The sequence below is a fragment of the Cheilinus undulatus genome, linkage group 16 (genome assembly GCF_018320785.1).
Source record: "Cheilinus undulatus linkage group 16, ASM1832078v1, whole genome shotgun sequence".
Taxonomy (NCBI): domain Eukaryota; kingdom Metazoa; phylum Chordata; class Actinopteri; order Labriformes; family Labridae; genus Cheilinus; species Cheilinus undulatus.
In genome coordinates, this window is record NC_054880.1 from 32,048,081 (window position 1) to 32,192,259 (window position 144,179).

Consider the following 144,179-nt stretch of genomic DNA (forward strand, 5'->3'; position numbering starts at 1 on the left):
CACATTTTTTGTGCTAAGTTTAGAAATTTTTTCAACCTTTGTCGCACCCCTCTCATTTTTTCTTCTACGAGTAGTCTCCTCTCTGTACCAGCAGAGAGCTTGATTCGAAAGCCTAGCACGTTACAATTTATGTGCTTGTTGTTTAGATGTGCTCGAAGTCCAAAGAAGGACCATGGCTGGTGGGCTTATTCCTTCTTTGACAGCTGAAGTCTGCCAGGGATGCACTGCTGTCTGGAGCAACAGTGGGTGTATGCAAAAAAAAAAAAAAAAAAAAAAAAAGACATCTTCTTAAAACAAAACACAAGACGTGAGTTTCTCCATGTGCTCTTTATTGGGCGATGATGCCACATCATACACTCAACAATACTTGGAGTCTGAACAGCCTCAAGTGAAAGTAGATGACATTAGCTGGTGTGGTGGGCAATTCAAGTTAAATAGAAAAATGAATCAAAGCTAACCGATGTGACAAATGAGAGTAAACTGGGAGTGTGTTGGATAGATCATGCAAAATGTGGCATTTTCTATGGGAAATACATAATATGACAAAATAATAGAATAAAATTAAACATCAGATAATACAAAATGTGAAGTAAAAAACATCAACTCATTACCGTGGAATAAAACAGTGAATAAAGTGTAACTCTGAGGTCATTTGGATTCGCTTGAGCATAAAAAGATACAGTCAGTAATCACATATTTTCCATGTAACACACCTCACCTCTGTCTGACTACATAACAGACATACTGTATGTAAATATGCTAGAATCATAAAAAATGAGGTGACTAAGCATGTGAGAACACAGGACAAAAGTCACACATACTGCTGAATAGCCAAAGAGTCAGTCCTTCATATCCTTTTTTTGTATATTTAAGAGCAAGGAAAGAAAAATTCATGACAACTCCTGCCACGTCCCACTGGAAAAGATTGTTCCCGTTTCCTGAAGCTCAAAAAGAGGAGGACAGAATCAGGTCTGCTCTGGTACACAGTTCATTGGAGGGCTGACAGTTGTACACCTCCTGGTTTGGCATTTCCCCTCTTCCCGAAGAAAAATTACAAAAACAACAATAAAAAGTCTTCACCCTGTCATTTGGCTGCTTCTCCTTCTGAACAGGAAATTAATATTCTTATGGCAATATGGTAATGAGTGCAACCTGCAGAAAGCAGCAGCCCTACATGATGATGTGGAGTCATGAGAACATATATCAGGGGATGTTATTGGATTTGTCATATAAATAATAAACTTGCAAGTTGGTGTAACATGCAGTCAATATAATGAGAAGTGGAGATGAGATTTTGCTGAGCATGCTCACAAGCGAGTACAACATAAAGTGAAACACTCAAAGAATAATTCTTGTTAATCAACGTGGGCCTCATGCGGTCGCTTTGACTGCAATTTCAAGAATAACCACTGGAGCAAAATCATCTCTGAGATAGTCTGATCTTTCTCTTCTAGCTGCCTTCATTTATCTCAGTCATTACCTCAAAGCATGCAATATTAATGTTACTTGTAGGAAATACATCTGAACCATCAATTTCACATTTTCAAGGCTAAATTTAGAGCTGCCAATCAGAAAAACAAGAGTATGAGAGATAATTAGTTATAATAGATCTTGTTCCCACAGCAGCTAGTATGTTCCTATAACGTCATAATTCGGATGGGAAACTCAAATACTGATTGTTTGTCATGCTGTTACATAACTATTTTTATGTCATCATTTTATAAAAAAGTAGCATTTGAGATAATGTATACTAAAATCCAGAGGGAGATGTTAAAAGTACACTTTACAACCAATAGTTACCAGTCAATTTAAAGAGACAATATGTAGAATACTTGCACTGAAATATCTATATTAATTTAAAAAATGATAATTCCCATGTTAAATATATATTTTAATAGAGGTGTTACAGTATCTCACATATTTCCTAAAGTTTCCAAAGACTGAGAAATTCTTTTCATAACTGTAACGGGACATGTTTTGTCCCGTTACGCTGGGATTTAGGCTAGGAGTTCAATCTTCCAAATTCACCTCCATAATATAGGAGGATCCTAGGAACGCTTTAATGTGTACCTGCCACACTGTATTATTGTTTTGTTTTAGGTCCTTGTGGTGGAAATTAATGTTTAAAGCTAACATTCGTTCAGCTACTTAGCATTTATGTCAGATAAACAAAAAAATGATAAAAAGGATTGCATTAATATGGACATATTTAGATAAGACTGAGTTAAAACTCACTTGATTTATTTGAGCTTAAAATTGCTGTAAAGTCAAATCCAAACTTTGTCTTAACACACTAGATATGTTGGAATAAGGTTGCTGTAAACATTTAAAAAACACTGAGATGAGATCTATGTGCCTTAACTGAAAGCTATCAGCCAGCTATAAAACATACTGTTTTTGTTCATTGTGGGGTAATTTCCTAAATCCATCAGCCACAGTGGCCCATAGGTCATTAAATGTATAATAACAGAGATTTGTACCAGAAAAAAGTAAATTTAATCCCCAACTTCTGTCTCTTTGCTCTGGCTCCTCTAATTAGGAGGATTTTTTTTTTTAATCTGAGAGGATCAGGGTTTTTTTTGTTTTTTTATCAGTGGGTGTGGCTTTAGTTCATTCAGCTGACGTGCCCACACCATCCCAGAGCTGCACAACATACTGCCTTATATTTTTAATGATTTTGAAGATTAATTTTATAACCTTAAATATGTTTTTAATGACTGAAATTTGGTCTGGTGGTTCATAACGCAGGAGACTGTCTTACAACAAACTAAAAATGAAGATTTTTTTTTTTTTAATCTCTTTACAGGGACTTTAAATCATAACATTGTTTGTGCCCGTCCATATCCATTCTCCTTTGTTATTTACACTCTACTATCTACTTTCCTAACAAAAGGCAGCCAGATGAATTTACCCTAAAGCATAAACTGAGCAGAGGATGAAGGAGTTAAGACCAACATTTTTATCTGGAGAAAAACTAAAATGTACAGGTTATTCAAAAGATTATCAAATGGGTTATTAGAAAAGTAACTGTGATTGTGCAAGCGTTAAAAATATTATTTGAGTAAAATACTGTACATCCAGTGACTTTTTTGAACATGACAGTGACATGAAAGTGTCTAAATGCTGACACTGATGGCGGCTGATGTGTTATCAAATATGTTTTTATTATGAAATGTGGTCTGATCTCTCCCAGGTATCTCCCAGTATCCATTACAACAAAAGGATATTTGAGTTTCCCACCCTGCTATCACAGGCACACTGTTGCCATTGAAATATGGTCCAAATGGTCCTTCATTGAACGCATGATGTCCTGATCCATGGTGTCAGAAGGGATTTGAGCTGCTATCTTATGTCTAGGTTTAGCTTCTATTCAAGTTAAGATTTCTTCAGTGTGGTTGTTCATAATGAAAACAGAGAACCAAATCCATCTGAACTAGTCCTCTCCTTTCTTAAACAAACTCATTCATTAAATATCAGTAAAAGAAACAGAAAACTCAAGTTTCTCCCATTAACTTCAGCAAGGCTTGGCAGACTGCCAGGTGAGCTGCAGGCTGTAGCTTACTCAAGCTGCGCTTGTTTTTTTGTTCAGTGAAAGCTTCTCTGAGGAGGTTTTAGCCGATTATGATACAGACTCACATTATTACTGATGTCTCTTTATCACCTAAAATGCAAACAAGAACATCAGCATTAAGATGGATTATTTCTGCATACTAATTCTTAATGCTAGAAACGGATGTTGGATGAAGTGTTTAACTGCCAGCCACAGAAGCGACATATTTCTACATTTTCCCTCACAAAGAAGAGTGATACATTTGACTGTTAATGTGAGCGAGATTAGACTAATTAAACATGCAGAGAAAATTCAAGTCTCTGTCCTCTGTGATCACCAAAATCAACACAAACAGTTCCTCAAAGCAGCTTGAAGAGCCGGATTCAGATAACCTGTTAGATGAAACAGCAAAAAATGACCTTCATGTGATTTAGTATTGGTAGGCAGAAACTTCCACTGTATCTGGTTGAAGACTTGTGTAGATACAGAAGTCTGACGTGGCTCATAACTGCTGGAAAAAGGACCCAACACTTGTTTCCTTTCATTGAACACAAATTCAATTACGCTTACAATATGCTGAGTCTTGTAGAGTATTTTATGACATTTTCCACCACTAGAAGAAAAACAAAGACAGATGCATCTACAGACTGGTGGAAAACGGCTGCAGACTCATCACAGCTGGCATATTTGTCTTAATAAAATCCAGCATTAACCAAGACAGCCCACATTCCACAACAAAAGTGGAGAACTGATGAGTTGAAAGTAGAGGATGCAAGCCTTACAGTAGAGTAGCCTTTTTGAAATGCTCTGACCCCAAGTCATAAAAAAGGATTTTCACTTCTGCCAGTTTGCCATCTCTATCTGAATGTTAGTGAGTTTTAATTAAGCAAAAACAACTTTGAAGGAGCTGCCTATCAAGTCAAACCAATTAATTTCCCTTTTTCAACATAAAGCTGAGATCAGACTGACTGTAAAGGTCATTTTGCAGGGTTTGACTGGTGCAGCTGGAGCTTACTAGTACTTACTCACGACACTGTGCAGAATATCACAACTTTTAACCCTTCTCAGAAGGCAGCTGCATCTTCAGTAACTTGCACGCGTCTCTCATCATTTCTACAGTATGTGCAACTTCCTTTTATCAGTGTTTGTTGATAGACCCAAAGATTGAATCAGTTTTTGTTACACTTCAAACAGTTCATCATGGCTTTACTATACCTTGCTCACTTGTGTTAATGAATTTTGTGCCTTTGTGCATTGTTCAAAAAATTGCTGTGTGTGCTGTCTGGATGAAGCTTATAACATTACTATCTGCAGAATAAACATGATTGAAATTAACTACTAAGTATCATAGCAGCTTCATTACAAAAATCTTGGCATTGTATTTTTAACAAACCCCACATACTGAACATAATTATACATGTTTAAGAGCAATGGGCCTCATTTACCAACCATTCTAATAAAGATATCTGTTCTCTAAGATTTGAAGATTCTGACATTCACCATTTTCTTATCTGGAATTCTTTTTGTCACAAATAAACTCTTTATACACCTGAAAGCCAACTTACACATTTTTTTTCTTAATTTGGTACATAATAATTAAACAAATACCTAATAGGACTAGACAATATAAATGTGGGCAATGTTTATTTAAACTTTGCAGTGCTCAATACACACTACAAACTGTTAAATTATGGTTATAAACAAAGCACTAGGGTGAATGTTTTAACAAAGATGTTGAGAATAAATTCACACCAGTAAAATTACCTTCATTCACTGTTTTTTAAGTGAAAAATCATTACTTCACAATGTCTGCATTTCAATGAATGTAACATCCAATCTTTATATTTATGGAAAAAAATATAAGTTAAAGGTACACAAGTGAAGTAATTTTGTGCAATCTCTTCTGTTACTAGGGAGGTGCATGTCATTTACTGATAACAGCACCATTTAGAGAAATTTTCCAGTGTATCTGGTGCTAAATGTTGTATGCTGTATACTTTAGGTCCATTGCACCAGTATTTTTAGACTTTTATTTTAGCATTCCCAACATCTGTTTTTCTATTTTCAATACCCTAAATCATTTAAGTGTATGCACACTGCCCTGCAGTCTCATGCCTTTATATGGGCATTAAGGGCCTGTGTCCACAGCTGGCTTTTTTTAGAGCAGGCAGTGCCTACAATCGCATTTTCAGAGCACTTCTCCCTGGTGTTCATTGTAGCTATGTCACACAAAAATGACTCCTGCTTTACTCGGTAGAATCAGTAACATTGTTTTATAATAGACGTGTGCTTCTTATTTCCATATTTCAAAGTAATATCAAAAAGAAAACATGAAGACATTGCAAGGAACCCTGTCATTACACAGGCAGCAGCTGCAGACCTGAAAACTTTACCCTAGAAAAAAAAACCAAGTTGTATCAGAAGTCTTCTTGATTATGATTGGCCAGTAAAGGAGAAGTGACATTGACTTGTGCAGCTTTGTTCCAAAAGTGAAATGGTTGTCAGCTGAGAGCCCTGTAAGTATGGTGACAACAGCTATCTCCACAAGTGTTTTTTTTTTTTTTTGCCTAGGTGCAGCTGGACTACATTGGTTTTGGCTTAAAAATAAATACTACCAAAAAAGCCAGCTGTAGAAACAGGTCATAAAGGGGCATTTATTTAAGCTAATTAGGGAAAATGTGCACATGCTCCAGCTTATAAGTTATTGCCTTCATAATTTTGGGAATAAAGGTGTAAACTATTCTGTTCTAAGAACAGCTTCATGAATCTACCCAAGAAATTTCTTCAGATCTTTTCCAGAACAAATTTAAGAAAAATCCATGGAAGACATTGGTGAATGAGGCCCATTGTTTTTTTAAGAGCCAGGAATTGCATTTGCAAGCCTTTGGGATTTTTCCTCCTTTGGTTAAGTCTGATTGCCTCTAGATTCTTACAGCATGATTCCTCTGTTATCCCAAGAGACCGAGCCAGCACACAGCAACCATCTGCCCAACAAGTGGTAGACTGACCAGCACCTTTCCACTGTGCCAGCAAAAAACAAAAAACTAACAAAAGCCATGTTGTACATTCAGTAATGTTGAATGATAAGATTTTTGATTGATTCATACATTTATATTGCTGATAATGCAGCAAGCTGTGTTTGACTGTGTGTTTAAGGCAGAGGATCCATGCTACAATCATCATTTAATGTGGACCACAACAGCTAATCCACATATCCTTGAGCGCAGATTTCAGTGCATACTTATGCAGTTTATATACTGTATATATCATGTATGTGCATAATATTCTCCACATGCACAAGTTGATTGACAGATATACTCAGAGAAGTCTGCATTCTGAGACACAAGCACAGATGCACTGAGAAAAATCAGTAGGATAAATAAAACAAAAAGGTCTGTTTGTAACAAATGTCCTCCAGGTTTCTCTGCAGACACCAACATCACAAAGTGTCTGTGTATGTTCATGCCTTATTTATGGGTGTGCGTGTGTCTTTATGTATACTTGGAGGAGTGGGTGAGCGCCTGCATCATATCAAGGTGCTTTGGTACTTGTGTATGTTTATACACGTCCACAGCACCTCTGAGAGTGCTTGCTCGCTGCTGTTCTTGGGTGTTGACAGGTCCTTGGGGAGCTGGCAGAGGCTCTCACAGGGCTTTGGCACTTGTGGTGTGAGAGACAGTGTGGGATACTGGCTTCTGAGGGTAACGACTGTAGTAGTACACCTGGAACAGGATGGCGAAGTCCACAAAGACCTGGAGCAGACCACATATCCAGAACTGTACGGGAGCCTGGGTGAACAGGAAGTAGCCTGTTTTAAAGGTGTCTCCGCTGGTCCACATCAGCACCATCTTGATACTGGGAGACAAGAGGAGAAATCATGGTTAGACTAATGCAGTTTCATTTAAACTCATTTTATAGTGCTGTTCTTTAAAATGTGTAGTGTGTATCAAACAGCAGCAGCTATCCAAGAAACTTATTGTTAGCATAAAAAAACTAATTTCTTAAAAACCCAATTTGGGCCAACCCCTAGTCTTTATTCTCTATCACAGCCTAAAAGAGAGGCAGATTTAGGGGATGATTTACACAACATCCACAATTATGCACTTCTTGGCCTGAGGCTGGTTGGGTGAATTCCCCACCTTTAAAGGATATGGCAGACATTCAGAAAGTATTCAGAAAAACCATCACTTTTTCAAATGTATGTTGTAGTGGAAACAGAATTTAAGAAATTTCAGCAAATTTATTTAAAAGAAAACAGAAAAAAACAACTGAAATATCACACTAAGTAGATTTACATAAGTAATCAGACCCTTTGCAAAAATACTTGAAATGTAGCTCAGGTGCCTCCTATTTCTCTTGATCTTTGCTGAGATGTTTCTACACCTTGATTTGAGGCAACCAGTGGTAAATTAAATTGATTGGACATAATTTGGAAAGTCTCTGTAGAAGGCCTCACAGCTGACAATGCATATCAGAGCAAAAAACAAGCCACGAGGTCAAAGGATCTGCCTGAACTGGGACATAACCCAAGACCAAAGATCTATTTTTTATAGCTCAGGTCAATTAAATTATCACTGAACTGGAGTGCATTTCTTTACTTTTAATGTCAAAGAGGATGAAGAAATGTAATATCAGATCAGTCAGGAGGGAATATTTGAAAAAAAAAAAAAAAAAAAAAAAGACACTTGTCCTAGTGAAAGGAGAAACACACATTGCAGAGACTCCTAATCCTAATTACGCCCTCATGTGCTACTGATAAATTACATAACCTACCACATGGCCCCTAGTTGCCACCACAACCCAAATAGCACTGCTACTTTCATCAGACCCAGACTCTGTACATGCAACATAGACCAATGGGCAGCACAACTCAGGAAAGCTGAGCCACCCCCCTCCATGCTAGCACTCACCACCCACCACACCAAATTAAATTAGCCACAGCCAAAAATATGGGAAATTGAAATAATGAATCTTCTCAGGGTGCAGGTTTCTCCACAGCTCATCCTCCTCTCATTTATCATTAAACTATGAAGAGTATAAGAGCACACTGAGCAGGCTGTTTGCAAAATTCTAAGTAGATAGTCCAGGTGATTAATTTAAGAAAGTCAGGGAATGATAGTTTATTAGGACTAAATAAAAGTACCCTGGTAGAGTTTCTCCAAGTATGAGTCTTGCCCCCTCGCTGAATGTGGGAGCAGTGCAAATGAGTTGAAACAAAAGGAGAAGCCCCAAGATCAGAATACACAATTATAATTACAAGTCATACTCCACAAAAACAGACTAGGAACAACTGCAGAAAATCCAAGACATTGCCCCTAAAAGGCCCAATTTAAAAAACTGTTTGTTTATGTTCTTCACACTTATGTTTAAGACAACTTTAAGACACCTATCAACTTCTGCAGAGCGTGTTTAAGCTGTGTACTTTTTCATACTTTTTTTTTTGCTTGAGGCAGGGATACGTGTAGGCAAAGCTGGCAAAGAAAGGACTGAGCCAGCACTGTGTCTACAACGCACTGTGTTCACACATACTCACACAGCACTCTTTCAGATGTGCCTCCTAAAGCAACCTGCCTACAACAATACAAACGCACACCGAGACCTTTGAAATCCTTTCATTCAAGCGTGTCGTTTGGTTGGTCAGCACTATTTGAATCAACACAGCGGGAGGTATTTTTGTCGCTTTCTCAAGTGCAACTGAATTTAAAGGCTTGTCGGTTTATCTTCAGCAGCTATTTAGCCATGCAAGATATTTTTGGTTTTGTTTGTTTTGAGACATCCGTCAGCGATTTTCTACCTACACAAGAATTCAGTGCACATTTGGTAGCAGAGACACAGTAGAAAGTGTCCTTCATGATCAAAGCAACCACAGCCTGGTTCAGAGAACACTTGCTCCTCACATAGTGGTACATGAGCTGAAAAGTTTGGGAACATTGACACAAGTACAACTTAGTGAATCACAATGGCATTTTTATGTAATCACACCAGTCTTTTATGTTCATATCTTGTGACATAAGAAGGTTAGCAAAAGTAACATACAGAGGATTGCATTAAAATCCTTTCTGTAATGGGGGCAAAACTCAAGTGAAGTGAAATAAGCTACCCGCCACATCCTTCAGCTGTGTTACAAAAATGACACACTTACATGATTGTGAATGCAGTAATGAAACAACGACATCCTGTTGTAATTTAAGTGAAGTGACACTGAAAATTAGTCCCAGGAATTTACATGTGATCAAACCCATCTTCTCCATAGTACTTTTTAGGCTGATGTTATTATGGCACATTTAATTCTATCAAATATGCAATGAATTATAAATCCACTGATGTGAAAATGATAAATCACAGCTTGTCATAACAGAGACAGAACTTTTCATCCATATAATGTAAGGCTGTGCAACTTCAATGGTTTCACAATTTGATTAGATAACAATTATCCTATCATCCAGCTGACTTGATTCAATATCACGGTGCATCACAATGGATAATGATGGGTTGCATATTCAATTTTAATATTGCTGCTAACTAAGGATGCCCCAGTCAGATTTTATGCAGCTGATTCCATATCACAGATCAACTGTGAGTGAGACTGGCCGACCACCAGTACCAATACGATCATATCTTTTCCTCCAACTACTACATTTATCATCAATATTATTATAACTACTAAAATTACCTCATATGTTAAAGTGAATTTAAAAAGTGTTAAAATTGTGTTGCTATTATCATATTTATAAATGTTATACATTTTTCTCTTCACCACCACTATCTTTCCTAATGCTTCTATTACAGTGATCATTGCTTCATTCTTTAACATCGTTATCATTAATAGAACATTTTCTTTGAATCCAAGACCTATGTCTTCAATGCTAATTTATTAATAATAAATTAATGTTGGTCTTTATTATAATGGGGTATAGTCTTTACTATAATATTAATGATTAACACTGGTCTATTCTGATAGACTACAACAGAGAGTACTGTCCAGACTTGCCCTCTCTGTAAAGTGTCTTGAGATAACTTTGGTGATGAATTGATGCTACACAAACAAAGATTAATTGATTGATTGATCTTGTATCCTTTAGTAAGGGCAGCTGAATTACAATATGCAATGGTTTACTCAATCAGAGTTTATATATGTTGATTAACACAATTATAAAAAAACTAAAATTTGATATGCCTATTTTATAGGCTAATTGGTGCAAAAAGTCTACTAGATACAAGGCAATAAGTCTATTGCTATTTATATAAAATTTGTAAGAAGACTAATTTCACTACCAAACAGTCCTACAGAAATAAAATGGTAAGCGTTTACAAATTTGTTCACTCCAGGACCCGGTATCAAAAAGTAGCCTCTACGACCTCCCAAAATGCTGTTTCCGTGTGGATGAAATGCTGATATGACAAAAAACGTTTGCATATACTCCTGAATTTGTCTCCATGTGGACAGGGCCTTAAATAAAAGTGAGAGCTGTTTGGTGGGAGGGGCAGGGCACATGCTCCATTTACCCCACATGACAAAACCTTTCAACAAAAAAACAGAACATGCACAGTAATCATTTACTCTCAACAATGTTGTCTACATAATAGTGGGAAGCAAAAAGTGTAATAGAAATTGAACCTTCATTAATAACCCAGCACTATTGTTGTCTTTCTACTTCATAACTGAATTTAGTTACCTAACCTGACCCCTGTGGTTCATCTGATACACCTCCCAGAACAAAGCTTTGCTTTGTGCAGCATCAAATGTGGCAGTGTGACCAAACAGAAAACAAGATGTCCTGGTGTTTTCAGATTTCTTCTTTCTCTAAGCCTCTCCTGAGATGTAAGAGATGGATGAGAGATAATCTAGCATCCGTCCCCTCAGCATAGTGCAGCTAGCCTGTCTGTGTGTCTTTTATTCCTTTAGTCAAAGCTTTGCAGCCAAATCTCCTCCTACATTATTCATGCCTCAAGCCTCACCTTAGCCCTTTTCATTTGTAAGGCCAATTTGTGCAAACCTTGCCATTTCTCACATACTTCCTTTGCTTTCTAGCAGCTCTATCCCTGTACATTCTCAAAATGCCCTTCTTGCTTCCATTTTCACAATATTTTTCTTTTTTTTCTCAAGCCCACTCTGTACAGCACTTCTCTCTTTCTTTGTCCATTTATCTTCCCACCACCTCCTTCCAGTTGCCTTCGCCTTGCTATACCTGTTTGTGAGGAGGGCGGCTGGTGGTGGTGGCGGGGGGGTACACTCTTTCTCAGTAAGAAGCTTGTTAGTGCTGTGAAGAGAGATTTCACTACGAGCTGCTCTCCTTTTGCTTTGCCTGTTCTTAAGCAGCCGCAGTCCACATCATGACAATGTGTGCCTACAGGTACTAATGAGAGGGGCTGGAATTTTGTTTGATCAGTTCCTCTGTTGGTTCTCTAATAAGAGGTAACATGAGGAGGGCCTGGCAACAAGGTGCAAGCATGGCTGACTATCTATTTGTCATCTTCTAACAGACATATATAGAGGCAGGAATAAAGAGAGCATGCTGAGCTGAGGGCTGAAACAGCACATAAGAAGGCTTTACTAGACCAGACAATCTCTAAATAGAGCAGCGTATGGACTGCATGTCTTGACTGGACTTTTATTTGAATTGATCTGAATAAAAAACATATACTAAAATTGGAGATTATTTCAAGGTTGAGTTAATCAAAAATGTATGAATTTGCTGACAGGCCTTCTAAAGCTGATCTATGAATAATTTCACTGTATTGGGTTTGGGCATATATTCAGAAAATTAAGTAAATTTGCATGTGAATTTCTTAGTAATGCACAGCTCAAGTCTCTTGGCAATATCAGAAGCGCTTGCCAATGAAATCAATCAACTATGGAAATACTACACATAGCTGCCGTAATATTACGAACAAATATTATAAATACTACAACATATTAATCATAACTTTGGTACAGTTCTTGTTACACCGGCTGTCATGACAGCTGCTATGGGAAGCTGTCATTCTGTTCCTGCGTCTCATATACGTTTTGTGCTGTTTACTTGTGAGTGATCAGGATTATTCTCTGCCATCAACGGCGCAATTGTCCAAGTGTCCCTCCCAACATGGAACTGGACTGTTTCTCTCCCAGCCTGGAAACTGCTGGCCCATGTGTGCAGAAAATTCTGGAGAGAAAGGAGAGCTCAGCACTGAATAATCATGCACCTACCAAAATACTTTAAAGGGGACCTATTATGCTCCTTTCCAGCTTCATATTTTTATCCTTAGAGTCTACCAGGGTAGCTTCGTATGAGTCACAGCTCAAGAGAAATCCTCAAATATTGCATACAGCGTCTTTGACCAAACCCTGAGCTCATCTTTTGTCTGAAACAAGTTTAACTACACAGCTCTGTTACACACATTTGGATTTAAAACAAAACTTTTGATTTGTTTACATCTAGCATGTAACAGCTGAAACAGACACATTGGGACTTACTGTGGACCTGGCCTTATTTACACAACTATCTATATCGTTACATAATATGAGCTGTCAAAAGAAACTCAAGCTAGCTCTGATTACCTTTAGCAATCATATTTTTTTTTTTATTTTAGTATTAAAAAAATTGACTGAGTTTTCTTTTTTTTGATACAGGAAAAACGTGGTCTAGTGTTCTTTAAATATAAGGGTATAATAGCTAAAACCAATGCTGATATTTATCAGACTTCACATCATTATCACAGTATTGAATAGTAGTATTGCCCATTTTAGGCCAGACATAAAAATAGACCAAAAATCCAAAAGAATTCAAAGATGAGTGTGAGAATCAAAAGTTATTTTCCCACATTTAAGACTTTAGAAACCCAATGCAAATGTATACTCTCTGATCACTACATCAGATTTACCTGCTTAAGTGTCCATTATAACAATTTCCAGCCAATCACAAAGTAGCAGTAGATACGTTCAGGCATCACCACTTAAATCATTTTTCTGCCTCATTCTGATGCTTGCTTTAAACTTAAGCACATCGTCTCAGTAAGGTCAACATGGCTAAACGCAGTAGGTGCCAGCATGCGATTGGCTGATAAAATATTTCCATTCATGAGCAGCTGAACAGGGGAAAGCTGATAAAGTGATTAGTTATTGTCTAACCTCCTCTATACTTCACATCACAATATTAAACACATAAGGAAAACATAACACAGACTCTCCTTTTTTCCAGTATTGTTCAGTTCAACGCTTCAAGTAAGCAGCACCTCCAGGTTATGCAAAAAAATTCCCAGTCTTTCAGAGCCTTAGGGGCAGCAGAGGCTGCTCCAGCGCTATTCCTAAAGCTAAATTATATGTAAATTGCTATATGAAAATTCAAACCTCAGTGCAAAATGCAGCATGATCCCTAAGTGGAAACCTCTATTGCTAAATCTCTACAGGATTTTCACCACGAAGAAACAGAAACAAATTGATTCATTTTTGACTCAGAAATCTCTGAGTGATGAGAGCAGATGGGGGGTGGAAGGGTTGGACGGATGATCTTAAGGTTCTCCAGCTGTGGTGATCCGCTGCAGGGAGCTTGAGCTGCTCTGTTCTACAGCCATGCTAAACGTCAAAGCTCCCTGCAAACTGGCCACAGGGGTGAGAGCCCAGTCAATACAGATCTATCCCTGCACGTGGCTGTGTGTGTGTGTGTGTGAACAGCACCCTGCAGGCTAAATAAGGCTCTGGCACTCTTATCTAGCATACTGGGATACAGTGCAAGACCACAAGCCTTATAAGGCTGCAGTTGGCTGTCTGGATGTCCCTTCCCTGTGTTTTGTGTTTATCTGTGCGAGTTTTATTTTATTTGTTTTATGGCAGGCTGGTCAGTATCAGCATGCTCCTGTAGCTTTCCACACTCTGGACTATCTAATAATAGCAACAGCCTGAAATCTATTAACTCTAAAACCCTCTCATCTCCTTGCACATCTCATCAAACTCTGACAGTTTTCATCTAACAGTATGTCCCCCATAAAATATCCATCTTTAAGTATTCAAGAAGCCCTAGATGAGGACGGTCTATTCTAGTTTAACAGATTTGACACCAGGGATGCCCCAATCACACACAATTCTTCTGCTCCTGATACTGGTATCAACTATCTTTAATTAAGATTGGATAATACTAATACTGGTCAAATTTGTGTTTTGATATCACAGCTGCTGAAGTGTTTTGTCAGTTAACTTAGCTTCTCTTATATGTGAATTAAGATTGATGATTAACAGACTGGACAAAAACACAAGCCTTTTTAACTGGCTAAACAGAGCAAACAGTCCATCAGCGGTAATAAGTCTCAGAGCATTCAACTCAGCAGCGTTATATAACTAATGCTAATGGGGTTGACCCTACATAGTTGGAGTTCAATAATTCATTTGAAAGACCCTCATTTGACTGCTAATCTCACTGTATAAAACCTATTAATGAAACTAGGATTGCTCTATTCCAGCAATGTGGGGGCAATAAGTGTCTAACTGGAAAGAGTTTTGCACATTTTCTCCACATAAATCCGAACTCATGGCTTATCTAAGAAGAGATACAAACTCATAATGACTGATGAAAGCTATTCTTGCAAATGTCTGCACTTTTAATAAATCTCCTGTGCAACATAACAGATAAACATTACAAAAATCAATTATCAAACTTATAAAACTCACTACTAATAATCCAAAATGTTACATTTGGGAATAAAAAAAAGAATGTTTCATTTCAAATCAACAAAGACAAAAAACTTAAATATGAGGTTTTATCTCTTAAGTTGGAAACAGAAATATGGATCAAGAACTGAAAAAAAGGGGAAGAAGGGAAAATGGAAAGAAAATGATACTCAATGATATTTTAAGTACAGGCAAAATCTGAGCAACCAGACTCAGTAATAAACCTTCATTCAGGACATCCCTAGCTGCTAAGAAAAAAAACACCTTTCTCCTTCAAAAAACTTTTTATATTAAATTCTCTTTACCAAAACATGTTTTCTTTTCTTGAAGGTACATTTGGACACACCACAGGGACATTTTTGTTTTACAGTGTCTACAACAAATATTCCCCTCCTTGGAGATTTTACCCTTAAATTGATTTGATAAATCAATATATTTTGGATTTTTTGACCAAAACGAAAATACAAAAAAGCGCTTTAATGTCAAGGTGAAAACAGATTTCTACAAAGTAATGTCAATGAAACAAAACCTGAGAGCAGTGAATGTGTCTCAAGTGATTATGGTATAAAGACACCTGTCAGGAAGGTTCAGTCACTGGTTGATCAGTATTCCTTGCTACTGTTACACAAAGAAGACAAAAGAACACTCCAAGCAACTCAGAGAAAGGTTATTGAAGAGTATAAGTCAGGGGATGGATTCGAAATAATTTCCAAGGCACTGCACATCCCCTTTGTTGAGTTAAATCTATCATCTAGACATGGAGGGAAGATGGCACATGAGTAAATCTGTCTAGATCAGGCCGCCCTCACAAACTGAGTGACTGTGCAAGAAGGGGACTAAAGAGAGAGGCCAGCCAAGACACCCATCACTACTCTGCAGGAGTTACAGGCTTCAGCAACTGAGATGGGAGAGACTCTGCATACAACAGTTGTCTGGATTCTTCACCAGTCAATGATTTATGGAAAAGTAGCAAACAGAAAGCCACTGTTGAAGAAAACTCAGATGAAACACCGACTATAGTTTACCGAAAGGTACATGGGAGACTCCATGGGCAAGTGGAAGCAAGTTCTTTGGTGGTGCTTTTTAAACCATCAGGCAAGATGCTGGGTTTGGTGGCCACCAAACACCAACACACCATCCCCACTGTGAAGCACGCTGGAGGCAGCACCATGCTGTTGGGGTGCTTTTCTGCAGCCGACTGTGGAAGGCTTGAAAAGGTAGAGGGTAAAATGCATGCAGGAAATATAGGAAAATCCTGGAGGACAATCTTACTCAGTCTGCAAGAGAATTATTGTTCGGGAGAAGATTCACAGGCCGAGTTGAAGCCCAGACCTTAATCCAATAAGTAGTGCAGATGTGCAAACCTGCCTGAGACCTATCCACACAGACTCAGAGCTGCGATTGCAGCCAAAGGTGCATCTACTAAATACTGGTAAGGGTAAATATTTATGCAGTCACTTATTTTAGATTACATACTTTTATTTAATTGACATTACCTTGTAGAAATCTGTTCTCACTTTGACATTTAAGAGTTTTGTAAATAGTTTTTAGCTACATTATATGACCATGATTGATTTATAAACTCAATAAAGGGGAAAACATTATGGCATATTATGCCACCATATTTATCAGCTAACAGGCTTTAATCCTGCTGGTTTCATCATAGATTCAACACTGGATTAGTATTTCAAAATGAAACTCACAACATAGTTTGGGGGTTCTTACCATATCTGCTTTAAGTGGATTTGGATGACTGACTCTCAGCAGCAGATGAGGTGACAAAGTTTCCAATCTAAAGGTGCTGCATTATACTTTAATTTTATTCACTTAGCTGTGGCAGTTCAGAAAAAGTATTAATCACAGGTCATCCGTTCAGTGACAACTAGCATGAAATATATTTAAGATCAATAGAGGCTTCTGTATTCAAGACAATTTATCATTTTTCATTTTCTAATTTTGCACTGAAAAAATGCTAAATATCCAAGTTAAAAACTGGGACTTGACTCATTTTTAATTCAATGCAGGAAAACCTATTAAAGAGTGAAAGTAATGTGTGAGACTAATTACTGCAACTAATTATTGGGAGCAAAAAAAGCTCCTTCCCAAAACCCCATAAAATCTTGCTGGGTCTTTATACTGTGTTTTCATATCATTAAATAATTAATGACAGTAAGATATCTCTATTTCCATTTTAATGAGTCATATCCCCGGTCCCTTTTAAAGTCCCACTGAGCAATTCTAACATTTCTTAAGGGGTTCACATGAGCTCTAAAATGAGACGTTTTGCCCACCAGACACAGAATGTGAGCTGTTTGCACTTAATAACTGTCAATGACAGCAGACTGTAAAAAGAGCAGGGCCCCTGGGGTGAGAACAACAAAAAGGGCTGGATTGTTTTATGGCAAAAAGCAAGAGGAAGCTCAGCTGAAAAACGGGGGTTTGGTTGTACAAATATGATATGGTAGAGAAATCAATAAACTTCATATATTCCTCAGCCCAAGACACTGCAGTGTAAACTGTACATGTATCTTTGTGTTTTACATTTTATATGTGCGAATAAATAAACAAATAAGCAAACAAATATCAGACTGAGAAAAAACAGTAGCAGCTACTTTTCTACATGGCTGACTGATAATGTTACAACTTTGACAAATTGTCAAAAGCAACCCACATCACAAGCAAACAGACTTATAGACAGGGAGGAAACAAGAAGATAGCTTTGATTCTGATTTATCTCTGACAGGCAATGTTGAACTGGAAATGCACAAAGAAAATTATTTTTTTTCCCCCATCACCAGTATCACAGGGCTCATTTGCCCACAATTGGGCTTGTCCTGAGTAATACTACGATAAAGAGCCTCTGTTTATTAGCCACTATGCCTTGCTCTTTATTCAATTCAGAGAAGTATAAAATTCAGCATAACCAGCCAAGGATGCCAAAAAAGTCTATGGGATCAGGTCTACAAAAAAGCTGTGCAATTCAAAGAAAAATACACTTCAAAGTCAATGGTAATTATTTGAATACATTTCAAATTAAGGGATGGACAGGGATGTACTGACTTTGTTAGCTTTATGCTGACACACAGGTGGGTCTCAATAATATCATGAGAACATTCATGTTTTCCACATAATTCCCTTCAAAAGTCAAACTTCCATATATTCTAGATGCATCCCATACAAAGTGAAATAATTCAAGGCTTTTTTTGTTTTAATCTTCATGACGACTGTTTACAGCTAACAAAAATAAAAAATCCACAACATCAAAACATTAGAATTTACAAAACACCAATAGGAAAAATACAGAAATATCAACCATTAGGAAAATTATGTCAATGTGCAAAGTACTTGGTGAGGGTCAACATCATTGTGGCATGGAGGCAATCAGTCTGCGGCACTGCTGGGGTGTTATGAAGGCCAGGTTGCTCTGATAGCAGCCTTCACCTTGTCTGTATTGTTGAGTGTGGTGTCTTTCATCCTGCTCAGGACAATAGCCCAGACATTCTCTATGGGGTTCAGATCAGGCCAGCTGGCTGGCCAAACAAACACAGTAATACCATGGTCAAGAAACAAGTTACTAGTAGTTTTGGCTTCACTGTGGCAGGTACCGAGTCCTGCTGGAAAAGGAAATCAGTGTCTCCATACAGCTTCTCATTAGATGGAAGCATGAAGTGCTCTAGAATCTCCTGGTAGACGGCTGACAGCGTTGACTCTGGACTTGATAAAGCACAGTGGACCAACAGCAGCAGATGGCAAGACACCTCAAACCATCATCTGTGGAAACTGAAAAAAACTGGACTTTAAGCACCTTAGACTCTGTGCCTCCCCGTTCTCCCTCAGACTCTGGGACCTGGGTTTCTAAATGAAATGCAAAATGTAGTTTCATCTGAAAACAGGTCTTTGGACCACTGAGCAGCAGTCCAGCTTTTTAATCCCCTTAGCCCATGTGACCGCTGATGGCATTGTCTTGGCTTGACACAGGGAGCATGGCACTTGTAGCGGATTTCCTGAACACATTATGTTTGTGGTGGCTCTTGACACACTGACTCCAGCCTCAGCCCTCCTTGTGAAGCTCCCCTAAATTCTTGAATCAGCTTTGTTTGACCGTACTCTGAAAGCTGTGCTCATCGCTGTTGCTTGTGCACTTTTTCTTAACACACTTTTCCCTTACAGTCAACTGTACATGAAAATGCTTTGATGCAGCCTCTGAGACCACCCTCACCTTTCAGCAATGGCCTTCTGTGGTGCATCCTGCTTGTCACGAATGCCAAAGACTGTATTCTGGATAATAGTCAATCAGCAATCTCCCCCATTATTGTGGTTGTGTGTACTGAATCAGAGTGCCACAATGAATGCTCTGGAAACCTTTGCAAATTTTATGCACAATATTACAATATTTTGAGATATAGGCTAATGGACTTCTAAATTTCATGAGCTGTAAGCCCTGATCATCAAGATTAAAACAAAAATGGCTTGTAATATTTCACTTGGTATAAGATGCAGCTAGAATATATTAAATTTTGACTTTTTGAATTAAATCAGAGCAAAAAACTGAACTTTTCCATGATGTTCTAATTTTTAGAGATGCACCTGTATGCTGCAGTGGAAATGACCATTGACAGACATGAAAAAAACCTATTCCCTTTGACAATACCGTATTAAAATTTAGATCATTTAAATAAAAATGTTCCATAAAGTGTTGCTTAAGTTAAAAGAAGCTAATTAGTTAACTTAACAGTTCAGTAGAGTCACTAATGTTTGACACAAAGGCATAAAACTTTATTTAGGGTTTGTTTGAAAATCCTTTGTTTAATCTAAATTTCTATGAGATCCTGGTATGTGTCACTTGTTTACAATGAAACCATATTATTTTTACCCATATAACCTCAAAATTATAGTTAAAAAAAAAAATAACCAAAAATATTTTGCGCAATTTTGTTTGTCAAAGAATTGAAATTTAAACAATAGAACAACTACAATCACAGAGTTTATAAATTACTGGACAAAGTCTGAGTGACATCAGTTATTGGTTACTGAAGCCATCTTTAAAGGCCTTTCTGGGGTGCTTGCCAGTCAGCTGAGAAAATAAATAAAAAGAAACATGAGCTATTCCTATAAAAAACAATTTTCTTGGACCAGGCTGCAAATATGCTCATTCAAACTGTAAAAATGGGAACTTTAACATGGAGTGTGTATGTGGTTTCAGGTGGACTCTCTGGGGACTGCAGTTTTATTGCACTTGTTCACTGGCTTCCATTTCCAGCAGCGGAGGTTGCCGCCTGGTTACACTCCTACTCACAAGGCTTAAAAAACTGATGCACCTTAACAAGAAATGACATTTCCTTTCTCTGTCATCCTCTCTGTGAAACCACAGGCCTTTGTTTCAGGTATGACTTATAATTTTGTGTCATAACATGCAATAGTCAACCATTACAGCACAAGTTAGATAAGACTTAAATGTCAAAAGTAGATGGGAAAGAAATAAGAAAAGAACAACAGAATGACTCATAGTGTTGGATGGGTCAGAGAGGAGTGCTATCTTCACATTTATGTCTTCTTGTTTTCATTAATCTATATCTCTACAGACCCATTATTGTAACAGAGCAGCAACAGGTGTCAGACTATCAGGGAGGTTAACAGAGAAACTGGGGATGCATCAGCACTAGACCTAATACCTTCAGCTATGTCCTCATGGGACACCAACACTGGACTTCACCCACCCACCCCATCTGACTATTGCATATTTCATGAGTGAAATCTACTCTCCTTTAGCCTGTGTGACAGAGTGTCACTGTGCAGTACTGGTGTTTATCAACATTGTGGATGTCTGATATGATTCATTCCAGTGCCTTGCTCTGCTCTGACTCCATCTCCTGCCTACTTTTGTATTTGAAGTGATGAAGCTCCCTACTACATGTCCAAGTATGCACTGCAAGTTGTGGAAGAAGTCTGACACTTTCTGCATATTTAGGAAGTTGGGGGGACTGGGACATTCTTGTGGATCTGTTAACTGGGAGAATGTCATGCTGATGTTTTTCTACTCAAATATAATGCACAAGAGGGTTTTTTTTCTTTCTTAGTAATGTTTGATGCACTTCACTTACAAAAGTGCCCTTTTGTAGGACTTTTGATCTTACCTTACATGACAGGGTAAGATCTTAAAAAACAAAATTATTTGCTTTTAAATACTGGACTTGGGAAAACATCCTGGATTTAAAGGCTTCCTTAACTGCACACACACAAAAATATACACACTCAGTAAAACCTTGAACGGAGTGCTGAGGTAAAGTAACCTAGCAACCGCCTACCAGACTCAACAGGTTTGGCAAAGAGGGAGGAGAGGACACAAACAATAAACAGATCTGGGAATGACAATGTCCTCGGCTCTCTGCTGTAGCTTTATTTGCACTATTTGATGGCAGAATCTGTTGCAGGATAAGACAAAAGAACTGATACGCAGAACTGACATGTTTCATACTGTCAGGGTAACTTGGCTGTAATTCATAACAGAGTTTGAACTAGATTATAGTTTATTTTGAATGGAAAACGTCTGTCACGCAGTATTTATGCATGCAATACTTTCATGGGGTCAAAACGGATGAGTTCAAGGAAAATGACCTTCAACAGTTTGTGCGCATAAAATATGGAGAGGGGTCTGGCTGCAGCCCATGGATTTCTGAGAGCCACTCTTACAGACCGTTCATCTGAGACACCGTATATCTCAGAAAAAACAAACAAAAAAATCAACACATCGCAAACATTACAGACTAAGCAACATCTCATAAAGTAAACAGAAAAAGGTCAGAGGTCCAACCTGGGAATGAAATATATACTGGTGCAACATGAGCTTTAGAAAATGTAGCTAAAGCTAATGTTCCTACATAGCTACTGTGTGAGCTTAGCTTTAGCTACAATAACAATGTAGCTCCGTTATCTACGTAGCTTACACAGCTAATGGAGCTATGTAGGCCAAGCTGGATGTGTTGGAATGTTTCCATGGAGGACTAGCATTTTCCTGTAAGCAGACCGTTAAGAAAAAGGCTAAAAAAAAGTCAAGTTATCAGATTTTGCAGGTCAGGTTGTTACTTTTAACTTTTGGTATCCTAATCCTTACCTTAACCATAGGTTGAGTTATAAGCTTTTCTACAGATCTGGCTCTTTGTGATGCTTTATTTTTGCATTTTTTTTTAAATTGGTTCTAACTAAGGTAACTTTACTCCCTGTTTTAATAGTAACAGACTTTTACTTTGAAAGAGTCAGAGAGACAGTGATTTAAGTAAAACAAGGTAACCAGGCAATAAGCATGTTACTGGGATTTTGGTGATTTTTATGACTTCTGCAACTACAGATTTTGTTGTTTTGTTGTTGAGGTCAAATCAAACATGGAAACTATCATTTCAAGAGTCACCCTGTCGTTCAAGAGGGACGCTACAATTTCCTTTCTGAGATGAGTGGGCCTCAGATGAACAGTCTGTGAGAGCAGCCGTCAGAAAGGAGCAGTCTAGGCTGTCTTGAACATATAAACTGAACCGAAATAATTCTGGAATGTGGCTGTAAAAATGCTTTTTTCTAATGTTAAAATGGGAATTTAGTAGGGCTGTCAAAAGATTAAAAATGTTCATTGCAATAAGCTCAAAATTTCTTTTGTTAATTGTGATAAATCACATTTTAATCGCATTTTACATTCCAATATTTTGCATTGAGAACTTGAGTGAAGGTTGCCACCTGATTACATCCCCAATCACAAGGCTTAAAAAAAGATATGTCTTGACAACACATTACCCTTCCTTTCTCTTGCATCCTCTGCTAGATCACAGACCCTTGTTTGCCTCATATTTGTTGAATGCATATTATTATCACCTAATCTTAATCAGTTCAACATAATACTTGTAACCAAATGAGACTCTCTACCAGAAAAAAATATGTCATGGAAAAAACTGTCAAGAAGATACAAGTATCATTTTAGGAGCACAGAAGTAATGTTGCAAATTGAGAATAGTGCAGAATGAGCTGTAACTCCTATTTAAAGATACCCCTAAGTCCACTTCGAGCTAAAGCATGTTCAGAAAACATCGTCTGAAGCTTTGCTGAAGTACTTTTATTGAAGTGGAAAACCATAGAAAGGAAATTATGAAACCACAGACCACAAAAAGGCACTTAACCAGTATATCTAAAATAAATCATAACCCACATGGATGTAGCATCACTGTGGGTAGACTCCTCCAGTGAGTACAGAGACAGCCTGGTGGACATTAGGGTGAAGTGTCAGGTGGGTAGGAACCACACACACATACTAATAATCAAAAATAAATAAGGACACAGGACACAGAGGGTATGGAAAAGCCCAGCGTGGGAGCTGTCATGGCTGGTTAAGTGGACATGCAGCCCTGCTGGAGCTCTGTTATCTGTCTGCTGCAGAAAGTCAACCAGCAGGGAGGGGCTGTGAGTGTTTGTGTTGGGAATAGGGTGCAGTTTGTGCCGCAAGACAGAGCTTTGGATCCGGCCCAGGGACGTGCAGAGGATTTTTGAGGGACAGGGGCTCAAAAATCATAATGGGCAAAAAAAACCACCCAAAATTTAATGAATTAATGACTAGAGTGACTACTTTTCTGAAACTGTCAAATTAAACATCAATTACAATTACAATTTTAGCTACCCAGAATCACAAAAACAAGATAATTGAGGCCAAATGGTTACTGTGCCACATGGCGTGATGAGCTCTTTTTTCACGCGAGGTAAATGGAGCATACGCACCACCCCTTCCAAAGCATGGCCAGCACCTGCAGCTAGTGCCTCAACAGGCAAATGTTCACAATGTTCACAAACAAACACACATACTCATCATTGACATTTTTAAAGAAGTTCCTTTGAGGTCCAACTTCTTGAGTCTACTGTGTTGGAAAAATCAGAAGAGACAGAGATGGGCTTCCATCCATCAGGACATGAACCCTTCTGCGTCTTTACTCCTGTATGCATGTGCTTATGTGGCCATGTGCACTTGCAGCTGCAGCAGGAGAAACAATGGGGGTGAGGGAATCACACTGGCCTGGACCACATACTTCCCTACCTTACATTCATAAAGCAAATAGCAGCTTTTGGGCCAGTCTGTGCACAGCCAGTCTGTACAGGGAAAAAGTAAAGTGCTTAAAACCCTTTTTGCCTGATCAGGAGTCATTTACTAGACATTTTACATAATCTTTTTACCCTTAAGTTTTCTGTAAAAGTAGAACATCACCTCATACAGTATTGATTTTTTCACAGTGCTTTATGGCTCTGTGAATAAAATTTGTGGATATTATTTTGAAAGCTCAGTTTTCAGGGCTTGGCTACATTTCAGAAAAGTCGTAGAATTGATTTAGAAACTGTGCATGCTTTAATTAATCAATTTATGTCAAAACATCTAATTACAAACTGGTTACAAATCACCATAAATGATCCAAAATGATGCATTAGCAACAGATATGGCAAGACGGAAACCCTCATTACTGTATTGATTTCATGTCGACCAGTTCTGATGGCAGCATGATAAGCACTTGTCTTATCTCCTCTTGACACGTGCCAGAAACACTTAATAATCATGAATCAGATTTAATGATCATGTGAGACAACATAATATAGCCATTATTCACAGATGTGTGCTACACGAGACAAAAGCCCCTTGGAGACATCTGATGAAGCAGCTCAAAATCAAAACAATGTTTTCAAGGGTAAGATTCAAATATGTAACAATTTTTGCTTTGACTACCATCTGACTACTGAGAAAAAGAGGGAGAGCGGGGTTGAGGTATGGCTTTGCAGAAGTGCACATAGAGGCAACTCCTGAAGGATGACTGCAAAGGCCATGGAACCCCCATTAAGACTGATGGATGCATGAAAAATGAAGATTTTTGCTAAAGAATTAAAAATGTTTACAGTTTGGAACTAAAATAAGTTTTGGTCTAAATGGCACTATCCATGCCTTTAATCTATGCAATGTTCACACACAAACCATAAACAGATTAGCAACTTTAGCAAGGATTTTCAGTCATGAGCAACATCTTGAGAAGCTACAATGAAACTTTGTGACAGAAATGTTGTTGAAAGTAGGACACCTCTTTTTCTTTTTCCTCAAGACCTCTGTATGCCACAACCATGGGTGTAGCACAGGGGGGTAATAGGGTACTGATTCCCGGGCCCACAATAGGGAAGGGCCCCAGATGCCTGTATGGAAGCCCATTTGGGTCAAATAGAAAAAAAAAATGTAAAAGTACAGCAATTCTTGAAAAAAAAAAAAACATTCCAAGTCATAATTATGAAATTAAAGGTCATAATTATAAGAAAAAAAGGAATGATTATGAGATAAAAAGTCAGAATAAGGGGAAAAGAGTAATAATAATGAGATACAAAGTCAAGATTATGAATTTAAAAGTCAAAATGATTAAATAAAAAGTTATAATTGACTAAATGACTTTTATCTCATAATTTCGACTTTCTTTAAATTAGGATTTCTTTTTCTCAAAATTTTAAATATCAATTTTATAATTATGACTTTAGATTTCTTTTTTTTTAATTTCCTTACTTCCACAATTTTCTTTTTTAAGTGGCTGAAATTGGCTTCCATATGCCTACAATGAAAAGTGTGTTTTATTTTTATTTATTTAATTTTTTTTCTTAAAAATGAGTGTCATTATTGTATCTACTGAGACATTACTGAGACAGCCAATGCTAAAGTCCTGGTGGGGCAGGAGAAATGGGGCACGTCTCAGAACCGTAGACAAGAGTTTTAGTTTAGTTTGTTGTAGTGATGCACGTTAAGTATTTTTTTTTAACCGATACCGATGACCAATAATTTCCTATTCCTGATGGCCGATAACCGATAAGAACTGATCTTTTTTTTTTTTCAATTGTTGATTTTTAAAATAAGTTTATTGGGTGTGTTTATGCACATCTGGGGGTAAGAAGGGGTTAATATGTAGTGAGAAAAGATATTTATAACTAATTCTAACTAATATCACTCGTGTTTACATCAAAAAACAATTCTGACTTTACAGCTGTTTTTTAGTTAAAGTACAACATACACAAACTTTCAGGTTTTTCCCCTTTTCTCTTGAAATAAATTTAAGTATCTTGATAACTGGTCAAATCTGACATTTTAATCAATTAAACAAGGATTTAGCTTAATCATGTCAAATCAGAGATAAAACCAAATGATAACAGGCTGTCATGCTTAACAAATGGAGATGTTTTTGTGGTCTGTTTTTTGGAACTTTCTGCATTTTCCAGTGCCTGCTCAATCAGCGCTCTGCCCGGTAGGTCCTAATGCCCGCGACTAACGCTAGTTTTAACGTCGTTAGGATGAAGACTTTTAAGTGACTTATAAGATCCGTTGTGTTAAAACTCAAGGACTGTTTTTCCACTTTTCGGGATCTTTGCGGGGCGAATTTTGCAAAAACACTGTCGTGTTATCATCCCGTAAATACTAAATAACTCCACCAGTACTGTGCTGTTAGCCGCTATTAGCCTCTTAGCATTGAGGCTGTTTCCTCTTCTTCTCTGTTGCTTAACAGCAGGTCTCATACTGCAGCGACACCTACTGTTTCGGAATGTGTAGTCTCGTGAGAAAGAAAACAAATGCCTTTATTACCGGTGGATTTCATCGGTTAACATTTTATTATCGGGATAATTAAAATATGTAAAATATATGCAATATTGGCCAATAATTTATCGGTACTGATAATCATTGTGCATCCCTAGTTTGCGATTGTCTCTGTCAGAGCCCAAACAGCTGATTGGGTGATAGCAATACACTGAGGGGGAAGAACACGTAGCTGAAGCTCGCATCGCAACATAGTGCAGAACACAGAGGCTAATTTGCTCCCTAAATCACACAGAAACTGTATCCGTCTGTAGTACTGTACAGCCTTGCTTTCCTCAGAGCACCCTGTTTAAAGTGGCAATATTCACTGAAATCATTAGAGGCTAATGCCACTGCTATGTACCTTATGTCACTTATTCCTACAGTCCGGGTTGCGGGACTTTGTTTTTTGTTCACCAAATAAGTTTGCAGAATTTCTTTGCTACATGTGACATTTATGTCTGCGGTCCACATTAAAGCCACATGGCGGGCTCCAACTTTTAACACTCATCCTGTCCACCATTACAAAACACAAAACAAGGCTCTACCAGCCACTAGATGGCAAAAGAGCTAAAGTCACAGTTGTTGATGCTTGGCTAATAAAAATTACACATTGTCCTAAACTAGAGAGATACTAAAGGCCCCAGGGGTCCAGCATGTAAGAAAGCCTATGTGACAGAGGTGAAGTGGCTTCTTCCGGGCTGATAAAACAGATAGCGCCAGGTCAGGACAAGATTAACGTCCAAGCTAGCACCAGCCATCAACTCAACCAACCAGCCAAGGACAGAAGGCAGACTTGGCAAGCAATAACATACAGATAATTAAGTTGTTGGGTCATGATGGCTTGTACCCTTTAAAACATGGCTCATCAGGAAAAACAAAACAAAACACAAGTTTCAAAAACATAGAATGAATATCTGTGGATGCTTTGAAAGAAGGATGCCAAACTGTCATTTGTTGGGTCTCAATGGAAAAACTGTTATTCACAATGAAGAATCACATTGGATTGTGGGGTGCGTACATAGTTCCTTCACTTCCAAAAATAGAAACGTGTACATTGGACTTTTGCCTTTTTCCACCATTTTCCATTCTTTTTATATCAAATGTGCCAAAATCCATTGTTTTAAATTGATGTATGAGTTTGCTGATACGTGAATGGCAGATTTGAATGGAGAAATTTAAAGGGGACATATTTTACCCTTTTAAGACAAATTCATATTGTCTCAGAGGTCCCCAAAACATGCCTGTGAAGTCTGTTGCTGCTCCAGTATTAGGTTTTTGCATGTTTAAAAACTCCTCTGTTTCAGCCCTGCTCAGAGCGGGCTGTTTCTGTGTCTATGGCTTTAAATGTTAATGAGCTGTCTGACTCTGCCCCTGACTACACCACTCTAAGGAAATGGATGTGGCTTAATGGATCTGGCTCTCCTGACCCTCCTTTCAGCTCAGGAGAGGAGGGCGGAACTTTCTTCCAAGTGGGGAGGGCCAACTGAACCTGGGGGCGGAGCTAACTCCCCACATGACATCATGCAGGGAAAATCTGAGAACTGCTTGTTTTAGCGCACATTTTCTGAAAAGTGAAGAAAGAGAAGGGGACAGGGAATAGATTTTCTGGTACTTGGGGGGATTTTGGACAGGCCAGGGGCACATATTTTTATTAGAAAAGCCTGAAAAAGTACTTTTTGCATAATATGTCCCCTTTAATTCCAGAACCACAGCTGCCAAAAGAGAGTGTGATTCTGTTCTGCATGGTGACGATGACAGCTGACACCTCATACATAACCTGCTTCCAAATAAGCAAATAGTAAAATTCAATTGCAATGGCCAGGTTTTAGCATGTTTAATAGTTTAAATACTTTACACACGTGTTGAGATGACAAACTGATCTGCGACACTCTATATGTGGGCTTTCAGCTGACAAAAAGGTCTCTAAGGGTTCAGACACTCTTTACGGCTACAAGTTATGCCTACTGTTTACCAGGTGGAAAGGTCTGACTTAATTCCAGCCATTACTTTTTCCACCTATGGAAATGACCTTTCAGCATATAAAAAGTGTACTGTTATTTCAGGCTTTCTGTGGTTAAAGTTGACAATCATGAGACAGTTGTGAATTTAAACCAACTTGATGTGCTGTTCCTTAGATCCACTTTGAGTGACACCCATAAAAAGCCAATTTGGAGCTCTGGTGGCCAAGGACAATGTGCCAGAATACGCTGTTATCCTTTAACAAGCAATACGAGTCTTATGTAACCTTTAAAACCCTGTTTTATTGCCTTAGCGTTCCATTTGAGTGAAAACATCACATTTCCACACAGCCAGAGCTATAAACAGCATGTATCCTGTTCTTATCACAGAGCCTCTATTCTGTCTAGATGCGGACAGCCGTTTCAGCTGAAGAGTCAGCTACGCTGGACGGCAGTGGAGGAGACTGTGCGGTGTCTGGTTCAGAAATAGTTTAGCTGATATCAGTTGAATTCAGCACTGGGGATGGGAGTGCTGGAGCAGAGAACATAAACAAGTAGTGCTGTCCTCTCTTCCATTCAACTCTCTGCTTTTCATCAGAGATATTTATGTGGTTCAGTCACTTTGAGACAAGACACAGTTTTTAAAGTGCAGCTATTTATGTGACCAAATGTGTGAGGATCTTCTCTGCTTGTTGGTTACTCTCAGACAGCAACAGTTTGAGTTAATGTGTGTCAGAGTGTTTTCTATTCAGCTAAGCAGACACTTACCCTTCTGAGTTTTTTTTTTACAAAGAAAAAAGTTGTGTCAGATGGCTCAGTCAGCCAGAGTTAAGTGGGGAAGTGAGAGGTTAGCACCACTGCTTGGATGTACACCCCTCTGAGTTTGGTTACATAATTACTAGGGATGGGAATTTACAGTAATTTTAGTTTTAGCATATCCTCATCCCCTTGAGAATGAGTACTTGAGTACGTGCCAATATACGGGTGTGTCTCAGCAAATAGAATATCATGAAAAAAGTTATGTTTTTCCTGTGATTTAAATAAAGAAGTGAAACTTCTACTATTCTTGGTTCATCTCATACAAAGTGAAACATTTCAAGACTTCTTTTGTTTAAAAGTTGATGGTTAAAAAAATCCAGCATCTAAAAATGAGAATATCATAAAACACCAGTCCAAAAACAATTTATAATATAGAAATGGTGACCCTCTGGGAAATTATGCTCATTTCTACACTCAGTACTTGGTTGAAGCTCCTTTTGCACAAATCACTGCATCTATGCGATGTGGCATGGAGGGAATCAGTCTGTGGCACCAATAGGGTGTTATGAAGGCTAGATGGCTCTGATAGCAGCCTTTATCTCATCTGTATTGTCCAGTCTGGAGTCTCTCATCTTCGTCTTGACATTCCCCAGAGATTCTCTATGGGGTTCAGGTCAGGCTAGTTGGCTGGCAATCAAGCACAGTAGTACCATGGTCAGCCTAATAAACAGCTGACAGCGTTGACTCTGGACTTGAAAAAGACTGGTGGACCAACAGCAGCAGATGACAAGCTAAAATGGCTATTTAATGGCTGACAAGGTAACTAGCCAGTCATTTTAAGGACTTTATGGAGGCCAATCAGATTTCAAGGTGCCCTGGTCAGCCCTGGTTACTACTTGCTCTGCCCCTCAAACACCATTGTTACTGCTATTTGCCTCCATAATCCATCAGGGTGTTATAAATAAAGTTATTGTTATTATTTTGGTTGCCAGTATGTTAACCATTTACAGAGTTGTCTTAATTAAGTCACTAAAAATTCAAATCAATAAATTCTTCTTGTCAAAATGTGGCTTACCCTCCTTGTGAAGCCTGGCAATGACTGATGTGGATGACTGTCAAGTCAGCAGTCTTCCCTATGATTGCAGTTGTTTGTACTAAACTAGAATGAGAGAATGAAGGCTCAGGAAACCTTTGCAAACTGGACTTTCCCACAATATTCTAATATTTTGAGATGATGGATTTTGATTTTCATGATCTATAAGCTGTAATCATCCACATTAAAAAAAAGTCTCCAAATACTTCACTTTGTATGAGATGAATCCAGAATTGCTAAAAGTTAAAATTTTTAAAGTAAATCACAAAAAAAAATCTTTACATGATACTCTATTTTTTGAATGAATAAAGTAAGTGAGGGTTATAAGCATTGACTAAACATGAAGTACATAGAGCAACACAGAGCAAGAGAGACAGGAAAATCTTAACTTTGGTTATGTCACAAACTAATGTACACAAATAAGATGAATTGTCTTTTACTGCCTCTCAAAATCAAAATATTCTTACCATGCCACTAAAATCTGTATTTGAACGAGCTGGAAAATCAAAAATGAAATGTTGCCTGCCATGTTCTGATGCAAAGCTGTGTATATGGACATTAGAAGCTGAATTTTTACCTCATGCCTTCTGTGGACTTGTTCTGATAGTTGCAGTGGAGCTGTGGTGTGCCAAGCATTGCTTCAGTGAAGACAGCCAGGAAGCCTAGGGTCTCCACAAACAGCGCCGAGTCCAGGAGGAGGTAGGTGATGTAGGCTGCCACTAGCGTAAAGGCCAGCACGCACTGCAGGTAGTCGACAAAGTGACTCCACGACCAGAAGTGGTTCCAGTCAAAGTCTAAAGGTGCACAAGACAGCGGCAAAGGAAAAACACGAATGAGTCCACAGAAATGAACAGTTTCTAAGCAACTTCTCACTCAAGGGAGGAAAGCTTTGAACCAATGCTGGAAGAGCAACAGAAATATTACTTGATGTGCTGGTCCTAAAAGTATGTAATAACAAAGAAGTTAAACAGTGCTGTCCAAAAAAAGAAAAGCAAAATAAATGTTCTTGCTTGAGGCAAAAAGTACTTTGTAGGGCACATCACAAGGGAAGCATTTCATTCTAAAGTGCATATTCTGGAAAACGAAGAATGCAACATTTATGCAATCCAAAAACATGAAAGTGTCCTCGCCACCCAAAAAGGCATTGAGTTAACTTTTCTTAAAGGACAGTGCATCATTATGTGTAATGTTTGATGTAAGGAAGCTTTGACATTGACTCATTCTTTGAGGAGCCTAAACGTGCACAATAAATGTGCCCAATCTGACATTTAAACAGTTTAAACTCTGGACAAAATCCATTGATACTGAAAGATCCACAAACCAAAAATCATTTGAATGTGTGATGCTAAATCAGCCATTCAGTGGCTTGAAATGTTGGCACATACCTATTAGAGTAGATGTTGAAATTCTTCTTTCCATTCCAGGTGAGTTAGTCACTTCAACACTCTTTTGTACCTCTCAATTAAATTCCTCAGCTCTCCTACTGTCTTGTTTTCCACAGTTGACATAAAAATTACCTCCTTTTCCCGTTTGATGTTTTCTGGCCTTTTTCTAGTCGGTAAAAGGAGCTTAAACTCCAACAATGTGAATTCTTCTTAATTACTACTTTAGCTGTGGATATTTGCATGACGCACAATGCTCTACTATTAAGGTTATGTCACTGCCATCTAGACCACACATGGTTTTGGAAATGCTTATTATAAAAAATATAAAAGCTTTTAACTTCTTCTGCTTCCGCTCAACTCTTGACTGAAATGTCTAAAACTTCACAGCAGCAATGGAAATTTTTTCAAGACTTTCAGTAACTATTTCTTCACTAAATTACCTTCTGGGAACGTTTGAGGCAAGAAATGGATGATGGTGATTGTTTATATTAACAGTTTCACAAAATTTGACTTCGAGTTTGAGAAATAAGTGAAGGCTTCAGCCTACACCTTTTCAGTCCTGTTTTGTCATTTGGTTTGTTGATTTCTTTTATTGATTGTTTGGTGTTAATGCAGAAATAGCATTAACTCAACGCTTGTTCACTTGTAAATTTTTCACTTCATGTCTGTAATTAAGTCTTCATGTTTAAAGTGACCGAAATAAACTAAACTAAATATGCTCTTTTGTTATTTTTTTTAGTTCAAAAGCTTGAAGCTCAGCTAGCAGGCCTGGTCTGATTCAATGTTGGTCAGGAGGCGTCTCTGATCGGCTTGCTTACGCCACCTGGCGAAGTTTAAAGCTTCTCAACTCTGAAAACAATGGAGCATCTTTCCAATTCCACATGAAATATCATAAAACTGTACACATTAATGATCAAAGACATCAATTTCTCTCCTAAAAATTTCCCAGAAGTTAATTTAGTGATGAAATAGTACCCAAAAGTCTTTAAAATGGTGAAGCAGTGAAGTTTAAGACATTTATGCCAAGAGTGGAAGCGCCGTTTCTTCCAAGGCTGATCTGGAAGTCACAAAATTAAATGTTGTAAATGATAAAAAGCCATTATTTAATCTTTAGTAATTTAGGATGATCACTTTATTTTTTACTTCACAAACATTTTCATCTCTTACTATTTCAATTCATTTGCATTTTTGATGCTTAATCATTTAAATCAAATACATTTTCATCATCTTCATTTTTACCGTCATTTTTTGTTACTTTCATCCTTGAGGCCTTTTCCTTAAATATCAATTTGTCAATGATAGATGATGAATGAAAAATGATCAAAATTATAAAATCTGCCATTATTTTCATCAAATTGCAACCATTTTCATCAAATTAATTCAACGTGTATCACTTTTTTAAATTCAAATTCTTATTTAAAACTTCATTACTTAAGTCACATGAGATTTTTCTATCTCAATTTTTATCATTTAATTTGTTACGTTCCCCCTTCATAGTTTCATAATTACCTCAGGTTTGGTCTTTATTTACATGGGGACATTAACAGTGGGACTAAAATGTGTGACAGGCAAAGACAATGCATGCTAATTGGACAGAATGTCTTGCAAAAAAAAAAACCAAAACAACTAATAACACTGAAAATGAACACGGACTGGTTGACTCCAGCCTGGCTGTGGCTGCTCCAAAGCCTCTTTTTAATTATAAAATGGCACAGACAGCTGCATGTTGGCTCTGGTCATCAGGTTTCATATTGTTTGCATTTATCACTGTAGGAAAATGATGAAGTATGAAAATGGGGTGCAACTGCAGCCCATAAAGGTAATGTTGATGTAGTGGAGACGTTTACTCAGATAGTTTAGGAAAAGGTGTGTGTTAATTCTCCTAAATTTTTAACCTGCTCACACAGAAAACCGTTTCCAAATATCTGGCAGATATTCCTGTGGCCTTTAAGACAAATTCGACTGACTACAGTAGCTGGTTTAATCCAAAAATATGCATTGCTTCCAGCAGTTAGGTTGGATCATGTTCTTACTACAACTGTATTGCACCAGAGTCTTAAAAAGAAAAGCAAACAAAGAACAGGCTTTACAAACAATCTTGGTACAGCTGCTGATCCTCACCAACTTGGCACACAGACTTGACTTTGTTTTAAACAAATTAAACATGTTAAACTTGAAAAACACCCTCTACTCTTCAATTTCTGGTGTGTTTTTTCTTCAAATAAGATAAAGATTCTGACCACAACAACCCTGGGTTCTTGTAATACGCCATGAAGCCAAGACTAATCCCACCATGATTATATTCTCAGGGTGGCAAACTACAATTGCCTTAGGTATTGCTTTAGACACAGCTGATCAGAATACACAAACATGAAGCTCTGGGACACTCCTCTCTAATTTCTTTGACCCATTCAACATGTCTTTGTAGCACAGGGCAGAGAAAAGGGCAGACATGTAAGTGCTGGTTAAATATCTGAGCAGAAGGCATTGAAAGATTTTATCATAACAATCTAATTATGGCTGTAAGCGAAAGATGTTCCTGTGCTGCTGTATCTTAAATGGGATTTCTACAAGCCTCAAATGCAATAAAGCTGATTCGTTTAATCACAATTGTAAGGCTCCCTTATCTAAGGGGAACATCTAAGAGCTCAAAGGAGGCCTGCATAGGAGATGAGAGAAAGGGCCTGTACAGTAGATAAAGCAAAACAAGGGAGAGAAAAAGAAAAAATACAAGGCATAACTGGGTTTACTGTACTCCTTGGTATCAAAAACAGAATAAAGCTGCTATTTCCTAAGATTTTATGAAATCAAAAGGTAAACAATACAAGTTTTAATGACCTTAAAGTCCCTGTATAGTGATAAAAAAAATATATATATATTTTAAGCTTCATGCATGACAGGCAACTGTGTTATGAACCAGCAGGCCAAAAAAACATTTCTAAATTTTGAAAGTTAAGCTTCAAACACATGAAAAATGAGGCAATAAAATCTGTTCTAGGACAGTGTGGGAATCAGCAGAATGAGCTGAAGCCACGCCCACTCACAAGAAAGACCGTTCTCTCAGTTATTAAAGATACTACAACCTGAATGGAGGACTCCTCTGTCTGTTCTGCTGGACCTGACAGCTTTCTGTGTCAGCCACCAGAGAAACTATCATATCTATGTCATAACAGAAAGACAGATTAGAGCTAAAAAAAAAAAAAAAAAAAAAAAAAGTCTCAGTTTCATTTCCTCATCCTGTACTTAAGACTTCAGGTGTTCTCATTTTCTGAGTTCTGTGATGTTCTGTCTCTCTCCCGTTTATGAGGAGTCTTTAGTGTTCAGTTGCTGCTGAAAACACTCCATTTCCTGATGTTGCTCATCAAAATAAAACTCTCTTATGATGATGATGATGACTAGCATTGGAGGCTTTTATTGTGACAGACTTGTCAGGAATAGAATGTAGTATCATCGGATACTTTACTAAAATTTAGCATCGCGATGCTAACAGACATGAGGGATTAAACTGTTTCTGCTAGAGAGACAGTAACAGCATGCTTCTTTTAATCATCCAGGACTAAAGACAAGTGAAATATGGATTAAAACACACCTTCAGCAGGTAAGATGTTTGTTCCTGCTGCATCTGGTTCAAGCAAAAACTGGACAAGCACTCCAGCAATTAGCCTGCCCCTGAACTCTGGCCAGAGCAGAGAGACCAAAGTCAGGGATTAAATTTACTGTTTTCTGGTACAAATGTCTCTGTTATGATACTTTTCATGCCCCCATAGGCCACCATGGCTGATAGATTCGGGAAATTTACCTCACAATGAACAGAAACATAGCATGTAGCTGCTGTTAATTTTACAACTAAGGCGGTGACATCAGCTAACAACAGACTGTACTAAGGTGAACTGCTCATTGATTTTATATCATTGTAGTGTTGGGGGGGGATTCCCCATTGTGACCGGTGATGTGGTAGGGTGCTTACTCTCCATTTACCACACATGCTAAAAGGAGCACATAATGGAATTTGGTAAAGCAATTTTTTGGCCTCAGTTGTCCTTGTCGTTTTATTATCATGGAAATTCAACTACTCAGCACTAGCTGTTACACATTAAGAAGTAAGCATAGAGTGCATGTACAAAGTGACTATGATGTCGGTGATCCCCAGTTAATGTGACAGCATTTCGAATTTGCAAGACATCCAGTTTGGCTGTTTTGTCCGTTGAAGTAAAGAACATTTTCAGTTGTGGGTTTTTGGTCATTTGTATTTTCTTAAGTTGAATATGAAACTAAATGAAAATAGCTAAAGAGAACAGTAAATAAGCTAAATGTTTGATATCACAAGGTACAGAGTACTTTTTCACGATGCTGGGATTTTTCAAAGTGTTTAAGACTTTCAAAAGTGCTGCAGGATCCTTATTTACTATCACTGTAAGAGGAGGAAGATGCAAAGGTATCCATCATCCGCCCTTTTAGGGTTGCGTGACTGTGGTGTGTTGAAAAGGACAAATTAGTATGAGTTATGCTAGTGAAAGTGTAATCTTCCAATTTTGGACATTAACTGTGTCATGGTTAACATGCTAATCTTGATTGGCTGTCACATACATGTGCTGGCTAATTAGGGCTAGCAGAAGAAACTGTTGTGTTCAAAAAGTCAAACAAATCCCAGAAATGTAGACAAAAAAATGTTCTGGAACAAAATAAACCAGGTCACAGCCTTCTGTTAAACCACCACACACTCCATACACTAAGATTTTCCTTGTTAAAAAAGCCTTACAACTATGTGGGATGGCAACACAAAGCAGTGTTGAACAAAAGATAAGGAAGCAGCTCTTAAAAAGGTATTACAGGCCATGCTTTTCTGTTCTCAGTATAATCAACACTAAGACCATCTTTTGAGAGCTCTACTGTATTACAGTGTTTACTCTGTAGGTGTTGTGGCTGCAGATTCCTGGTGTGGCTTTTGAAGCCCTGTTGGCAGCAACGCCGGAGGACCGTGAATCTGGGCCAAGTAGCACCAGGCTGGTACTGCTTGATAACAGCCAAATACAGAGCGGAGCATTTAGAGGCAAAAGAGCAGCATTTTACACCTACCTGCCTGTAAGCAAACATGGTGTTACACTAAAAAACAAAACTGAACAAACACTCAATTCTCAGCAAGTGTATTTGTCAAATTTCTGGTTTAAAATATCTATTACATTTGTCCTTATTCAGATAACAATTCTAGATAAACACCTTATTCAAGTTTTTACAAAAATTAGGCCTGCATTGCTTATTGTGAGGAAAAATATATGCAGATAAGGCAAGCATTATTTACTGAAGTATCTTAGAAAAACATGCTCTGGAACATCAGATTTTAAGACACTCATGAAGTTAATTTTGCTACCCCACTGCCAAGTAATTTTTTGTTATTACCTGGCCTTTCTTTTTGTCTTTCATATGTCTTGAAATAAGATTTTGTTTCTGGACTTTTCAGCCGGATGTCACTTAAAATAAGTCTAACTTGGAATAGCACAAACATATTTCCTTAGATTCTCTTTTGGCAGCTTGTGTTTGAGAATATGATAGAAGAGTTTCTTAACGCCTTGGTCATTTTCGACTTTATTGAGGATCAAAATAATGGATTTTGTGAACACATGGCATCAAAACTTGTTTGAAACACAGTGATAATCCAATTTTAAAACATCAGCAGTAACGGCTCTGCTGTGTTTCTGTTAGCTTTTTCCTCTAAGGGCATAAGAATTAAGCTAAATTGAAAATGTTTAATGCAGTTTTGATTATTAAAGAAATCTGTGTCAGGGTGTTAAGTTTACATGTGTTGAAAGAATCATGGTTAAGTGTTCAATATATTTGGTGTCCGAGATTCAAAGTGTTGCATAAAGTTGTATACTGGACAAATACATGAAAGCAGTTGTATCATCGGCCTGGATTTTGAGGGTAAACATTAAGAAAAAAGGAAAAGGAGCTTAACTCAACACATCCATCCTTAACTGTAACACAGAAATAAAAACTTGAGCAGTGGTTAACCATGTGCACTATCATGTTGAGAAGTACAGGTCTAGTAGAGCTGTGGTCAATATAGGACCATATTCAACATAGTTTTCCTTTTCTTTTCAAACTGAGGGATGATTATTCCAAGAAAAATTACCATTTGAAAGTCACTAATAATTATCGAATCATATACAATTAAGCTAGAGCTGCATGGCAACCACTGTCTCCTATCTGCGATAAAGTTTTTGGTTCCATTCCTGGTTGAAAAGAGCCTTTCTGTGTGGAGTTTGCATGTTCTTGCTGTGCATCTCTCCGGGTACTCCTGCTCCCTCCAGCAGTCCAAAGTCATACTCATTAGGTTAATTGGTGAGCCTAAATTGCAATATGAGCATGACTGGTTGTTTGTCTCAATATGTCAGCCCTGTAAAAGACTGGTGACTAGTCCAGGGCATGCCCCGCCTCTCCCCAGTGACACCTGGGATTGAACTATGACCCCAAACAGGAAAGAGATGTAGAAAATGGGTGGGTGGATAAAATTGTGTGATTGCAATTGTCTTCAGTCCTTTACAGATGGATAATAATGTTTCTCTGTGTCTATCAGCTGATAATAAAACAACCGAAATTGTCTTTAACAAGATAACAGATTTAGCACTTAGCAATGGGGTAATTCACAGTTAAAAGATTACATATTTTACTCAGCAATATGAAGTTACATTACCAAGCTGCTATACCCGGTACTGAAAAATGAAACCGACGCACAGCTCTAAGGTCTGCTGCAGAAGCAGTGGAAGACACGTGCATAGCCCTTTTTGAAATTCCCATATTTACAGCAAAAAATAGTATGTTTGCATTCTGAAAAAAAGAATTGTCTTCACTGGCACACATTGTACTGGCCTGAATTTTTAAATAACTTGTCTGTTTTGGTTTAAAGAAGAATATGATTTATTCGTAATTTGGGGCATGACTGATAAGAACATGTTCGTCTATTATAGATGTTTGTCCGGAGGCCAAAGGCCTATCTCAGCACCACCTCCCTTTATTTTCTAGTTTCTGTTTGAGTCAGCATTTTCAGCACAACCACAATGGATTAGCTTTAAAAGACAGCTTCTGTAACCAAATGGGCTGACATCACTCTAACATACTGCTACATACCGTTGTTTCACCTGACGTGAAATAATTTTTTAATTTGCAATCAAACAGCAGTTAGCACACAGCTTTTAGCTGAGTAACAGACACTGTCTGGTGGCAAAATCACATTAAAATAAAACTAGTTGCCGGTAAAAATACTTGTAAAACATATCGTTTAAAATGAGTACAAAGCTACCTGAAATCTTAGATTTATTATTGATGACTATTTGAAGCATAGAAAATCATGACCCATTTCTGATCTAATTAAACAACCCCAGTTCCATAAAAGTTGGGGCACTGTGTAAAATGTACATAAAACAGGATGTAATGATTTGTAAATCTCACACATCCATAATTTTATTCATAATAAAACATGAACAATACATCAGATGCTAAAACTGAGACATTTTAGCATTTCATACAAAATATTTGCTCATTCTGAACGTGATGGCAGCAACATATCTTAAAACGTAGGGAGGGGCAAAAAATGGCTGCAAAGGTAAGTAGTACTAATAAAAAGGTAACTGGAGGAGCATTTTGTGTACAATAGCAGCAGGTCAGTAACATTACTGGGTATAAAAGGAGCATTATAGTGAGGCAGAGTCTCTCATAAGTAAAGATAGGCAGACGTTCACCAACCTGTGAAAAACTGCATCTAGAAAATGTGGAAAGAAACTTCTCAGAAATGTTCCTCAATGTAAAATTGTGAAAAACTGCACACCATACCACCTTCTGCACTATATATCATCATCCACAGACTCAGAGATTCTAGAGAAATCTGTACACAAGACAAGAATGAAGGTCAATATTGGATGCTCTCAATCTTTGGGTCCTCTGGCTGAACTGCATTACAAACAGGCATGATTCTGTACTGCAAATCACTGCATGGGCTCAGGAACACTTCCAGACATCACTGTCTGTTAACACAGTTCACCTTGCCATCCACAAATGCAAATTAAAGCTTTATCATACAAAAAAGAAGCAGTATGTGAACACCATCCAGAAACACTGCCGTCTTCTCAGGGCCAAAGCTCATTTAAAATGGACTAAGGTATACTGGAAAACTGTTCTGTGGTCAGATAAATCCAAATTATTGGTAACCATCAACACTGTGGCCTGCAAACAAAAGAGAAGATGGACCATTCAGCTTGTCATCAGTGCAAAGTACAAAAGCTTGCATCTCTGATGGTATGGGGTTGCATTAGTGCCTATGGCGTGGGCAGCTTACTCATCTACAAAGGCACTATCAATGCTGAGAAGTATATCGAGGTTTTGAGAAATATATCATCCCCATCTGCACACAACTTCTTTCAGGGAAGGCCTTGCATATTTCATCAAGACAATGCTGAACCACATACCACATCCTTCACAATGGCTTTGCCTAGTATCTCTCATTAAAGTGTGGGGAGTAGAGAAAAGATACTGCATGAATTTGGACTGTGATGAGAACTTCATTTGGTAGGCTGGGAATTTGCAAAGAACAAGCAACCTTTCTTGAGAACATTGTAATCATGACTTTTCAATTATTTGTGGTGTCCTCATCTCAGTCTCATGTTTTACTAATTACTCTCCTTCATGCCAGTGCTGTGCTGTTGTCTTCTCTTAATCTTGTATACACACGTTAAAGACACAAAGCTGCCTCTGTCTCTTAGAAGCAGCAAATATGAAAAACAATGTCCTTATGCAGATATCGGTGTCACACAATTTAACCCTGACCACTAAAGGATGTTTATCATAGAAATGTTCCTCAGTCATACCCAGCCATACACCCTCTCTTGCTGTGCCACTCGTGTACCCCAGGGCATTCTCATCCTCCTCTTTAATCCCCGTGCTGTGCAGCAGCCGTGGCAGCTCTGTGTGGGAGCAGACTGGAGCTGCATACAATAGACTGCCTGTGGTGGCCAAACGTCTTGTGCACAGCTTAGTTTGAAGTCCCACAGAGTTGTGGTACATGTGTAGGAAGACTCAGGTTATAGTCGGTGATTTCAGTCTCTGTTTACCCACGGTTTGTTGCCAACTTGAGTTAGGGCCTTGGAAAAGTCTGCGTGTGGCTTGCTGTCACTCAAAAGCATGCTGTGGGAGAAGCAGAGAAATCATAATACAAGACAGCTATACCAGCCTGCAGAACGGGACCTAAGATTTTAAGAATTTGAACAGGGATTTGTTTTTACACTGGCTAATAGGCTTCCCCTGCAAAGCTGTAACACAGCAACCTTTCTGCTCTGCCACCAAGGCTAAATACTGTGGCTCTACCATCAAGGGAGTGAAGCAAAAAGTTAAGCCTGCACCTGCCCCAAGGGAGGGGAAACTGCTCCTACAGGATAAAGTGATTTATTCTAAGCTGACAAACTCACTGAAGCTACAGGTACAGACCCCCCATGGGACCAACATGAGCAATGAGCCACAGCAAAGCATTAGAAAGATATGGAAACACTTATATTCCTACGTACCTGTGTATAATTAAACCAATATCTTTGTTGTGGGAGATCATGAAGTCAATGTGAAAGAATCAGGACACCTCATATTATTGTTAAAATGTTCCTAATTTATTTTAAGAAGCACCCAACTGGTGCAGAATGAACATTTAGATTTGTAGGAAGAAAAATGACTTTGAATATCCCACCATCTACATCATCTTCCACTGGGTCTTGGGAGGGATCAGCTTTTCTTAGATACATGTAGGGGGGCTTCAAGGACAAAAGGCTGGGAAACACTGATCTGCACTACATAACACCATAAAAGAGAATCTGGAGAAATCTCCGTACACAAGGGACGAGGCTGAAGGTCAATATTGGATGCTTGTGCTCCACAGGCCCTCAGGCAGCGCTGCATTAAAAACAGGCATGATCCTGTATCAAATCACTGTATGGGCTCAGGAATATCACCATGCCATCCACAAATGCAAGTTTAAGCTATGCCAATCAAAGATGAAGCCGTATATAAAGAGGATCCAGAAATACTGCTATCTTTTCTGGGCCAAACCCCATTTAAAATGGACTGAGGCACAATGGAAAACTGTTCTGTGGTCAGATCAATCAAAATTTGATTTGCACCCCTACACATAATACCACCACAAACTGTGTGAAAGCAGGATTTCTGTATTGATGGTGATCAAAAGCCAAGCACCGAGCGAGGCTGAAGGTGGAGGATGATCTGCAGTTATTCCTGATGCAGACTCATTATCTCACCCAATTAGAGGTGAGAATATTTAGGCAAAATTGACAATTAGTTAATTGCAGAAAATCATGAACTAATTGCCACAGAAAGATGGATGTTTAAAGAAAACAAGCAACAACGTTATATAAAATCTTACATAAATATTTCAAGAGACAAAGATATTTGGATAGACTTGTTTCATATTTTTGGATCCTATCAGTTCATGGGGAGCAGGGGGGTAGCTAGGGATTTTGGGCCCCCAGAAAGAAAATCACACAGGGCCCCCCATCAACAGGTCATTTTTACAAATATATGTGTATTTAAATGTATTTTGAACCATATTTTCCCCATTTATGAGCAATATTTTACTATAGTTAAATTAAATTTACTTGCATTATTTTTCAGCGCTGGACCATTTGGGCATTTTTAAGGGAGGAGCAGGGGCCCTCAGGAATGTATTTTACTCTAATTGATATAAGTTTCAGTCTATTGACTGAGTCATTTAGTGGCTTTTGATTCAATGAGGACACTTAATACTAAGATAAAATTTTTAAAAACCCACACTTTTCATTGCAGGCTTCTTAAGGGCCCCTCCCTACGGTGGGCCTGGGTAATCAGTACCCTTTTTCCCCCTTGTGCTACGCCCATGGTAGGTAGCACAGGATAAATTGGAAAACACAATTTGAAAACCTTGGATTTATGCAAAATAATCAAATTAGAATTTTAATTAATTGCACAGCATGACTAGAAATCAGTTGAATACACAAAGATTTAAGTTTTTTTGCAGTGCATGGATGTTTCACAGCCAAAAGATCAAAACTATCTTAAAGATTAAACTGAGCTGAAAGTGACTAAAAATGTGATGGAACAGACAGAACTGTGGTGTCTTGGGAACAAACAGGCACACAACCCTGGAGTCGGAAACCACAGATGCTCTCAAGTTTGCATACAGAATTTTTAATCATGACGCAGAGCTCTGTTTGATGGTTTGCTTGCTGACACATTTTCATTTATATGCTGCTGGAGATTTGTTGAAAAATGCTGTCAGTTTTCTATTCCCGGTCTTCAAAACAGCTAAAGTTTGACTAAGACAGATATTAGTGTGTGAAACTTTTTCCACTCACGCTGAACTTTCTCAACAAATACTTCCTCCTACTTTTGCTTCCAAATCCTTTCACCTACAAGAGCTATCACCAACATTTCACATTGTGACACAGCCATCTGATCTTTTAATCTCCTCAAAGATTGCAGTAAACGCTCTTCCTTATGAATCACAGTGAGCTCCTGTAAAACTAGAAGCTGCAACAAAAGAACAAACCGTACAATACAGATGTGGCCGATTCTGTCATTATGCCTGAAGCACCTCAGGCGGTTTCAGAACAAATGAGTGCTCCCAGTTACAAGACGTTTATCTCCCAGATGAAATTACACATTGTGTCTACTGCTCACAGCCGTTTGTACCTATTACGGAAAAAGTCTTATGTGGGCAACCTAGGAAGCTCTATCAAACGTCAGCCACCCTGTGTTTTTCTTTCTGAGTAAGAAATCTCCAGCTGTTTGATGGAAGTGTCTGGTGTGATAATGACACCGTGCTGCAATGAGCACAAATATGTGCTAAGATGAAGGCTCAGAGGGGCACAAAGGGAACAAAATGAACAATCAGAGAAGCATACAGGTTGACAGTTTACCCTGCTGACTTATGGTGAGTCACTGCAGAAAGCTACTTGTGAACCTGGTCCACCTTATATTTTATAACACCAGTATATATCACATGCATAAACCACTTTTCAAAAGCTGCATCACCCAGGACATCAACCACTGTCGCTGCAGGCCTCTCAATGATGCTGTGTGACTAACTATTCCACAGCATCAGCTCACTTTAACATTTCCCAATTACCCTACTTGGGTGTTTTTATGTGTCTACCAACAGCAGACAACTCCATGCTTACGCCTGATATTTCCATTAACTGATCAATGCCTGGGCGCACACCAGCAAAGCTGCGATCAAAGAACATGATTTCCTGACGGTTCTAATGATGCTTGGCAGAGCTCACTGATCGATGACTGTTCATTGAGGCTCACAGGCTCTGGCCAGCTTTAACACATGGGTAAAAACAGCTGACGCCAGAGACAGACAAACAAGATTAACCAAAAAAGCCATCATGTCGCTGAAAGCTGCTCCTGCTTTCCTTAAAATGATTGAAAACATCCAGGGATTAAAGTGGGTTCAACGGTATCAAATGCAAAGCCATCTAGAGTCCCAAGAGGAGAATTTGTGATGGACTGTAACATTGGAGCCAAGTTCACTCAGTACTACACAAATACTATTGCTCTCCTGCCATCTTTTGGCAAAACAAGGAATGACAACTTATTTTTTGTTATACTTTCCCTTTTCTGTTGTACTGTTAAAAATGTATCAAAGAATAGTCTGAAGTGATGTTTAAAATGAATAAACTCAATAAGTTTACAAATTGTGCAAAACAGTGTGATAATACAGCACATACATTACTCAAACGAACTGTTTCAAAAGAAAAAAAAAGCAACTTTGTGTTCTTGTTTTGCAGCTTTGAGTGGTAGTAGCTTTTAGTTTGCAGACTGAAGCTTGGAAGTAGAGAGCCTAACAACTGGAGTGGACCATGATGCTAATATTTTGACCAGTAAGCATTTTGGGGCCTACACAACTTTAAGTTCATGTTATTACATGATAAAAGATTTTATGAAAGAGCATGCTCTTGTGATCATCAACTGGCGACCCGGGGGCCAAATCAGGCCCGCTACAGCTTCCGGCCCCTAGAAGATAATCAAAATCAGAAGATGTATCAGAAAACATGTTGTGGTATTTAGGGTATGTTGTTTGACAATATCTCTATAGACTCTAAAACATCAGCTTAATGTTTGATCTATTTTACAGTTATCCATCTGTCAGTCATTAGTAGTGAATATGATGCATTAAAAACACATACTCATTAGACCTTTCTTGATTAAAGTAGCCTTTTCCCACATCAACTTTCTACCTCAGGCATTTTGAGAGTTTAATTTTTCCTGCCAGAGAGTCATAACAATAGATGGGTCTCCTGCCCATTTTTTTCAACCAATCCCAACACAGCATTTCAGCATCAAACCCAGCTATAGACATAAGCCAGCCCCAGCTATATGTAACTAAAATATTACAATCACCCCCTAATGGCAGTTGCAGTTTAGGCAATTGGGACTGATCTCACTGCTAAAGGCAAAACATTATTTGTATTTTTGAAGAACAAAAAAAAATAAACAAAATATGTTATTTGCACCAAAATATTCATTGAAGTCCAGCCCCTTTAGTGTCGTCCAAGGAAAAAGCTGGCCCTTGTCATGGGTAGAAAACAACTAATCACATTTACTCAAATTACTGTAATGGAATAGCTTTTTGTGTACTTGTACTTTTTTTGAGTAGTTTTTAAAATCCCTACTTTCACTTTTACTTAAGTATATTTCAATTGCAGTATTGTACAGAATTACATTTTGAAAAAGCATGGAGTACGGGAAAAAAAAATCCACAACAAGGAGGTCCAAGCTTTCTGCAGACAACCTGAAAATGACCAGTTGTTTGGCTTTCACAGCACATGATGGTCAGTACATGCACATAGCAGGAGAATGATCATATTTCTTCCCAAAACAGCCGTTGCGTTGTACTTTAGGTTTTACCTGAGTAGATTAATAAACCAGTACTTTTACTTCTACTCAAGTAAATCTTAACAAGAGTAACTGTACTTTTACTTAAGTACAATAGTCTGGTACTGCTTCCACCTCTAGACCTCTGTCCAAATGTAGATGATGACCCCTGCTCTACAAGATAATTGTGCTGATTTTGGGACCCATGTACCCCAACTTACCAAAGCCAGCAATGGTCTGGTTATCTGATGTTGTTCACTATAACACTAAAGATGTGTTAGACTGTACAAGAGTTATACAAAAAGATATATGATCACAAATTAGCCATCTAATAATCATCAATCGAGAGGAAAATAAAACTAGCTATAAACCTACTATCTTAAAGACTCATTTTGCTGTTTAGAACTATTTTTACTGAAGACTGCAGAGGCGGTCATCACATTTTGTTTGACATCTCCCTGGCTCTACACACAGAAATGGCTCAGCAGATGATCAGTGTACTCTTGGCTTTATGTTTTTATGAAAGCTGAAGAACTGCCACATGAATTTGATTCATTCTGATTGGTCACTGGGTGGTGAGTAATTAAAGATTGGTTACCATAGTACTCCTTCATAGAATGGTTCCACCTCACATGTAATGTGAGTTATGGATGCCCAAATTTGTTCCTAAAGCTATGAATATGTAAAGATGGCTCATGGATTGTTTGCTTGTGCTTTCCCTGAAGGGGTAAATAAACTACCAACAGCCTCCACTAAATTTGTGTCTAAACAGCACAACCATGCTCAATGCTGAACACTTGCATTTTATAATCATCATTAGATTCTTTTACTGGGTACTAAAAGATGCTGGTGTGTGTCAATAATCCATCTCATAGCTGTTTAAACAGACAAAATTAAGACTATGTCTATGCTCAAGTAAAAACTAGTGCCAAGATTGTTTATAAAACCCTAAAATGAGAACTTTTAAAGTGAAATTGACGATGACTAAGGAGCACCTTAGATGCACCGCAAACCCTGAACATGTAATGCCTTAGAAATATTCTGAGGTAATGAATGTGACTACCCCAGTTAATCTCCATAATTAACAGTTCTTTTTCCTCTAGCTGTTTCCAAGAATATTTATAGTCTGCCTGTGTTCAACCACTAATTAAAAAATCAAGCTTTTGATCCAGAAGGACACAGTAATTACAAACCAACCTCAAATTCAGCTAATACCACAGACGTCCTTGAAATGACTGCCTTGACTACAATTACTCCAAGTGTTGAAACACAAACAACATTTAGGAGGAAAAAATCAGCAAGTCGTAAGAGAGCAGTGCTGCTCAGATACTGTACTCAGAATGAAAACGTTTTTTTCTTTTTAAAGAATGGCTGATACTGGTGAGTTTAATCACTGTTCTACTCGACTAAAATATCACTTCTGATACACTGGCCCACAAACTTCAGATTATGTAGCTGGCTGATATTTCTTGGAAAACTTTAATGTGGCCCTGTTCTTCTTTTAGAAGTCAAAAGTGTACATTTCTATTGGTGATCATGCCAGCCCTCAGTCTTTGGTAAATGTTGTGGTACTTGGGGGTTTGATGGAACCACTTTTGCTATTTCACTGATGGCATGATGATGTATCTCCCCAAAATGATTTTAAAAGATTTTCATTTAAAAAATACTTGGAAATTATCCTGACAATTTTCATTTTAGTCTTTTTTGTCCTTTATTAATAATGATGAACTAGAACTACTGTGGTCTGGTAGCTGTATGCCTCTGCAAAGGAGAAAGGCTTGAGTGGTTTCTGTTGTATTGTGATCCATAGAAATCTGACAAGCAAAGGGATAAAATATGAGGTCCAGTGACCTTGACCTTTGCCCTCTAAAATGTAATCAGTCCTTCTTTTTGTCAGAGTGGAAATTTGTTCAAAGTTTGAGCAAAATGTCTCAAAGCGCTCTGTGATATAGCATTCACAAGAAAACCCTGCACCGTACATCTCAATAGATGGACAACCAGAAAAGATAATGCCTCTAGCCCAAGAGGCAACCTCCAGTCCTGAAAAGTGAAGCCAATGCGGAAGTGCAAAAAATTGCAATTTGGCGAGTGTCCACTTAAGGCTGGCTGCAGGAACACCGGAAGTCATGTTCACAACACACCTTAAATGGGCTTTTTCTTTAACAACAGAAATTAACGGGTTTACAGCCTGGTTCAAAAAACGAAACGTGTCTCATCAGCTAATGTCTTCATGTGCTCTCACTGTACGGGGGGTGAATTTTTTTGTACCATAATCGTTTCGATTATATTCAGGAAAAACCTCACTGTGCACTGACTGGCATGTCTCGTTTGATTGACAGATAACTTGACAGGCAGACGCTACTTATCTAACAAACAGGATGCTAGCTAGCTTAGCTGACAGGAAGTCGAGCTCAGTGGGTGGGCTCTTGTCTGCTGTTAGATTAATCCAAAGTTTGGTTGAGACAACGATTTCAATAATGAGGCCGCCATGGATTGGATTCGAAAGCTGTTTGAGTCCGCCTGTTGTAATCACATGTCTGATGTCTCACAGGCTTTGTCCAATTCTTTCTGGTACAACAAAAATACCCCCAAAAATGGAACACTATATGCAAATGGTGCTCAATCATGGCAAAAAACATGGTCGCAATTATTTCTAGTGGTATTGAGATCAAGATTGTTAAGCAGAGTAAATCATCGGTTGTACAACATCTGCATCTGTGTGTGAATTTTAGATGATTAAAAAATGTTTCTTATTGCCTTTAGGGGGAGCTAAAACTGTACAACAACATACTGTCATATCTTTTTTGTTAACCAACAGTTGAATTTTCATTTTCTTCTGCTCTGTAGGCAGCACAGCATGAGGAAGAGTATCGTTTAATCTTTGTTATCTTTTTATGATGGTTGTGGGGACCTAAAAACCTAATGAAATTAAAACTGGATTAATTGCCCAGAACTAATATGGAATCTAAAAAAATATAGAATGTGATGATCTGCAAAACAGTGAAATTAGCAAAATGATGTCAAATGCTGAATCCAGGCAATGGCAAAAGAAAGCTGAAAAGTTCTGAAATTCTTCCAAAAAAGAAAAGGACAAAAAAATTATGGGCTATCTGACCATTAGTAAGGTTAACTTGCAACAGTTTTGTGCAGGATTGGATATTAAAGAGAAAGGCAATCTTTTTGAAGTCAGACGGGCTCACCACTCTGATTGACCGCTGGCCAATTGTGCAACATGTAAAAATAAAAGCATTTGATAATCCGAAGAAATCTTGGTATACAAGGGAAACAAGGAAAAACAGTCTTAGATGGCCATGATCTTGGACCTGTAGATACTGTGTTAAAAAAAGATGCCAGTCTGTGGAGGACTTCACTGCATGGACTTAGAAAGGCTTCTAAAAACAAAGAAATTCTTCTTCTTGCTATTTTACAATGAAGACAATGCCCTAACCATACTGACATCAAACACTCACATCAACAAACACACACATATCACACATTAGCATCCACACAACAACACCCTTTCAAAACAGATTTCCTTAAATAACTGCAAGGGGCAGTGTGCTGAAACCAAGTGTAGTTCAAAAGCAGACCCAAGATGCAAGTTAGAGGAAAACGTCAATTAAAAGCTGTTAGCATTACAGGATTCATTAATCGGTCATTTAAGAGATGCTTCACATTAATATTGCAGAGGAGGATAAAACCAGCATGCAACAGTTAAAGGCAATCAAACACAACTGAAAACATTTGCTTTGAGAGGATATTACAAAAAATAATGTGAAGAAAAACAAACGCAGTAAGTAATTAGGTCTTCAAAAGTACAACGAGTTAGTCTGTTGTTAAGCATTGGTAACTGATAACTAGTCTATGTAAGTTGAGTACTTACATAGCTAGGCTTGATTTCCTTCTTAGACATTTAATATGAGTAACACAATAATGAAACATGCAACATTATATCTATATAGCTATTTTTTGTTATATTTTACACCCTAATTTGTATGAGCATGCAGTCTAACATGCATGGAACACATCACATCAGTGACCACAATGGTAGGATGGTAAAGACGTTTCATGGATCGACTGTAGGTGCAAAAACAAGACTACATGCGAGTGAAATAGGTGCATGCTTCATTCAGATTTGGTATCTGATGTTAGCTTTGGTTAGTGTTGGCTGGGCGGGAGGAGTAGCCACACTGAGTCAGCATGCACAGGACACACAGATGGAGTGGAAGTGGTAAATGAACTAAAACTGAAGTTTCATGGCAGACACGGTAAGTTCTGTACATACCCAGAAAGATCCTCTTAGGGATTCTGATCTCCTCGTCCTTACTGTCTGTTGCTACAGACAAAAAAAAATGAAAATAAAGATAAAAGAAAAAAAAAAGAAGGGAAGAGACAAAAACTTGTTTTCTTCAATTTCTTACAGACACCAGGGGCTATCCATTTTGGGTCAAGTTATACTGGCTCTTTGTTATTCTGGCATATCCGGTCCTTTTCAAAGTGACACCTGGTGACACTTTAAACCACTTATGATAGCACATTTGGTGAAACACACCAGTTTCCCTGGTATTTATGTTTTCCTACATGGGAAGGCAAATGATTCATTTTTAAAACCACAGTCAATTGCTAATGTTTAGATTCCTAAGTATATTTTCAAAGTCTATATTAACATGGCGAAGAAAATGTGAGAATTGCCTCGATTTGGGAATCAAATGAATTTAAAGAGATGTATTTTATGATCTTAACTTTTGTACTTTTGTACTTCTGACTATACAGTAGATTGCAGTCATCAAGTTTAATTCCTAAAGTAAAACAAAAAGATATCTTTGGTTTTAATTTGCTCAGCACTAGTATTTGTATTTGTAACTGTAGCTACATTAAAATCATATTCGTGCAGTAAATAGATATGCTGATAATTGATAACATTTTGATTAGTAAGCAAACAATAACTTTTAGTTACCATGATTCAGTTTCATACAAATTTTCCTTTTAGCAAAGCTTTTTTGTTCCTGATTATTCCTACACCACATGGATGCTGAGTTTGTTTTCTTTGGTGTCTTTGCCCCTTGAATAACAGGACAATCATGTTCTCAGAGAGCTTCTTAATGAGAGGGAGTGATCTCGCAGAAAGATAAAGTCAAAAAGAAATTGGTTGTTCCTGATTTAAGACTGGAAAACAGTAATATCATGTCACTTATTTTTAGTTAGCAGTAATAATTAACCATTGGGTTCTGCTGACCAGATAGCCATCTACCAGTCGAAGCCTTCTCACATTACAGAATTACTTTCCACTTGGAACTGTTTTTTTCCTTCTTCTTGTAAATATCAAGTAATGGCAATTTAAAAATGGAAAGAAAAATATGAATTCCAATGTATTTTTTTGTTTTGGTGAGAATATCAAAACATTTTGAACCATGTGCCTATACGTGAACAATAAAACTGACTCAGATTCTGAATTGCTTCAGCTGGTTCCCATTGACTTTAAGAACAAATGCTTTACAGCCAAGAAATGTTTCTGACACACAGTCCATTTAAAATGTACATGTGTTCATTCACATTTTATACCAAAAATCGTAAAAGAGAGAACCTTAGGGGCATTGTAGAAGTCTTACCTGTTTACAAAATCTTGTTAAAGGCTAATCTGTACAGAACACGTCCAAAAGGAACCCACCGTGGTTCTCAAGACAACTTACTGCAGGTTTCTTCTGAGCTGGCTACAATATTTCTGTTTTTTAATTAATCACAGAGTTTTCACTCAGTTTTAAGCCTAGAACCTTTATCTTCAGTGCTGGAGCAAACGTGTATCTTCTGATGACAAGCATACTGCCGTGTAATACAGGCTTAAACACATGGTGGCTGTTCTCTGTCCATTTGTGAATAAAAAGTGTGTACATAAAAGGGGGTTAAATAAAAATTTCAAACACATCTGGAAGAACAGAGAACTCTGACATTTACAGCTGCAAAAGAATAGAGAAAGATAAATTGGATTAGTTATTTATGTCTGTGTAGCTTATCCGGTTTTCCAAGCACAAATCACAAAATTTGGGGGCACTAAGCTATGGCATGTGGGAGATGTGAATGCATATCAAAACTGTAGGGTGTTGGTTGTAACAGTACCATAATTCTAACTATTTCAATACCTAAGCAACAAAAAATAAGTTTTGTAGGCCATAAATACTTGGTGGATTTCTTGTTCCTACTAACAAAAAACTCCAGAAAACTCCTGCACACTTTATTGCTCCAACACTAAGAAGAAAAACATTGCCAACAGATATGTACAATTTAGACACTGCTTATTTGTTGCTTTTGTCACTTTAGGTAAAAAAATATAAATCTTTTAAAACTTTGGTTGTTTTTTGGTATAAAACAAAATATGGATCATTTCAAAACATATAAAGTATTGAGTTGTTGAAACTTTAGACAAAAGAAGTGTTGTGGGTACACATCACAATTTAATCTGTTAGGAGTAAAAAGATCCCTATTATGTTTGAATGAGTCACAATACATTACCTCTGCAATTTAAGCAATCTGTTGCCCTGTGACTTTTTAAAATAAAGACTGTTCATTACTGGAAAATATACCTTATTGCCCTTAAGCGTTTGCTGCCAAAAGCAGAAAACATCTATGCATCTGCATGGTTTCTTTTTCTCCTACTTCTTGGAGAGACAACCCTACAGTTGTGTCAGACAGCTGATTCAGCTAGCAAGATATCAGAGAGGACAATACTTAATTTGTCGAAACATTCCCATTATGTTGAATTTTTGAAAGAATGTGACAAGAATGACACCGTGAATGAAAGATAATTTTAAGAAAAAAACAGCTGTGCTTAATACTGTATGCCTCTGCCCAGTTTACTGTCAGACTGTGATCATATCAAAGAGCTGTAAAGGTTATGACATCTTTTATTCCTGCAGAGCTGATTGTAATATGGACAATAAACTAGGTTGTGCAATGACAGTAGAGTTGATACTTTCAAAGGCTGTAGGCTACGTGCTGTATGAACCAGAAAATTGTAAAAGGGTTTTAAGTTTTGGTAATAAAAAACTACTGTAGTGTGGTACTGTTCTCAGTATGTAATGCTGGAATGTAACAAGTAACTTTAGTGACATGGAAAAGTTCTCTTCTGACCTGTGGTCACTCACATTCACAGGTGATAAGAAGTTTAATAAAGCATACATTTTTAAGGCTTCTCATTCTTCTCCTTAACACTCTACTGCCTACACACACTTAGTCCTGCTTACTGTTGGATAACTCAATACTAAAACACTATCACACATTCTCACACACAAGCACTCCCACAAGTCCACTTACTCTTTCAAGCACATAACATTTGTAACTGCTCTCAGAAACTTAGCTGAGTTTTATCTGCACAGTAGAGGCCCGCAGAGAGGCCCTCTGGAGGGTTTCTGACCTATGAAGGAGCGTCTTTTGGTGTTGAGTTCAGTGGCCATGCGGACATTGGTGCAGAGGTTCAGCATGACGAGCATGGTGACGATCATGATGATGCTCTGCCAAAGCAGCAGCGTCTCAAAGTAGCGGCCAAATCTGAAGGATAAAACACAGCGAAGTGAGAAGAAATGCAGACAGAGCTTCATTGCAGCACACGATTTCTTGTATTAACACCTGTTCTAAAGAATCTTTGTTTCAAAGAAAAGCCTCATAAAACAAAGGTACTGGGCTTCAGCTAATTACAAAATATTTCTCGACCTTCAGGATTATGTCAGAGAAAATGATGTCCATAATTTATTTCCTCTGTGTACAGCAGGTACATGCTAATAAGAGATAGATGCAGTCGAGTGCAGTTTAGTGTAAAAATGATTTGAGGACCTTTTGATAAACACATTGTTATTTGACAAGCATCAAACCAAAAAGCAGCTGCTGTTTATAAAAGGCATCTGTAAGATTTTGAAAATGTTGATGTAATCAAACTATCACTGAATTCAAGCAACACAAAGATCCTATGTTGGAAAATGGCATTAAAAAATATGTTCAAATCATGATTAACGATGTTAAAACAGCGAGAGTGTATGACAATAATCTTCTTGGTATTATCAATCATAAACTTTGTTAGAAGTCACACATGAATAATGTCAAAACTAAAATGTCAAAATAAATTTCCATTTTATATAAAGCTCAGGATATTCTGACTCTTAAATCATAAACATTGTATACTTCTCTTGAATTTTTTTTTTGATGACCTTCTGTGTGTATGTGTAAGGTTAAAATATAAGAAGAATACAGGTTCTATTATTAAGTGAGAGAGGACTGTGGTAAGAATTATAAATAGTTGTGGCGACTATGAACCAACAAATGCCCTATTCATCCATTTATATGCTCTTTAATTTTATGATCTAGTAGAACAGAGAGCAGCACAGGCCACGTTCAAAGTACAGAAAAACTATTTTCTATTTGTAGAGGCTGAGTCGGCACAGCGTGAGGAGAATAATTACCTAAAAAAAGAACAATTTGGAATGGAGATGTGTAGCCTATCTGTTTGAGGGGCTGACTAGTGGAACTTGACACAATGACTTAAAAGTTTAGTTGACTCTCCTCATATGAGAAAAATGTTTGAAAATAAGGTGAAAAACTTATCTGTATAAAGACAAAATAGATCGATACTTTATTAATCCAGAGGGAAATTAAAGTATAATGAAAGGGTACTCAGATCATTAGATTATTTAGATAAATCCTTAATGGATTTCCTTATTTTGATTCTTTGAGAAAAGTTTGAAGCTTATTTTTTGTGGTACAACTTAAAATTCAGTGGTCAAATGCTGACTTTAATTCTACAAAGAATAACTTAAATAAACTTAGATTCCAACCTACACGCTTTTGATCAGTTTATTCCCCCAGTGTATTGGTGTTATTGTGTTATCTTTAAGGCAATGGCACTGTACTTGTAGGTCGGGACCCAAATGTAAGGTCAAGAGCAATTTCAGTGTGCATGAAAAAAATGATGTTGCAAAAAGTCTCTGATGTGCTTTCTGTTTGTTTGGTTCCATCGCTTTGTTCAACTACACTGTGCTGGGTCAGACATTCAAATGATAAGTCTGACTGGTTGAAAATTTTTTTCAAAAATTTAGGTTGCAAATAAGAAGCTGGAAGTGGGTCCTGAGGTCAGATGAGAACCACTTTATGGGAATACATTGTTAATGATATTCAAATAAACTACAAACAATAAAAGTACTCAAGTGAAAGTAAAAAGTATTTTTATATTCTCTTAAAGTACTGACTAGCTACTAGCTGTACAGTAAAAAAAGAGATTTCCTTGGCAAACACAACATTAGAATATGGACCTCCAACAAGGTGGTGTTTGTAACACAACACCTTTATAATAAAGTGAAATTGAATAGCTTTTTTTGGGATGTGATGTGGAATTATTCTCTATGTGCCTCTCATTGTCATGTGTAGTCAAAGCCAAACCACTGGCCTGTTTCATATTGTTGACTTAAAGCTAGGACCTCCTCATTTTTACTTTTATTTCTTTTTACTTGACTTTTTTTTTTAAATAAGTACAGTAAATTCCCAAAAATATACGGAAGGAAAAGTAGACTTAAATTACAGATTTAAAAACTACTCAAAAAAGTACAGGCACAAAAAAAGTAGGGATGCAAGACATTTGATTTCTGCTGATATCTGATGTGCGAATTTTTACAAAATAATTTTAGCTGAATCCAATATTGATATTCAAATGTAGTTAAGACCTAAAACTTCAGTCCTAAAAAACCACAATCTAAAGTTTAAGGCTGAAAAAATTAACAAATTTCCATCATTAAAAGACACTTGAAAGTGTAAGGAACAGGGCTGCATATTGGACAACACAGGGGTGCCGATACAATATATTGCCATGTATTGTGATACTATGAGCAAGGCACTGTAATATTGCAGCTAAATGTCTGCTACCAACTAGTGGTGGGAGGTTAAATTACATCATAGAACGACCATACCAATAAAGTAAACTATCAATAAAAAAAAATCCATATAGCGTTTTAAAAATTGATTCAGTATCAGTTTTTATTCAACACCGATATCATACTGATAATATTGTGCATCCCTACAAAATGTTAGCAAATTACAATAGCTTAAAAGTTGATTATCATTATCAGCAGGTATGAAAATATCTGCTCATAATTACAACTGATGAATAAGCTACACATAATGTATGAGCTTCATTACAAAGGAGCACAATTTTATTCTACACCATCTGTGTCATTCTGTTTGTAGATCTTAAAATGCATATTAAGCTTTGACTTACAGCTAAGAAATACATGTTGTATATAATGTACATGTAATACACAGAAATTACTCTAATTATTTCATTACTCAATGTCAATAACTGAAAAATAATACATCTGCTTTGTTTTTAGTTGTTGAAGCAACTGTTGTTTTTCTTAAGCTTCTAACACATATAGTCACCATAATAGGAAGTGGCAGAACTAGAACAGGAGAAACCTGTCCTTCACATTAACAAAGGTCTTTCCAAATCCGGATCTGCTAAACATATGTCTGCATAACCGTTATCCGCAAAGAAAAATCATTATCATACATTGCTATATATTAGTGTTTCCTTGTTTTGCAGCTCATAATGTTACGTATACCCTCAAATTTAAACTAAGCTTCAGTTAACTAACAATGCAGGGAAAGCTCCCATCGCTTTGACTAGATTTCTGAGATCATGCCTTTGGTTCTGGGAACATCTGAAGTCTAGCTCAATATGGGACATTATGTGACTGTTAAAGAGCATGCAAGGTTTTTATAATGTGCTTTCACCCACACAACAAACACTGGTCTGGTGACAGGTGAAGTAAAAGGCAATGATTAAGCTGTCACCTGAAGAGTATCCGCAGGATATTTGCTACTAGGAGGACCAGGCACACATAGGTGGAGAAGCCCTCGGCATTCTGAGACCTTCGGATGTGTCTGTACTGGGGGATGTAGGGGACAACTCCACCAAACACCATGGCACCAGCAGCGACCCACGACACCAGGTTGTTGAACACGAACACGACCTGATCAAACAGCTCATCTTCCATCTTCAGCTGCTCACCAGTCCAGCGCCTGGGCAAGGAGTTGGGAAGCGATGACAGTTGAGTACCAGCGGCTCAGCAGAGACTATTTTAAGGGCGTTTATCCTCTTCTGTTCCCTTGTAACGAATCTGTAACATCCGAATTGTCCAAGCATAGCATTAGTCCCTTCCTACAGATTACACAGACAAAGAAGCAGCTACTGCCACGCCATCACAGAAAGCCGAGCAGTGAATCAGGAACGACAAGCTACAGTTACAGTAAAAGCTTTGAACAGCTTTCCGGACAGTGACAACATCACTTTGTCCGCTAACGTTATTGTACCGATAGAAAACAAAAGGAAGCGTTGTTGCATCTACTGGAGAAGACGACGGTAGTTGGGTCTCTACTCAAGACGTCTCTGAATCCACTCTTCTGTTCATGCTAGCTGGAATTGTTTAAAATGATGCAGTAAACTCAAAAGAAGAAATTTCCAAAGTTCTTGAATTTAAATAAAAATCCCTTAAAAGCCCTTAGAACAAAATGTTATGGTTTTAAACGATATTACTTCCGTTTCATCACTGACGAGCTCTTAGCCAGTGTATTTCTATTCTGCGGTCTAGCCCACACTTCCTGGAACGTCACACGTCACCACTTACGCCAACAAAGATGATCAAGTTGATCAAGACTGTTCACTCGCTACCATGTACGCTAGTGCAAAGCTTCCAAACCCACGGCTTGAAAGAGTAAACTGAAAATGTCGTGTTGAGCTTTGTTTTTGATTTTAAAAAACTCTAGCTATTAAGTTTGCGAGCAGCTCAGTGCACAAAGCATGTTTCTAATTTTCTCAGCAGACAAAATAACAACCGTTGATGGAAGTCATGTGACAAAGTAGCCAATGAACCGAGTAATTCCTTAAAATATACCAATTATTTCTCAGGCTCCCTCAGATTGTAAATAATAGCTTCAGGCTATCACTAGCTAGGCTATACCAATGGTAAACAAACACTGTATTTTTTTAATACTATATTTTACTATCCAAACTAGGCTATAAATTATTTGCTGCAGTGGCATTCTTTACGTGTTTCAAAGTTTCATCACATTTACATTGCTGGTGATTCAAATGAGGCTTAACACTTTATCCCCTTTACTAAACAACCCTATTACCCACCCATTCAGAAGGAAATACTCAGGCTTAACACTCACAGACCACAGAGGGGGCTTTGCAGTAAGTGAAACACACCACTCTGTATGCTTTTACTCTGTTGACATAGGCTACCTACATCTTCAATATTTCATGGATTCTGGTTTATTCTGAGGGCTCCTTGCTCAGCACTCTAAAGCAAAGCCTTCTGTTCAACCAATTCAGACACACCAAGCACTGACAAATTCTGACCCTAAATCCAGATTATAAAGATTTATAATGGCTTAATGAAAATTATATAACCTCAGGGCAGACAGGGCTCTCATCTGTCATCTTTCACTGTGATCCAGGATAATCTGTTATATAAAAGCTTCTGGTAGGGGAGAGGAAATTTTCCCACTCTTTCACACCAGCCAAAACACTCGGTGACCCGCCTGACAGGATAAACCAGCCCACAAAGAGTTAAGAAAAAAGCTCTGCCCATATACGCAAACATGCATTCATATCACTGCGGATGTCAAAGTCAAGCTGAGCAAAGTTCTTCACCACAAAACCGGAAAAATAGTGAAGTCTTCCTTCATAATAAAAGCAAAACATACTGCGTGAGTTAGCGATGCTGCTGAGGTAATTATTTTGTCTTTACCATGACAGACAACACAGTAAGACTAGGTAGGCATTAAATTGAAAGAAATTGCAGCACTTAACCTCCTTTACTGGCATTTTTTGTCACAAATATGGGGCTACTAGATTAAATTACTTAAATCTTGATTTTAATGGGCGCTTTTAATTCGTCTATTTAAAAGTCTCCTGCTAACAGGTGTTCTGATACATACGATAAAATACTAATATTCCAAGAAAAAAAAATCATTTGGGCCTCATTCCCCAGTCGTTCTTAATAAGGAAATTATTCCTAAAACCCTCGTAGGCCTACGTTTTTTTTTGTTTTGTTTTTTGTTTTAAATGAGTTAATCATCAGAGTTTTCTGAAATGTGATTTTTTTCTGAGCCATGAACAAAACAACAACAACAACAATAATAATAATAATAATAATAAAAACAATCCATAGCAAGTTTACGAACATCTGAGTACTGATTTGACACGATGAAACGTTTAATTTTGCACTTTTTAGCGCTGAAATGCTAAATTGAAAGTGACGCGATAAAATAGTTTTTAAAAATTTTAATTTCGATGTATTTTATATCAATTTATTACTGTTATATAAATAAAGACTTTGCACAAATACATGACCAAAATATAATCAAGTATTAATTTAAACTTGCAGCGTTTGGTCTAGGTTGCAAAATTTCAGATATATTGAATATACAGTATATGTTCGACAGGATTTTTATTTATCATTAGTCTTTATACAGGCATGTAAATGTGTTTAAATGATATTCACCATATAAAGCGTGTGGTTTTATGTACATTTTAATCAAATTATACTAACTGTGAACAAAAACAAATCAAAAATCAAAACAACCCCCCTACCCACACACACGTACCCCCCCCCCCCCCCACACACACACACACACTTTTTTAACTGATCTGGAATGTATCATTTTATTATTACAGTTTAAAGCACCAACTGAATAACTGATATTACCCAGTTAATGTGTTTGTGTAGCATATATTTAATTTCCACTACTGGTGCAAAACCTATCAACAACAAATTTGATATTGTGAAATATTCCTCTTTTGGTGTCATTACTTCATCCGGTTTTAGAACTATCAAGTATTGCAACTGTTTTTTATGAATTATTTTAACTTTGACGTTACTGACATCGTGCTTCTGCTCCTCACACTCCTGTGTGCATTCCGTCTTTGCACGCGGCCCTTTTATGTCCTTACATGGGCATTAAAAGGGTGTTTCTCTGTGCCAATTAGGAGCACCTGACATTTGTCATCTTTAAAACACAGGTGAACATTTCAGGAGCGTGTCGTGAATACCACTTAGGCTTCTCTCTGAAATTTTCTTATTAACAAATTTGAGAAAATCTTAAGAATATACTGGTGAACGAGGCTCATTCAATTTATTCTCCCTTAGAATTAAAGTGAATTTATTTTGAAATGACGAACCGCGGTAAGCGGAAGTCATAATATTTTTAGGCTGCTTAGCGCAACTTATCGCAAAGTTATGGGAGTCACTGCCAACGCCGTGGAAGTAAACCGAGTTGGGCTTTTTACTTGTCGATGTCCGGCACACTTTATCCAAAACCATAGTTTGACGGTATGGCCGAGATTAAGCTAAACTGCATTTAATGATTTTTTGTTGTTGTTGCTGGAGAAACCATGTCACACTCGGAAAACAAAGCAGCTAAGGACATGACAGAGGCGGTAAGTTAGTTTGACGTTACCTCACTGTCTTCAAAAAGACATTTTCTGACTGTAAGCTCTTCCTCAGATGGAGAAAACGATGCAGCGGCTTCAAGGAAGATTCCAGACAGTCTCTGAACAACTGGAGTGCAAAAATATCCTTTCATGGGACGTGCCCTTTCTGATACACAGCCTTTATGGTTTTCAACTTCACTACAGGTTGGACTCATAAATGATTTGGCAACAGACCACATTATTTTAGAACGATGTAAGAAAGTGTCTTCAGTTAAGCACACCTTGCTAATCAAAGACATGTCCTCTTTGCAAAACACATGCATGTGGTACCTTACATGACCACCAGGGGGCGCCCAAACTTCATTTGATGATGCCAATACTCCAACTCAATCCAATGCAGCTCAATGGAAATGCAATTTTTAATTAATTTTCTCCATTAGATATATTGCGTTAAATATTACACGTAACGTGTAAAATTAGAGTTAATGTAAGAATAAATAGTTGAGCTGAAAAACTAAATGTAAAGGCTTATAAAATTATAAGACTGAGTGTCTGAAATAAAATGCTTACCCTAGTCCAGTTTCCACCCACTTATTTTTGGGTGATGTTTTTATAAGAATAGTTTCAGTTTATTCAAATGATTCAAAATGTGGATTATTATAATTCACCAAAAAGGAATGGTTGTATTTAGCTGTTTCAGTCTTCCTCCTGTTGTCCAACATGAACGGTACCCAGCAACATTTTTTCCTTAACTTTAACACTAGATGAGATGGGGACCCGCATTGATGACCTTGAGAGAAACATAACTGAACTCATGACACAGGCTGGAATGGAGGAGCAGGCCAATGTAAAATAACAGCAGGTTGTCTAGTAAGCTCTTGCCATGTAACTTCCAAAAAATGAAGTTTCCTTTTGTGCCAACCATGATGTAAACCTATGTGGTGACTACAAACTTCCACACATCCATCCAAAACCTTGAAATTATATTTAATATATTTAAGTTTACCTTTACATCTGAAGAAACTTAAACCCACCTTGTTTAATGGTTTGCAGTGTTAAAAAAAGGTTTATTTTTATTATGTTGAACTATGCACTCATCTCATTCAGAAGAGCCTTGTAATATCACGCTCACACATTGTTTTTGTAGGAAACCTTTAACATAACCACATATTTAATATAAATATTTTTTTTTAATTACAAAGCATGTCTAATCACATTACAGCTCACTTGGGTGCTAAAGGATAACTGGTTGATTTTTTTTCCTTAAAATCTGTTTTCCAACTGAAACAATCTTGTTTCACTTCATCTTGTCAAACAGAATGAATTTACTACCTCATACTGTATCCTCAAAAGCCTTTTTGAAATGTCTCTAAACCTGAGTTGCATTTGTTAAACGACATAAACAGTATGTGTTGTTTATTCACAAGGTGCATCTTACGTTGTATCCTCTTCCCCTTCTAGTTTTGTGTAGCCTTTTTCACATTTAAATAAAGCAAGAATGCAAAATCAGAATGGAAAAGGAGATCTTAAAATTTACCACCAAAGACAAAGTCAGGCCTGTTGTCTGAGCAAACAGCTGAGCTGTTGACAGCAAGCCAAGAAGACAGTTGAGTTCAGCTGTTATATTTTTACTTGGATAAAGCCAAAAAACATACATTTTGCAATGTCACACTTCAAGAGTATTTTATTTTTTAGTGTGAACTTATATTCATTGTTTATGCAGCAGAAGATAAACTGTGTATCAACGACATACTGAGTATCCAAATCAGTGAACAGTCTGAGTCTTTTAAGGCTCTGTGTCAACCTAAAGTGCACCCAGTGACATCTTAAATAGGAATGTCATTATTCAAACAACAACAACAAAAATACACCAAAGCGCTTTGAATGCAGCCTGTGGGTTGTAAATGTGTAATTTATATCTCTTTTTTGGCCTAATATCAGTCTTAATCTTTACAATGTTTTCATGAAACAGTTAAACTCTATACAATATGAACCAACCTAGCAGCTTTGTATTGCTGACAGTGCAGCTCAAACAATGTGTACTGGATGATTTTGCATGGTGTTTTTAAAATCATGTAATTTATGTACAACTGTATTTTATATCATGGGTCTTCCTTTTGATCCCCAACACATGTAACCCTTGCTTCCTACACATGGTGCTGCGCTCAAATAGCAATTAGATCAACATCATGACTCGTAGAGGCTAATCTGCGACTGCTTTCACTGTGCACTAAAGCTTACACTCAATAAAAAATTAACACTATTTTCTCCAGTGGCAGTGTTCTGTACTTGTTCTTGTATTATTTTCAACTAGATTATTCTTATTAGTTGTGTCTGACCAAATGTTATTCCTGGTACCTTCACAGGTAATGGACATTTTCACCTTGTTTCTTTTGTTTATTAAAAAAAAAATGCATAAGTTGGAATTTTGCAAGCAATGTGATATTGTAGCATCTCAGAAATCAGCTGATTGTGATCTTTTTTGAAAAAGCAGTTAAAGAAATAATGGTTTTTTACTTCTGAGAGATAAACTGCTGCATTTTGATTAAAATAAAAATCCCTGCCCACTGCTGCACATTGATGGGAGCAAATTTATCGACTTTTTTGTTACTTAATTCAGTGATATACTGAAAAAAAATCAGCATGCTTATCATTGATGAAGTATTTCCAGCAGCACAATTGTGGAAACTTGCACTCTTGAAAAAGATAAACGTAACTTCAGATTACTATTAAAGCTCAATTTTAAACTGTACATATCTACAAAACCCAATTTTCAAAATCAATCTGGTTTATTGCACATGCAAAGAGTTGATGTTGGTGATTTTTAATAAAATAAGCAAAGAATAAGGGTTTCAGACCAGTGGTGGACTCAGGATGTTTGAGGAGCAGGGGCAAAAATGATTAAAAGGGCACCTGCTGTGTGCAGTGGGGCACCATCGTTCAAAACACTGAACATTTATAGTTTCAATAGTTAGAAATCTTGGTTAAAATTTAGCGGATTTTATAATTATACCTACTACATCACTGTGAAAACAGATGAGGAATTACAAACCATTTAACCTTTTATCTGACAGATACACAAGGGAGGATGGCAGTGAAAATGAACTTCATACCAAGGGAGTATATAGCACTTGTATTTTCTCCTCTCTTAGACATGCATCCACTGAGAGGAGACTAGAGGGCAATTTATCATGCATTAGCCATTTAATAGGCAACCAAGAGACACTTTGTCACATGCTGTCCACTTAGGGGCACTTCAGAGGGTACTGAGACGATTTTGTCCACAAAGAGGGCACTTAAGAGGGCTCTATGTCAACTTTTGTCTATTCAGGGGCCACTTGTCAAATTTTGTCTTCTTAGAGGGCGACAAATCAGGTACTTTTCCAAATTCTGTCTAGTCAGAGGGCACTCGAGCAGCAACATCGAGGGCATCAAATGGGGCACTTTATCATGTTTATCTACCATAGGGACATACATGAGGGTACTTTGCAGTGATTTTTCAAACATTAGGGGACTAAGGGGGGCGATTGCCCCCCGTCTGAGTCCAATGGTGCAGAATATAAATGTAGAAATCATAGGAGCAGCACTAATTCAGCTTTCAGGAGGATACAATTGGATAAATTAAAGGTAGAGTTAAACAATATAATTTAATACTATTGTTTGATGATTTCATTTGATATTGATTTTCTTATAATGGAAAAAAGTTGTACTCAGTTTTCCCCAAGTCAACAGGAGGAATATATCCTCAGAACATTTTGATTGTATGGGGAACTCTTGCTAAGCAAATGCTGATATGATACCATATCCCCCTCTAGTGGTCAAATATGCTCATTACAGTTAGTTTTATGACGCTGACCCTGGTCCTGATTTTTTCTAACTTATAAAAGCAGGATACATCAAACGAAAGGATGACACATGGGCGAACAAGAATCCATTTTTTGTCTTCAATTTTGCTGAACAACTGAAAGCAGATGCCAGTGGTCTTCCTGTTCCATAAAGCAGAGATGTTTCTGAGGGTCTTCTGTTATGTAATACAGTGCCATATAAAAGAACTACATCAACATAAAAATCTTAGAGGTCACCACTACAAGGACTTTGAAATACATAATGTCCCCTCATGTGGTCTGTGTAAGCACTGTGAGACTGTGTCAGCGCAGCAGAGGATTTACTGTATTCTTTGGCTGACCAGAAATGAGAATGTGACAAAAGTCTTGCCAGAAAATTGCTGACTTCTGAAACAGTCCTTAAAGCTGAAGCACAGATTATACCCTTGTTGAGAAAAAAAAAAAAAAAAGAATAGTACGGCATGACAGATTAGGAAGATCGGGTAAGAAACACCTCAAGCAGAAGTACTTTTTATTCAGCCAACATACAAGATACAACATTTTTTATTGTAGTCAAAGTGTTATCGACCAGCAATAGCACCGGAGGTTTTTAATTCTGTGCCAGGTCAGCAGAGTCAGGGCTGAGTAGCAGTAGCCTACTGTAACATCCCTGGTTATTTTTAGAATTGGGTACTCAAAAACCACAATCCTAGGAGTGGAAAAAAACATTTATTAATGTTACTGAAATTGAGTAATCTTTTGCCACATGTATTTTTTTAGTGTTTTCTTTTAATGCATTGTTTTACCAATAGCTTTTGTGGGAAGTACAGTATTTGTTTAAATAGCATCGTTACAAAGTAAAAACAGATAAAATTCAAAAGGCTAAAAAGGAGATCCATGCTTATTATCAGACAGTAGAGCCATTAGCCCCCACCCCCGGTATTATCGCTAGACACCATCCCTGAATGTGCACGGCCGTGGCCCCTCTTCCTTCCTGAAAAAAAGGAAGCACTACCCTTTCAATGTGAACATAGAGCTGAGAACAACAAACCCAGAGGGCTTAACCTCACTCTCTTTTCAGGAAGTCATTACTCTTCAGCATATTTAAACAGGGTGTTTTTGCTATATATGATGTATAGATTAGTAATGAGTAATTTTATTTATACCTAAAATTAATTCAAAGGAATTTACTGCATTTTAACTGAGGGCAATATGCTTCTACTCTTTTAACCCAACAGAAATTTTAGAGGCTGAGCGGTCCTTGTAATTTTCTTGGTGGTTGTGGTTGTGAATACTTTTTTAGAGTTTGCACTGTTGATGTCAGCATCTATTAATGTTGGCACTCTATAAAAATAGCCTCATAGCCTTACATCACGTAAAATCATGGAAATAATAGCAAAACTATATGTTCTGTGAAGGTGAACGTGTTTGTATTATAGAGGAATTGTGTGATGTGACACGCTCATTGTGAAGGTGACAAATGTGCATGCGTGACTAAAGAGGTACATGCGTGATTACACTTCAAATACTGACTTTTCTCACTGTGACGCTCGGCAATGCCAAAGAGCAAGATGCTAGTGACCATGTTGCTATGGCAACCTGTGCTGGAGCAGACTTGTCAGCTTGTGTAAGTGTATTTACTTGTTAGTGTGTAGAGTTGTTGCGTGTTTACCCATGTGTTTGGCAAGACAGGGGGAGAGAGAGGAGAATTTGAAACATAAAGTGTGCTAAGCTGATGTGATCTACTCCTTGCACAGTCTCAGCATTGGAAATGCTGTTAGCATTTCACAATTCCACTCCAGCATCAGGGCTGACAAATGGAGTACGCACACTGTTCTCCCTGTGGTGAAGTGCTGAGTGGGTGTGTGGAGAGGCAGGGCTGGCAAAGAAGGGGAGGCTGAGAGGTCTGACCCTGTGGCCCACGCTGGGTGCTCTCCACTGGGAGGGAGGGGCTGTAATGGCTTCCTGCATGGTTAGTACCTTGAATTGGATTGGGGGGGGGGGGGGGGCCTTCAGGGCCTCTGTGTGTGAATACACTTGTCATCCCTATTTCTCCCTCCTCCTATTGCCACTTGCACTCTTCACTTACCAGGTGAAACACAGAGTAAATGTCAATAGTCTTCGGGTTATCTATCTGCCTGTCTGACTGTCTCTCCATTAACTTTCTTCAATATGAAGATGCCCCCCCCCCTTATTTATTTATTTATTTTTTGGTAGACCTTCCACAAGATTTTGGAGTGTTTATGTGGGAATTTGTGCTCATTTATTCAGTAGAGCATTTATGAGGTTAGGCACTGATGTTGGACCAGAAGGCCTGTTATAGAAAAATGCCTTCCTTAAACTGTTGCCACAAAGTTGGAAGCAAAATATCTTGGTATGCTGAAGCATAAAGCTTGCCCTTCTCTGGAGCCCAAATCCTTAAAAACAGCCTGTACCATGATCCCGCCTCCACCAAACTTCACAGCTGGCACAATGCAGCCAGGCAGGTAACTTTCTGCCAAACAGAGTAGCATGATTTGTCACTCCACAGAACATGTTTCCTCCACTCCACAGTCCAGTGGTGGTGTTTTATACCACTCCATCCGATGCTTGGTATTGGACTGTGTGATGTTAGGCTCACGTTCAGTTCGTGCAGCTCAGCCATGGAAACCCATTCCACAAAGCTGCAGCTACACAGTTTTTATGCTTACATTTAATGCCTGTGAAATTTCAAACTCTTTAGCTTTGGAATCAGCAGAGTGTTGGTGGCTTTAACGCACCATACACCTTAGCAGTCATTGACCCTGCTCTGTGATTTTATGTGGTCTTCTGTTTCGTGGCTGAGTTGCTGGTGTTCCTAAACACCTTCACTTTGTGCAGACCACACTTACTGTGTAATATTCAGCAGAGATGGAATTTAACGAACCATCATATTGCTTGAAGTCACTGAGCTATTCAGAATGACACATTTCCCAAAGTTTTTTTCTTAAATATGTTTTAAGAAAATTTCTAAGAGAAACCTATATGGGATTCTTAACACATTCTAAAACTGCTGAACTGTTTGTAGCTGTGTCCTTGAATTGATGAATGCCATGTGCTCGAAAGCTGGAAGTATGTGTATGTTCCTCCTATGTAGATAGAGAAACACCTTTTTAATTCTAGGGATGAGTATTGAAAACTGGTACCAATATAGTACCAGTCCCAACACATCCGATACCTACCAGACAGAATTACAACACAGATACTGATACTTCATTTTGATATCCTGCAACCCCAAATGAAAGGCAAAAAATAGGTTCTCAAATTTGTGTGATTTAAGTGTTGACTCTTTAAGACAAGTTTATATAGGTCTCAGAGGTCCCCAAAACATGCCTGTGAAGTTTGTTGATGAAAAAACACTCCAGTATAGGATTTTTGAATGTCAAAAAACCCCTCTGTTTCAGCCCTGCTCAGAACAAGCTGTTTCTGTGTCTGTGCTTTAAGAGTTAATGAGCTGTCTGACTCCGCCCCTCTCAGGAAATGATGTGGCTTAATGGATGTGGCTCTCCTGATCTTCTTCTCAAAGGGCGGCACTTTCTTCCAAGCGGGGAGGGCCAACCGAACCTGGGGGTAGTGCTAACTCCTCACATGACATCATGAGGGGAAAATCTGATAACAGCTTGTTTTAGCACACATTTTCTGAAATGTGGAGAAAGAGAGGGAGGGAGGGGATGGATTTTTTTTGGTACTTGAAGTGATTGTGGACAGGCCAGGGGCATATATTTTTGTTAGAAAAGCCTGAAAAAGTGTTTTATGCATAATATGTCCCTTTTATGTTACACCAGTTTCCTTTTCTTATCCCATTTGTGCAATAATTTACGATCCCAAGACAGCTTTATTCTTCTGCTTCATTTGAACACACTTTTTTCTCTCAAAAGTATTAATTCAGGCGCCATTACCATATAAAAGTATTGATTTAGCACCAGTAACAGAAAAAAAAACAAAACAAATGATACCCATGCCTATTTAATGCCCATATAAGGACACAAGACTTCAAGACTGTGTGCAAAATATTCCGAGTGTATCATTTTGCATCAGTGAATTAATACTTTACCATATTTAAGTCATGTATTAATGCATATTATTTAATTATACAAGTGTTACATAGATAAAAATAAAGTAAAATAGAATCAAATTGATATATTATTGAGTCATTATTAACCCCACATATTTGAGTGCTGGCATATTTTTAAAAAGATGTTTTTTAAATGGTACATGTGTGGATGGGATTATTTTTGAAGATGGACCAGAAAAACTTTATTTAAAAAATACCTGCCTACATGTGGACTAGGACTGAATGTGTGCACAAGTCTATCCTGAAATTACAGAATGAATTTATGCAGATGATATTTTCATACTAAAGACCTTCCTCCTCAGACAAGCTATTATTAATGGATGTCTACAGGGTTGCACAAAAAGACACTCCGGGACAGGAGCACACATTCACACCTGCACACAGAAGGAAGCGTGTCTCTTAGAGATTTCTCTTAATAACAGACAACATGTTTAAAGTCCTGAATGGCACAAACACATCAAGGAGAGCAAGAACCCAGAAAGGTGCTGGGAAAGATAACAGATAAAATAGATGGGCTTTCTCCTATAGATCACAAACACAAGCACTCAGAGGCACATACACACACACACACACACACACACAGGGTACACCTGTGTGTTGCTGACCACCTGAGGCCTCTTTGATTCCTGGTGTGCTTTAATCTGTGCGATGCTGTGCCTGCCTTTGAAGTGAAAATCCCCGTCACCTTGGTCTCTTGCTCTCCCTCATTCACTCTCTCTCCTCACACACAAACAAACCACAAATGACCACCACCTGCTATCTTTGTCATAGCTCATCCCGAAGCTTGGCGCTCATTCATATATTCTATTCCATTCTCTTCTTCTGTGCCGCAGGCGAGCTGAGTCTAAATTTACCCAGGCTGTTATTTTGGGGCCTTGTAACATACATCAATGTCTGACCACTCTAATATATTTATATCTACAGGAATAGAAACTGATTTCTATCTTTGTTCTGCCACATAAGTCTTTTAATAGGAAAGAGGTAGGAAGAAGTTTTGGTAGAGTTCAGCAAAGGTCTGAAAGAGATGAGAACAAACGGCATCAATTCATCCATTATCTCTACAATGCAAACTAAAGGCTTCAGGGGGCTGATCTCAGCTGTCATTAGGAGGGAGGTAAGCTCTGTTTACAGATTCAGTAGAAATCTGTGGAATCTGTCTGTAGGATCTTGATTTTCAGCATTTTTAGTGCTCTGGTTTCTGTTTGTAGCCAGAGCTGTTTTGACCAATCACCTATCAGCAGACTGTGTAGAATGTTATCTACACTAGTGACCTCCCATCTCCAGCTGATCCAACAGAAATCTTCGTAAAAGTGCAGATAGCCATTACAAAACAGACATTTGAATTTGACCCACAAATGCTGTGTGGTAAAAACCAATTAGCATTTAGACTCCCATACCCGAAACACATCAGAAATGATCGACACAACTCCATTTAAAAATAAGCATTTTAAACTTGCTCTCTTCTCCTTGTAAAATTACATTTTACAAGTCTGAAGCATCTTATTGGTATTTTGGCAGATGATTGTTTGATTATTGATTATTGATTAATAAATCACAAGAAAAGAATTGACATCATTTACATTGTAAACGTAAACTCCACACAGAAAGGGAAGTCTTGCTTCAAAGTTGTTCAGCATCAGCCTCTGACTTCCCCAGAATGACTGATCCCTGAGGCATATACTATTTATCAGGTGTTTGAATATTATGACTTAAGATGGGATCCAAGTTTAGGAGAGAGGCAGAGTACACCATGGACAGTTTACAGACTAGCATCAAGAAAGACAACTACTTACCATAAAAACACACATGGGCAAGTTTGAGTCTCCAATATATAGAGCTGTGAAAGAGTATTTATCCCCTTCCTGATATTTTTTTTTTTTTTTTTTTGTTTTTGTTTAGTTGTCGCACTGAAATGTTTCATGTCATCAAACAGATTTTCATATTAGAAAAAGATAATCTGAGTAAATACAAACTGCAGTTTTAAAAAGATTATTTCATTTATTAAGGGAAAAAGACATCCAAACCTACCTGGCCCTTTATGAAAAAGTACTTAATTCCTAAATCTAATAATTTGTTGTGCCACCCTTGGTGGCAACACCTGCAAGTGACTTTGGGATATGAGTCTTTCACATGGCTGTGAAGGAGTTTTAGCCCTCTCTTCTTTGCAGAATTGTTTCGAATCATCCACACTGGAGAGTTATCAAGCATGAATGGCCTGTTTAAGGTTATGCCACAGCATCGCAATTGAATTTAAAATGGTAGCGAATACTTTAACATTTTTTTTCAGCTGTACAATGAGGTATCTGACTAAACTATGATACAACACATCAGTGATGGTGTTATTGCTGACATTTGCACCAAACTGATAAAAATCTGCATTTTATGGCTTTTAATGAGCTCAAACGGACTTCTGCTTTGGAAAATCTTTTCTGAAAAGGTGGGGCTTATGTGACGTTGAAACACACTTTATATAACAGTTTACCACCTCTTACCAACTTTACCATTCAGAGACCACTCCCATCCTCTACTGTATCTGCACTGTCTCGGCTCTGAGAGCTCTAGCTTTAGTAACACCAGTACTGGAGCCAATGGCCCAAACAGGCAGTGCTCAGGACCACCATGGTCCACCACCACACTAGCCGGCTTCAGGGGACTCTGGAGGGGAAAAATCCTCCACCTCAAAGATGGCTCTGAAGAAGCGCTGCTGCGGCACTCTGTGTCACTTTCTGGCAAGGGGACGTCACTGTCACTCCTGCCTCATCTGGAAAACCCCGTCCTTTTACCCTCCCTCCTCTCAGTACCTTTCAGTGTTCTTTTTGGCCAGCTGTGATTTGGCTTTGGAAATCTCCCATGGATGCCATTTCTCTTTCTTACTGTTCAATCATGAACTCTACACTTAACAGAGTCAAGAGAGGCTTGCAGGTCTTTAGATGTTTTTCTGGGTTCTTTTGTGACCTCCTGGATGAGTGGTCAGTGTGCTTTGGAGTCATTTTGGTAGGCCAACACCTCCTGCACAGGTTCCCCACTGTTCCAAGTTTTCTTCATTTGTGGATAATGGCTCTCATTGGTTTGCTGGAGTCCTAAAGCCTCAGAAAGGGCTTTGTAGTAATGTGGTTAATCAAAGATATCAGGAAGGGGGAAATAGCTCTTCATATTACTATACCTATTGGGCATGTCTTTGGACAGCTTGAGGGAGCTAGCTCCTGGAGTGAACCCACATTTTAGGGGGGTCTGATGCTAACCATGGCATTACCATTCTGCCAGGACCATACAGCTTTGGATTTTCATCTACAACAGATTTAATTATAATGTCTTTAATTTATACAGGATAGATACATAATGTTAAAAATTAAATCATTTAAAACAGATCTTTATGCTTTTATCCTTATACTTTTTCTTTTCTCTTTTTTCTCCTCATGTTAGTTATTTTTCCCCATTCCTCTCCCATCCATGTACCTCTTTATCCCTTTTCTTATTGCCTCATTTGAACTCTTCATTTCAATCCCCTGTCTGCATCCTTCTCACTTTGTCTTTGTTCACGTTTATGGAAAAATGGGTGTGTCCTGGGGACCAGCACTCGACCCTATCCTTGTTGCCATGGGAACTGGGTCAGCTTCATGGCAGTCATTGCAGGGATGTGTGAGTGCTCTTCCTTTGACAGGTGTGTGAGTAGCTGTCTGTGCTGGTGTTAGCCAGTGACATGTGTGTGCAGGTTGGTGACATTCTGGAAACAGTTGTGTCAACAGGTTTCTGTGTAGTGTTTGTGTTTGTGCTTGATCAGAAATATGTGTTTTTGTCTAACAGAGTAATGTCATACAAGAGATAAAATGACTTAATATAGAGCTATAATCTCACATTGTATTTAAAGGTTACATATTTTACCCTTAAGACAAGTTCATATTAGTCTCAGAGGTCCTTAAAACATGCCTGTGAAGTCTGTTGGGAAGAAACACTCCAATATTGGATTTTTGAATGTCTAAAAACCTCTCTGTTTCATCCTGCTCAGAACAAGCTGTTTCTGTGTCTGTGGCTTTAAATATTACTGAGCTGTCTGACTCCGCCCCTGACTCCACCCTTCTCAGGAAATGGATGCGTCTCCTGATCCTCTTCTCAACTTTCCTCCTAGCAGGGAGGGCAGACCAAACCTGGGGGCAGTGCTAACTCCCCACATGACATCATGAGGGGTTAAATCTGAGAACATCTTGTTTCAGCACACAATTTCTGAAAGGTGGAGAAACAGAGAGGGGGAGGGAATGGATTTTTCTGATTTTTGGGGGGATTGTGAACAGGCCAGGGGCACATATTTTTGTCAGTAAGCCTGAAAAAGTGTATTTTGCTCTCTCTCTATATATGTATATGTATATATATACATATCTTGACAATATAATAATATTCAGCCTGTTTTATTTCCAATCCAGAGATTCTCAAGGATAACTTATGGATGGACTTATCTTTATCTTAGCTTAAACTACTGCTAACATTAGCTGATAATGCTTGTTAATTCTCTTCCACAGCTCCACCACATACTTTAAATGAAGTTGTGAAAACCAGAGGTGAAGACTAGGAGAATTACACAAATTTAACCTAAAGTTCATTTACTTTGACTGAATCTGAATTATGCTGAAGTAAATGTAATTCATTTGAAATCTCTATAAAATACTGAGCACAGAGAGAAATACAAGTGCACATTTTGATGTAATGAGGACTTATTAATCTGCCTATGATTCTTAACATTGAAGCAGATATGAATGAAATATTCCATGAGTAAGTCATGCTAAGAGCTTCAACGAAATATCTTAATTTCCCACAAGGCCAGATGTTTAACACTAGAGATGCCCGGATAAATCTGGAACAGATACTTTTAGGCCGATTTTTACATGTGATCAGTAGACGGGCATCCATGCTCTTACTGTCCACAGTCTATCTGGCATGTCAGGTTAGAGTGGAACAATTTGCCTGTTGATATCAGATCTCTCCTCCTTCTGTATGTTGAATAATTCTTACTTCTTCTAATTCTGACATTGAGATGGCATGCTCTTGCTTTTATTAATAGTCACTTTATCCATTTGTGATTATTCATTTTTGTGTTTTGGATCCAACTGATGCTTTCCTTTGACATTGCATCGACATTTTATTTTTTTTCTTAACTCTTAACAATATAATAAAGAAATTACTGTATTGACCAACTACAGAAAAAGGCAACAGAAATACAGTAATGTTAGTAAATGTAAATCATTACATAATGATGCCAAAGCACTCGTCCAGGGGCTGATGGCTTCTTCCACTTCCTCTCATCTATTCCTGAAATGACAGGAAATGACAACAAAGTGAAACACACAGTCTTTACAGTCTGAATAACCTTGCGGATGGCTAAGGTATTGAGAAAATACTGTTATCTCACTTCCACTGTTCTTTCTTCCTCCGCCTCTCTGCTGTCTTTCTCATCACCAGTGCTAATGATAGATTTGTCAGACCAAATCTTTCTCCCTCCTTTTCCTCTCTCTTATCTGCTCGTCTTCTCCTTTCATGTGAAGTCACCGGAGTGGAATCATTGTCTGATTTGAGGTGATCGTCATGGTTGCTAGCCCCCCCCACTTGCCCCTCAATCTATCTCACCCGCCTGACTTCTTTTTTGTCCCACTGTGATTAAGCGGTTCAGTGCCCAAGGTGGTACATCCATTGGCCTGCTAAAGGACAGGGTCATTAACTCCAGAGAACTCCATCCAGAGACTTAAGAGTCATTAGTTGTCTAGAAAAATGGTAGCGGGAAAAGTTCTTACTTTATGATGAATAACCAATCAAGGAAGCATGGTAATATTTTAATTTTAAAGATGGTGCTAATGTTAGTCTTGGCCTGCTGGTGTGTAAAGCCACTAATTCAGACTCATATATTTCATATTTTAATCATCAGTCTTATTAAAATGTTAATATTCTACAAAACATTGGTGTGACGCCTCCTTGAGAAATTCAGCTGATGTATCACTGAAAATGAAAAGCTCTCAACGATTCCTTGATATTTAAATAAAGGTTGAATGAATGTTCAAACTGAAGCATTGTAGCTCCAAAATTGATAAACCTTCCTGGTTTTGGTATCAGATTCTATGGACTGATGAAACCAAGATAAACTTGTACCAGAATGATAGGAAGAGGAAAGTATGGTGAAGGAAAGGAACAGCTCACATCACATCACATCAGCTGTCAAACATGATGGAGGCAGTGGATGGCATGGGCATGTATGGCTGCCAACTGAGTGGGCTCACTGGTGTTTATTGATGATGTGCAGAAGTAGTAAGATGAATTCTGAAGTGTGATGCTTTACTGTCTGCTCGCATTCAGCCAAAGGCTGCAAATGCTGATAGAAGAGTGCCTTACAAATCAGATAGGTAATGGCCTGAAATATAATGAGAAAACAAACCAACTGTTTCTGCAGGCAAAATATATGTACATATATATTCTTCAATGGCCCAGTCAATATGATCCCGGTCTAACAGAGCATGATCTTCAGTTAATGAAGACAAAAGTGAAGGTTGGCCGACCCACAAACAGCAGCAGCAGCTTATAAATGGTGCCACATTTGTGAGGAACATCCATTTGTGGGATGAGCAGCAGAGCTGAGTATGTGGGTTACAATGATGAAAAATTTGCCAAATCTCCTCTACCACTGCCAAACAGCTTATTCTGCTGTTGCTATTGACTCTTGTTTTGAGCTTCTGGTACTCACAGGTGCTGACAATCAGGGGTCTGATTGTCAGCACCTGTGATCATGGGCCATGCTACAGTGGTCAGTAGGAGTTTGCTCCATTAATAGTCATGGCTGATCTGGATAGGACCCATGCAACAGAGGAATTTCAATCTGGTGCTCCAAAAAACCAAAGTGCAACATTTTGACTGATGTCAGTGCCTGTCTGCTCTGATGTTGTCAAAATTAGATGTGCATTTTTTCAATAAAAAACAAATTAGCAACATAATGGAGAATAGTGTATTGGGGCACCCTAAAAGATTTTTAAAAATTTGAGGATCTGTTAAGTTTGAGAAAAAAGGCACAGTTTTTGAGATCATAAAACTGTTTTCTAGAACCCTTAACTAGAAAAGTCGAAAAAATTGTAAATTTATAAGAAAAAAACTTTAAAATTCTGAGTTGAAAAAGTGCTGAACTAACAATAGAAACTCAAAAATGTCAAGATTTTAATGTCAAAAATGTACTACAGTGTACAGTCAAGAAGTCACAACTAAAAACAGTGGTTCAATTTTTGGTTTTATTATCTTAAAAAAGTTTCGGTTCATGTTTATATATGACCATAAAGTTATTCTTTTTGTTTTGAAAATTTAGGACTTTTTCAATGTGAGAATTTTAGTTTACTGTTGTAAATAACAGACCATGTTTATTGTTTCAATTTTTTACAGTTGCACTACGGTGCTGTTGTAATATTTGATAGTTTAAACATAGATTTTTTAGTAAGAACATGCAAGAAGGCCTATTATGTTTGGATTTTATCAATAAAAACTATCAGAACTTACGTTTTTCCAAGTGAGTCCTGTGGGGGCTAAGCTTCTTTTTGATATGAGTAGGGGGGACCCAGAGGAAAAAGGGAAAAAGGTTGGGAATGACTGCACTAATGAATATGCAAGACTCACTCCAGACTTTTATCATCCTAAATAATAATAAAATCAACCTAATTAAACTGCATGAACCCTGATGCTGAGTCAGTCTTTGGTGCTAGTCTGGGTCCAAATTTTATCAGTACCATCAAACAAAAAGGCAGATATTAACCTGAGACAAGAGGTCATCAAAGAACATTTACCCAAATCTCATTGAATCATTACAGACAGGGGAAAGGGAAAAGAAGAACCATTAGAAGAAGACATGAGACGAATCTCATTTGTCTGCTCTGAAAGGTCACTGGACTTCGGACAATTTTTCATAACACAGCTGCAGATGTAGCAGCAGGATGGAAACATAAGAAGGCTTTAGTTGAGCTGTATAAAAGCAAAACACACATCCATGATGAGTGCAGTCATGATGAATCATCAGAGCAGAAATGTCGCTGCTCAGACATTTCTCAGCACTTTCTACTGTTGAGGAGAAAATAAAGTAAAAGGAGTAAGATCAGTGCGGGTGAGAATATAACTCAGAACAGACACGAGGCTTTAAGGGACATAAAATGGGAAGAACAAGATTTCTAAAATAATTTGTGATGCCCTTTCATTAGGCCTATCAGCATTTACACATTAATCACAGTCGGATTACAGTTTGAAATAAATTGTTTTTAAAAGCTTAATGTCATTTTAGGCACATTATAGTTGAGCTATTACAGAGGGGCAGAAGCTGTATATTCACCTTAGCATCATCCTGCTCTTACTCTGTAGGTAGATAAGGATTTTCCTCCACTCACAAAAAGCTCAGATGGCCTTCAGAAGAAGTCATGATTTATCTGCAACTTGTGAAACCAATCATTCCCCTTGGTTTGTTATTTTCTATACCGTAGAACACAGGCGTCAAACTCAAGGCCCGGGGGTCAAATCTGGCCCGTGGAACGATTATATCTGGCCCGCGAGATCATATCATATTTTATTTTGACTGGCCCACCATTATGAGGTTTCCTATTTTTAACCTTTTTAAGTAATCATTTTAAATTCTAGCTCATATTTTGACATTTTCAACTCCAAATTTTGGCATTTTAATCCCACATTTTGAACTATTAGACTCACAATTTAAAATTTTAGGTCATATTTTTACTTTTGAACTTATGATTTCAACTTTCTCCTCATATATTAGCTTTTTAAAAACATTATTTTTCTATTTTAATATCGTGTTCTGATCTTTTGAACAAATAAGTTGGAATTTTTATCTCAGATTTGAGCCTTTTAACTTATCATTTTTACTTTTTTGAATTTCCAAATGATTTATCGTCAGTGCTGTTTTTTTGTCATATTTTATTACTGGTGAAAATGAGGTTGACGGTTATGGTTAAATATTGACGCTGTTAGGCCTTCAGGTTAGAACTAAATCCAGAATCTGGCTCCTGCTGTGATTGAGTTTGACACCCCTGCCGTAGAAAGTTATTTTTTAAATCAATGCAAGGAAAATACCCTAAGCTTAGGACAGTAAAAATTACAAATTAAAAGCATGACAAAGAACAGTATCTGGACAAAAAAATCTTAGCTTAAATATGACCTTTTACACCCATATTCCACAGACTCCATCTGCACAGTCACCCATGTGTGCTGCCCGGTCTGGAACGAGTACTGTCTAACCTGTTAGCATTCATTGATTTCAGCTGAGTAAGCTTTAGCTACAACCTTTGCTATGTTTGGTAGTCAATGTGATATTTATTTTGTTTTTTAATACATTTGCAAAAAATTCTAAAAATTTTGTTTTCACTTTGTAATTATGGGGTGCTAAGTGTGGATTAATGAGATTAAAAATGTTTCTTTTTCTTTTTTTTTTACTGTAGAACTCAAAATATTAACAGAAACAGATTACCTACATTTTTAAAGTAATACTCACTAAAAAATAATATTTTAAGTAGCAGGTATCATTTAAATTATATCAACCTTTATGTTAGGTTAATACGACTCTAACTAAGCTGTTGAAATTTCCCTACACTTAACTGATTTATCCTCTGCAATTTTCTCCTGCTTCTTTCACATACTTCAACACTCACTGAAATCCTCATACCACCATTGCCAAATTAATGTTGCTCACCACAGGTGGGGTTCTCTAACTGAGTGGGCAGCTTCACTCATGTTGCAAAAGTGTCTAAAGCCCAAAGGAATTCTGGGAAAACTTTGCAGATTGTCACACAATCTGAGTACAATTATAAAAACACCAAAAATGACTGAGTACAACAACAACAACAACAACAAAAAATGTTCGGTCAACTCAAAAATAGAGCTGACATAGCGGGTTTGGATTTTCAGTAAAACACAACTAATTTTTTTAGCAAGCTTTTACTGCTTGGTCTCACAGTGTGTAGACAAATGTAGACGTCTTTGCTGCTCTTTTTTACCTGAGCTGACTCTGTGGTCTGCCACAGCTTAATCCAAAGGTGACTCTTTTCTGTGTTTATGGGAGGTTTAGGGGTCAGGATAGAATACACTTCCTTCTTAAGCCTCTCAGGATGTCATGGTCTTGATTTTCTTCAGTGATGTGTCCAGCCATTCCCAGTCTGTGTTTTTTTCTGTCTCTGTCAGTTTGTTGTATGACAAATACAGAAAGTGTTTCCCAGAGTACTGTCTCCTTTGTTTTTCTTCTTTCATAGATTTAATCATTTGTCATTGTGGATTTTGATTCTGTTCAATAGTAAGTTTTGTTTTGCCATTCTTCTCTTTTGTTTAACTAAATCATCATTGCATTTGGGTCCTCTCTGTTTTTGCTAATGTATCCTGTACCCTCTCAGGATGCCCTGTATCAGTGATTCCTTTAACCCATGCACAATGTCTGACCAATGTCTTTCTAGGTAAAAACTGTACAAATTTCACTAAACTGTAGAAAAAAACAACTGTTCTGATGCTTTTCTATTGAGGTCTACAAGAATGATGCTCAAGTTCACCGTGGAGCAGCATGAAATGTGATTGGCTCGTGGCTTTGGATGGCGGGGTTTAGCATCGGATCAACTGATAGAAACTGTGCAATGTCCACTCCTGCTCTCCAGAGTGACCAGAGTTTGAAAACCAGTGTTAGCATTGTGATTAAATGCTATTGCATTGTGTTTTGTGCATCAAATGATCAAAAAGCCACATGGCCTTTTTATTCTCAAATGACAGAGTAAAAGAAGAGCTCTGTGTCTTTGGCCTGAAAGTAGAAAAGATTATAGTGGTCAAATGTCGTCATCATGTTTCTACTGACTTTAAGTTATTGATCGCCCTGTAACAGCAGGAGCTATAGTCTGCCTACCTGTTTAACATTGTTAAAATACACACAAAAGGGATGTGATGTTGATTCTCTGGTCACAAGATGGGGCCGTTTGTCCAGTTTGACTGAGAGAGTCTGAATACTCTCATATACACCTTAATCTTTGTTTTAAATTGAAATTAAATCTTAAGATCATTCTGACAAAGTATGTGGGGAGGTTGAACTTTCAAAGGCCCTGTAAAGTGGTAGTAAATCTGTATTTAGGTTTGCTGTGTTACAGACCAGTGCGTTATCAACCATCAGGTCAAAATTCAGTCAAAAAAACCTTTCTATGTTATAAAATCATGCTTCAAAATCATGAAAAATGAGGCTATAAATCTGCTCCAGGATGGTGTTGGTGTGCCATGTCAGTCGAAAAAGCTGAAGCCACGCCCACACATGAAATATAATCCTCTCAAATTAAAAAAAAGCTATGATCCTATTAGACTTCATCCTTGTTAAGTTGCTGCTGAGAACACTCCAGTTCCTGAGGTTGCTCTTCAAAATAAAAGTCTTTCAATGATGATTAGCGTTGGAGGGTTTTATTGTGACAGACTTGGCACTTTGGCCTATCAACGGATACTTTACCAAACTTTGGCATCACAACACCGACATGAGGGAGTAAACTGTTTCTGCTTGTAGGGAGACAGTCACAGTCTACTTCTTTTAATCATCCAGGATTAAAAAAAAAAAGTGAAATATGAATTAAATCACACCTTCAGCAGGTAAGATGTTTGTTTCTGCTACATCTAGTTCAAGTAAAAACTAGATGAGCACTCCAGCATTTAGCCTGCCTGACCTTTAATTGACCTGTTTCAGAGCGCAGCTGCCTGGCCCTGTGCCAAAGAAGAGACCAAGTCTATTTTCTGACTCAAATCTCTGTTATGATGCTTTAAATGATCCTGAAAGATTTGGAAAATTTACCTCCCAGTGAACAAAAAACAGCTTTCAACTGACTGTTAACTTTCAGTAAGGGCAGTGACATCAGCTAACAACATACTGTACTGAGACTAACTGCTCTGTGATTTCATATCATGTCGTAGGGGGGCAGGATAAATCCCCATTGTGGGCCGATAAAGTGGTCAGCCCACATATTTGCCTTTATCAAATCAAACCCTGCCAGGGAAGGGGTGAAAAATAGTCCTAATCAAAGATTAAGTCACATGCAGATCCAGTGTTTTCACATGTTTACAACCACCATATTCTAACATATTAAGTGTGTTAAGACACAAATTTTGGATTTAAATTTACAGGGTCTTTAAATTCCACAGCACACACAGCAATCTGTTTTCAGGTGTGCTGGTACTGCCACTCTGCTCTGCTCCACTTAAAGTGCCTGAGTCTAATTTCAGCAGAGCCTGCTGCCAGCACACGTCAATTTCAAAATACAGCAGAAAAAAAATCTCATCACTTTATCATTATTGGCCACAGTGGCACCATGATGCCAAGGCAGGGAAATTGATTTTGGTGTTGGAGAACCACAAGATTTTACTTGACACCACACATCCTTTGAAGAGCACATGTACTTTTTCATTTCCTGGTGTACTCACCCATGGTAGAAAGAAAAAGAATACAGAATACTAATATTTAAATGAACAGCAAATCAACCTCAGAGAGGCAGGGTACCTGGTGTTTACATGTTATTCTCATGCGTGAACTCATAATTCCCATGTGAGCTTATAGTTCTCCAGTGGTCTCTCTTCTCAGCTGCTCTGGGCTGCGTTGCATTCTGCCGCGCTTTAGAAACTAACTGCTTACTGAGTGAATGAGGGTGGTTGGAGCAAAACGGCGGTGCACAGTGAGCACTGCAGCCAATGGACTGTTTGAATTTTATATTTCCCTGACACTGGTAAAAACAAGTGTTTGCATTGCCAGTATGGCTAAATGCAAAATATATACATTTTAAATAAAAAGGGTGTTGTAATTTTGAAAAATTAATCACTTGGCAGCCCCACTTTTTATTACTGATTGCATCTAGCAGGATTTGCTCTCTTTTTCAGATAAAAAAAAAAACAACATGATGCATCATACCTCCAAACTGATCAACAACAGAATGAATCAAGGGTAAACATTCATAGAGGAAACTAGAGGAAAGAAGGAGCAGAAGCGTCAAGGGAAAATGGAAAAGGAGGATGAGAGAAAGAGGAGAAGGGAGGGAATAGCAGTCGGTTGGAGGCAGGCGGGCAGAGGAACTGTCCTTTGTGGGCTGTGGAAAGGTCAATTAGACAGTTTACAGGCGGCCATCACAGAGAATTACACACCACACATGCGCAATCTCACACGCACACCAAGGCATGAATGGAGGTTTGAATGTCATTATCCGGCTGCCAAGTTGCCCATCAATTAGCATGAATAAGATTGTATCACCTCTCGCTCAGGGAATAGACCTGAAATCCCAGCTCTATGCTGGGATCAGCACACTCCAGCTCCCAGTTTTACCGCTATTTTTATAACAGCACACTGAAAAAAGAAGTCCAGTATAACTAATTGTTTTCCCCTGCTCGTGATTGAAAAAAACTAACATTTGCCTTTTGGATTTGGTTTTAATTTTAGTGAATATAAAAAAAGAAAGACAAAGGAAGATGTACCAGTAATCAAAAGATGAATCATAACACAGAAAAGTACCAAATGGTAGAGATTCATGACAGGATGGTGACCGATAAGGGGAGAGATGAAAGAGAGAAGAGAGGGATGAGAGGGTGAGGATAGGCTCGACAGGTTGTCTCCCTGAGCAACCCTCTGTTGCTGCAGGACACACACACAGACACGCACACATACACTCATGAATATTCATAGAAATAAAAAGAAGAGAGCTTCATCCTATATTCATGCAATTTTCAATAAAGCATATTTCAATTAGAGAGCCAGAGATTCATTTCATATCAATTACTGAGGTTTCAATTATACATATTTAAATTAGAGAGGGAGTAGAGGAAGTAGATGGAGATAGATCAATGTTGCTGTTATACATAAAGGGATACTTTGAAATCTTAGAAATGCATATATTTTCTCTCTGGCAAAAGTTAAATTACAACCCCAATTCCAAAAAAGGAATTCAGGCCAGTTTAGCATCCAGACTCTTCTACTGAGAGGCCATGCTGTTGTGATGGATGCGGTGGTCTAACATTGTTATGTAAGGCCTTTCCTGAAAGAGGTGTTGTCTGGATGGGAGCATATGTTGCCCTAACAACACAGGACAAGGCATCCATGTTTTCAAAAAATATTTCAAATTTTGATTCATTTGACCACAGAACAGTTTTCCCATTCTACTCCAGTTCATTTTAAATGAGCATTGAATTGAATTGGTTCATTTTTGCATCATACCACTTTAACTTGAAAGACAATGATTTCTGAAGTATTTCAGAATTCCAAAAGAGAGAAAGAATTTCACATTTTGGTTAATCTGACCACAGAACAGTTTTCCATTTTGTCTCGGTCCATTTTGAATTAGCTTTGGCCTAGACTTGCTTTAACTTGCATATGTGGATGGCACAGTGAACTGTGTTGACAGACAACGACTAAATGAAATGCTCCTGAATCCATGCAGTGATTTCCAGTACAGAATCATGCCTGCTTTTTATGCATTGCTCCAGCCGTGTCCCTTACACACAGAGATTTCTGCAGATTTTCTGAATCTGATGATGATACTATGCTCTGTAGATGGGGGGGGGTACCCCTACTTTCATTGGGCTAGAGGCAGGGTACACCCAGTCAGAGACAGACAACCAGGCACACTCACATTCATGGACAATTTAGAGTCACCAATTAACCTAAAGAGCATGTTTTTGGTGGTGGGAGGAAGTCGGAGTACAGGGGGAGAACCCATACATGCACAGGGAGAACATGCAAACTGCGAACCAGGGACCTTCTTACTATGAGGCAACAGCGCTAGCCCCTGTGCTGCCATGCTGCCTGGGATATTCTAAGTCTTTGCAATTTTACCTTGAGGAGCATTGCTCCACAATTTCTAGACACAGTAACTGACAGATTGATGAATCTCTGTCTTTACTTCTGAGGGACTTGGCCTCTCTAAAATGCTCCTTTTATACCCAGTAATTTTACTGATCAGTTGCCAGTTAACCTTACTGGTTGCAAAATGCTTCACTAGCTGTTTTTCATTCGTTAAGCTTACTTCTGCTGCCCTCAAATTGAAAAAGTTTTTCAAGAAATAGTAAAATTTCTCATTTCCAACATCTGATATGTTTTTATTTAATTGTGAAAAAACATGGATTTATGAGATTTTATAATTATTGCAGTATGATTTATTTACATTTAACACAATGCCCCAACTATTTAGGAATTGGTGTTTTATTTATTTTTACTTTAAATAATATGAAAAAACTGCGTTTGAATAATTTAGTGTTATATAAAATGAAAATCAATTCCATTGTTTCTACAGTGTAAAGTCCTGCTCTGTGTATCTTTGTTCTTTTCGTTCCCCATATTGCAGTGTAGCTAATAACTTGAGGCTGATAATGGCTGTTTCAAGTCTTCATCTCAGTCTTTTTCAGAGTGAGTGATGCTTACCTTGAATTAAACGGCACACACAGACACACAAACACGTACACATACACCACAGAATCACATGAGTGGGAGTTGCAGCTCTGCAGCGTGATGGACGGTTACCTTGTGCTACAGATTATGTCACTTCCAGCGAGAGGCCTAAGCTGACCTTGTCAAACGGAAAAACATTTTTCCTCCGTTTTTCACACTTTAATTCCATCAGACTGCTGCAATGCAAGGTATTTCATAATGCGGGCTTTCTTGTTCTGTTATTTATATAGTTTAAAGTTTTGTGTTTAATCACTAAATTGATTTATTTCTCTTAAATAAAAAAGAATATTACTTACTTTTTGTTCTGCATGTGTTGATTATGTTTAGACTGATCAAACCTCATTCAAACTCTGAGTTTGTTTGCAAACGCAGCGCCTGTGAGCTAAGTCAGGCAGACAACTCGAGCTGCACTGATTTCACACATGATGTGTGTCATTATTCACAATCACCTGACAAACACTCTCCAAACTGGTGCTCTATTTAAGCTGGAGGATTTCTGGTTTGTCTCCATGCTCTGCCATTGCCAGCTCTGTCCTGCATTAGTTATGATCCTATAGGTGACTAAATATCAAATCTGACTACACAGATTTTGTCCAACTGACTGGTCCAACGTTAAGGAACACACAGAAAGCAGTCCCAGTTAATTCAAAACAGGATCACAGTGTCTGTGGGTAAACGACATGAAATGGGTTCCACAAGAGCTGGTCTTAGATCATCTTTGCAGGATAATATCCACATGTCTGTGCTGAATAAATGTATGCGCTTCAGTCCATGGGTAATGTTTAAGTTTAAGCACACAGCCAACATAAATGTCAATTTTCCATCAAGGCTTACTCTGCTTGTTTTCTTCCATGCAGGAGATCATTTGACCATTGATAAATGTACTCTGATGCCACTTTTGGGCTTGGGTAGAAGTGGCTCCAAAAGACTTTGAGTCTATGATGGCAGGATATGGCATCAAAGATTGACATATCGCCAAGCCCCACCCTCCAACCCCATAGATTAATCACATTTCTCACTGCTCCACAATACTCTCAGAGGTCCCAGCTTCAAGCATTAGAAAATTTGACTTTCTTACACTGAAATTTCATCGTCAAAGCTTTATGGGAGAATTGCATAGAAAAAAAAAAAACAAACACTGATCAAATCAAATTCTGACTAGAGTTCTCCAAAAGGCATGTGGGAGACTCCATGTTCAAGTGGAAGAAAGTTCTCTGGTCTGATGAGACCAAAATGGTGCTTTTTGGCCATCAGATAAGACGCTTTGTTTGGCAGAACCCAAACACAGCACATCCTCACAAACACACCATCCCTACCATGAAGCACAGTGGTGGCAGCATCATGCTGTGGGGATGCATCTCAGCAGTCGACCTTGGAAGGCTTGTAAAGGTAGAGGGTAAAATTCATGTGGCAAAATATAGGAAAATCATGGAGGATAATATTATAAAGTCTGCAAGAGAACTACAGACTGGGGGACAATTTATTTTCAAACAAGACAGTGACCTGAAGCATACAATTAAAGCTACACATCAATGGTTTAAAGACAACAAGGAGAATCTTGAGTTTCTGAGTCTAAGCCCAGACCTCAATTCAGTGGAGAATTTGTTGCTAGACTTGAAAAGATAAGCTAAATTATACTGACCATGATGATTTATAAAATCAATAAAAGGGAAAAACATCCAAGGGGGAGAATACTTTTTATAGGCACTGTATATGGAGGCCACAGTCCTTGATACATGCTTTGACTGCCCTGTCAAATAAAGGCAAAGAGCTCCCCAATTTTTTTAAAAGTTTTTTTTCAAAGTCACCAACACTGTAACTTGTACCTTAAATACATAAAACCTTGTGACATTATGTCAGTAACATCATGTGTAACATCACCTTAGAGCAAACTTTTCTACTTAACATTACTGTGAGTGAGCTAATCACCACTGACATTTTGGCCAACTTCAGCTTCATAACATTAGCTTGTTATATCATCTTTTTAACTTAGCCTTTTTCTTCTTTGACAAGCACACAGTGGAGTCAACTTTGACCAAAGACTATTGTTAAACCCACCCAAACGAAAACCATTAACTTATTCTGTGGCAAATTGTTTGTCAAAGTGTGCTGAGGGGGCGGGGCTTACCAGTAGGTCAATTAAAAGTACTGCTTCAAGCCTAACCATCACCACATGTAGACTCAGACATGATGGTTTAAGATATTTACTCATCACAAATTTCCACATGTGATAAAATGAGTAATGAGGTCTGAGCTTAGAGGTAAAAAAACAGACTTCTGCTGTAGAAATAACATTTCAAACCATTACAGTCATGAACTGTCTGACTGACATTGATATACAACCATCTAACATCATGTCAACAATATAATATAATGACATATTTGACATTATGTCACATGTTTACTGAGCATGATGCGTACATCGTGGCTGATATTTGGCACAAATTATATAACTTCAAATCAGAGTTCTGTTAAAAAGGTTATCCTGTGATATTGTAATAGGTATCTTATATAAACTCATAAAAATAATGGATTCTATAGTCAATAGATTTTCCAAACTATAACAAGGATAGAGTGTAAAACCATGTCAGCACAAAAGAAATCAATAATGCTCTACGGTTGAAATCATTGTATAACCATGAGGGGAACATGAGTGAGGCTCTGCTCTCTTTTGAGAATCAAAAGGTGCAGAATAAATCCAATATGTATGGAAATTTGCATCACACTCTTCCCCCTTGAAAGGATATTTATGTCATTAAGAAAAGTGAAGATAGTCTGTTTTTCATTTAACATAATTTTCCAAGTCAGAAAAAAGTTGAGTAATGGGATTTGCAGATATGTAAAGGGGCTCAGAATTTCCACTACACCTGATACTTGCAATTACAGGCATAAAAAATCCTCTAATTAAAAAGCCCTAATAAACTACAGCTTATAAATTGTATAATGAGATTAAAATATTTTTCTCTTAATAAACAGGTTACAGCAGGTCTCCTTCAAACTACAATTAAATGTTATATTGATAGATAACTTCAATTTACTACCATTTCATGTCATCTATTCTTAGTGTGTGTTCACAGCAAGCCTCAAGTTTATCTACAAACTTCTAGATGTTGGATTTCGGACATCAGTGATTCCTAACACTTTTAATCACAAAACCATGCTCTTACACAAGGATGGCAATACCTCCAAATAGGGACTTGAATTTACCCCAAAGGCGTATGAGCTCATGGTACTGCTGGACCCTTCATCAGTCCAATTTCAGCACCATGGAGAGCGCCTCAGTTATGTCTTCCAAGATGAACCAGAACTTAATTTGCAAAATATAAATCTAACGTCAAGACACAAAAGACAAGGACTGCATTGGTGTGATAGAAGATATTAGTTCTATTAAGTTGCTCTGCACTGCCATTTGACTACTTGAAGTAGGCTGCAACAGTTCTACCTCCAGCCTGTGTCCATTGTTTTTGATGCCAGTCCAATTTGTATATTGGCTTTTATGTGAATGACTGAAAATGGACATTTGCAGCATATTTATTGCCTAGTGCATTTTGAAGGAAGCTGCAGATATTCTACATCTCTCTGGAAAGTCTTTCATTTCAGCATGACAATTTGTCCACCAGATGTTACAAAGCATTTCCTGTCAATATGACAAGCTGGGCTAGCTAAGCAACAGCTGCATGTCAAGATTGATTGACACACAGATCAGTAATGAACTTTGACTCATCATGCATTAGTGGTGTTTTTTCTATTGGTTTACACAGCAACACCCTTGCAATGTCATTGAATGACATATATACGGACAAATCATTATTGCAAACATGGTTCAATTTATGGAATCTGTGCTGGTTTAAACCCAGACAGGGGCCATTCAGCACCAGGACAAATTATTGTTTTGTACAACCCAAATTCCCAAAAAGTTGGGTTGCATTTATTCACAATACAAACAGTCTGTAAATGCATGGTAGTGGGTTGCTAGAGCTTTAGGAGAGGAATGTTGTCCCATTCTTGTGTGATGTAGGATTCTAGCTGCTCAACAGTCCTGGGTCTTCTTTGCTGGAGTTTTTGTTGATGATGTGCCAAATGTTTTCTATTGGTGAAAGGTCTGGACTGCAGGCAGGCCAGCTCAGCACCCGGACTCTTCTACTACAAAGCCCTGCTGTTGTGATGGATGCGGTATGGGGTTTAGCATAGTCTTGCTGAAATAAGCAAGGTCTTCTCTAAGAGTCATCTGAATGGAGCAAATGTTGCTCTCAGGGGCGTAGCTGGGAATTTGGGCCCCCAGAAGGAATATTACACAGGGCCACACTTAACTGGCTAGCCAAGCAACAAATGTTGAATTTTTTTCAGTATCTATGCTTTTTAATGTATATTTGAACCACAAAATCCCCATTTATGAGCAATATTTTTTACCAGTTACTTTTATATGCAGTATTTTGCAGTGGAGGACTACACCATTTGACATTTTTAAGGGAGGAGCAGGGGCCCTACAATATATTATTTCATTGTATTTGATAAAAATTTCAGTCTACTGACATTCATTTAGTCACTTTTGATTCAATAATGACACTATTACGAAGAGCAAAAAAAGAGAAAACACACTTTTCATTGCAGGCTCCTCAAGGGCCCCTCTCTACTGTGGGCCCAGGTAATCAGCGCCCTTTTCCTCCCTGTGCTACACGCATGGTTGCTCTCACTCCATATACTTTTCAGCACTGATAGTGCCTTTCCAGATTTGCAAGCCACCCACGCCATGGGTACTAATGCTTCTCTGTACCATCAGATACGCAGGCTTCTGAACTGCATGGATCACAAGCTTGATGGACCCCACCTCCTTTTTAATGCAGTGCCACCTGAGGGATTAAAGATCACGAGCACCCATTTTTGACCTCCAGTCTTGTCCCTTGAACTCAGAGATTTCTCAAGATTCTCCAATCTTTTGGTAATATTTTGTATATTTGTCCTCCTTTCATACCTGGTCATGTTGCTAGCCTGTTGCAAATCAACTTTATTTGTAAAATGCTCTTCCAGCTGTTTTTCATTGGGGCCACTTACTTTTCCAGCCTTTTGTTGCCCCATCCCTACTTTTTTTGAGATGTTCTGCTGCCATCAAATTCAAAAGGAGATAATATTTTTCAGGGAATTGAAAAATGTCTCTGTTTCAGCATCTGGTGTGTTGTTTATTTTTAGCTGAGGATAAAATATGAGTTTATTGGATTGGTAAATCATTGCCTTCTGTCTTTATTTGCATTTTACACAGCGCCCCAACTTTTTGGGAATTGGGGTTGTAACTGTTGTGACATGTGGCATGTAGATCTTAAAAATTGGACTTTCCCGGTCAAATTGGACACATTGAAAATGTATTGTCTATAAAACAGTTCATTACTAGGTAAGCTAACCATTAGCAAAACACTACACTGGGACACACGTGGGTATTTTTGTTTGATGAAACTTCAAATAATTTAATACAACAGGCAAATACAGGACATTGTTAAGAGACTGATTGTGAGTTATGCTGCTTAGGTTAGCGTTTGTTCCTGTCAGGGATGTAAATTAGCCTCCTGACCTTAACTCGCGTTCCATTAAACTATCAGGGGAAAAATCAGGTGAATTTGAAGGACAGAGATGATACCGAACTGTTACTGAGCTATTATCGCGCATTTTCCTGTTTGATCTCCCTTTACTGCTTCTCTCAATATTGCCACCCTCCTTTTTTGTGTGCGCGCGGACGCTTGCTCTAAAGAGAGGACGCGAGGGCACAGGCGCGCGCGGTCACAGCTTCTTATTGACACTACACTTCGTCCAATCAGATGACTAGTATCCACCTTTGAACAGCGTCCTAGCTAATCGTCGCGCGAGGGAGGCGACTTTCATGCAAATGTGTTGGCAAGGGAGACGCAGCGGTTCATTCATCTTCTTCCAGTGAGAGAGGTGAGTTAACACGAAGGTTATTTCACTGGAGGGAGGAACTGTTTTGGACCTGCACATTGCCGTTAGAGTCGCAGAACAACAAAGGAGAGGTTTTCTTTTAATAGCTGTAAGGAGCTAAGCTAATTCTTCTTCCAAACATTACAGGGTAAGTGGAGGACATTTTTATGTATGGTGTCTTTGTACCATCATGTTAATGTGTATCAGAGTGGGTTTAAATGTGTCAAATATTCATATGCTTACCTCCAATTCCTAACTAAGAAAAGCAATAAGTGAAGAGAAAGGAAGTCTTGGACATTGTTTTACTGGGTTTCTATCAAAGTTTTATCACCAGGAGGTAAAACTGAACCCATAACCCTGTAGTTTTGGTGCATTACGTCCATGTAACACTGCAAATTAGTCAAGTCAATGCTTCATTTGTTCTGAGCAGCCTTTATTGCTGATAGGTGTTCAGTTTTTGTTCAAGGACATTTTGAGCTGCAGAGTCAAATGAACTTGGATTCGTGATTTCTTGTTTAATTTAAAGGAATACCTATTCAGTGTTTTCAGACTGCATTAAGCAATCTTTATTCTTTAACTGGTTTGTGTACTTTCTCAGAGAATGCTCTTTACATCTTTAAGTGATGCATTAAGCACTGCCTTCAGCAATGATCTGAAAATGCAGGAAAGTCAGCCCTAGAATGTCCTTCATGCTCTGAGAACAATCAATGAATGAGCAAAATAAGGCTAGCAGTGTTGCACCTCTTACTGACCTCTGGCTTTCTGTTCGGCAAATTTAAACCAAACAAAGGTGCAATACAAGCATTTCAAGTCAAGTTTATGATTGTGTGGCAACAGTCTGTTCTTGAAGAATGCAGTTGGCAGTATATGCCTCCTGATTGGCTAATAGTTGTACATGCTAGAGATGCACTGATGTGTTGGTTTATCAGCCCATAGATAAACAGAATGGCACGCAGCGATGTCAGTAACTACCGTGTATTTGTATTGTCTTGTCAGTTTAATGATTGCAAGTTAATACTCTGAAATTCTGATTCAGAGAAGAGGTTTTTAATGGACAGAAGAAGTCATCTGATGGACAAACTGATTTGTTTTTCTTGCCTAATAGAAAGAAATGTTGGTGGACGTCTATAGCACCCTTAAGAAATACTAGCAACGTCTTCTCTACAAGACTTGTTCAGGTGACATTTCAAGAGGAGGGACCACTAGCAACAGTCTTAATTAGGGCTGTTAAGATTAATTGCATTTAGGGCATTGAATTTGTATCTCATGGTCACTCTCACTCTTTATAGTCCAGCAGACTTTGATTAAGCCACTGCAGCCGCTTGAAAAATATGTCCACCTCTGCTCCTTAAAATCTATTTAAAAAGCTCAGACAGCTCAGTGGACGAGTCAAGAGTCATATGCAACTTGTTGTGTTGTGTTTACTGGTGCCTTATTTCTGTTTTAATCCATGACAAGCTGCTTTTCTCCATATTTAAGTTCATGTTATAAACCATAATCCACCTATAAAAGCAGGTCTGTATACAAACAGGAAGTCAATTACCTGTAATTTAAGACAGTAGAACATCTAAAATGATACAAAAACAATTTTAAATGCAAAACAGGGCAATTTTGAAATACAAGAAAAGGATACAATTAATTGCAATCTAATGAAAAAAAATCAGAGGTTATTTGTGATTACGTTTTAAATCTTTTACAGCCCTTGTCAAGATAAATCAAATCTCTTGGCTCATTTGAATAAAAGTGCGGTCAAATTTTTGATTAAACTTGATTAATCAATCACAGAGGTAAAAAATACAATAAAAAATGAATGCTGATCAATCTCACTCTAATGCCATCTCACTACTGCCTAAAGCAGCTGTGTCACTTCAGTTGGATCACATTCAATTCTCTGTTCTCTTTATTTTTTGTAATTTTATGGACAAAATCCGTATTCTTCATATTAACACCATCCTAGCTCGATTGTGGATTATTGAAGTCACCCATTAATGCAGTCTTTCTCAAATTATCAACATATGCAATTAATTGTGGTTCATAAATTACAAAGGCTATAATTAATTAGATTAATCTTTAATTATTGCTTGAGAGCATTAAAAATACTTTAATAATTTAAATATGGGAAAGTTGTCTATCCTCTAAACTGTTCTTTTAAATATCAGTAGGGTCCCTCTGTGGAGACTTAATGGAGATGTCTGCAAAATACTTTAAGCATGTGGAATTATTTTCTGATGACCTGTGTGAGTCAAGAGAAGAGACAAACGTGAAGTATAGCAGACTGAGCAAGTTTAGATCTATCTGCATAATCCAGTCCTCTGTGAGTGCCACCAGGTCCCGCACAATCAATAGGACCAGTTTCCAATGTGTGCTGTGAACGAGCTTGTTCCCATTACCGCTGGCCTCCATGGCACTCAGCCATAAAGGGTCATACAAGATGAGTTATTGCGTCATAGTTGGTGACCATGTTTGTCTGTGTATTTATACCTGCTCGGTCTGTACATAATGGAGTTTTCATTGATTGTTGTATCTATACAATACAAAGCTGCCCAACAGTATAGCTAAATAAACACATATGCACAGACAGATGAATGGATGCAGCTATGACAGACTGCTGCAGTGACAGTTGCTTTTGGCTCTGTAGCCTTTCTGAATGAATGGTAAAATATTTACATTTTTGCTGATCATTTACATGTTTTAACTGTTTGGTTTAGACAGTTAAACCATAGGTGGATAATATGACCTATAAAACTAAAATCACATGTTTTTTGTTTTTGCTCCTGCTGTAACTGTACTGCGTCAAGGTATTACAAAATTACAGTGATCACCCATTTCAATGTATGTCTAAGTGCTGTGACCCCCTTGTCTTCAAAGTTGTTGAAGTCAACTTGTGATCAAGACAAACTGAACCAATCTATTTCAGCACATAGCCTGTGATAAAACCAGACAGACTGACTGAGATTAGGGTGTTCTGTTTCTGATACCAGTATAAATATGTCTGATACTGCTTAAAATGCAGGTGTTGGTATCTGTGAGTAAATGAATTTACGCATCGATCAGATACCGTTTGGTTAAACTTTAAATTTTTCTTCGTTTAGCCATGCTTAATGTTAGCGCTATAAACTGGAAATCAATTCTTCTTCACTACCGGAAAGCACTGCATGCACGGCTACCATTTTTAGAGCAGCAAAAAAGAACCAAAGGACCCACTTCAGCTGCAAAGAATAGAGGCTGCATGACATTTTTTTCTCTGAATGTGATCGTTAAAATGCATTCCAGACTGGCGCTGTCGTACGACAAGAAGTGACACAGTTTATCAAAAGTTCAATAACTTTTGAACCATAAATCGCTGCCTCTTACTTGTTTTTTCTCTTGAATCTAGCCGTTGTGCTGTCCCATTGATGCTTTGAGTCTGTTGCAGCTGCAAGCCTGGAACTTGTGTGACTTTTGGGGACTTTAATGATTAAATCCACACCAGTAATCCCAATATTGAATGTATTTTTATCCATTTAATTAATTATAATCATGTATTGCCACTAGCTCTAATGCTTACTCAAATGCTTACCGCCATATTGTTTTCCCTTTGTGAGGGTCTGTCTCTTTTAATATTTCGCAATAAAACTCAATAATTTGTAGCAAAACAGCTTTAAGGTCACAGAGATGCTGTACATTATGATTCTATTTGTTGAGCCAACACCCAACACCTTGGTACCAGAATCGTATCAGGAAGAAAAAAAAAATGGTATTGGAACATCCCTAACTGAGATGCTCTGTAAAGAGAGCACACTCATCTAATGTGGCTGTCACTTAGAGACATCGAACTTCGAGACAAGAAAGCACATTTACTTGATTGTAATGGTGCAGTTTGCTTCCATGTGGTACCACTGACACCTGCTCTGAAATAAGGAGGCGATGCTCAGTCAGTGAGCATGCAGGTCTGCCTGCCTGTGCTCTTAAGCATCAAAGTACAGGTGCACAGATGGTCGAGTGGTTTAAGGCGCTACCCATGTACACGGGGGCGGCCCGGGTTTGAATCTGGCCTCTGGCCCTTTACCGCATGTCTCTCTCCACTCTCCTCCCTGTTTCTGAGTCTATCCTTTGTCCTTCCACTATCTAATAAAGGCATGAAAAGGCCCAAAAATAAATCTTTAAAAAAAAGCATCAGAGTGAAACATGCAGAAGACCGGGACTCAATCTGAGTGACTCACATCATTGTGTTATTATAAGTCTGTTCACCCTCTACAGCAGCTGATAGATTAAGTAAATGGTGGCACTGGTGTTTGCTTATGGTATGGCAGAACTTCATACCAAAAAGTGTTTTTTTTGTACCAGTGCAGTGCCTTAAGCAAACTTAAAAGGTATTTGTTCATTAATACGGATATAAAATTGTGCTCTAGCAGTGTGGTTGGATGTTGTATTAAATGGCATCTATCAACACTGGTATACCTACTGAGGCCAACACTTAAGTGTTGGCTAATAAAAGCTTCCCCTCATTTACCAGTATGTTAGAAAATTAATGTTATTATTTCTAACAGCTATATAAGTTTCTCTGCATGATTTTTAGACGACTACTGTCATTGTTGCGTGGCTTGGCTCAGTTAAGTTCCTCTAACCTTAAAACAAGCTGAGTACCTAAATGAGCCAAGCTAATGTGACAGCAGTTAACATAAAACTAAACTGCTTTATTTTGTGTTTACATATATTTTAGTTTGCTCTTTCAGTTATTTTGGAAGCATTCCCACTACTGCTACGAGTATCAGAAAAAAAATGTAGTTGCCTTGGCTATTTATCAGCCTTAGATATACAGCTGGTTGTCCTGTAGCCTATTTCTATTGTAACCCACTGTAAGTCTTTCAGTTAAACATTGTCGAGAGTCGGATCTTCTTGAGTGGTTCAGGATGTCAGATGAGAGCCATGGGTCAGTGGTAGTCTGCCGGCTCTAAACCTTCCTTGTCAAAGTGTCCTTGGCCAATAGACTGAACCCAAAAATGCTCCCGCTGCTTCGCTGGCAGAGTGCATTTGTGAGCTAATGGAATAGTACTGATGGGCAGTTGGGCGGCCTCAGCCATAACACTGCTAATGTAGTATGAATGGATGAAAATGGCATGTAGTGTAAGAGCGCTTTAAGTGGCCATAGGACAAGTCTAGGTTCATGTACTATTATTGTAGAGCCTTGATATGACTACAGTCTGTTTTTCTATGTATTTTTCTTTAGCACTGTAAAATAAAAGTTCTGTAATTAGTTGCAGGCTTTAAATCACAGGACTTCTAATATGTTGTAGGCATGAAGCTTCTTTTTAATAAATAGAAATATAAGCTTTTTTGAATTTCTCAGTATTGATGAGAGAGTGACTTAAGCATCCGTCCACTGAAACTCTGGCTAACACTCTAAGTGGTAAACAAACTTGTAGTACTTTTCGTAGCCTTCTAAACATTCAAAGCATTTTTTCTTTACATGCTACATTGGTACCACATTCAAGCACTGATGGTAGACCGCTTTGTACTGTACCCAACTGTCCATTATAGCACACACTGCTGAAAAAGTAGCAGGAGCAAGTTGGGGTTCAAGGACACTTCCAACAGGTGAGTGCAGGAGCTTGGAATCGAACCATCAGCCTTCTAGCTGTACCTCTCATCCACAGCTGCCTGGAAAAACGTTTGCACTACAAAGGCTATTAGAGGTCATTTTGACTCATTTTGATGATAGACATCCAATTCAAACAGAAATGAATTTATTGTGTTAGGATTGTATTGTCTTTTCAATATAAGATGACACAAGAATGTACATTTTAACTAACTTGTGTAGACATCTTTCAGTGTTAATTGTCATCAGAAAATAAACTGTAATCATTCTGTGTGAAACACTATTTGCAATAGGTGATTTATCTAAAACAGCTAGAACAAGGTGATTAAACATTTAGTTTTGATCTCCTTTAGTAATGTAATAATAATATCCAAGTATCATAAAAAGATATATTTATAAAAAATAATTTTTGGTTGGTGGAATTGTCCTGATCACCAGAAAGTATTTTAGTATTGTTCATTTTTTGGGGTCTTCTCTTAAGTAGGTTGTCCCTGTGCTAAAATAGTGAGCATTAAGTTGAAAAGTATGAGGTAAATTTGTGTTTTAAAATCATGATGACAAATTTTGATCCCAGCCTTTACAGTTTTTTTGTCTTTCCCCATAACACTGGGATAGATGTCTAAGTATAGTCCACTAAAATTGTCCTAAACCAGTCCTTGATCAGCACCTCAGAGGAGCACAATTATCCTTACTAATGACAGCCTAAAACCTCCTCAGCCTGGTTAAATTAAACTACGAAACACCAAAAGTTGGTCAAACAGGCAACTTTTTTTCTGTGAGCAACAATTAATACTGAATGCAACACAAATGCAGATGCCACTACAGAGGAATATATCTGTTTAAGTGAAGCTAAATCTGTGCAGTCTTTCTAGGCAGAAGTGAGCATATTTTCTTAGCTTTTTGTGCAATTGGTAAAATATCATGCTAAATTGAAATACAAGCACTTTTGTGGGACATTAAAACAGTCATGGTCTTTCTAGTGTTAGGCTAATTCCTAAAGCTAAACAAAGTGCAGTGATTGCTGACATTGCTATAGCTCGCTGTTAACCATAACAGCTAACTGACAGATCACTAGATGGGAAAACACATTATTATGGTTTCCTGCTCTCTGGAAAGACCTATTGATCCATATTCAGTAGAGTACAGTAATATTAGCTTGAAACAACATGTGACACAACAATTTCCTGCCTGGTCATGTGTTTTTCCAGCCACTTCTTTTCCTTTTTTTTCATTGACGCTCTGACATAAAAACCTGACCCCCACTTTTTGTTCCCCTGCCTTTGCATCACTTCTGTTTTGTGGCCCGGTGTACTATGCATCTGTTTCATGCATCACAGGCTCATTGTGTGTGTGCTTACATTGTTTTTCTTGACTGATTGATTCGTCTGTGCTTGTCACATGCTATATTAACCAGGAAGACAGATGTTGGAAAATAATGATGGTTGTGTGTGCTTGAATGTGTGCTTGACACACAATCCATACAAGCTGAGAGTGGCTGAACAACAACAAAAGAATGTTGAGTGATGGAGTTTGGCATCAGTAGTGGGTAACTAATGAACACCTTCACTTACCAGTGAATGCCATTGATAGGTTGTCTTTACCTGTCTTGAATAAGCATATTAAAGAGGAGGTAAGCTTCACCAGAAATGTCAGGAAGAAGAGAGACCAAAAATCTTAGTTTGGTTTGAATAAGATTACATGTTGGCAATAGGTTTGGAGATAAATCAGAGAAATGCCAGGAGGAAAAACACATGAAGCTTGATTGGCACATTTTTTTTCTTTAAATATGACAGAATTAAATACCACAGTGTTGTATTTGTTAGTTGTTTTCCTACTGCTACCCATGAGTCAGTTCTGAGTGGGTTTCCTCTGAGTGCTGCAGTTTTCTTCCTGTGAATTTGTCTACAGGTGTGAATGTCAATGTGTTGGACTATTTTCTGTTGGTGTCAGACTTACAACCTGTCAGGGTTCTCCTTGTGTCTACCCCAATGCATGCTGGAATAGACTCGGTCTCCCTTGAGCACTATAAGTGGTTTAAATTGGGCCGATGGCTTAATAGCATTCTGTTTTTTTTAATATTCACACAGCACATTGGTCGGTAAGGAAAAAAAGCAGCAATGAATTTTCATGTTTGACTTGGACGATCATGTGTAATTCACTCTATAGATGCAATTCTGTAGCAGGGATTTCTTGTTGATCAGATAGCTTGTCTATATTTTCTTGATTGTAAAAACTTAGATCACAAACCGTGAAGACAGAAGCAGTTGATGGAAAGCAGGTGTGTGTTTGACTGTTAAGTCGAGCTACTCTTATAGCTTGATTAGGGTTTTTAACTGGTCTCTAGACCTTGTTCCAGTATACAAGCTCTGAGGGAAATTTGATTTACTGAAGCACGTCCAGGTCTGCGAGACTAGTCAGCCTCATTTCAGATCGTCACAGTTGGATCTAGCTCTGGCTGACCTTACAAGACCTCAAGTAAGCAAGAACCTAGCCACTTCTAGGTTTAATGATGAGAACTAGTGATGTTCCCAGGAAACTTCTTTCTTGCCTGGCTAAATGTGCAGTGAAATTGTGATTAATCGACTATTCTCAAGTGGAAAAATCCTCCAAAAACCAGCTGGGGCTGGTATGCAGAGTAGAGTGTGGCTAAAGTTGTTAGATAGCTCTGACAGCATTCATTCCTTCAGATTAGTATCATGCTTAACGTGGTTACTCGTCACTTCAGTTGAGTGGTTTGTAAGCATAACCCTCAACAGCCTACGCACAACTTTATTTCCATTTTGTATTTCAAAATACTGTCATACCGAGCTGTTCCTAACTAATTGTGGCTATTTGGCATGCTATTTTGGATCCCCGTTTTACTTTGCCTTCTTATGCATGCACACCTGTGAAAACTTAATGGTTTAGCAAATTGACATGACATGTCAAGTTGCTACATCGTCAAGGTTTGTTTTTCCTCTAATATAAAAGTATTGAACTGATAACTAAAGTAAATTGCACACTAAATAGCGTTACTGAAAAAACCGTTACCCTAACAAATATCAAAGATGGTTTTCCGACTGATTAACGTACGTAACGTAAAAGATATTCATGCAACTTGCAAACTTGCCCTCTCGCGGTATTTGAAGACACGGCAGCTACAGTGTGTTTACGTTTCAGGTGTTCGTGCATTGCCGTAGTGCTGCCATGGTACAAGAGTTTGACTTGACACAGTTTGCAGTTGACTTGTTTCGCCAGTTTGTTTTCTGTAAAATGTTCCCAAACTTTAGAAGCTCTGGGTTGGCTTTTTGGTGTGTTCTCCGTGCTTTCCGCCATGCTTAACTTCTTCTTCTCAGTTTCTGTGAATAATGTAAACAGTGGGAGCGATACTGCCCCCACCACTTCCTGTAGTGAACTGCAAGCACAGATGAGTCCTTACCGGCCGGTACTAGATTTTACCAGTCTAAAAAACAATAATACGATGTGTCGACACTTGAATTCCCGCGTCGACAAATTTTTATAGTCGACACAAACGATTATGTCGACGAGTCGTTGCAGCCCTACCGGTGGGAGGCCTTATCACAGTTTTGAAAGAGCATACATTGGGATTTCAGGCGTGTATTTCATAAAAGTCATATTTTAAGTTTAACAGACTCATAAATCTTGTGTGTTATTCTAATTTGATGTCTGGATTTAACTGTTTAGTTGGCGTACCATGCACGTGATATTTTTGGAAAATGTGAACAATTTCAAAGGTCTGTGCATTTTGTACAAGACCTAAACTTTACTTTTGGTTTAAGCGGACACATGCCAATCCCCGAGCTTATGGTGATATTCAGATGACACATTGTGCTCAGTGCATGCTTGTGTACTGTGGCTCAGTAGATAGCCTCTAGTGGAAGGTTGAGGGTTTTATTCCCAACTCCTGGTGTCATACTGGATGTCAATGTCTCTTTGGACAAGACACTTAACCCTGAATTGCTCGCTGCTGTGCCACTGGCATGTGGAAATGTATGGGTGTGTATGACCTGGATTAAGTAATACATACAGCCACTCTATGCCAGCCTGATCCATCAGTGTATAAATGTTGAGTGAATGGATGTGAATGGGTTAGTGTAATTTGTGGTGTTAAACACTTTAAGTAGTCAGATGACGAGAAAAGCACTTAATAAGCTCACGTCCACTGACCATTAACCATTTAACTAGTCCAGTTCCAGTGTCTTTGTTCAACTTTTAGAAATTTTATTTAGTATGATTTCAGTCAGGCTAACATGCACACACATTTTATGAGATCAATTTCAGTCAGGCTAACACAGCAATTCAATTTTTTTTATCTACATATAAACCTGAATGTCTTTATTGGTGTTTTCACACACCCACAAAACTACTGAAAATGCTCCAAAATGTTCAAGGTGAGCTGCAAGTGAGTAGCAAATATCCAAATTTTCACTTAAATCTAATGCTGGGGGACCGCGGTCCGGGTCCGGATCAAGACAGATACGAACCTGGACCTGGACCTACAATCATTAGATTAAAAGGGAACTTTAAATTTGACAGGGCACTTCTATTTTAACCGGAGCAGCTATTCTAGGATTTACAGTACTGGTTTTGCAGATCAGGAAATGCACACGCCAGTTGCATTTGAGTTAAGCCATCTCATGTGACGCTACTTGGCCAATGAACTGTCTGCATTCCAGGCAGTAAACATCAAACCGCTGCATTCATACAAGGGACAGACGAGAGGAAGACAGAAAGAGAAAAGAAAAGAAAACAAAAGAGAACAAAAGAAAACAAAATTTAAAAAAAAGAAACAAAGGAAAGAAAGAAAGATAGAAAGAAAGACAGACAGAAAGAGTATCAGCGCAACAAGTCCCTGAAATTGCACCCAGATCCACATATCACACTAACTCAAGTTAGACATGATGATGTTCCGGATCTTTGGTTTAATACATTTTCTCTGACTGGACCTCTTTGAACTTCAGTTGATTACCCCTGCTCTACAAAATGTCTGTGTGTAGTTTGGTTGAGCTGATGTGTTAGTGCAGCAGACAAAAATCAGGACGATTCTCTGCTGATGAGCAGCAGGGGGTGATAAAAGAAAGCATCTGTTGTGATCATTGTGCACATAATCAGTCTGCTTTATATTATTTTCTGTTTTCTCTGATCTTTAGATGATGTGTACTGTAGGTACATCCATCCATATCATTGATGCAAATGCAGAATGTATATCACATACTAGTATATCAAATGAAATTATCCTGGAATTTCTAGGGGTTTGAATATCCTCAAAGCAGTTGTCTTTTCACTCTCTTACAGATAAGCTGGCTATGTTTTTCTATTGTTAATTATGATCAAATAGTTTGCCTATCAAGTTGCAGCCTTCATTAGAATCATAAATATGTTAAAGACACCTGTATGTGTGTGTCAACCCTGCCACTGAGTGTTTGAGTGTGCAGATGTGGGAGCACTCAATGGAGGGCAGAATTCAATAGATATTAGTATAAACCTGAAGAACAGAATTGCATTTTTCTGCACAGAGATGGTGACTATTATTCTGAGCTGCCCTAGGAAATGCCAAAATCGGAAGCATTAATGTGTTGCCCCTAAAGCCCTGATGCTGTTGAAGCTTTTGCACCTGGCTGACTACTGTACATCTGTGGAAGCCTTGTTGGTCTAGCCAAGGCTAGTATGAGAAAGTTGATAACAGTATAGTTATGTTGCAGTTATACCTAACTCAAAATAAAGCTGTGCTTTCCTTCTATGGTGTCCCATTGCAGTTGAAATCATGAGAAAATGAAATGAGAATGAGAAAAAGTAAACAGTAAAAATAATTTGATAAAAAGTCAGGAATGTAGGAGAAATGTGTGTTTTCTTTATATTTTCAATTTTGCATCTCACAGTTATGACTAAAAGTTTTGGTTTCGACTTTTTATTTCATATTTTAACCTTTACATATCATAACTTTTTGTTTTTATCTCATATTTTTACCTTTTAGATTCATAATTTTACATTAAATCCCAGTGTGACCTTTTAAGGTCATGATTTTGACTTTTATCTCAAGTTTTGACCTTTAACAACTCCTAATTTTGATTCTTATCTCGTTTTTTTTACCTTTACAACTCATGATTTTTAACATTGTTTCATATTTTGACTTTTAAAACTAATGAATCTGAAATTAAATCTCATATTTTGACATTTTAAACTCACAATTTCATATTTATCTCACATTTTGATTGTTAAATATCATGATTTTTAATTTTTTCTCAGTTTTGCTGACAATTTCAAGTCCTAACTTTGACTTTTATCTAGATTTTTTTTTACCTTTAAAACTCATGATTTTGAATTTCATGTCATATTTTGACTTAAAAATCATGGTTTAAGAATTTTATCTCATACTTTGCCTTTTATAAACATTATTTTAAATTTAAATGTCATGTTTTTACCTTTAAAACTTGTAAGTTTGACTTTTTATGTCAGATTTAGAGTTTTTAACTAATTATGTTGAACCTTTAATCTCAAAATCATTTAGGTTGACAGTCAATGGTTAAATATTGACCCTGTTAGGCCCTCAGGTTGGACCCAAAATCAGGATTTGGCCCCTGCTGTGATTGAGTTTGACACCCCTGTCTTAGAGTTTACTGTATGTTGTTTTGGAGAGCGGATTGATTTTTGGGTAAAGTGTTATATACTTTATACTGTAAAACTTAATCTGATTACCTAGGCTTTCATTCACTTCAGTTTATTACATTATCCTGCTTTTATTTGGGACCAATGCTACTGGGGGGCCTTTAATAATTTTCAAAAAGAAAAAAAAATTGAGCACAGCAATAAGGGAAAAGGTTATAAATGAGTACATTAAGCTGAGGGTAAAGCTTTGATTTGAATAGAGAAATTCAATTACAAATATTTTTATTTAGCCTGCTTTAAAGGTTGTCATGATATCAGTCTTTTGAACTTTGATAAAACCAAGTAAAATCTAATAATTAGTACCTGATACCTATAAATCCTAGACATCCAATTTTGGATGATTTATTGATTTCAATGACTAAAATTATTGGCACACTCCTGCACGATGTGTTAACTTTATAAGTTTGCTGGCAATACTTGTAAAAGAGTTTGACTCTCAAGAGGAGTTTTTGGAGAATTTGTTTTAGAGTTTCATTCATTTTGTTCAGCACACATTGTGGGCGATTTACCAGTTAATACTGACGACCACTCTACATAGCAGCTTTTGCCATCAGTGTGTGCTTAACAAGCTCAAGACAATCTACCATTTAAGTATATTTTAAAGTGTGATGCCATTTTTGCTAAAGTCCTCTCCTATGCTAAATTCTACAAACCTCCCAATAAACACACTTCACAAAAATGTAACTACAGTATAAGTTTGCATGTATTCCCAGGACGTGCCTTTAATTTGTTCTAGAGACTGTTTTTGTCCAGAGACACCTGAGCCTGACAACTAAGCATCTCTCCACCAATGCTGAAGTAATTTACACAAGTGTGTTTTTGTGCATTTGAGCATGTGTTTGTGTTTGCATGCTGACATCTATTCACGTCTGCCTGAGGTGTTGCAGGAATATTATTAGCCACATTTTACAAGGCTGTGCAGGTTGAGTACAGCACAGACACAAACAATAGGTGACAATTAGAGCACTCAGACATGAGTCATCCAGACTTCAGTTAGTGTGTATTAATAGTGAAGATAAATAAATACTGAGGTGGATAAATGACGTTTTGGAGATACAGGAGATAAAGGTTAGATGAGAGTCTGACTCATAAGGGGACACGCACACAGTTTTTGTCCCCCCTGTTCCTCCCCAGGCTCAACATGCTGCATGGCTTAAATTAGAATTGAACTGCACAGAGGTGAGCTGTTTCTATAGCAATGCATCTTTCTCATGCCAGTCAGTCACCGGGGAGAAAATATGCAGATGAGAGAATAATATGAACGTCCTATTGATTGTGAGCAAAGTCCCTGTAATCAGTAACAGAAAACATTTTCACCTTTTGTAAAGATTTCTATGAGGGGAAAATACCAAATGATGTAAAGAGTTTGTGTTCAGCATGTAAGCATCGCAAGTTTAACCATTTCAAAAATGTAAGGAGGACATTATTCCTCCATACTTGTCTTTTGTTTACTTTACTGCTCTACTTTGATGTAGCCTGTTGTTAGCTTTGACTCTCATTACCAGGATTACTGGGATAGAAAGCTTTATTAATACAGGAAAACAATGTTAGCATCAGCCAGTTGTGACACAGTTTGAATGCACTATATATGCTGTAAATCAAAACAATAACAAAAGTAGCATTCAGAAAACAATTTCCTAAAGGATCACAGTCAGAACAACAACAAACTGAACGTCCATCTGATGGCAGAGAATAATCGTGGAAGCAGCAAAAAACATGAATGAGACACCTTCACTGTGAACATATTTTCTGCCTTTAATTTACAAAAACAGTGCTAATTTGCATGGACTTTTGCTTTCATACAGATAAATGTGCTAGAGCAGGCCTACTCAATTAGCGGCTCGGGGGCCACATGCGGCCCAGAACCAACCCCCAAGTGGTCCAGCCTGTGGTCATGCCAGAGATGCAGAGGGCAACCTGTTTTGCAAGTTTTCATTAAGTCCCACAGTATTTCAGACCATGAATGCAACTCTACGTGTACCCTAGTAACAGTTTACCTACAGTGCACTGTGTTGTTTTGAAGTGTGGCTAGTGATGATGACAGAAGTAGCCCAAAGATACAGAGTATAAAACATGTCCTTCTTAACGGTAGCTATAACTGTGCAAATTTAGTTTTTATGCACTTTAAGATATGACTGGGTAAGATGTGATCAAAATGATTATTTAGAGAATTTGATTTTCATTCTATTTCATTTTTATTCAAGTAAAAAAAAAAAAAAAAACAACATTTCTGCTACCTCAGGTTGTGTTCAAATACAGCTCTGTTGTTGTGTTTTTATGCACTTTTTCATGTGCTTTTGTCAGGGTGCCAAATTTAAAAGGGAGACTATGAATAAAAAGTGCATGTTTTTGATCTGATTGAATTGTATTGGTTCAAAATTTGACGTTACCAGCTGCTAACTGATCACCAAACATGTCTGGCCTGGTTACATTTCTTGATTTTAAAATTTGGCCCAATTGAATTTGTAATTAAATAGCCCTGGGCTTGAGCATGTATAGCGCCTTTCTTCTTGTCTGATGACCCAAAGCACACCAGGGCTGGCTCAATGAATTCAGCCAGATTTGGCCCAACTGCACCGGTGCAGCTTATTGCCACACCTCAGGCCTTATTATGCACTTCAGTAATGATGAATGGTCTTGTGATGTGACATTATCAACTATGCGTCCAAAATACCCCACAACCACGACTTAACAAGACCAGTATGTCAGAAATTTTTCATGCATCGTCACCTAGTTTGACACCTTGACCCTGACATCAACAGTGTGAATCCTGACGCCTACTAAAAGGAGATATTTGCTCCTTATCTTTCTCTCATCATTGACCTGCATGACATTATAAAAGTCCCCACTTTTCTCCCTCTGGTGATTTTTGTGTAAATACAAGAATTTTCTTATTATTAGTAAGTTGTTTTTACTGTTTTTTTTTAAACATCACGAGAACACATGAACAGATTCCCCACAACATCAAAAGATATTGCAACCAGTCCCTCCCCGAGGGCTGGCTGACAAAATGATGAAAATAAGTACATAAAATAAAATTTATTCAAAAATAAATAAATAATGATATAAATAAATAAAATAAAATAATAATAACAAATATTTTTTAAAAATGCCATGAAAAAAATAATAATTACAATAAAATGGTATGAAAAAAAACAGAGCAATAAATAAGGCAATAATTAACAATAAATAACATAAAACTTCCATGAAAGGCAGCAAAAGCATTAAAGTATATTTCCTTTAGTTTATACATTATCATAGTCCATGATTGACTGCCATATTTTGTAGAATTCAACACAAGGATTTTCTCATCACACTCATACCACCGTATGGTCTGTTTGTCCTCCTCTTGATGTATCTGTAATTATCATCCATAATCCATAATCTAATCCATGATTGTTTGTTTGTTTTTTTCTTCTTTTACGATCAAAAGACCATTACAGTCACAAAGCACACTATTGATGTAGCTTTGATTGACACTCCACCAATACCAATCTCAGATATAAGACAGAATCCATGAAAAATACAACAGAAAATACAAGTACAAGTATTGGGATATATATATATATATATATATATATATATATATTTTTACTGATTTAAAATTTGTCAATGAAAGCCTCTACATGAGCCCAAGTGTTAGTTAGCCGATTCATCAGTTCCTGTTGGAAACAAGTCTGTTTCTATTGGCTGAATTTGCTGCTGAATGACTGTTTGTCTTGACAACAACAACCGTTGTCAAGGCAACCTATTGTTCTTTTTTACTTTTGATGGTTTGGTGAGTGGCCATGAGGACCATTCATGATGTGTTGATTATACTGGTAACCCATACAGATTTCAGAATTGTATTCTTTCTCTCTCTGTCTCTCTCTCTCAGCACACACACATGCACAAACACACACACAGAAACACAAAGCCTAGTATTGGACTGGTATCCTATTGATTGCTCCTCCTTTTGCTGTAGCGGTCCATTGTGCTTTTTCCACTCTCACAAATGCCATTACAAACACATCCCACTCCCCCCAACCCCACCAAGCACACACAAGATATTCTAATTCTATCTGGAAGGTTTTCTAACTCAGGTATTATTTACCATCTAATTGTTATCAGGGAGAGAACTCTAACACATGTTCCTCTGGGCTATCCTCCATTAAAATCTCAGGACAGTAAGGAAGCTGAGCTCTCTGGCACTCTGTGGACTGTGTGGTGAATGGACTTGAGTTTGCATCATGCTTTTCTAGTCATCTGACTACTCAACACTTTGTACAGTGCTGGTCACACTTAGCAGTCACACCAGGGATGAGGCGTTAACAGCAGTTTATAAAGCCAGTTAATTGATCCTAAAGTCTCCATAACACCATGTGTTTGTGTTCTGGAACTTTGTTGGTGCATACTGCAAGAGAAGAAATCAGTGTGACACCAGCTGTGGTGCTTCAGTAGGGCCAATTAACAAGGTACATTTGTGAAAGTCAGTGAATGAAACAATGAGATGGTCAGGAATTTAATCATTTAAACACGTCTCTTATGATATGAAGTGTAGTGGTAACAGGGTTTACTATAATGTAAACAAGTCAATAGTTATGTGGTCAACAGAAGACTTCCTAAGACTGGCATGGAGAGCCAAACAGACACAAACTGACACGGACGTCTGGTGCGTTAGATTTTCTCTCTCAGTTTTTTACCTGTGGTCAGCCTGAATTCTGTCAGGAATACATGATTTTTGATTTAATGGAGACCTGAATAACAAAGTAGAAATGACATGCTGCACCTAATTAAAAAAAATGCAATGTCATCATATACATAGGAAGAAAATTATTTATTTATTTATTTAGACTTATGGAGAATCTCATGAATAACAGTGTATTAGCCAAGACAGGCAACAGCACCATCAGAGTTACACACACACAACATAAAAACTATTAAAAACAAAAATCAGTCAGATCCATCTATTTTAAAAGGATTTGAACAGACTAGCTCGCCCAGATGCAGATTGTCCTGTAGTTGAGTCCAGGCTGCAGGAACTTCTTTTACCCATTTCAAGACAGACTTTGGGCACGGAGAGCAAAAGTACATTTTGTGACTGAGTCACAGAGCGAAGACTTTAGCTCCCAGCTCTTTTCACATAAAAAATGACACAAGTTTGCTGGAAGCAGATTTAGTATAGCCTTATGAATACGGATAGGACAATGATTTTTTTCTACATGTGGTCAGGGAAGGCCAACTAACTCAACCATACAGATTTAAAAGATTAGTTAAAGACTTAAGATTCATAGAACCTCAGTGCCCCCTGGTAAACAGAATCCAAAGATTTAAGGCAATGAGAAGGTGCATGTGGAAATTTGTGTTTGGTAGATTATTTCTTTGTTGTAACAATGCTTCTTGGTAATAAATCTTATACCGTTGGAAAGCCTGTTTATTACCCTTTTAAATGGTGCCACATTTGTAAGGATCATGCATTTGTTGGATGAGCAGCAGAGCTGAGTATGTGGGTTGCGCCCATGAAAAATGTACCAAATCTCTCCCAGTGCCAAACAGCTTATTTTGCTGTTGCTACTGACTCTTGTTTTGAGCTTCTGGTACCCCCAGGTGCTGCCAATCAGGTGCCTGATTGGCGGCACCTGTGAGCATGGGCCCTGCTACAGTGGTCAGTAGATGTCTGCTTCAAGAATCGGCACGCCACGTTTGACTGATCTGGATAGGGCCCAAGCTGGTGTTCTGCAAAACTAAGTTGTGGCATTGTTTGGAGTGAACCCTAGTACCATCTCCAAACTGAAGGCCAAGTTCCATATAACGTTTAACGTTATATGTTTAACTTTTTCCCTTCAACCCAGCAACTTATCAAACAAGATTCTCGCAAGTATAGCTTTTTAATTTGGTGTGGTAAATGTATACTCAAGAGTCTTATCTTGATTAAAGTTGTGGTTTTTTACATCAATCTCCACGCAAGTTTCTCTGAGGGTGCAATTTCCCTTTCTGAGAATCTACACCAAAGATCTGTTTCCTCCATTTGTTTTAGCCAATCATGACATATCATATTACTTTCAGACTCAGTAATGGACATCATGAGGGATCCAAAAATATGAAGCTAAAATATTTCAGTTGGCCCCTTGTGGCTGGCTGCAGTATGAGTGATACGGGCTGATCTCAAAAGGCTAAAAGTCCCATTAATTTTGGAAGGACATAATATTTTTACAATAATATGTTAGTCAGACCAAAATGTTGATTTTTATTGTAGTTAATTTCCTGGTAAGAAAAATCTGACCCTTGTACAAATGGAGTTGATGACTCCTGCTTTAAAGGCTCATCTATGCTCCACCTACAGTATGTACAACAACAGATAAATGTATTTTTAATGTCCTAGTTATCTGTCACTGTGCCCAGGTGAGCTAACATGTTTGTAGTTTACAACAACTCAGAAGATACAGCAGTATTTAATCAGAAAGTTTGATTAAGTTCAGCCATTTTTCAACATGTTCTTCATAATGTTTTTCCTCCTCTGGCTGGACTTTAGTAATATTGCTGATGAAATGAACACAGTATGGACAGGAAGCTCTGTTTGTATCTGTTCACTTTTCAAACGTAGCACATAAATGAGCCTTAGCAGTGAGACCAGACCTTATCACCTCAGCCAGCTATGAGGGGAGATCAAGATATTTTGGCGACATATTTCAGGGGCTGACATGTTGTCCATCACTGGGCTTGCTGCTAATATGCTAGATTGATTGGTGAAAAAGGACGGGCAGGAAACAGGTCTTTTGATTTGATGTGGGCAGCAAAAACACTCAAAGAGCCCACAGCTTTTAATCAAGAATGGACGGATAAATCCTGTATGTGGCTGCCATTTCAGCTTACAGAAATGTTAAACCTGTGTGCTTCTTTTTTGAAAAATTTGTTTACTTGATTTTTCTTAGACATGAACTGTTTTTCCTTTTTATTACACAACAGCATGCGGAAAACAACGCTAGGTAAACAGTGAATGAAACAGTAAAATGTTTAAAGAGAGCTACCAGTTAACCCTCATTCTTAAATGCAGGCAGGATAAGGTAAAAGCAACTTTTCTGCAATAAAAGCAGAGAATTTCACTGATACTAGACAATACTATTCAGCTATAACTGGTGCAGTCAGCACACTTTTATTATTTGCTATTAAAAGGCTGACAGATTTATCCCAGTTGAGATTTAAGGATAATAAGGAAACATATTCTCACAGAATGAAGATTTAGTAAAGGTGCCTTGAAAACTGTCATCAAATTTAAGCGTTATCAGTGCTGACTCTCCTATAACTGTGTTTGACTATCTTATCCAATTAACTAGATTACTGTCAAACTACACTGGAAACACGCTCAGAGTGTCCCACGCAATTACAGCTCAGATTGGACTATGTGTTTTCTATCAGTCTGACAAACAGGATGAAGATGTTACAGCCCCTTCACACTCAATGAGCACATGTCTTTCTCACCTGTTGGGTCAATTTTCCTCAAGCTCTGCATTTCTGTCCACAGCCAACCATCATTCTCAGTATCTCCGTCCCCTTTTCTCTCCGCGTGTCTCTCCCTGTTCGTCTATTTGTCTTTCCCCTCAAAGGTGTGAATCCAGATTGAGTCATCCTCGAACCCCCAAATTTCTTCTCATGTTGTGTCCTTCATCCATGATTTTAATGTCTGCCAGAGTATCAGTTTATGAGTGAAAATGTAGGAGAATTTCCGAGTTTCTGTGTGATGGCTCAGCGTCGGGGGTGTCCCTGTTTGAAGCAGTTATGTTTGTTATGTTTGGGCCTCTCCTGCCTGTGGACGTGAACAGACTGTCAAAAGTGTTGTTGTGCAAAATAACAGCATGTTGCAAGGTCAGTTGATCCTATTAAGGGCTGAAGTGCTGAAAATTAAGCTATCTGGGAAATGGGAAATTTTGGGATCAGATCCGCCCCTAAAGACACGCTGAAGGAGAGGCAATGGATTCTTAGAAGTGAGACATTTTTAACAATAATTTGTAGAAACATGAGTTTAATACAAAATATGAAAATAAAAGAGATTACGCTTTCTTGTAAAAGTGTTTGACTTTGCAGGCATTATTATCATGAACTATTACCATCACAATTTTAAGTCATTCAGCATGGGGAATTCTACTCATTGTTCAGACATATTTTAATGCAATGTCAATAATGTATGTTGCCCACGCTGTAGGTGCTGTGAAACCCCAGACCATCAGAGCTGCAGGCTTTTGAGTTGTGTGTTGATAACAAGGGGGATGGTCCTTCTCCTTAGTCCACAGGACATGGCACCCTTGGTTTCCAAAAAGAATTCAAATTTTGGTTCGCATGACCACAGAACAGTTTTCCATTTTCCAGCTTTGGCCCAGAGAGGACGGCTGTGGTTATGGCTTCTTCTTTGCATCAGACAGCTTTGACTTGCATTTTATAGGTGGCACAGCAAACTGTGTTGACAGTCAAATGATTTCTGGAAAATGTTCTTTCGTCCATGCTGAGATTTGCAGTGATTTGCAATTCATGACTGTTTGGACGTAGGATTGCCTGAGGGTCTCAAGATCATGAGCATTCAATATTGATCTTTGACCTTGCCTCTTGCCCACAGAGATTTCTCTAGATTCTCTGAATCTGTTGATGATTTTATGTGGTGTGGGTGGTGAGATATTCAAAGTATCTGCATTTGTACATTGAGGATAATTTTTCTGAAACTGTTCTACATTTGTAGATGCAGATTTTTTTGCTGAACATCTTCATAAGATCTGAGAGATTTGGCCTCTCCTAAATGCTCAGTCATGTTACTGACCTGTCACCAGCTAGCTCTGATAAAATGCAAAACATTCCCTCTCCTGTTTTTCATCAGTACCACTTACTTTTCCAGCCTTTTGCTCCTGGTCCCTACTTTTTTGAGATGAAACATTAAAAATGAAAAAAATATTTTTTTATGAAAGGGTAAAATGTCTCTGTTTCAACATCTGATATGTTACTTATGTTCTATTGAGAACACAATTTTTATTGCATTCTACTTTTAGATTTTTGTGGCCAACATTTTAGTCATCTTGAACAGAAGTAGCAGGTATACATCCTCACGTATCAGTAACATTCACCACATTACAAATAACAGTGGGGTACAAAATCATCACAAAACTGCTGCTACCTTTATTTCTTCATTCCAAAACCAAAACCCTCCCCTTCCCTGTGGGTCTTTCTCTGCAATATATATTTCAAGAGAGATATTTAAAATTATATTTTTATTTACATTTTGCACAGTGCCCAACTGTTTTGGAATTAGGGTTGTATTACTAAAAATTATTTAAAATGGAAGCTAAAATTAAGATAAAGATATTTACAAAAATTTGGTCAGATTTAAAAATCTGGTGGGATACATGTCTCTGTTATGATTCCAGAGGTTAACCCCTAAAAAGGGTCTAAAACAGCTTAAAAGCAGGAAGATCATATTGGCACTTGTAGGGTTAGGGTTATTTAAAAGTGGAGCTGCTTATGATTAAAAGATCCATATTTTCTCCTGAGGTTCATTTTATTCTCTTTGAAAATTAAAGAAAGACCCTTGTCATTTTAAATCAGCCCCTGAGTACTCTGCTGTCATGATTAGGGCAGTCTGAAAATAACACATTTGTAATTCATTTTTGAAACCTATTAACTGCATGCTATTTTGTCTGTCATGCTGCACTGAAGACACTCCTTTTGTCCTTTTGCTTAGTTTTCTGTCAAGAATGAAATTGACCGTTAGTTTAGCTTTGACCTCACAAACTGTTGCCAGGCAACCAGAGCAGTTTGCAGCAAGTAAGATGTACTCTTGAGTTATATCTTGGAATTGTAGTTATTTCACAATTAAGTTGACAACATGTTGAAACGTGTGAAGATGAATAGTCCAGGACACCTTTGAGAGAAAGAACATGAAATTTCCATTGAAAAAAAAAAAAAAAAAAATCCACAAAATGACGAAAAAGAAGACGCCAGTCTCAACTACAACTCCTAGCTAGCTTAAAAGCTAACGAGTGCCAGTAACTGCCACGAAACACTGCCTGATCAGCAGGAGACTACTGAATGCTGCCTACTGAAGTAGCATGGCATGGCACCTACTGACGCAGCGGCCCGGCGCTCCATCACTAGCAGCAAAAGAAAGCCCTACACTTACACCAGAACTGACATTCTGTGTACAAGAGACCACTTCTTTGACTACTGCTAAGGAAGCGTGCCCACAGAGACTTTCCCAACAGAGATTATCCGGAGCACGAGGTGCTCAGTATTCTGATCAGCTTTAGTCTTTTTCTGTGTTTTACTGAAGTTTTTGGTCTGACTGCAGCTATACATCAGTATCAATATCGGTATCAGCTAAAATCCAAATATACATCCTAAAAAGCTCTCAGGTGGAACTGCCATCTATGAAAGGGTTCATTAACTAAATCTGTCAGGCACCAACTTTCCTTTAATCAAATAGATTACATTTATGTGATTAAAAAAAAGTCTGTCTAATTTACACATTTCTGTGAAAAAAAAAAATGTCTGTCTAATTTGCATAATTTTTAGCCTCTAACAGTGATATTAGTCTCTGTACCACAGCCAGCCGCAGGTGGGCGATTGAGATATTTTAGCCAAACATTTCTGGGGCTGTCGTGTTGTCCATCTCTGGGTTTGATGCTAATATGCTCTGTAGTGATTAGTTAAAAAAGACCCAAACAGGAATCTGCTGTCATTCCTTACTAAACTGATTTAATCTCAGTTGTATTTAAAGTTGTTTGAACAGCCGTAGGGAGTTTATGAAAATGATACCTGAAATACCAAAACCTATCTTCTCTTCTGCACATGTTCTGGAATTGATAACAGCCTGGGGGCCAGATGGGAAGATGTGGGGGGCCTGATGTGGCCCCTGACCAGTGAGCTAAGTTTTTAGGTACAGTTGATCTGAATGTCTGTTGTCAAAATCAGATTTACTCATACTCACTGAAATCATGATAAAACACTTTAAGTTTTATTGTAATTATTGAAAAACATGTATCCCCTTTTGTTTTTGTGTGTCCTTGGAGGCCTCAGCTCATCTATGATACAAGTAAGGGGGGCTTTAGAGGAATAAAGGTTTGGGAACCACTGATGTAGAGGAAAGCAGGCTGAAGAAGTAACAGTGCTTGCTTAAATGTTGGCACCTGACTGCAAGACTTACAGGTCTTATTGCTGTCCTCAGGTTATCATGTCATGTTTTATAACTTACTGTGTAGGGAACAATACTTGCATGCAGCCAGGACCTGTAGAGAGCAACTAAACAGAAAGGTTTGAAAGAGCAAATGCTGACGCATTAACTGGGGTTCACTGGACCTCAGTGAGTCATTGGATACTGGCACAGGTATCTTGTGTATCTTGTGATTGTTAAAAAAAGCTTCTCCTGCCTCTTAGTCATGTTTTCAGATCACATTGGTGTAACACTGTGGCATTTATTTAAATGACTAAAGAGAAAAGTTAAGACCTTTAAGTGGATACTTTTGCTTTTATTTGTTTCCCAAATCAGGACACTAATGAGAATTAATTTAAATATTGCTGATATTCTCTATTAGGTAATAAAATAGACCAATATTTGAAAATGATGGTCCTTAAATGATTACATTCATAGAAAGACCTTGGAAGGAACTCAATTCTTATCTACTAGGCTGACAGACACATCTTAAAAATGAGGTTATTATTACTTGTAAATGAATTCTGGTAACTGTAGCTTTAAGAATGATTATGTTGATTTGTGGAGCCTTGATTGGCCAGCTGTTATTGGCACAACAGAGTGCCTTTTAGATCAGTCAATGAATTGTGGATGTAAGGGAAGGTATGAGGGTACTTTGCAGTCCATGTTTAATGCAATGACATGTAAGACTTTAATTTTGTGTCATTTAAATTATGCTACTATGCATGTATGTACCCAAACATCACAAGACACATAAATGTTCTTTTAGGGTTTTTAATATGGGCAGTGGTGGTGAAGAGACCTCGATGAATGTATGTTAGCCTTTAGCTCTTGTCTGTGTTGACAGCACTGACAAAGGCAAAGTGCTGAAACATGTTCCTCATGGTCTGTAAGCTGCCACTAGCCATAATTAAAGACCGGTAAAGGACTTTTTTTTTGTGCTGACTGTACAGTTTTCTAATTAATGTTGTGTTTTCATCTCAGTAATTCACCATGCACTTGATGTACTTGGTTAAGGGCACAAAATCCAAGAAACTAAAGCAGTCATGGTTGCCCTCTATTCCAAGGATTAGTCTTTCAGTCGAATTCTGCCTCTGTATGATGAGCAGGTATAGTCTAGCACCTTACTTGAAAGCAGCCTCTTATTAAGGAATCATACCAATTAGTTCCCTCTTTTTGAAGCCATGAGGAGTGTTTATCATGATTCTTTTCGGATGGGATGCGTTTCCAATGTGTTTCCTCGCCTGGCTGGTCATGGCTCTCCCTGTCCTCCACAGAAAACTCCATTATCCACTACATTTGCTCTCCTAACAGAGGGATAAATCTCATCCTCAGTCAAAGGCTAGAGAAACGCTGCTGTGTGTCAAGAAGAGTGTGAGTAAACACACTGGCACGTTTATTTGTTTATGGTTTACAAATGCAGTCAGTGATTTAAAGAGGCACTTGAGTGGAAACTATCAATGGTTTATGGAGAGTTCAACTTTTTCTGCTTGCTGCTTAAAGCATATAACTATACAAAAATAAGCGGGATTTCATTTAATTATTGCATTCGTCCTGCAGCATCTTGGAAAATTTTCAGTGCAAGTTCAATGTGAGATGCCCATTCAATCTGGATGGGAATAGCTCATTTAAGTTTTGATTGCATTTAGCTTGTTGTTTTTGTCTCCTGCAGCTGATCGGAAACGCTGAGGTGGGAGGGTGCATAGCTGGTAGCAGAAGCTAGCATTGCAAAATAGTGTCAACACAGAGGCTATAAAATGGTTCATACATTTTGATATGACGTAAAATTGATCCATCATTGTGTTTTTGGTCCAACCCCCCTTCCCCTCTCCCATAAAACTTGCAAAATAATGCAGAAATAATGAACATGTCTGCTATGCTGTACAGCCTAGCCTCCTCCAGTATGTCCTGTATGAAGGCGCAACAAACACTAGAATCGACAGGGGCTAATGCATTTATCATTTTAAAAACATTAATATTGAAGATAATTTAGCAACTCATTGTCATCCTGCTAGCAGGCTAGCCACTAGTGGTGTTGAAAATAATCTTTTCAGGATGCATTGAGATGCAGACTTGGAGGGTTCTGCATCGATGCAGAGGCACCTCATAATTGATGCAAGACCTACAGAAAATACTCAAAATAATGACCAGCTTCCCCTCTGAACTTGGCTGCTTTTAGTGCATTTTAATGGTTGTCTATTTAAATGGTGCAGATTTTTTTGTCTTTGCAGTAACAGCAGTCACATGTGATGCTACTAAACCACTCAAGCCTTCTGTTATGAGTGTGCTTGCATGTCTACCTGTTTTTTTCTCTAGAGCGTAGAGATACGGAACAAGTCAGGGAGGATTAGAAAAGAATACAGCAAAAAGAGACGTGTAAATTGAGGAGTGCTGTCGCAATCGTTAAATGCTGTACTGATAAACATTACTACAAGACAAAACACACATTTGTGGCGTGAACGTACCATATGATGACACGGAAAATAAGTGAACTACAAGCCTAATATGACCAATTTAACACAATCCCTAGACAGTAAAACACTGCCAAAAAACTTGCCCAAGTTCCCCTTAAAGTCACATTAGTTTGATTGCATGTAAAAACACTTAATGACACAGGAGCCTACCTGTGCCCTTCTCAGCTCAGATTTGAATCCTAACTGGGTAATCTGAAATTAATTTCACTCATTAAATAAGGGATGTGGGAGACTTAGGGAAAGAAAAGGAGAAGGCAGTGATTGATTTCAACATGCAACATTATTTATTGAAAATTTTTAGAAAAGAAGTTGGGCTATAAAAAAAGAAAAAGGGGAAACCAAACAAAACCTTAATCAAACTTTCAATTACGAAGCCTATTTCAATAGGTTTCCAAAAGCTGGTATTTTAACATGCAAACCTTTAACTCGATAATATTTGTTTAGTACTTTTGTATTGTTAATATTATTCAGTATCATTCAGTTAAATGATATAATTGAAAATAGACTGAAAAGAATTTACATTGATATAGGGAGTTTATCAGAAAGCCTGTCTCCATTGATCAAAGTAATCATGTGCAGTGATATAGAAAATGGAGGATGTATTAGATGAAAATCAAATTGAATCAAATTGTTGGCCTGATAATGATAATCAAATCATACCAGGAAACCAGTCAAGAGTCACAGCTCTACTAGCCAGCTAGCTTTTTCTAACCTGTTGTGTTTTGTACCCCTTGAGAGGTGGCTGTTGCTGAGATGCCTGTTATGGTTTGACACTGTTTTTAGTGTCTTTTGCCAACAGTTCAATAAGTAAACAGATCCACCACTGACGTTGGCCCAATAGAAAAAATAGTCTTACCAGAGACTTTTGCTGCTTTCTGTTCACCTGTACAGAACATGAAGGTTTTCTTATGCAGATTAACTGTGACTCAGCAGGTAGAGTTGGTTTCCTTGCAATCAGAAGGGTCGAATCCCCAGCTCTTGCAATTACATGTCAGTTTGTTTTTGAGCATGACCCCAGTTTGCTCCTGTGGCTGCATCAGTGGTGCGTAAGTGCGTATGCATGGGATTGGATGGCCAATTCTCCATAGAAAATCTCTGTGACTAGTGTATGAATGTGGAGTGAATAGGTGTGAATGGTTAGGTGTGACCTCTAGTGTAGAAAGTGATTTGAGTAGTCAGACAACTAGAAAAGTCCATTTACAAAGTCAATAGATCGCTTATTGTAAACAAGAATTAATGACTGGCACAGGTCCTCTTGACAGTATGACTAGACTATCTTGCTTTTACTGCCACCTAGTGGAGATGCAGATAACATTTTGGATTATGTCATTCTGTCAGCCTGGATCAAACGCTCTTTATAAATTACCAGATTCACATTTGACCTACAAGCAGTGCTGGGCGTTAGGACATTCTGACACTATCCCATTCTGAATCAAAATCAAGAACAAGTTCTGAAATGTAGCTGTACTTTGTGGCACTAGTCATAGCACTGAACTCCTATAAAATAAAACATTTTCATCCCCCATTCAGGAGGTTGAAAAGTAGGTCAAGTTTGAGCTGTTTGAGCTTTGATTAGCAGCTGAGTAGTCCTCCCACACTCAGGCTGCTTTCACTGTAATGTTCGAAAATACAGTAATTTTTTGTGAAGGAGTAGAAAACCACAAAACTGCTCTTTTTAGCTCCAAAACATATGGTACACATCTTAAGGGACTCCTTGTGTCACAGCATCATTTAAACACAGCCTTGTATGGAAATTGAACAGAGTCTATGGTTGATGCATGCTGGGCTCTATCAAAAACAAGTGAAACTGTTAGGAATTCTCTACAAAAGTTGAGATGACATGAATTTTAAGTCTATGACTATTTGAATGTGCCTGCTTTTATAACCTTCTACCCAGTATATAGACATATTTCTCTTTATTTTCATGAACAGCACTCTCTTAGACCCGAGGAACCGTAGGAGGGCTCTCTCAGAAGAGAACATTCATTTTTGTGTCTCAACTTGATAAGACTGCTGCTGACCTTTTCAAAACAAGTTATTATGGAATGGTCTGTCTCCGTTTATTCCTCTCTGAGCCCTTGGCTCTCCTTTGGTGCGCCCCAGTTGTCATGGGAATACAAAGTCTGAAATATTTTTGCACTTTGCAGTGACTTGGGGTTTTGTTGCATCTTTCTAGATGACTCACTCTCCATAAAGCGAGGTAGGGTGATATTTCAGCCTTTAAACCACCCCCACTCTCCCTCTGCAATTATGAGGAGGATTTGTGTCCGCTTGACACAGCCGTGTCGGCCGTGTCCAGGTAACAAAGTGTGAAAGAGGTCAGACAGGACTATGACTCAGGGATGGCGTCATAAAAAGGACGACGGTGGTGTGGTCAGGAGAAGGGTTAATGGGCTGTTTTATGGTCTGTGCAGCAGTAATGCTAACAGAGGTTATACAAGTAGAAAAAGAGAAAGTTGAGGAATAATGACTCAAGTTGTTATGAAATCGAAAGACATACTGTTGCTCTAACATGTTTGCATTCCTCTATAAGTTTGTGTCAAAGAGCAGAGTAGAGATAACCCCTATGGGTACTTTGCAGAGCTGCTGAAGATTTTGATTATCAAGATATCAATCAGCATAATTCAACAGAAAGAAATGCCAATAATAAGATCAGCAACGTTATTATTATTATTTTTTTTATCTTAACTAGATTATTATTTTGGTGCAGATTAAACACATTCACTGATTGCGAATTCCTCTGATTTAGTCTTGAATACATATTGTAAGCAAAACCTGCAGAAGGACTTACCAGCTAACTTCAGTTGGAGACTGTTCCTTTAAGCTTTTGCTTGCTGTCTTTTTCTAGCTACTTTGGTACACAGCATTTCAAAGTGTTTGATCTTGTTTTGTATCTGTTATCTACCTGTATTCAATTATAATACAGCACTTCCTATAAAGTGATAGTTATTGTGGCAGGTTAGACTTTTTTTTTTTAGGTATTTTGTCATTGAAGTGTCCCAGCATGATCAAAGTGCATTACACTAATGTCATCAAAATCTAAACCAGATATTTGATTGAGCTCGAGGGTTTGAACAATGGGGAGCATTTGGTTCTATACTCTGATATTGCTCTTGAGAGTTTGATGAACAATCCTGAGGTTACATTAAAGAGAAGCATTTTGTTATTTTTTAACTTTGTTGTAAAAATTATCATCTGTCATGGTGTGGTAAAAACTTAAAAGGAGGAGCCAAATGTAGATAAAACAAACCAAATTTAATCAACAAAATACAGAAAAAAATATATTAACAAAACAAAATTGAACACTAAATCCAACTACAGGGAAAACAGTGAGAGACATACAATGATCTGACAAAGGGAATCACAGAACCTAAATACACAGGGAGTGATTACAAGCAGTGAGACAGGTGTGACAAATGAGACACAGGTGAAACTGGGGAGGGCAATCAAGGTGGAGGGAAACTGAGAAAAACTGGAATCAAACACAAGGGAAGGCAACTACAAAATAAAACAGGAAACTCAACAGGAGAACAGGAAAACACAAACACATGGATGGACAAGGATTACAAAATAAACAGGAAACAAGGAGCAAATGCCAACACAGCAAGGAGAAAAATTAACTCACAAAATACCAAAAGTCCAAACTAGGAAATACTCAAAGGAAACCGGAGCAAATAACAACAGAAAACACTAGACGCAACTGTGACAAAAACACACAATACCTAAATACAAAATAAAACTAGAAACATGAAAAATACACATAGAATTAACACTGAAACACTACAGAAGGAATATAACAAATTAAAATGTGGAACATGACATAATCTGAACTATAATGAAACTGAATTAAATTTTTTTTCATGTTATATTGTCCTTTATTTTTTATTTTATTAAAAGAATACTGGCTATCAGTTTGGTTGTTTTAACAGTTTGCCTCTGCCATAGACCATATGTAAAATGAAATAATGTGTTGATATAAGGATATAGTTATTACCCATGTGTTCACAGCTCTAAGCCCAGTGTCAAAATCTATAGATTTAAATAGACATTAAGCATAATACACAAGTTGACTTTTGTAATGTGTTTTTAATGCAGATACACACTGATATGCTCATAAAGAGAAAAATATTTCAAGACCAAGCATAGTGCTTGACCATTTTTCATTTAAGTACAAAGAAGTTAACTGACATGGTAAAAAATGATATTATGTACCATGAGATATTCTCATTTTCATTTCATTTTTCCATCCATAGCAGTTTCCCCCTGTAGTCAAGCTAATGCTGATTTACCATAAGTTCCTTATTTTCTTACAAATTTAAGCAGAGTTTCCAAACCAGAATTATATTAACCATGATTTAAGATGGCACAAACTACAAACTAACAGCATAACAAAAACAGAAACTCTCTCTTAAACATTTAACTTAACTGGGTTGTTCACAAATAAAGTAGCTCAACTAGAATCCTGGAAAGTGTAAATGCAGTCGTAATAATGGGGGTCACTGGACCTTAGCGAGTTATTTTGTACATGCACTCCTGCATATATCTTAATGTATAACAGTTTTAAACAGTTTTTTCACAGAATTAGCACTTTTAAGTGGTCTCCCTCTCCCAAATCTTGGTGTCAGACCACAAGTGTAGCAGTCATTTGAATAATAAATCTAAAAGACCTGATCATAAATGTCATCTGTTTGCATAAATTTGATTCTCAAATCAGGTGTGCAGAAATGTAGTTAATTGTGATTAACTGTCAAACTTCAGTAATTGATTTTAGTTTTGTAAAAAATCTGACAGCTCTAATTTTGTTATGTATTGCCAAATCACCACAAAATGTATCTCATGAAACTTTGAAATTAGAGATCTGAACTGATCAACCATTGAGGAATAAGGGCAGAAAAGGCAAAGAAAAAGTTCTGCTCTTTTGACTGGTTTTAACCAACTATCACACAGTTAAGCTAACTGTCATTGCAGTTGCAATGTCAGGCTGTGAAATTACATTATTACATAAAGGCTGCAATTATTTTTGTGTTAAGTATTACTTTTAATGCTTATAAAAATGCACACAGAAAGGCTCTTAAGTTTTTATTTTCAAAAAAGGAAAAACTTTAATTTATGGAATGTATTTGGAAAGTAAGTTGTTTTGAAAGTAGTCCTGTATAAACTTGTGATTCTGTATTTTTTTGTATTATTTGTCATTTTTATTCTACCTAATAACTGTGTTTGATCATGTATGTATTATATGATTATCACAAATTACAATATTGTCAAATATAATTGCATATTAACAAATTGTTTAGCACTATTAACAAGAGAAAACCTCAAGCAGAACAAAAATCAGTGATTGAAAGCTGTCTGCTGTGACTGAGTGGGTTGAAAAATGAGGTAATAAGACAGACAGAGAGAGATGATGGATAATAGGGCGAGTGGAGATGTGGAATAGGATGCCCACTAGGCTCTAGATTGGCAACAAAAAGTATGTTAGCGAAGTAATTTTACCATTCAACAAGTAAAAAATTTAATTCTTTATAAAGCCTTCAATTGAAGATATTTAAAGGTTGTTACATTTTTAAATGTAGAGTTGGTTAAGCTGTATGTTTGGGCTGTAAATAAGCTACGACAATTTGTCATGCTGGTGTTTTGGAGGAAGAGTCTTGGGTATAGTTTCACATAAAAAAGTTACCACACTATAGTTGTTTATATTTATATGAATGTTTTAGCCTATAGCTTTTAGACAGAAAAGCCAGCCAAATGCAGTGCAGCTCTCCTATGTGTGTTTCTACCTGCAGGTAATTTCTTGTTTGCATCTGTCCTGGGAGACCCGTTCTGTTTTAACAACACAGGGGAATTACTGCTGTTGTTTTTCTTGCTGCTTCTCCAATTGTATTAACCCTCTCTCTCTCTCTCTGTTACCCCACCCCCCACCTCTCTCCAAAAGGTGACACGTCATGGGGAAACACAACAGCAAGCTGGCTCCAGAGGTCCTGGATGACCTGACCAAGAACACCGAATTCAACGAAGCAGAGCTGAAGCAGTGGTACAAAGGCTTCCTCAAAGACTGTCCCTCTGGGATCCTCAACCTGGAGGAGTTTCAGCAGCTCTATGTAAAGGTGAGGCCAGAAAAGAAGCATATGAATAGAGATGATGATGTTGAATTAGGGCTGGGACTTTTACATCTGAGTAACATGATCTTTTTTTCAGTTACTATTTCCAGTAATACCTAAAGCGGAAAATTCAAATGTTTTCCCTGGTTATAGAAAACAAGAAAGTTATTTCCTCTTTAGACTTAACAATGAACACGGCTGGGCTGCTACATGGAAAGCTTATGTTACCCTGTCTGACTATGTAGCCTCTGGACAGTGTCTACAAAAAGTATTCACCCCCATGGATGTTTAACCCTTTAACTGATTTTATAAATCAGTCGTGGCCAGTATATTTGACTTCAATTGACTGCAAAGTAATGTCAGTTAAATTGAAATATGTCATGTAAAATAAGTGACTGCATAAATATTGCCCCCCTTCAAGTCAGTATTTAGTAGAGTCACCTTTGGCTGCAATCACAGCACTGAGTCTGTGTGGATAGATTAAACCATTTCTGTGTAACTTTCGCTGTATACTTCAGGTCATTGTCTTGCTGTAAAAAAAGTCTTCTCGCAAGCCATGGTTCTGTTGCAGACTGAATAAGATTGTCCTCCAGGATTTTCCTAAATTTTCCGCCTTGATTTTACCTTCTACCTTTACAAACCTTACAGGGCCAGCTGCTAAGAAGCATCCCCACAGCATGATGCTGCCCCCACCATGCCCCACAGGCCTGGTGTGTTTATTGTGATTTGCATTGTTTGGTGTCTTCCAAACATGGCATCTGATCTGATGGACAAAAGCACAATTTTGGTCTCATCAGACCGAAGAAGTTTCTTCCACTTTACCATAAAGTTTCCCATGTTCTCAACACAAGTTTTCTTCAACAGTGGCTTTCTCTTTGCCACTCTCCCATAAAGCTTTGACTGGTGAAGAACCTGGCCAACAGTTGTTGTATGCATAGTCACTCCTATCTCAGCTGCTGAAGCTTGGAACTCCTTTCATAGTAGTCATAGGAGTCTTGGTGGTCTCTCTTACTAGTCTCCTTCTTTTGCGGTTACTCAGTTGTGAGGATAGCCTGATCAAGGCAGATTTACAAATGTGCCACATTCCTTCCATTTCTTCATGATAGATTCAACTGAACTCTGGAGGATGCTCAGTGCATTGGGAATTTTCTGTATCCATCCCCTGACTTATACTTTTCAATAACCTTTTCTCTGAGTTGCTTGGAGGGTTCTTTTGTCTGCGTGGTGTAATGGTAGCCAGGAATACTAATTGACCAGTGACTGGACCTTCCAGACACAAGTGTCTTTATACTACAATCACTTAAGACACATTCATTTCACTCAGGTGATCCCCACAAGTCAGCTTACATTTTCAAACACAAATAGAGATATTATTATGCACCACTATCTCATCTATGTCAAACAAGTTAAATAGCTCAGCTGAGAGGGAAAAATGAAGGAAAATCAAGGAAATGTTCCTGTCAGATGCTCCTGGTGTTTTGTCATTTCCCCCTTTGTGTTCCTCATCTGTGTTAACACAATAGACAAAGAGGAAAATTGGACACTAAGTTAGGAATCAGTGTATTCAGGGTGATGTTGTTGCTGAGGCTGGCTCACGTCATGTGATGGTAGGATATATTGTTAAATAGCACCTTGAAATAACTTGGTTAATGCTTGCATATTTGTAGGATCAATTCCTGAAGGGACATGCAGCATTATATAACTTTTATTGCAGAAATTTGAGTATGAAACAGTAAGGTGTTGTGCCAACGCTTCAGCTATCCCAGATTTTTAATCTTTTTCAGTACAACTGGAAAGACGCCCCAGTGTTTTATAAGGGTTCCTCCACCCATCACTACCAGTCGGCCAAATCCCAGTGAAGCCAATAGAAACACAGTTTTGCTATTAACTCTAATTAAGTATCTTTCAACATAGTCTAGTGTACATATATCAGCCATAACATTATGAAAACTTACATGCCAAATCAATAACACTGATTTTTGTCTTTAAACTTACATTTTTCCATTAAGTTGATGTATTGGAAGCAGGAAAAAAGACCTAGGGTGAGGATAATAGTGAATTCAAAACTGTCAGTGAAGCGACTGCAGGGTAAATGATAGCCATTGTCCCATGATGAGTATGCAGATGACCATGTGGTCCGATCAAAGAGTCCAGCCTTATTTCAGCTACTGGAGTTGAATATACTGAAGAAGTTGGTTCTGATGGAGGATCTTAAAACACGGTGCATAATAGCTGCATTGTGTCCATGCTGACCACTGTCCACCACTGAAAGCCTCTACTACGGGCATTTGAACGATAGAATTGGACCATCTAGCAATGAAAGAAGCCCAGAGAATCAGGAGAAGTTCAAGGTGTTCACTTGGCCCCCAGTTCCCTGTAAAACATTTCTGAGATGTGCTTGACAATCAAATGCAAATGGTTCCATTGCAAGGCACCTTAAAGTTCTGCAGCTATCTGTTGTAATCCATTGTATTTCTCTGCCCTTCAAGAAGTTCTGACAGTTTTCCCCAAGGGCTCTTCTTCTTGTGTTTTAATTATCTGGGCCAAAGTGTTGGCTCCACTTATCAACACTGCCACCATTTTTCCAGAAGTATTGCAATGTTTTGTCTTTATCTATAAGCTTTGAGGAAATGTGAAGAAAAAAGGATAAAATAAACTGACAGAAGGGTCTGTCTTTATCCTTACATGTCTCAGAAACAGAGCATAAATGAACCACTGCCATTCTACCTGTGATACTATCATGTAATATAATAAATAGACAATATAAAGAAAGTTCCAAGTTGCAAAAAAACCTGATACTGTGCATCACACAGGCCATAGTTTAAACTAAAAATACTTGATCTTTTATTGGCTGTAATACCTTGCAGTCTTCAAAAGAATAGCTGCACACTGCAACAGATGTCTAATCTTTTTCGACTTTGTCTCTCATTTTTTTTAGTTTTTCCCATATGGCGATGCTTCCAAATTCGCACAGCATGCATTTCGGACATTTGACAAGAACGGTGATGGGACCATCGACTTCAGAGAGTTTATCTGTGCCCTTTCCATCACCTCCAGGGGCAGCTTTGAGCAGAAACTCAACTGGGCCTTTAACATGTATGATCTGGATGGGGATGGAAAGATTACTCGTATGGAGATGTTGGAGATCATTGAGGTATGTGTGAGTAAAGAGTAGAAAAAAATCCTTTCCTAGTGAGTTTAAAGAAAAAATCTTGCATTTTTTAAATTCCTTTCCTCCTCTGTAGGCCATCTATAAGATGGTGGGAACTGTGATCATGATGCGAATGAATGAGGATGGGTTGACCCCTCAGCAGCGTGTGGACAAGATCTTCTCAAAGATGGACAAGGACCACAATGATGAGATCACCCTGGAAGAGTTTAAAGAGGCTGCAAAGTCTGACCCCTCCATTGTCCTACTGCTGCAGTGTGACATGCAGAAGTAGAAAGAGTGAGGGATGGGTGGAGAAATAGGAAGGGAGGGGTGAGAAAGTTGAACTAAAGCAAAAGAAGGATGGAAGATGAGAGAACAGAAGTGCTGGAGATGAAAGGGAGGGATGCAATTGTTAGAAGAGGAAGAAGTAGTAAAGATTTTTTTCCTTTATTTGAGACAGTGAATCCAGAATAATGCATGATGGAACACAGTGGATCATATGGTTGATGCCGTTCTTTTGCTCTAAACCCTCCAACTATGAAGTTCTACAGGTCTCCTGCTTCACTATAGATGAGTGACTTTAAACATCCAACCCAGGTATCAATAATTAGTGAGAATTCCTCCTGCTCCTTTGGCACAGACTTCAGAAATATTGTTGGAAAGAACAGCAGAAGATTGCGGAAGAGTCAGTCCTATTTGGACCCTGAGTCTAGCCAATGAGATTCACAAGCAGAAGAGCAAGTTAGGTGCAAAGGCTCCTATATGTAAAAAGTCAGTCATGTCTTAAACACTTCATCAGGACAGTCCCCCAAAACTTACTTTAATAAAACTGGTTATTTTATTTGGCTTTGTCAAGCTAAATAGAAAAATGATGCCATTATAAAGCTTGATGGTTAGTTTGACTCAGTATAAAAACTAAATATGAGGCCTAGCATTGTTTAACAGTAAGGAAACTGACATACCAGCACCTTTTAAACTCACTACTTAGCATGTTGCATGCTTTCAGTTGAATCCATTCAAAGAGCAGCCATAAAAGGACCAGTTACAGATCTGACTCATTGCGAAGTGGCAACCGGCCTACTAACAGCAGCACCAATTCATGACCAATCTGGTTTAAACCCCTGGTACAGCTTTTACTTTTGGACAGGGGGCCAACTGTCTGCTCTTTTTTATCCAATTAATGCTAAGGTATGCTAATTTGCTCCTGCTTCATTTATACCAAATTTGTGTGAGAGGTTAATTCAGCAGTTAATTCAGGCACCCACAGTGCCAACTTTAACATAAATGAGTTCTGCACATCATGAGGAAAGGATTGTTATTAAAGTTAACAAATGAGCAACATGACCTAAATTCATTAGGTCCATTTAAAGATGTAAGAGAGGAGCAAATGCTGACAGAGGGATAAATACGCAAAGGAACAAAACCATGAGCTGTGCAAGTATGAATTTGAAATGAATGTACAGAAAAGCAAAATACAACTATGAAAATTTTTCAGCAGCCTTATCTACAGCAAGCTTCATGACACTCAAGGTAAGCATTTCTGATAGATTACAGCATGTTGTGTCCAGGCTCTAGATGTGAGGCATGCAGGTGATGAATGTCTCAGACAGCTGCCTCCAGCTGCATGGTGAAGAATACTGATGAGCTGATCAGTGACTTCAAGCTGAACCTGAAGCTTTTCCTCACATGCTAATAAATCAATATTTTATCCAGATAATTGCATATTTCTAGTAAAATTACAATTATCCTTTACATAATAAAACCTTTCCTTTTTTTTAGCTTGTGAGCATGTTCTCTGCATGGCACTCTTTATAATTATCTCTTTCAAGAAAACCAGGCCTGAAAACTGACATTTAATTTAATGTGGTTGTCAGTGTTAATGTGTTACTCTCAATGGGATTAAGGTTCTAAGTTGACAAACTATTTTTTTTAAACCACGCTGTCACAAACTGAAACTACCATTGTGAGGCAGCAGCTGGATACCACTGATCGGATGATAGGACACTGCTGCGCCTACAAATGTCTCCCATTTTATGTAAAAACTCACAGATATTCAGTAGACAAATTAAAAGTAATATTCATGCAATATTCATGCAAGCATTTCATTTTATCAGTGTTTCCTTCAGCTATTTTACATTTCTATCTATGAGAAGTTCTATGTTTCTGTGGTTCAACTTGTTTTGAAGCTTTTCAATATACCCCCAGTTATCTTTTTTTTTTTTTTTTTTTTTTTTAAAGACCCTGTAAGTGGTAATAAATCTGTATTTAGGTTTGCTGCATGGCAGGCAACTATGTTATGAACTCTCAGGTCAAATTTCGGTCAGATGAAAAATCTCTAAGCTCATAAAATTAAACTTAAAAATAATGAAAAATGAGGCTGTAATACCTGCTACAGGAATGTTTGGGCGTGTCGGTTGAATGAGCTGAAGCCACACCCCCTCACGAGAAATGCAATCCTCTCAGATTTTAAGAAATGCTACATTCTGAATGGATGAAAGCACTCACTATTAGCCTGCTCCTTGACCTTATGTCAAGGAGCAGGCTAAGATTGAAAGTGGGTGGTGCCCAACACTCGAACAGTGGGCAATGTCAAATGCTCATTGGTCACCGCCCACTATCGCACATTGCATTGAGGACTACTAGGACCACCATGAAGTCGCAGTGATGCACTCATTAAATATCAGTTAATAGTCAATATCGACATCACTTTGAAATTATTTGATAAAGACACTAGTACGATTTTTTCCTATTGATAATATAGAAAAAATATAGAATAGAAATGCCAAATGATGGAATTTCAAACATTATTTAAAACATTTGATTCATCACATTTAATGACCACGATTCAGCAATTAATTTAAAAAATTACATGGTTAGAGATTAAGAGGTTCAGAGGAAGAGGCACAAAAATCCCTACATCAGTTTTTTATAAATAAATCAGTTTTTAGAAATTTAATTTCATATTTTATATATGCATATAAATGCATCATATTGATTTAAAAATCTTAATAGTATGGCTAACAGTTCACATACAGTAATTTCAAATGATCTAAAGCTGTCGATTTATAATTTTATGACCAAGAAATGTGTTTTTCATTATATTAATGGCATAAGGGCAATATGAGAGCAGCGTAAACAACACCAAAATAAGTAATCAAAGGGAGCCTTATGTTTATTGTGAAGAGTAACTCTGAGTTAAAGCAGCAACACTGAATGAACATCTAGAGATCATGTCAACAGTGTAGCATTTTTGAACTAATCACATTTTAGATGATAGAAAAACATACAGAACGTTATGAAACATGCAATTTGAGCAGAGAAAGGAGCCACTAGAGCAGTATGGAGTGAGGATAATCAGGACACTAATTACAGGCCACATGACAGAAACAGTATTCCGCAGAAAGGCCAGACGTTCCTCTATGATTCATTGAAGGCCAGAATTGCCATCTCTTTTCTTCCTCTCCCACTGTCCTGCTTTCCCCCTTTTCTCCCATCCTAAATGTCAGGGAGGAAGCACTTTGATAAGAAGTAGAGGGGAGGAACTTGGCTCAACTCAGCGCAGATCTAAAATCAGTTTTTATTCTTTTGCTTGTGATATTATTGCTATTAATCCTCCTTCAATCTTAAAGTGAAAGAAGTCGATTCATTTTCAGTATTTAGGTTAACGACATCTACTTTAGTTTTAGCAAAACATCTTAGATCGTAAGCCTACTGCTAACACATACCTGTAATTAAAATTGATTATTGTGATGACATCATGTGCATCGTAATCTCAGTAATTTAACTGACAAAATGTTCCATTTCACTGAAAAGTGTTCGGATAAATTGAATGTTTCTTAATTTAAAAGATGCCTGGTTGGTGGCAAGATGCCAATGGAAATTAATTTGATGTTAGCAAGATGCTACTGTGCTTAAGCTGTAAAAATAGGCAAATTTTGAGATATTGCATGTTATTCAATCATGCAGTTGCTGCTTGAGGGTTAATCAAAATTTAAATTAATCTGTTGAAAGTCACAGGAAGAGTAATTGCCTTATCTTTAGTTTGTAAAATGAGCGTCTGTAATGACAATCTTACAGCAAAGATTCCCCACACTAACGGTAGGATTCCCAACATTCAAGATCTCACAAAAACTTGTGTGATTGGGCATGACTTCAGACGGAAAACAAACATGGAAGATGATGAAATCCTCACCTGGCTATCCTGGCATGCCTTGCGGTTGCAGCAAAAATCATAAAGCAAGGAAAGAAACAAGACTGATATCCATAACGAGACAAAAGTAGAGTCGAGTTTATGGTTGTGAGCCAAAAAAAACGACGTAACACCTGGTTGGTGACGCTACCTGGTCTGCTTGCTATCATTGGTTGTTGAGAGAGTACCATCAGAGGCAGTCTGACCTAGAATTTAAAAAAAAATACATGTTTAAAATATGTAAGGTACAGGAGGCTCCGACATGTTAGGGCAGTGGTACTCAACCTTGTTGTACTAAAGAGCCACATTGTCTAAAAAATTCTTTAGCGAGAGCCACAATCCAAACCGGGGAATGTAAAGTAGATAAAAGATCAGATAATCTGTAGTTGAAATGAAATAAAACCGTGAATTGGTGGATAATTATGAGATTAAATGGGATGCAAATGTCTGCATAGTGTCAGAAGGACCAATCTGTCACTGATAATGAGCATTTATTTTATTTATCACTGACATCAGGCTAAAACCTTGTATCTCAATTTTTCATGATTTTAATTCGTTTTTATAAATCATATTTATATCATTTTTATAAATTATAAATTTTTAATTCCCTGAAAAGTGGTGATTTTGAAGATACCAGTCTTTGGCCCAACACCAGCAGTATGAAAGTTCCACCTGGCCTAAAGATTTTTTTTTTAAGATATTAGAATGTGCTGAGTTTGAGCTCTGAGATGCTTTTCAAAGAAAATGATGAATTATGGTTGGCTATTTATATCTCACATTGGGGCATTTACTAATGTTCTGTGGCTTTATTAACATAAAAGAGATGCTTTCTAATTTTTTTCTGCTCATTTTTAATTCTTTAGTTAAACGGGGGAAGGGCCTCATTTTGGTCTTCACCCTGGGCCTCCAAATGACTAAAACCAGCCCTGCCTCACACCTGCAGCTCTCCAGACACATTGTTTCACCCTGCCTCATTTTGGAGCCTTGGTTTATATTTCTGCTCTTTTGACAATATTTATGATCATTAGTGCATTAAAGATCAAGTAAAACACCCACGTCTGGACAACTTTCACTAGATATTAGGTATTATGTTATCTCCACGTGTGATCCGTGTGTGTTATGCTTGTTGATAACGCCCATCGGTATAATTGTTATAAGATATGGGTGTGAGAGAGCATCAGCTGGAGAAAAAGTTAAAACGATGAAATAGGAAGCTTCAGTTTGAACACAAGACAGCACACCTCAATGAATGAGCTTACTGAAGAGACGCAGCACCTGCGGACGTCCTCTGCTCTCTTCTCTTACACACGCTCCTCCGTCAAGTGCGACTGACGGTAATAATATACTGATTTAAAAGAATAAATGTTTAAATTTGGAAGTTAAAGCCGGTCTTCGCGTGGGAAGCAGATTTATCGATGTGACCTACCATGAATCTTTACTGATGACAGTGTTTACCTTCATAAATGTTTTTAGTTAAAGTTATTTGTTTTTTTCAAGTAAGCCTTAAAAGAGCCGCAACTGGTCATTAAAGAGCCACATGCAGCTTGAGAGCCACAGGTTGAGTATCACTGTGTTAGGGGTTAGTAAAATACTTTTGTGAGCACCACACACTTAAGGATTACTTGGACAAATAATCGTTTTTGACTAACCTTCAGTTTGCTTGCCCTTATCATCAGAGGAGGCAATACTTTAGAGGATAATTGAATTCTGAAAATTTGTTAAGCCTTTTTTCATAAAGTTTGAATTAAATCTTCATCTTTTCAAACAAGAAGCAAATAGGCGTTGTATTTCTTTAATTTGGCATGGTAAAAAATACTTAGCATCCCTGTCTTAATTAAAGTGGCATTTTAAGGCTATTTGAGAGTGAAATTTTCCTTTCTGAGAATTTACACAAAAGATCTGTTTCCTGCATTTATTTGACCAATCACGGCACAGCTTATTAGCATCAAACTCAGACATCAAGAGGGTTCCAGAAATAAGTAGCTAAAACATCTCAATCGCCCCCTTGTGGCTGGCTTCAGTGCCTAACTGTTAAAAGCATAAAGCTCCATCTTTTTTTTAAAGAAAAGATATTTTTACAAGACTGTGTTAGTTCTACCAAAATGCTTATTTTAGTTTAGTTTATTTCTGGTCCCCAAAGCATCTGTCAGGAAAAAGCTGGCCCTTGTGTGAATGGAGTTGATGACCCCTGGTAAAGTGTGTGGCCAGCCGTCTCCTATATGTGTAGTAAGTCTTTGCAGTCGTAAAAACCGGAGCTTTCAAAAGATTTAATTGTAACCACGATTAATCTCAGAATTTCTGTAGTTAATTGCAATTGATCGCTTCCTTTATGACACATTTTAGAATTCCAATATTTGCCTTGAAAACAGCTTTTGTGTCATTTTCGATTATTCTACTGTCCTATACCAAGGATGATTGACTTCCTGTTTGGACCTGATTTATAGGCAGATCAAAGATTTTAACATGAGGTTAACACAGAAAAAGGAACTTGTTATGGATTGAAAAGGACGTTTGACTTATCCACTGAGCTATCTGTGAGTTTTTTTTCAAGTGAAATGAGACATTAAGGAGCAGTGGTGGACTTATTTTACATCACTGTGGCTACTGGGAGATGCTACAGCAGCTAAACAATAAAGTGTGATTCAAAAAAATTAGTGCTCTAATTGTGGACCTTAATTAATTGTGATTAATCTTGACAGCCCCAGTGAAAATATATGTCTATTGTTTTAACTATAATTGCTTTTACTGATGGCCTCTTTAGGATGCTCAAGCATGAGGGATTTATGATACAAAGCGCCTTGTCTTTGTGCTGGAGTATTTAGCATCTCCGTTAGCATTTCAAAAGGAACATGTTGCCCAGACCTGAAGGTCACTTATTCAGTTTGGCGCCTCATAAATCTCAAAGACCTTTACTGTATCCTACAGGTCTCACATAATTTTACTGCATAATTCTGTGTCAACGGAGCAGACAAAGGATTTAAAATGACACCTTAACAAGAACAGCTCCTTTTAAATGACATTGTTAACTTCTCACTGAATCACTGAAAATGCTCCCTCCCTAAAGTAAAAGAACGAGCCTCCCTTGTTTGATAATGTAATGATAAACCAACATGTACATTATGATACGACTGTAATCGTATTTATGAACATAAACAAATATATTATGTAAATGTATTAGCTTAGACATGATTTCATATGACACTGTTACTGTGTGAGAGAGAGCATGTGTGTGTTCTGTGTGAGAGAGAGTGGACCAGAGTAGTAACTACGAGTGCTTGTGAAAGCTCTGTGTGTGCTGTACAACGGGACACTTCTGCGAGTGTTTTGTACGTGCTTTGTGTTACATGTGTTTTGTACTTGTATCATTTGTGTAACAAGAGATGCCTCAGTCTAGTTTAAGTTTGTAAAAATGGAACAGTAAACCCTAACACCACAGAACTGAGTATTATTACCCACACCTACACTTGCTTTCGTGGTCAGCTGGTGTACAGTAGCCTATGTACAGTCTCCAGTATGGGACGTGTCGTTCTGTTTGCTGTAGCCTCTTGTTGCAGTTCTACAAATAATACTTACACATAGTTTTGGTTCAGTAGGCCACAGTGGCTCTGTCTGAAATGCTGGGAAATTGTTGGCTGGAGAAGTTGAAAGGTTGAGGAGAAAGAAATCAGAGATTAGAACAAAAATCAGACAGTCATGTGCCACAGTGTCACCCAGTGGATGGAGGTATGAAGTCACATTTTACATCAACTCTACTGTACAGATCTTTGCTTACTAATTATGCCTCAAGAACAAATTTATCAATATTACCTAATGTTAAGAACTTAATAATTCCTGTTGACTCTTCAGTCTTCTGTTGCTGAATATGAGTGCTGAAATCTGAGAGGGGAATGGGATTTTTAAGAAACGATGAAAATGTAACTTAATAATTTTGCAGTTTTTACACTTTACTGTTAAATATGGCAGTGTTTTGTTTATTCCACTGTATTAGCTAGCAGTAGCTTCACCGCTAAAGTGAAGATTTATCTTCCTCGAGAAGCTAAGCAGCTTCAGGGCGCACTCACACATGACAGTCCATGTGAGTGTGGTCACTTCTCTGACCCTGGCATGGATGGAGGAGGTGGGCCTCGGCTAAGCAGGGCTACACAACGTGGACATGACGTGTAATGCGAATTCAACGTCTCTGAGGCCATTCTTTATGTAAAAAATGCCATGCATGTGTCAATACAATACAATACAATACAATACAATACAATACAATACAATACACATGCATGTTTGATGACATATGTTTAACTGCTATAGCTGATTCAGACTATTGGCAATCATGCTTTAGTGTAGATCATGGGCCTAGAGTGAGTGTGCCCTTAAGAAAGAAAGGAGGATTGAAAAATCTTTTTCTGCTCCTGTTAGAGCATCAAAACTAGCCTTAAGTGGACATGAAAAAATACATTTTATATAACTCTGTGACTTAGATCTCGAATTAATCTTATTTCCAAATAACAATGCAGATTTTCCTGTGATAATAAGTTACTTTTAGTTGTTCTTTTATCATAATGAATCAGTGTGGCATGAACCAAAGCAGATATCTGGTATGCCAGAGCAGTTTAATGCTAGCATCTAACATACTTGACTTCTGATTCAGAGATGTGGTCGGAAAAACTTGTTTTATGGTTACAAATGAAAATGTTCCTGTTACAGGAGTGCAACACCAAAATTATCTGCAATCAGAAAAAATGTTTTCTGAGTGTTGGTTTCAGCCCTGCATCTCTATTATTTTTCATTATTTATTTTATTTAACCTTTATTTAACCAGATAAAACCCACTGAGATTGAGATCTCTTTCACAACGGTGACCTGGCCAAGAGATCAGCAGCACACATCATAATAAATAATAATAATAACAATAATATTAATAATGATAATGATAATACATTTTAGGATAAACAGCTTTGCCATTCCAAACATGAGATAAACTTGCACATTCAAATGTGAAACTCATGAAATGGCCCAAAAAAGCCCAAATTTGACCAAAACTTGTTTGTTGTGTGCTTCCTGGACATTTTAGACTATGGTCCCAATAGACTTTTTTTTGTCGTGGAGTCAATTTTTCATGCATGCAGCACAATCGAAAGGGTGAGGTGAGAAAAATGCTGTTTTTGGGGCCCCGAGGTGCCATTTTTTGACTGACATTCACCAGGACCTGATGAGCTGTGAAATTTGGTGAGTTTTGGGGCATGTTAAGGTCCCCAAAATGGTAATTCAAAGCAAAGAATAGTAAAGATAATTCAATTCCAACAGGGTCCTTGTACTGGTTGATGCTCATGCCCTAATAAGATTAGACCTAAACCACCCCAGCCCATTAACAGAACCTCCCACCCCACCCCTGCCCCACAAAAAGTGAGAAACAACAACAAAAAGAGTAAAATGTCCAGTTGCACGTCCACTTTTGGCTTCCATTAAAACAACAGAAAGGAGGTTTTTAGTGTGTTTGTCAGCATTAAAGATTCAGCAGGTTGATTTTCTCTATTAACAGTTTTATTTGTGCCTATTTAAGGAATAACAGGAACATGAGAGTAGGCTTGATTTAAGCAGAATGAATGTCTTGTAAATTTCTTTTAAGTGTACTGATAACCATTTATACAGCTCGAAGTATTTCTTTCCTTATTATATATGACTCGATGTGTTACTGTGACAGGCTTGGTAAATCATGTTAAATATAAAGCAGTAAAACAAGCTGATAACTGGAGGTTGGCTTCACAGCGTGCTAGTCTTCTCACACTGCACATTATATTCTACTACAGGAGAAGAGTGAGGCGTACCAAGGCTGCATGAATTATTTTCAACTTCACTTTCACTGAATTTTTATTCCATGCTGTTTGTAAGTAAGAGGTTACATAGAGAAAATAGAACATTTACTCTGTATTTTTGTTTTTGTTTTTTTTTTTTTTGCCAAAGATGGAGGAAACTGAATTATAACTGCTGTGGTTGTATCAGTTGAAGTTGAAAATAAATAAATATTATATTGATGTCATGTCAGTTCATCAGCTGTCAGTCTTTAAAACACTTTGGATGGACACTCTGAGCTTTGTTACATGAATATCAACATGAATATTTCACTTTATTTTTGTGCCCAGTGGTGCAGTTTAGTTCTGCTCTACAATTCTCTGTGGTGTTCATGTAAATTTCATTCAATTTAAAATCTTGTTTTCTTGGTTTTGATTTCGATATTAGGATCCTACAAGAAAGACAATGTAATTATTTTTGTTACATAGAATAAAACACATTGATGTTGACGGTGTCTGTTGTCATCTCGTTGTTGCCAATTGTGTTTCCTCCCAGCAGCATCTTCACACATTGAGGCTCACTCACACACCAAACAGTGAGCCAAGGATATGAGTCACCGTCTTGCAATGATGTCACATTGCTGCAGTGAGGTCACCATTCATGCTGTTCTCATGGTAACCACACTGAGGCCATCAGGCAGGGAGATGAGTATATAAACATGCACAACTTTCACATCTATTTACCTACCAGTATACAGACAAATACTTTATAAGATTCATAATGGGCTGTTAAGTATAAGAAAAAAATCTTTCTTCTGATGTCTGCAGTATTTGATTTACAGAACCTTAGAGCAATGGGGAAAATATCCAGAGTGAAATATTTATGTAGATCAAGATTTGATTTTATAAACCAATATGGACAGTTACACATCATAAAGACGTATGTGCTCAAATATGATAAAATGTTGTGGTTTGTTCAAGCAGAATAGAGCTTTTAACCCTGACTTAAACTTGTCTATTTTGTTTTATTTTTATCCACAGAGACAAAAGATATGTCTATTATACTCAGATTTCTTAACAGCGGTATACCTTTACAATTTCCATTTATTCCTAAGTTTAAAGTTTGAGGGCTAAGTCATTGATCTCCATTGCCTCTCCCCCAATCATCCATTAAGGATCGATAAAAAAAAACTATTCTGAGCTCCACAGTATCAGGCTTCAGCTCAGTGGAGACCCAACATCACAAATAGGCATTCAGAGAAACAGTGAATCACACTGCAGAAATAGAGGTCATGCATAACAGGTGCAGTCTGCAGAGTGACCACAGGGTGGGACTGTCAACTCACTGACTCTCTGAGTGGCAGGCAAAGGTCACCCACTTAGTCCCCCTACAAAACTGTGACTTTGTTATAAAGAAATGAAACACAACAGAGGCGGAGCAAACAAAACACACTTGTGGGAAACACATGTCAAATGGGATTTAACTAAAGCAGCACATTTAGGCAGTGAGTAACACTGACCGCTCACTAAGGTTATCTATGACAAGAAGCCCGCCTTTGTGCTGGGAATGTGTAGCCAAAATAAACCAATGCAATTAGTCCATGGGCCAGACACCAAAATTTCAGATATCGGTACTACTCAAAGGTTTGCAATCATTTTTGGAAAGGTCCATGTCTCTAGTTTATATTTTGGTGTGATAGCCTTTCCTGAGTGGTAGCTGAGTGATAGTTATCAGCTGATGAAGTCATCCACCCCCTACTGAAAATTGCTATTTTGACGCTGGTGCATATTCTGCTTTAGGCTCATGTTAAGGGCATTTGTCAATGATTTGTGATATTGTGTTTGGTATCATTTTAAAGGGGAAACTCTTAGCTTTCATTTAAACCCAATTATAATTCTTTGTGACAAAAAATGAGGTAACAGCAGCTTTTCAAACAGTCGTTGATACACATTTTTCACAATTTTCGCCTAAATTGTTTTCTGTCTTTTAGGTCTGTGACAACTAGGAACACCATGGACACAAAACTCAGACACTGGAATATTCAAGTGGATGTAAGGATTCAGGAAATTCATCATACACCCATATTATTTCATTGTGAGCTGTTACTGTGAGCCATAAATTAGACCAATCCCAGGCGGAATTCTCTCAAATATATGCTCCTGGTCCAGGTAGATGGTGATTGGTATGTGAGACAGCTGACAGAAATCAGTGTCATTTGTACAAATATACTTTGGTTTTGGTTATTTTGTATTTTAAAAACAAAACATATTTTCCTTGTTTCATAAAAAAACACTGAAAATAAAAAATACAACAATAAGCAGAGAATTATTGTAATTAAACATAGAGAATAATTCACTAAGTCCCACAGTGATTCTATAAGGACACATTACTCTCAGTTTTTCTGTTAGAACGTTTATTTTCTGATTGTTTCTTGTTAGAAAAGTGTGTCTAACTGTTAGCAGTAGCAGCTGAGGGAATCAGAATCAGTTTATATGGTCAGGAATGTGAACACAAACAAGGGATGTGACTCTGGTTTACACTCTTCTCAGTGTTCAGCATCTGAATAGACAAACAGAAGGACAATATGAAAAATTACTGACTATTTAAGTAGTCATTTTACCATCGGTATATAGTTTTATTCTAAGAGTTAAGATAATTCCTGTAATTAATTGTCCAAGCCAGTTTTTTAATTATTCATGTTACTGGAAAGCAGTGCTCTGAGAGTGGAGGAGTGAAAGTTAGCACCAGCCACATGTCCATATCAGTACAGTTTGAATAACTTTATTCTTCTCAATGTCAGACATACTAGTTCTAGATCTGCAGAGCATTTAACATGAACACTCCCAGCGTAATCCAAGGGCCTGATTTACTAAGATCCCATGTAAAGAATACTAAATTGGGTGTGCATGCCATAGTTACCAATGTACACTTTTCTCAGTGGTCAACATCTGAATAGACAAATTTATCACCAGGAATAAGCACTGACTATTTAGGTCGCCATTTTACCATCAGTATTTTGTTGTTGTACTTGTCCGATGAGGAGTGGAGTGCAGAGGTTCACTAACTAATCCCGGCTTATGACCAAAATGTCGGAAATCTGGCAATGTCTCCAAAATCCCATCCATCAATGAAAAACCAGTCAACAGTTTAGTTAAACTTTTTTGGCCACAGCCTCAGAGGTGCAGCCACCAATCAGAACCCATCGAGGATCTGGAGACTTGGCTAAGCAATGGGTACAGGTCAGGACTGACCAGCGAACTGATGTTGCTCTGCTTGGAGAAACAGACACACTGAGTTCACCCTGAGAAGCTACCTGAAGGCCCTGGGGGATTGCTGCTAACATTTCTGCCATGGCCATGTGCTGAAGGAAGTTGCTGAGGTCTCTTGCCATAACAAACAACAGCCCCCACTAACTCTTCACAATTCAAACAGCACTCATCATGGCAGGGGATTATCAGTGTCCAGCACATATTGCAGCAACTTTATTGCCATTTTGTCAGAGGATAGCTTGTCCAAACAAATTTGACTATGCCCTCAGTGCTGGGGATTCCTGGAGGATTGCTGGAATCATGGGGAAAGGACTAAACCACTCAGCGGAAGAAGGCTGCAGAGCTTTCCAAGCCACTGTCTACAGAGTCTACATCCTGCAGAGCATTGGGCACTGAGGGGAACAACCATCCACAAAGAAGGCTGTGGAACTTCCCAGACCACTCTGTTCACAGAGTCTACATCCTGCAGAGCATTGGGGGCACTGAAGAGAACAACCATCCACACAGAAGGCTGCAGAGAAAGCCTCCATGTGGCTGTGGATGAATAGTATGATGGACTTCATCACTGGTTGTGTTCACTGGTGGCCATGTTCAATCAGTTTTCAACTGCCCTAAACATTCAGCGTTGATCATTCCTTTGATGCAAAAAATGATTTAATCTCAAAGTACTTAGGTTCATCATCCACAGCAAGAGGGAGTCCAGGCACAGCTCATAGCAGGGTGATGCAATGTCTCCCAAATGCTCAGACTGCCCCACCAATCCATCCCATTTCATGCCATATTTAAAAAAAAAATATCTGAAAATATTCAATTTTAGCCTTAAATTGACCAATTGTAGAATACCACATTTAAACAATCTAAGTTGATTGGTTGGCTGGGAGCTCTCCTCTCCCTGCTGTGGGAACACTTGGACCAAGAGATTTTAACACTGCTTGCAGTAACCCAGTCGTCAACCTCACTTGCCATTTGTTCATGGTATGCCATCAGACCAGCACTGACCAGCTGTTACTGGTCAGTAGTACATGATGTCCTGCCTGTTAGCCAGTGCTTCAGAAGACACAGCTAGCATGTTTGTGTTGAAAAGTAACTGGCTATCAGCATCCTCACTGACTCTGCACTTTTAAGGAGTGCCTGTGTTTTATTATAAGCCATTTTTTCTTTTAATCTTCAAATCAAATCTCACCATTTTCTCTGTATTTATCTGTTGTTGTTGTTTTTCTCACCAGCATTAACTTTCAAAATTAAACTCTAGATCAGAGTGACCTAAAAGTCTAGCTCATGCAGGACACGATACTCATATGCCCAGATGAGATCATCTGATGACCAGCTAATCCCAATTATCCCCCCACCAGCCAATCACAGTTCTTTCTCTACACCCAATATTGTATGGAGTCCTTTAAGACCTGCGGGAGCACTGGTGCTCCCATTGCATATCTATCTTTAACTGCGGTTAGAATTGCAACTAAATGAGACAGAGCAATAATTCTTTTTGCATGTAAAACCAGAGGAGTTGCAATGTCATATCAGACTTTCAATGTGTCCCAGAGTACTGTTTCCTTTCAGAAATATCCTTCTTTCGTTTGCAGAAATGTAGTAAAAAGGGCACACATCAAAAACAATATGCTATAATATATTTCAGACTGCTGCCTTTCACAACACTTCCTACTTTACATGTATATAATGGCGTATGATGACATTTTGTCTGCACAAACCTATCATGTTGCTTTCTTGCAGGTCACTAGTTGCACTTGTTAATGTTTCATCATGGCCCTTCTGCAAACATATGCATGCTCAAAAGTCTCTGGCACACTTAGAGATTTGATTGCACTACTGTAAATTGTTTAGTTATTATAAACATGCTGTCTTTTTGCAAATTGAGCACAGTTTCATTTTATTTTTGCATTCTATGGTAGGTCAAAAAGGGTTAGATATGATGTACTTTCAGTTAATTCCTGTTTGCATTGATGCTGGTGCATCACACTGCTGCTGGTAAAGCTTAACCTCCTCCACCCCAGCCTCCTCCTTTATAGCATAAAGCTTGTTGCACCCTTAGATTCAGATTCATGCTACTATGGATTCATTGCTTTTTTTTTCTTGCAGTCACTCTGCTTTATGTCCAAACTCTCCAGTAATTATCAGTAAAACATGCAAACCTTGATATGAATACTACAGTCTCCACAGCCTTTGGGCCTGCTGTCATAAACAAAATATTCTGAGCTGATCACCTAAAAAGGAAACCAACTATAGAATTCGTAGGTATGCACACCCAATTTAGTATTCTTTACATGGGATCTTAGTAAATCAGGCCCTTGGATTACACTGGGAGTGTTCATGTTAAATGCTCTGCAGATCTAGAACTAGTATGTCTGACACTGAGAAAAATAAAGCTATTCAAACTGGACTGATATGGGCATGTGGCTGGTGCTAACTTTTACTCCTCCACTCTCAGCACCGCTTTCCAGTAACATGAACAATTAAAAAACTGGCTTGGACAATTAATTACAGGAATTATCTTAACTCTTAGAATAAAACGATGGTAAAATGACAACTTAAATAGTCAGTAATTTTTCCATATTGTCCTCCTGTTTGTCTATTCAGATGTTGAATATGTTATATTGATACAAATGACACTGATTTCTGTCAGCTGTCTCACATACTAATCACCATCTACCTGGACCAGGTCTAATTTATGGCTCACAGTAACAGCTCACAATGAAATAATATGGGTGTACGATGAATTTCTTGAATCCTTACATCCACTTGAATATTCCAGTGTCTGAGTTTTGTGTCCATGGTGTTCCTAGTTGTCACAGACCTAAAAGATAGAAAACAATTTAGGCGAAAATTGTGAAAAAATATGTATCAACGACTGTTTGAAAAGCTGCTGTTACCTCATTTTTTGTCACAAAGAATTATAATTGGGTTTAAATGAAAGCTAAGAGTTTCCCCTTTAAAATGATACCAAACACAATATCACAAATCATTGACAAATGCCCTTAACATGAGCCTAAAGCAGAATATGCACCAGCGTCAAAATGGCAATTTTCAGTAGGGGGTGGATGACTTCATCAGCTGATAACTATCACTCAGCTACCACTCAGGAAAGGCTATCACACCAAAACTTACACTAGAGACACGGACCTTTGCAAACCTTTGCGAACCTTGAGTGGTACTGATATCTTGTCTGGCCCATGGACTAAATACAGCAAAGACCAGTGTTGGTTACTTTCTAAGTTGTTCCTTAGCTACGAGTACTGCTGGATTATTAAGACCTTACCTTTAACTAACTCTGAATAAGAGTAGTAAAGAGAAGCAAAGTGGCTTCACAGTTACTATTTTATTAAGGCGTATCAAACTCAAACTATCTCTGTTGCACACCTGTGTGGCGTCCAGCGGGCTGTGAGGGAAACGTCCACACCTCAGCACAGACACGCGCCAAACTTTTCCCCGCTCTCTAAACATCCGGTAAACTTCGCCGCTATCCTTCCCTTCGTCTCCGTAGTAGAAGGCAAGAACAAAGTCGCACAACTCGAAGCTCTATTTCCGTACTTTAACACAAGTTTATATTATCGTTCCTACTTGGAGGTTCGCCGCATTTTCACCCCGCCATGTCCTAGCTGCAGGTGAATCTGGGAAACCCGAGGTAAGGCATTTCCGCATTTTAAATAGGCGGAAAGGCGCGAAATGATCGCTTCCTGGTTTGAAAAAAATTTACTCCTTTGTTTGTTTCATGCATTTTCTCCGCAAGTAAAACTTTGTTGTCGACTTAGAATGAAAGACAAAATGTATAGAATTATGCTGTAAAAATTCCCAGGGGTCTGAAAGTTTAAACTGGGTTTAAATGACGAGGAATATCAATTTTTGACAAAAATATGATTAAAAACTTCCGGTGGGAGGAGCAACAGGATATAAAAATGGCTGCTCCGACCTGCTCAGTCAGTCTGGATCATGCTACCCTGCAGGTAAGACTGTTATTTTCCCACTGGTGTTTAGTAGTTGCTGTGAATGTGCTGCTTGCTAATTTTCGGTTATGGTTGATATTTGAGAAGCAACAGTCAGAAGAGGCTTCAGAGCTTTGGTACCCTTTACCTTTCAGTTTAATTTCTTTAAATAGAAATTTCCCCTGTTGTTTAGTGATGACTAGCCTCATAGCTTTAGGACTTTCTTTCGAAAGATTCAAAGCTTTTAAAGTTTAAGTCTAAGGAACAACAGTGACATGTGGTGGCACAGTGAACTTACAGAAACTGTTTTATAACTTTTTTGTATCACACTTTTAAACATTATTTCTTTGACTTGGCACAAGTCAAAGAAATTTTAACATTAAAGCTTTTTAACGACAAATTAATCATTTGCAATATACAACATGCAAATATTTTTTGTGTGTTGAATTAGCCTATTACAGACTTGGATATGTCATTGATTTGCAGCAGCACTGATTTCTATGCATTGTTTATTTATTTATATTTTGCAATTTCACATACTCCATCTCAAGCTGTGAAGTGCAAAAAAAGTGCTTTTCATGTGGTAGCTATGAAAAAACACATCAATATTTTATTCTGCTTTCATCTAGCTTTTTTTTCACCTACAACTAATCTAATTATTGATATCAAATATTATTAATTTTTTATGGATTTAAACCCTTTGAATGGCAGTTATTTGTCATAATGCCACCACGTTTTTATGAAAAAACAAAACAGCAAAATGAATTTTTGTTTATAACATTTAAAGTGGGTTTTTTGCGTTGGATAATTACAGCCTGAGATATGTCAATTAGTTGCAACAACATTGATTTTTATGCATTTTTTCATGTTTAGCATATTTTTCTCCCCATATGCCAAATATGGTCAATCTAACGCCATCTGGTGGATAGGAGGAGAAGTGATCAATTAAGCCCAGATCGATATCCAGCTATAGTAAAATGCATGTATTATGCTTTAATGGAAGTGAGATCAAAAGTGGCATTTTGAATGGGTTTCAATGGTGCATTTTTTTGCCCCTAACAGTTTGAATGTAACTCTTGCTTGTGAACAGTGTATTTTAGACTTACTGTAAGAGCTGAGCTGGAAATATCAAGATCAAATCAAAATACATAATCTTGCCTAGTTTTGTGTTGTATTTATTCCAGACTTCAAGATGAATTTTAGTGGTCCATAATCTTCTGGATTGGGATTTATTATTAAGGAGGTGGCGATGGGTTCTGAGGCTAGACAAATAGATAGGCACTTGTTTAAAGTAGCAGTTCTAAACTGGCCTAAACTCAGGGATAACAACTAATGAGAAAAGCGACCCAAGTTTTTGAAAACTTTCAATCAGTTGTGTTTATTTCATGATAATAATTCAGTTTACACCTTAGATGGAGCAACGTGTGAAGGACAGACAGAGTGAAACAAACATGTATAAAAAGCGAATCATTGGAAGAGCCTGGGAAGACATGCTTTTATTTTCTTATCTCATCATTACATGTAAATTTAGGCCGCATTTGAGAGATCTCAAAAATTAATGTTTCATATTGGGAAAATCAGCTCAATTATCTCAAGATAACAAGACAACTCAGCAGAGAGCCAGAGAAAACAACCAAATTTAACTTGTCATAAGAAATGGGGTAAAATAAACTAAATGGATGTAGTCCCTTAGGGCTTCTATACATCTCCACTTCTCACCAGTTTCTTTCATTCAGACACACATTGACCACCCACTCAAAGTATCCCGTTGACTCACTTTTGGGTCCCAAACCACCAGTTGAAAACCACTGGTTTTGAGAGTTGTTCGACTTAATGCAGAAGCTGCAGCTCTCGTTCTGTCTTGCCTTCATACTGAAACTTCAGTTCAAACATGTTGTGTTCTGTGGGTTCAAAACATGGTATGTACTAGATTCAAATTGCACTCTTGATCACATAAAACATCCATCCAACATGCTTTTTAGTGCTTAGCGCTGTGCCTTATTGATCTGAAATAAATATCTTTTCAGTATGAGCAGGCCTTAATATGTCATATCAAAATTTTAAATGTCATCTGGTTAAATTTGTTGACAAATCTCTTCTTTTCTCAGGGCCTCCAGTCATTAAAGTCAAAGCATCAGTCTTCAAAGTTATTCTTGACACAAACAACCCAGCCATGAACAGAGACTTCA

General features: G+C 37.9%; 2 protein-coding genes across 3 annotated transcripts; one reads left to right on the forward strand and one right to left on the reverse strand.

Annotated features, from left to right (window-relative positions):
- Positions 1 to 320: 320 nt before the first annotated feature.
- LOC121524026 (solute carrier family 66 member 2) lies at positions 321 to 57,528 on the reverse strand. Of its 2 annotated transcripts, XM_041809191.1 has the most exons (5): positions 56,739 to 57,528; positions 53,320 to 53,453; positions 50,197 to 50,247; positions 31,196 to 31,412; positions 321 to 7,405 (listed from the first exon to the last, which is right to left on the reverse strand). In XM_041809191.1, exons 1-5 carry the CDS (start codon positions 56,939 to 56,941, stop codon positions 7,195 to 7,197), a joined length of 816 nt encoding a protein of 271 aa, XP_041665125.1. In that variant the 5' UTR covers positions 56,942 to 57,528; the 3' UTR covers positions 321 to 7,194. The 2 variants fall into 2 exon arrangements, with proteins under 2 accessions (XP_041665125.1, XP_041665126.1); XM_041809192.1 differs by lacking the exon at positions 50,197 to 50,247.
- A 32,189-nt stretch (positions 57,529 to 89,717) lies between these two features.
- On the forward strand, positions 89,718 to 125,100 carry LOC121524013 (hippocalcin-like protein 4). Its single transcript, XM_041809172.1, has 4 exons — positions 89,718 to 89,822; positions 121,492 to 121,663; positions 124,596 to 124,811; positions 124,903 to 125,100. The coding sequence occupies exons 2-4, from the start codon at positions 121,502 to 121,504 to the stop codon at positions 125,098 to 125,100; spliced, it is 576 nt and encodes a 191-aa protein (XP_041665106.1). The 5' UTR covers positions 89,718 to 89,822; positions 121,492 to 121,501.
- The last annotated feature ends 19,079 nt before the right edge of the window (positions 125,101 to 144,179 follow it).

Coding starts and splice junctions, on each gene's coding strand:
- LOC121524026 (XM_041809191.1), bottom strand. CDS start 56,941: ATGGAAGATGAGCTGTTTGATCAGGTCGTGTTCGTGTTCAACAACCTG. Junction 31,413..50,196: donor CCCTAAGAGGATCTTTCTGG/GTATGTACAGAA, acceptor GTGCACCTTTAG/ACTTTGACTGGAACCACTTC. Junction 7,406..31,195: donor AAGTCCACAGAAGGCATGAG/GTAAAAATTCAG, acceptor CTTGTCTCCCAG/TATCAAGATGGTGCTGATGT.
- LOC121524013 (XM_041809172.1), top strand. CDS start 121,502: ATGGGGAAACACAACAGCAAGCTGGCTCCAGAGGTCCTGGATGACCTG. Junction 121,664..124,595: donor TTCAGCAGCTCTATGTAAAG/GTGAGGCCAGAA, acceptor CATTTTTTTTAG/TTTTTCCCATATGGCGATGC. Junction 124,812..124,902: donor AGATGTTGGAGATCATTGAG/GTATGTGTGAGT, acceptor CCTCCTCTGTAG/GCCATCTATAAGATGGTGGG.